The sequence below is a fragment of the Rousettus aegyptiacus genome, unplaced genomic scaffold (assembly GCF_014176215.1).
Source record: "Rousettus aegyptiacus isolate mRouAeg1 unplaced genomic scaffold, mRouAeg1.p scaffold_m13_p_13, whole genome shotgun sequence".
In the NCBI taxonomy this organism is placed as follows: domain Eukaryota; kingdom Metazoa; phylum Chordata; class Mammalia; order Chiroptera; family Pteropodidae; genus Rousettus; species Rousettus aegyptiacus.
Window position 1 is genome coordinate 32,651,066 of NW_023416288.1, and position 144,179 is coordinate 32,795,244.

Here is a 144,179-nt window from a genome sequence, read left to right on the forward strand (position 1 = left end):
GGAAATTAAACCACAAAGATTTTTTAAACGTTACATTTTTTTTGGATTTTACCAATGCCAGTATCTTTCAAACACCTTTCCAGAATGAGTTTAGGACCTCCGGTGAGTAGGTCAAATGTAACTTCCCATTGCTTCTAAGTGTTAGTTAGCAGCATCATTCATTTGAATAAACCATTATTTTTCATTTAATTTTCTCAGGTGCTTAATTTATCCACCCACTCACACTTTCTTTAATGTCTACTAATTTTTTTAGGCAGAGAAATAAACCATGGTTCTGAGGAGTCTTCAGGTGGGAGGGTGATAAAGTAGATACAATATCAGGGCTTGAGGAAAGGAACTATTTTGAATCATCGGTGTTTGGGCATTTACACATAACATTAGGTGATGCTCAATTTTGAGATAAATGTGTGTGTGGGTTTTTTGTGTTTTGTTTTTTGCTTGTTCATCTTAATCAGTTTGAAATGGAAGGAAAAAATCCCATTTACTCTTTCATCAAATCTGAACTGGGAGTTTCAGTCTGAAAGCTTTGAGTGACAGTTAAAGGGGGAGGGCACAGAAAGGGGACTTCAGCCAGGTAAGAAGGGCCACAGGAAGCTCTATGCCTTGTATATTTAAACTATCTCAAACCGGAATGTTGTCCAGGAGGGAGAATTTAGAGCAGGAAGGATTTGGAAAATTTGTTTTTAATAATGCTCCCCATGTCATGGGATTGTTAATGATAATAACAGTTATTGAGTATCTACTAAGGGTTATGTCCTACGCTGTACTCTTCACGTTCAGTATCTCATTTAATCTTCAAATTTTTGTGAGGTAATTTCTATTACCCCCATTTCATATCTGAGGGACTATGGTGCAGAGAAGCTGGAAACAGGCTCTGGTCACTGATCTCATCGTCTGCATAGTGGAGATTCTCACACAGAAGGGTCTGTCTCCAGAGTCTGCTTTTGATCACCGTGTGTTAGCAGCTATTCTCCTGATCTTGGCTTAAATAAATTCCCCTTTATTCCCCTGATCTTGTCCCTGGGAAAATGTGTCCCACATTTGATTTTGGAATAAAGGAAAGGTAGGGATCAACTGAATGCATATTCTCCAGGGTGAATAAAATCTTAGCCTACCCTCGAGGTCATTTTTTTGTATCCACCTTGGGATTCAGGGCACTATCAACTCACCTACAGCAGTTCGGTCATCATAAGATCTAGTACCAAGATTTTATTGCAAGACTTGAGTTAAAGACTTTCTGGGGCCAAATAATTTCTATCATTTTCCACTTTCTACAGGTTAGACAAAGTGGGATTCAAGACTACGTTCTTGGTCTATTATTTTGCTCCTTGTAATTGCTTTAGGTTTTACAAATGGATCATTTGATAATGTTTTAAAGAAGCCTGAGATTGTCATAAGAGTGACTTGATAATGTCTGATTTGAGATTGTTTCACATAGTGTCTCTTAGTTTTCTGAAATACTACTTGACAGAGCCTTAAAAACCTCCAGCCATTTCTTCAAAGCTTGCCAGCTGGGTTGAGAGCATATTAAATTACAGAAGGTCTGTTTCTACCTTTCTTCTTTGTCTGGATGACTTCTGCCCACTGCACATGGTTCAAGCACTGGTCATTAGACTGCAATGAACCTCTCCGTGGAGAAGCAAGGTAAAAAATGACATAGAAATTCTGTTTGTTTTTAGCATTATCCATTACTTGCCCATATGATAAATGGAATCATACAGTATATAATGTCTGGCTGCTTTCCCTCATCATAATGTTTTTGATTTTCATTTATGTTATTGCATGCCAATAGTTACTTTATTGCTGAGTGTTATTTCATTGTATGAATATAACACAGTTTGTATATGTATTTTTCTATTGATGAACATCTGGGCTGTTTCTAGTTATTGGCTATTAGGATAAAGCTGCTATGAACGTTCTCATAGAAGTTTTTTGTGTGTGTGAACATAAGTTTTCATTTCTTTTGAATAGATATGTAAGAGTGAAATTACTGGATTATATGGTGAGTATATTAAGAAACATGCTTATTTTTCCAAAGTAGTTCTACCATTTCCAATTCTCACTGGTAGTAGAGTTTTGATTAGATGTCTGCACATTCACTCATGCTTGGGATAGGTAAGAGGTACTAAAAAGGTCATAACACCTCACTCTTTTGAAATGATCACCCCATTGTGCCCATAGAATTTAGTTGTAGATTGTGAGCAAACCTGTAAATTCATGTGAGTGGGGGTCCTGAACTGCCCATGTGTACAAAGGAAAAAATAATGTAAAAAAAAAAAAAAAGTTCTATTAGCAGAGGATTGAAAAACATTGTCTTTAAGACAAAGAACAAAGGGATCAATAGAATGACCTTTGACCAGTCTCTCTGTCTTTTGGTGTTCCAAAACTTTGCCTCATTGCTAATTTTAAAGAAAGGAAAGCCAAGTCTAGAGGAGCGGGTCATTCTCTGGCAATATTCTAAACCAAGTTACTACCTATTTCTCTGGGAATAATTGTGCATTTTTTGCTTGTATTGTAGATTTACTACAAAACTCTCAGGTACTTGGTGAGAATGGGTTTTTAATTTCAATTCCATATTCCTGTCAGTTTGCACAGTTTTATTTATTCTTTTAATGTTGTAAATCACGTTGATTGATTTTTAAATATTAAACTAACCTTGCATTCAAGGTTGTAATATATTATTCTTGTTATATGTTATTGGATTCAATTTGCTACTATTTTGTTTTGGGAATTTTTTAATGAATAGATTTATGAGATTTATGAGAAAAATAATTGATAACTTTGCTTCTTTGTAAGTCCTTCTTGAATTTATTCTGGTGTCATAAAACCAATTGAGAAGTATTCTCTATCAGACCATGTGTGGGATTGCTGTTATTTCTTTGTTAATTCAGAAGAAGTTGACAGGGAAGTGATATGGCCTAGAGATTTCTTTTGGGGAAGGTCTTTAATTATGGGTTCATTTTCTTTAAGAGATGTAGGACTATTTAGATTTTATTTTTATTTTTGTGTTAGTTTTACTAAGTTAATTTTTCTTTAAATTTTTCTTGTTCATTCAAATTTCTAAGTTTATTGGCATACCGTTGTTGGTGGTTTCTTATTGTCTTTTTAATACCTACTGTATGATTTGTTATAATGTTGCGTTTCATTTTTATTCCTTTTTGTTTTGCTCTTTGATTATTTCTTAGATAAAAAGTAGCATTCTCCACACATTGTCTGTGACATGATTTATACATTTAATAATATATTCTGGAGATCACTTCATAGCAGTATAAGAGAACTTTCTCATTTTTTGACTGCTACATAGGACTTTACTGTATGGCATTATGCAACCAGTCCCCTATTAATGGACTTTTGGGCTGTTTCCACTCTTTTTGATGTAACAGTCAGTGCTGAAGGGAATAACTTTATACATATATGTTTTAAAATTTTTTTTTGCCGGTCATGATCTTCTATGTGGAATCTAACAAATAGACAAACAACCAACCAGAAAATAAACAAACAAAAAACAAAATCAAACCAAGCTCATAGATGATACAGAGAACAGACCGGTGGTTGCCAGAGGTCAGGGTTGGAGGGCAGGTGAAATACATGGAGAAAGCCAAAAGGTATAAACTTTCAGTTATAAAATAAGTCATAGGGATGGGGATGTAGTGCATAGCATGGTGAGTATAGTTAATAATACTGCATTGCATATTTGAAAGGTGCTAAGAATAAATCATAAAATTTCACATTACACACATAAAAAATTCTGAAACTAGGTATAACGATGGATGTTAACTAGACTTATTGTGGTGATCACTTCACACTATGTACAAATATCAAATTATGTTGTATACCTGAAATAATATATGTCAATTATACCTCAATAAAAAGTTAATGAAAAAATTTTTGCTAGGGTTACTTTTGGGGTAGATTCCTAGAAATAGGAATTCCTAAAATGGAGGAGGGTAGTAGCTATAGATGAAAAGAAATTTAAGAGCTATACCACCCAAATATAATCAATGATCCTTGATTGAATCCTGTTATGAAAAAGTAAACTGTAATTTTGAGGACATAGATAAATTTAAATATAAAGTGGGCGCGAGATGAAATTAAGGAGATATTTTTATATTTTTGAGGTATAAATAGCATTGCAGTTAGTAGGAGAATGTCCTTATTTCTTTTTTTTAGATACATAAAGTATTTTGGCATAAAATGTTATAATGTGTGACAATTTGAAACAGCTTAGCACAATAATAAAAAATAAAATGTAGATTGATAAATCAATAAAGCTAATATGACAAAATGTTAACAATAAATATTGAATCTAAGCAGTGGATTTACAGGTGTTCATTGTACCATATTTTTCTATATTTGTATATTTGACAATTTTATAATAAAAGTTTAAAAATTATATAAAAATTGTTTTATCCTTTTAGTGAATTATTTTTATCCTTATGTTGTGACTTTATCCATAATAAAGATTTTTTCTTAAAAGTATATTTTGTTCAATTCTAATGTAATTATCTCATACTGCTAATATAATATCTCAAAATACTAGTGTAATTTTTTAAAATTAATTTTGCTTGGGAGTCAGTCCAGAAGCTGCAGCTGCAGAGGAACTATACAAGGAGAGCTGCAAAGAAGCCATCTGTGCAGATGGCCTTGGGCCATGAACTATACTCACCCTTGGCAGGTTTGACTAGTCTCCAAAAATGCCCTAGGATCATCCTTCTCTGCTACAAGGAACTTCCATGCCTCTAACATTTGTATTCAGAAGACTGGTAATGCCAACATGTCCTCTATTCTTGAGGAGCATATTCTTGAAGCTACTACTTCTATTGACTTTGAAGAGTCTGGGTGTGTCTCAAGTATTGATGATGATGTTGCTTGAGTACATGGGCTGAGGATTGTTCAAACATAATAAATGGTAGAGTTTCTCAGTCTTATAGGGTATGACTCTGAACTTGGAACCTGACAATGTCGATCTGGTGTTTAGAAATGATTAATTAAGGAAGAAGATATTGTGAAGAGGGCAGGAGTCATTACAGATATTCTAGTTGCTGAGAAACTTTTGGGTCGTGTAGTGAGTGCCCTTGGTAGTGTCATTGATGGAAATGGTCCAGTTGGTTGCCAGACCCATAGGCAAGTTGGCCTGAAAATCCCTGGAATCATTCTTCCAATCTCTCTGGGTTTATTTCTGTTTTATGTCAGATCTGTTGCCCAAACCAAGGCCGTGAAGCAGGTCACAGTTACCATGAAGCTGGAATTGGCTCCTTATTCTGAGGTTGCCGCTTTTGCCCAGTTGGGTTCTGACCTTCATGCTGCCTGCCACTCAGCAACTCTTCAGTTGTGATATACATTTGAGTTGCTGAAGCAAGGACAGTATTATCCTAGAGCCATTGAAGAACAAGTGGCTCTTATCTATGCTGGTGTAAAGGGAGGCATCTTGATAAACTAGAGCTGTTTCTACTTTTTTTTTCTGGAGTTTCTAAAATCAAATCTTAAATGGCATGATATTTTATCCTAACTACTTCATTATGACTTAAAAATACAAAAAAATATTTTTTTTATATAACCGCAAAGCCATTTTTACATCTCACAGGATGAAATAATCATTTCTTAAGTTTTGATGGAAACTATTAAAATTTTCTCAATTGTCTTTAAAAGTATCTTTTTACATTTATTTTTTCAAATCAGAATCCAAACAAGGTCCACATCTTGACTTTTGTTCTTACAGCCTCTAGGATCTATTTTCATCTGGAGGAGTGTTCCATTTTCCCCTTCCTTACTCTATTTCTTGAAGAAACTGAATCAGTAGTCCTGAAGATTGTCTCAATTGCATCTTTACGATGTTTAATTTGCTTCTGCATTTCTGTATTTCCTGTAGTCTAGAAGTTAGATCTAAAGACTTAAATTCTATTTCAAATTTTTGACAAGAATACACTATAGGTGATGTTATAGACTTTTTATTATTTCATTATCTGAAGAGCCACATGGTATCAGATTGTCTTGCTTTTAGTAATGCTTAAATTGTTCAGGTAGTGACGGCTTGATTCCTTCATTGTAAAGTTTCAGGCTATTACCTGATTCATCTTGAAATAATTAGGGGTAGCAAGATGGTGGTTTTCTAATTCGATCATCTCTTCTACATTTATTAGCTAGAATTCTTCTATATAGAACTTTCCTACATCCATTAGGATTATTGGTTACCCTGAAATGCTGTTCATACCAGAAAGGCAGGAAAGATCTTCAATTATTTCCTTTTAATTATCCAATTTGAGAGTAATGGGTTGGTTACCTAGCAACCTCCATGATGTCCATAGACTGTCTCTCTTCTTTTTCTTCTTTTGAATATCACTAAAAACCCATGGCTTTACATATTGAATGTGTTTCTGTCAGTAGCAGTTGGTTGATATTCAAATTATCCTATTTGGGGAACAAAGGAGGAACTTTGGAGTTTTCTGTATTTTTTGATATGACAAAATTAGCTTTTGATAGCTTCCTTGTTTTCTGGCACAATAAGATGTTCCAAACTCAATGGGTACATATCCTGGAATTGGCTGTTTATTCAAAAAACCCTGAGTCCTCTTAGTGTAAAATGGTGTTTTAGACAACAATATGGGATTCTTGTTGCTCCTGGATTATCATCGCTTCTTAGTCTTTTCAGTGCACAGAGCTAGAAAATAACTTTTAAAAATTACAAGTTTATACTGATATTTACAATGACAATTTAAAATCGCATTATTTTTAATGGATGTTTCTTATGCTGAACATTTCATCCTTAACTGCTTTACCATAGTATCTTAGTCGTGTTATGTTAAAAAAAATATGTTAGTTTTAAAATAATACATTTGTTACTGCTAACAAAAAGACTACTACATGAAAGTAGATAATTTCAGATTTGTTTGCCTTTTTTTTTGTCCTGAGTATTTATCCCACTAAGAACTACATATTCAAAATATTTTGTTCTAAAGTCAATTGGAATAATTCTTTTCTTTGTGTGTTTTATTAACAAACCGATATATCATTGGGTTCATTTGTTTCAGTTCATTTTCAAATTTTCTGCATTGGTTTTAATTTTTTAAAATTTAGTTTTGTATTTTGCTTACTATTTCCTTTTTGAAATACTTCTCTTACTCATCTTCTAGAACATTACATTTTCTTGTATTCCATTCACTCATTCATTCATTCATTTTTCTGGCTCACTTTCCTGTCTCCTTTCCTGGTTCCTCTTCTTCTTTCTGCTGTAAACTTTGGGGTGTACCAGGACTTCTCCTCTATACAAATTCACTTCCAAGTGAATGCATTTTGTCCCATGATTTTAAATACCACCTATTTTATGATTACTCTCAAATTGATATGTCCTGCCTGGACTTCTTCCTTGAATTGTAGATCTAGATATCTAACTTTTAATTTGCTATCTGTAATTGAATGTCTAACAGGTGGTTTAAGCTTAATATCCAAAATGAACTCTTGATTTCCCCTATTTCAGTAAATTGCAATTCTGTCATGTTGCCCAGGCAAAATACCTTGAAGTCATCCCCAATTCTTCTCTCTCACATCCTATAACCAATATGTTAATATATACTGTCAGCTTCTACCTTTGAAATATATCAAAGATCCAATCAATCTTCCATTTCTCACCATTTCCACTGCTGTCAGCTCTAACTAAGGTGCCGTAAGATCAGCTGGATTACTGTAACCGCTACATAACAGGTCTTCCTGTTTCCATCCATGTCTCTCCTTTATGAATTACTCTCCACTTGGCAGTCAGAGTGAGCCGCTAAAAATCATTCCCTTGTTCAAAACTCTCCATTGTATCCCTTCAGAGTAATTCCGACTTAGGGAAAGTGGGTGGAGACATCGATGGAACGAGGCTGGACATATATTGCTAATTGTCAAAACCGGGTCCTTGCAACATTAAATTTATCATACTGTTCTCTTTATTTTTGTATATATTTGATAAATAAAACAAAAACCAAAATTTTTCACAGGCTTTACAATTGCCCATAGTTGCACCAATGTTAGCCACTAGCCACATGTGCCTACTGAGCACTTGAAATGTGCTAGTCTGAATTTAGATGTGCGGTGAGTATAAAATACACACTAGATTCTAAGACTTGGTAAGAAAGAAAAAAATGTAAAATACCTCATTAATATTTTGTTATATTGATCACATGTTGAAGTGATAATATTTTAGATATATTGGGTCAAAGAAAATATTATTAGAATTAATTTTACTTTTCTTTTTATTTTTTAAAAGATGGCTACTAGAAAATTTAAAACTACATATGTGGCTCATGTCATCTTTCCACTGGATCCCTTTTTTTTCCTCTCTCTTGCTCACATCATTCCAACCACAGTGATCTCTTTGCTTAGAACAAACAAAATACACTTCTTCCTCAGGACCTTTGCATTTGCTTATCTCTGCCTGGAGATCTCTTTCTCAGTGTCTGTCACTCTCTTATAGCCTTCAGGATCCTGCTCAAGTCACTTATGTTATCAGAGATACTTACCTGATCTGTATAATACCTCATCCCCTTCACTCTCTATTCCCTTTAATATGCTTTCTTTCTCTTTATAATACCTATCACTATTGACTTTATTTTTTTCATTTGTCTTCCTGAACTCTGAGCACCTAGCAATAATGTTTATATACCATAGGCATTTGGCAACAATTTGTCGAATAAACGTCTATAAATTGCACAAATAATTATGTCAAGTTCAGTATCAACTTCTGCAATACAGTTCAGGTTTCCTAAATATATAAAAATAAAAATCATTAAGTAAATAAACTTTAATTATAACTATACAAAATTCCCTGCATATGAAAGTAGATGTTTATAGAATGATGGCTGTTTTATTTCTTTCAGAAGAATTAAGGTAAAACAAATGACTTTATCCTAATCAATTTTGTGTAATTAGTAAGACAGAGAGTTTAGAGATACTTAAGAGGAATTCAAGAAAGTAAATAAAGTACAGACCAATAGTTACTTGACAAAAATGTTTTTTATCCAATAGATAATATCTTATTTCTCGAAAGAATTTTCCAGATTCTTTTATTAGTCTGGCATTTCTATTGTATTATGATAATCCAGTAAAGAAGGCCCTGTCAAGGAGCTTAGAATTTTCTTTTTGATACATTGACATTTTTGTTGTGCTAGAAATTATAACAAAACTTGACCTGTTTTTAAAATAACTTTTGAAGACAGTCCTTGTTCTTTATTTAAAGCTAAAACTATGAAGCAGGGGAAAAAACCAAAAAAGGAAAAATGAAAAAGGACTATTTTTAACTTTTGTCTTAATTTTAAAATGTAAGATGACTAAATGTACTAATGAAATAATTTAAATAATTTAAAAACAAGAGGATCAGATATTCTTTATTGGAACATATTTGCTTTTCTTTTTTAGTTTCAAACAGTCTTGGTTGCAACATCCCTTCAACCATAACTGGATAAATGATATGACACCAAATAAGGTAAATGGCAATTTGGACTGTGATATTTTAATAGACAAAACTGACAAATCAGAGGATTGCACTAATTAAAGACCTTTAATTAAGACTTTTAAAGTATATTGTTAGTAATTTTTTGGAAATATTGATTTTTTGGTTAAACAGGTACGTGTCTGTGGTCACTCATACATATAGTTGATCAAAAGAAAAAAAACACTTGAAGCCTGCTAAATTCTGGGGGAAACTATATTTGTCACTTGCTCCTAAAAATCTCAAGCCTGCCTAGAAAACTCATAATTCTTTAACCCTTATCATCCCCTGGATCCTGCATTTGTACCAACAGGGAGTGGATTGTGAAGGGTGTGCATTTCCCCTAGAAGGGTCATTTTCTCCAATGCTCACATTGGATGACTTAGGGATAAGAACATCTTCCAAAGAGGTGCACCAGGAGCTGGGAGGTGATGGACAATGGAAGTCCAGAGAAGAGTCAGGTGCTGCCCTGTCTGATTGGTTGTGCAAGGAACTTGCTCCACTGATGGAACTTGGTGTCATTACTATTCCGGCCCAGCAGGATTTGGTATGTGTTGTGGACTAGTTGTCTTCTGTGTATTTCCCATTCTCCCCTCAATTAGAGTTTTTACTGTAATTATTTCATTCTATCGTCATCACTGTAATATTGGATATTGGGGGAAGCAGGGGAGCAATCAAGTTCCTTTTAGTTATCAATTGCCAAACCATTAAGAGTGAATGACTGACTGAGAGGGGAGTAGAGAGTCTCTACTGGTTGGATGCAGTAGGTGACGGAGGTGTTAGGGCTGCCTTCCTTAGAGGTCTGATGAATATAGTCAATGTAAAATGCCTGTATGGGAAGAAGGGTGTGCATAGGTACTAAGAAAGTTAAGCGGTGAGTTATGGCAGACCCTATGAATTGACCTCTCACCTTGACCACCTCTATCGTAGAGCCTGGAAAACCCACGTACTGTAGTTGCTTTCTCCGTCTCCGTTATACAACTAGGGGTGGCCATGTGACATAGTTCTGGTGAATGACACATAAGTGAAAATCTTTTGGAAAGGGGTTTGCTTCTAGGAAAACTCTTTTTTACTGATAAAAGGAACAACTGATGTTGGTTAATCCCCTTCTTTCTTGATTTGGATATGATTTCCAAAGCTCTTGCAACCATGGGAAAAATGCATCGAACAAATGCCAACAACCACGTACCCCAACACTTCTTAAAAGTAACAAAAACTCCATGTTTAAGCCTCTGTTAGTTGGACTAGTCTATTATTTGCAGAAGAAAGCATTCCTGACTTACACATCACTGCAAAATGCTGATAATACCTATCTCATTTTATGAGGACTAAATATGTAAAATATCTAACACTTGCCTAGGCAATTTTCATATCTATTCTACTTTCTAGATCAATTTGGCTACCTTTCAGGGGGGAATTATAGTTCCATTATACTTTTTTAATTAAAACAGAAAAAAACAAATACAATATTTTAATTAGCAAAGGTGTTAGTTTTATACAAGGTTAAGATAACATTTCCTACTTCGTTCCATAGTCTTATTCGTCATGCCTAATATTTCTGTTGACTTCTTTGCTCAGAAGAGTTTACTGCTCTAGCATCTTCTTGTTAGAGTCTGCAATTCAGCTAAGTCTATTTTAATTATTTCCCTCTAGATTTATTAAATTGTATTTGCCTACATAGACAATCCCCCACCACTTTTCTATGAGCTCACTTTTCAGAGCCTGGGCCTTCTTATTTACCCTTGTTAGCTTCACTACTGCTTAAAAGCAGAGGTAGGTGATCATAAAGAGATAAAACTGGCAGCAGCAGCCTACACGGTGTGATTGGAGAGGGTGTTGAGCAGGTCTCCTTCCCTTAAAATAATTCCATTCCCAGATTACTTCTTTATCTGACGTTTGAAAGGTTTTTAACCTTAAAATCTCTCTGTAAAATGCAAATGTGTCTGGGTGGCTTCTAAGTTTATTGGCTGAGGCTGAGTTATGAGACAACACTTTTTTGAAGAGTACGGTTGATCCTTGAACAACACAGATTTGAAGTGCGTGGGTCCTCTTATACGTGGGGTTTCCTCCCCCAAAATAGTATAGTATTTTAAGTGTATTTTCTCTTATGATTTTCTTAATATTTTATTTACTCTATATTTATTATAAGAATACAATATATAATGCAGATAACATACAAAATGTGTTCATCAATGGTTTATGTTATTTATCTATAAGGCTTTCAGTTTACATAAGGCTATTAGTAGATAAGTTTTTAGGTAGTCAAAAGTTATATGTGATTTTCTGCGGGGGTAGGGTGGGGAGGGGGAAGGAGTGGAAGTGTGGGGGAGGGGTGGTCTGCACCCCTAACCGCTCCATTATTCAAGGGCCAACTGTAATTAAAAAGTAGTGAGCATGTCAAAGCGGGAATAAGACCTGTCCGAGCAGGAGGACGGATTTTAGAAGGCGAAAGAGGGCACTGAGAAGAAAGACGGGGGACCGAAACCATCTGTCTACATATTTTGCCTTTGGGACTTTCCTAAAATATTCAGGAGAGTACTTTTGAAATAAAGTATTGTAGTTCAACGGATTATTTTTCTTGTTTACTGATTCTCCTGCCCAGATAGTTTATAGAGGGCGCTCAAGATGATTTCTAGGAAGCCTTACAGTTTTATGACTCCCGAACAATGATGGATTTCAACTCCTTTTCTGAGTTGCTACACCAAACTATGGCCAAATTACTAATTGCTTGATAATTCAACTTGAAACAAGATTTTTCGTGGAGAATATTTCCAATGGCTTAAATAAAACTTAACTGAATTGTTTCTACTTGTTTCCCCTTAAACTCGCTATTCACTTCCTTTGAAGAACCTGCACCTTTAGCGACACCTGAATGGGACGCAGACACCCAGGACTATTAATTTGACCTCACAGTTTTTTAAACGGCAATTTTGAAAAAAAGTCTGGAGATTATGGGGAGGCGGGCCATATCCAGAATTTTCTTAAAAACCAGTGAAAAGCCCTGTACAAAGAAACAGCCTCGTTCTGTGCATCTGTTATCTGCACTCCTTAACAAGGAGATTTGCCAGGCCAAGGACAGAGGGAAGCAAGGCAGGAGGAGGGAAGTGCGGAGCTGGCACCCCGCGCGGGGCGGCGCTGTGCGTGCAGACTGCGGGTTCTCACGTCCGCGTGGGCGGCCAGGTGGAAGCGCGCGCGCCCGCGTCGTCAGCGCCGCCTTCGGGCCGGGCCAATCAGGAGGCGGGCGGGAGGGGGCGCGGCCGGCCGGGGCGGGGCCGCTCGTGACTCGCCCCGAGGTCCGTTCGCGCGCAGGGCGGGCTCGGAGTGCGCCGCGCCGCGCCTCTCGCCTCCCCGCCGGCCATGGAGCGGCTGACTTTGCCTCCCGGCGGCGCGGCGGCCGTGGACGAGTACCTGGAGTACCGCAGGTGAGGCGGCAGCTCCGCGGGGCGCGGGCGCCCCGGGCGGGCCCCGCCCCCCTCGCGGGAGCAGCGCTGGGACGCGGACGGGGCCGCGGCGCTCGCCCGCCGGCGCCCTGGAATCCGTTCCCGGGCTGTTGGGAGGGCATTACATTGATGTCAAGTTTCGTCTTTCTGTGATTAAACGTCGTAGTGACACACAGTTCTAGAATAAGTCTCTTCCAGGGCTATTTAAGAGGTCTCCCGCTCCCACCCCTTCCAAGAAGGATTATTAACTCTTAGATTTATGCAAAGGTCCAGTTTTTCCTAGATGGCCATTACACATTGAGTATTCGGGGCCTATAAAAGTTAGCAGAATTACGTTTTCATGTTAGTGAATTTTCCAAACGTGCTCCCAATCCCAAGGTGCTGGTTTTGGAAGAAAGACACCGATTAGTGTATTCTGGAGATAATTCCTTTCCCGAAACTGGAAACGCAGCCGCCCCTTCGGCTTGTGGGCGCCACTGCCCTGGACCCTGACAAAGGCTAGTTGCACCTGCAGCGGTGACATGTTCTTTAATTGTTCTCTCAGGGAAGGTTTTTGACAGTTGGGAAACTCGGTGAGTGGGAATTACTGGACAGGGACAGGCAGGACGACGCGGAGTTGGAGGGGAATGCGTGTGTCTAAATGGGAAGTGAGACAATCACAGCTCCGCCTGGGAAACCTGAGTGAGATGGGCTGCTCTCCCTAAAGGTGGTCGCCCAGATCACCCAGAGCAGAACCGGCTGCCTTAGCCTCCAAGTCTCCAGTGCTTCTCCCCAGGACCAGGTTGCTGGGCCCTGGTGTTGACTGATAACCTAGGTATTTAGATTATTTAGTTTAAGTGGACTGTGGGCCTCCCAGTTGTAGTTCTTTTGCCTGACCCAGAAAATGTTCGGGCCTGGTGGAAAACTGTTTTTTTGCAAACATAAAAAATCTGGAACAATACCCTTTAAAAGAGCCTTATTACTCAAAGTATAGCAATTATGGACCAGCATTGTGGGCATCACTTGGGAGCCGGTTAGAAATGCTCTCAGGCCTGTTTAAGATCTGAATCTGCATTTGAACTAGATCCCTTGAGGTTTGTGAAACTACAATAAAGTTCTAGCTGCATTGATTTATAACTTAAATACAAATGATCTTTAAAAAGACCTACATTGATCCTAAGGTCTTTCCACTACCTGTTGGTTCACTACTTGGTTGTTATAATAAAATGAAATGGTCTCAAAAGAAACGCCTCCCCCCCCTTTGCTATTGTCTGTCTAAATTAATTTAAATAAGGAAAAAGGTTGTCATGGTTTCATAGCTTCTGAATTGGTTCTATTTACCTCAGCTAAAGTCTTTAGAGTATTGAAAAAGGTATGGATTGCACAAAAATCAGGTAGCATTCTGCAAATAACATTTTTCGTGATTTTTAAATGGGGGTATTTTCAAGGAGAATTTTCTTCAATTTTGAATTCTTTTAATTGTACTTTCTTTTACTCCAGGGAAGCTAACTCCTAATTTCTTAAGAAATTAAGAAATAGCAGTGGTTTAATTTTTCCTATAAAATGTTAAGGTTTTCTGGAATTAAGCAATGATGCACTTCATTATCTAACAGCAGATGTGGGTTTGAGATTGTGCAGATCCAATGGTGTTTGTGGGTCCCATGTTAGTTCAAACTGGCCAGGGTTTGGGGTCAGGTATGTGCATTAGTCGTGTTGTCTTCTGCATTGTTTTTTGTATTATTTTTTTGGGGGGGGGCCGGTACTATTTTTGAAGGAGGAAAATGTTAGAGATTTTAGCAGTTTAGGCTCCAGCTTTTAATGAGAAGAATGAGCATGTTTGCTTCGAATCAAAGGAGAAATTGAGGTGAATATGTGGTCATTTTTCAGTGTTAAACCTTGATCAGTCAAGTCAGATGTTAGGAATTCTTTGACTTTTGTATTTATAATTCTCTTTTATATGAGAAGCAAAAGGTTATATTGTGCACTTTTGCTATTAACATGAACGTAAAGTAAAAAATCTGAAGCAGCTTTCCTTTGATTATATAAATATAGTTCAATTTTTAAATTGGAAAGTATAGTTTAGTGTTTGTAACCTGGAAAATAAAGCTCAAGGCTTAAGAGAAATATTTTTTGTGTGTGTTATTGTTGTAGAATTGTGGGTGAGGACGATGGAGGGAAACTTTTTACTCCTGAAGAATATGAAGAATACAAAAGAAAAGTTTTACCTGCACGCTTACAGAACCGATTATTTGTGAGCTGGCGATCGCCAATTGGAATGGATTGCAAACTCGTGGGTCCAGAGACACTGTGTTTTTGTACACACAGGTGAGATATTTTATTGCTAAGTTTTCTGGTAATCAGAAAATATAAAACGGTACCACAGAATATCTTCCTTCTATAAATAACATTACTTGTGATAATTCAAAAACAAAAGCATGCCTTTAGGTTATGCACTAGGAATTATCTAAAATTTTTTTTTTGCTGTAATTAAAAAATTTCTATTATATTCTGTTAGAACTCATACAGAGCCTATCACCTTCAGTATCTCTTTTGTTGCCATTGTTAAAAAAAGATATTGGTGGCCCTGTGGCTTTGCCAGGGACCTTTTGGTTAGCTGGAGATTGAGTCCACCACTGGACAAGATGGTAGAGGACAGGTTGTCAGACTGTGGAACTGTTTGAGTTGACCTACACTGAACAGGTTACCAGTCTACAAAAAGAAGCATTTCTCCTCAAATTTATTAATCACCCTTTATACTTTAAGAAACATATTGTCAAGATATGCCTAATAGACATTTATCAAAATAGTTTGTCTTAGTGGTAGAGTTGTAAATATTCCCCAACATTTTTATTTTTCCAAGATTTTCAAATATTTTTTAACAAAAAGTTATTTTTGACAAATCAGTAGCTAAATTCTATTTAAGAGAGATGCTTTCTATGTAATAAGTATTAAGCTCTAAAGAGTTTAATATCAGAAATCGAAATAAATGAAGTTACATCTCAGAGTACATATATACATTTCTATAATTGGATGTCTGCACATTCAGAATTAGTTCTAACCTGTGCTGATAATTTCTAATGTATTCTTATGACATGCTCTGTAAAAAACTGTAGTGTGTTTGTATTAAATTTGCACTAAGTGGATCATAACGATTTATTTTATTCTTGTTTTTGAAATAATGAATTGTCCTTAGAAAATACTTCATTTTGTTTGAAAAGATAAAGTATTCTTCAGGTGGTGAGAACTAACCGATTTTGGGAAAACTTTGGGTTTATGTTTCTAGTAATGAACCCTCAGATTTAACTTGTGTTTAATTAAAAACCCAAATGAACTTGGACTTTTCAATTAAAAAAAAAAAGAAACCTATTGCTTCAATACCTTTCTTTAAACAAACAAAAGTACTAAGCACACAGCCTTTCATTACAAGTCGCCAGTTTCCAAGCAAAGCACGTGAAGCAAAGGAAATACAGGAGGCTGATCCTTGCTGTGTTACCTGAGCTGAGGTTTGCATTGGGCTATTTGTCGTGTTCTACTTTAAATTTTACTGTCACGGGTCACAGCTGTAAAGCTCAAAAGGACAAAGATGCTTCACGGAAAAATCATGAGCCCATTATGTGTTTTTAGGTAAGAGTTTTACTGTCTGTTCCAAAGGAACCATGGAAAGAGCACCACCCTATTTTGATAGTTTCTGGGCCTCTTTCATGAGCGACTCTTTGTGTAGTTGCTATTTACAGACTTGTAGTTTGCAGGTTGTCAGGCAGTTGCTAGGATGAGTAATGTGGTATATAGGTTAACTTGGAACTTATTTAGCAATCCCAACTAAAAACATTGGAGGATTGGAGGATGAAGGTTATGTCGATATCTTTCAGAATTGAAGAGAAATTTGGTAAATTTGTGTTAGTTTTAGTATTTATTCTTGTACAAATTTAGTGCCTGTCTCTTACCTATATATAATTATAGTGTGGAATTAACCTTAGAAATTCTCTCAACTCAACTTCAATGGAAAAGTTCTTAGTACTGGTCACTCAGTGAGATCTCTGTCTACATAGTTTTTTCCTTATACGAGTGAAACACTGTTATTAAGGAAAATGAAGAATCTGTAGAAAATCTATAGAATGAAGACTCACCACTCAAAGCTAGCTGCTGTTAATATATTTTACTATATTCATGTAATCTTTTCTTTACATAGTTCATTTAGTTATGTGTGCATATCTATACATAGATCCAGGTTTTCATGACAGAATTACAGAAATGTATTTCCACATCGTTATGTACTAATCACAAACAAGAGTTTTAATATCTACTCGATATTCCAGGCAGTCCAGTGTTCAGTGCGTGTTCACTGTGTGTTCACTGTGTGTTCTCCAGAACCGTGAGGGCATCTCACGCGTGTCCAAAGTGGAACGGCAGGTTAGGGGAAGAGCAGACTCCATTTCTGGCTCTTCCCCTTGCTTTAACCAATTCTGCTTTTATCTATTTTATATGTTTCGGTTCTGTAAAAGATTTTGTTTGAAGAAATGGGTTTCACTGATAAAAAGTTTGAAAACTTGTTTAGTAATTTACTTATGCATTCCCTTGTTATTTGTAAGGTGTGTGTGTGTGTGTGTGTGTGTGTGTGTGTGTGTGTGTGTGTTGGCTATTGTAAGTACAGTTGCTAATGATATCTTTATGCACAAAGTTCTTAGGGTATATTTTCAAAAGTGAACTGTCTGGGTTAAAGGGTGAGTCTACTTAACTTCTTAAAACATTAAATGGGATTGGTTTTTTTTCTGACACTCTTGGCATAATTGTGAAATTTTGTATAGGAAAAAAAACTTTGGCTCTCTTTGCTAAGTGAGAAATGATATCTCATTGTTATTTTAACTTCTATTACCTAGATTAATATTGAGACTAGTTTAATATTTTATTGATGAAAAGGAAGAAAATGGCCTATTTTAAAAAGTAAATTATAGTAAAATACATGAATATATGTTTATTGAACTTATTTAAAGAGCAAACCTGTAAAAATAAATTTAAGTAATACACTTTGATAAAAAGGATATAAAGAACTTTTTCACACTCTTATGTTGTGTTTCCATTTTAAGGAATCTGTAGTGGTAAGTATTTTAAGGGAATTATATGATATTTCTTTGTATATTATTGTGAAAATTCTTCAATATGTAAATAACTAAAAATAAAAATCTAAAAGTGAAGATTTTCTCTGACCAAAGCAACATAGCTGACAGATATACTGCAGGTAGGGAAGTTTATTTTCACCTTACTAACAAGAACAACGAAACAGTCATTTTGCTTAACAGAACAGAAATGGCAATTTTTGGCAATACCTGCATTGTGTTTTTCTTTCTTTTCTTTTCTTTTCTTTTAGATATAAACAACATAAAACCGACTTTGAAACGCTTCCACAGCAGCGCCCCATTAGTCTGCCTTGCCGAGTGCCCGGGTGCCAGTGCAGGGCTTACCTTTATGTCCCTTTGAATGGAGCGCAGCCCATTCGCTGCAGGTGCAAGCACTTTGCTGATCAACACAGTGCTTCGCCTGGCTTTACGTGCAATGCCTGTGAGTTACATTATTATAAACACACCAACAGAATGTCTTTATTTCTTTAATGAATATTTAATATGTTTTGTGCCAGTTTTATTCAGTTATAGAGTCAATATGAAACTACTAAGAAAAATTTGATGGATAGCTACTCTACAATTCTATTTTCGCGGGAAAAACCCTGAGTTATTAGTTTGCTTTGCAATCATAAACCCTAATCTCATCAAATTCAAATAAATCAATTAATGATAATAGATGTTAAAGAATCACTAGATGTGATCGGCTTCAAATTTTTGAACAGAGGAGTTTTTATCAGCTCAGTTCTATTTATAGATTTATGAAAGGGATTTATAAGTCAATAAAAATTTTATAATTTGTAGATTATTATGTTATTGCCTAAAACATAGGCTGACGGGAAAAGCAACATGTAGTATGATAATTTTAGCACTTTAGATGCAATAGCACCTTTACCTCAATACCTATACCCAGTTGTAGCCTGCATATGCCCTTTTACTGGATCATCCTTTCAAAAACCCTTTGAAGTAGGAAGGATATTAGTCCAGTATTTTTCTTCAGAAGATAGTATTTCAGTTGTTTTTCTAGTACATTGAATTGAAATATTATGTTGAAATATAAAGTATTTTTTAATGACAGTTGCAGGAATAAATGTGTTTCATGGGCTAAATATGGAAGCAGTTGGGTAAAACTCATGAGCCTTGGTTTCCAGACACATTTGTCAGAAGTGTGAGTGCGTAAAGATTTTGTTAATGATGTATTCTGGCTTCCACTTTAGTATAGCTACACACACACACACACACACACACACACACACTATTTTATTAAGATACAATTTATATAGCATTCAACTTGCCCATTTCGGGGGTACAATTTAATTTTTTTAAATATATTCACAGGAATATCTTTCCAAAGAACCGGAAAATACACAAACACATGGAGGGTTGTGCAAACCATCACTATAATAAATTTTAGAACATTTTTGTCACCCCCAAAAGAAACTCCATATCCATTAGCAGTCATTCCTTATTCCCCCCAGCCCTAGGCAACCAATTATCTACTTTGTTTCTATCGATTTGCCTATTCTAGACATTTCATATAAATGGACTCATAGAATACGTGGTGTTTTGTGACTGGCTGCTTTCAATCAGCATAAGGTTTTTATGATTCATCCATGTTGTAGCATGTATCAGTAGTTACTTCTTTTTTATTGTTAAACAGTATTCCGTTGCAGCTTTTCTATGTCTATGGGTTGGCCTATCAGTATGGGGAATTGGTCCATAGGGAGGTTTCCACATTATCTCTTCACCTGGACCTGGTCACTGGGATATCCTACCACACCTGCATTTCACTCAGTATTTGAGGAGAGGGTCTGCATTTACTGGCTTCTCAGTGTTTAGCCCAATCTCTTTCAGTCCTAGTTGGTTTTTCCAATATATTTTTTTCTGCCACAACTGCCCTTACCACTCTTGTGCCTTTTAGAAGTGAGAGCAGTGGCTGGAAGGGAGTTCAGGGCTGGAGGTAAGAGTTACAGGGGCCAGAGGGTAGCATATGAGGAATCTAGAGTCAAGTGATTTTGGCCAAGCTGAGCATTTTTAGGGTAGACAGCTTAGTACCTATGTTTAAAAACATTTAACTCTCTTTACGTCTTGATTCAGGTTCCAAATGTTCCGGATTCCACAGCTGCTTCACTTGTACTTGTGGTCAGCCGGCATACGCCCATGACACAGTGGTGGAAACTAAGCAAGAAAGATTGGCTCAGGGAAAACCAGTAGGACGGGACGTGCCTTATGCAGCAATGGGAGGATTAACTGGCTTCAGCTCACTGGCGGAAGGCTACATGCGGCTAGATGACAGCGGAGTGGGTAAGTGGGGACACGGAAACGCGGGCTTGGCATGCTGCTCGTATGCGCGCTGGTGACAGTGAAGCCTTCCGTTCCTGTAGCACTTCGTATTCCTCATGTCTTTTTTTTTTTCCAGAAAAATTCTCTCAATTGATTTTTATCTTTTTGAAAAGGTTTTATTGCTACTCTGCAGTAGTCATTACAGAAAATTTAGAAAACATGAAAAAGATCACTCCTATCCCAGTACTTGTGCCCAAAACCCCGACCCCATTGTTTGTAATAGCTGAATGATATTTCTTTTATTTGATATATAGTTTACCTATTACCCTATTATATGCAATATTTGCTGTTTTGACCATTTCATTTTGGAGATGTGGCCTTCTGTTCATTTGTGAATACACATGTGCATGTAATCACACATGTAATCACATCTATAATCGTGCTTGCGTGTATGTCCGTATACGTGTATATATATATATATACATATATCTGCTTGTATACATAGAACTTTTAAGTAGTGTGGGGAAAATTTAATTGGATATATCTCAAACCATTGCAGAGAACTGGCGCCTTCTGAGTTAAGTGGGATTGGGAAGAAGAATATGGCTTCTATCTACTTTAAATGCTTTTGTGTATGTGTGTGGATTTTTTTGTTGCAACAGGCATGTATTTTAATTTTTTTATTATAAAAATTGTATGACTATAAAGGAATATTATCTTGTTCTAAAAGATTCAAACAATAGAAATGAAGGCCACCTTGGACATTTGCATTTACCCCAGATTCTTGCCCACAGGGTATTTGCTGTCATCAATTGATATGAATTTTTCTTTTTAACATTCATTTTTATAGTTTACTTTTTTTTAATTCAGAAAAAATTTTGAAGGCCTATTATGTCAGGACACACACGTCTACTTAATTCTTTTTAACTGATGCTTAGTATTCCACACAATAGATATATCAGTTTATCTAAACCATTTTATCGCACTTAGATTGCTTCCATTTTTTTTTGCCTCTTTACAAACAGTCCTTCCAGAAAAATCCTTGACCTTGCTTTCTTGTATACCATGTGAATTTGACTCTTAAGGTAGATAGAGAGAAGTACAGAGAAGTGTGCACATGTGAAACGTCAATCCATTCTGTCAAACTGTCCTCCAAACCTGCTTGTTTACAGTTCCTCTACTGATGTTTTAGCTTACCCATTTCCTCCCATTTATGCTAATCACAGATATTCTTAAGCTTAAGTTTTTGCTAGTCTGATGTGTGAAAATGTTATCATTGTTTCAGTTTGATTTTCCTGGTATAAGTGAGATGAGCATTTTCCCATATTTATTGGCCATTTTACTTTCTGTGAGTTGTCTGTTCATATACTTTGCTCATTCTTGTTTTTATCTTTTCGCATCGATTTTTAGAAAGTCTTCTTATAGATTCTGTATACTAATCCTTAGTTAGTTCTTTTGCAGATACTATCTTCCAATCTGGCATTTTCTTTTAGTCTTTTTTTTTTTTTTTTTGTAGTTTTTAAATTTTGGAGGCAGGCCTTCCCTGTTCCAATTTTGTAAATATGTTCTTCATTTTACTTTTTTTTGTCTTTATGTTTAGTTTTTAATGCATCTGGAATTTATTTTTTTGTGAAAGTGTGAGGTGTGTATGACTTCAGTTTTTGTTCAAATTGATAGCAAGTTATCTTTCCCAAATACTTTGAAACTTTATCACATTCTGTCATACCGTCTATTTTGTTCCATTGGCCTATTTTTCTATCCTGTGCCAACATTACATATTTTTAATTGTTATTCTTCATAGCGTGTTTTCATATTTGGTATGTGTTTTTTTTCCAAGATTGCCTTGATATATTTGTGCATTTTCTCTTCTAAGTAATTTTACAACTAGCTTGTTAAACTCCATAAATAAATCCTTTTTCAGTTTTCATGGATGCATGATTCTATTAGGCACATGCAACAGTTGCAGAAAACTCAATTACCAGTGGCCAAAAAAATGAATGATAATGATGTTGGTGATGATGATTTCAGCTTTGTACTGCCAGGAGTTGTTCCAACTTCTTTATATCTGTTACCTCATTTAATCCTCGCAACCACTCTTGAGTTGGATGCTGCTATTAATCCTGTTTCACAGATGAGGAACCTCTGCACGGAGAAGTGAAACATTTTGTTCTGTTATAGTAAGTAGTAGGGTTGCTTTGGTTCGACCCAGAAATTGTTCTCTGCTTATTAGTTTGTCTCATTGTTGTTATTTTCTGTGCAGCTGCCATATTGTTTTCATTACTACAGCTTTATAATAAATTAATATATATAACTTCATTGTATTACTTCAGAATTTTCCTGACCAATTCTTAGCTTTTAATTTTTTCAGAACTTTGGCGTCATTTTTTGAAACCCACTCTATTATTATAAAAGCATTGTAAAGTACAGATTAATATACGAAGAATTGGTATTTTAAAATGTTGAGTCTTCATTTGTCTTCTATCTAGCTAAGTGGAATTCTGAAGTTATCTTCATAAAAGTCCCACACAATTTTTCTTAATTTTACTTATGAGTTTATCTTTTTTAAATAGCTGGCATACCTGGGTTTTTTCTCTTCCTTTGTATTTTCTAGCTGATTATTGTTTATATATAAATAGCAAATGTTTTATGTTGCTTTTGTTACCAGTCATTATTACTTTACTTAAAGTTTTAAATCAATATTTAGTTAATTTTGCAAATAATGATATTTTTACCATTTCTTTACCAATATGTGACTTTTCTTACTCTTGACTAATCAAAATGGTTGGTACCTTTTCAGAACAATGCTGAATAATAGTGGTAGTAGCAGGCGTCTTTGCCTTTTTGTGACTTCTAGTATTTTGTCACTTAAGCATCTTTATAATGTAAAGAAAGACAATCTTCCCCTTCTGGCCCCTGTGGGAAGATGGGGTGAAGCATAGTAAGAGTGAGGAGAGGAAACAAGATATTTTGTCTAAATTTTAGATGTAAGGGAGCCTGGGGTAGAGAGATGTCTGCTCTGTTAGCCATGTGGAACCCTGGACAGAGAAGACCGCTTGCTGACATTTCCAGGAGCCCATAATTTCCAACTCATAATGAACTGTGAGGCAGTGGGCTTGCTGTGGCATCTGCCATAGCAAGGGGCAATGGAGGGAGACACCAGAGCAGAGCTAGGGGTGGTCCCCTCTGCTCTGGGAGGATTCATTGGAGGAAATGGCAGGCCTCGAGGGTACTTCTGTTGAGAGCAAGTGTGAAGCTACCAGGCCCTACCAAACTGAAAGACTATATTACAACTTAGGCCAGCCTTGAGCATTTGAGATGTGGAGTGCATGCAGCAACCAGAGGACAGCACTTGGACATGAGTGGACCCAAACCCCTGTCTCATAGTCCCACAAACCACAGGAGAGAGGAGCTGGGGAAGGGGAGGGGCAGGAATCTGAAGGACTGAGCATTGCCATACATTGTTTACTAACTTTTGAAACCGAATAGGACTAAAAGTTTATTTTCTTCTACCTGCGGGATGGAGGTAGGATGTTGGGGAGGTGGTGGTTTGTGAAGAAAATACAGCACTTTTAAATTTTCTCTGCTGCTTCCTTCCTTTTGGTCCAAAAGTCATTGTATTTAGCAGTTGGTCTTTGTAGTTTGTGGTTTAGGGTTGCAGATGTTCCTCATTTCAGTAAAGAAGTTTTTTTTATTTCTCATACTTTGTTTTCAGATGGTTTCCCAGTGAGGAATAGAGTAAAAATATACTTATTCTGTCCTCTTCAGCTAGAAGTTCTTTATCACAAATGTCTTGATTTTAATAGTGTTTTGTAACTGTGTTAAGGTTCTATACTTCTTTACTGATGTTAACATTTGTGCATAATATTTTTTTCTGTGAAAAAGGTTCCTGAGAAATACAAAAATACTTTTACCCATTTGCCTTTGTATGGTGGATAAAAACTAAATGAAACTTTTCTTTTTACAGAAAGGATTTTTCTAATGATTCTGCTGAGGCTCTAATTTATTTCACATTTGAAATAACTTTGTACCCTAAAGGATGGAGATTTAATTTTCATTCTTCATGTATTTTGTTATCAGGTGCACCTTCAGCTGAATTTTTAGACTCTCCAGTTACGGCCATGGACCACCCGTTTCTAAAAGCACTTCAAGCATCATCATCTCCAGAAACACTAACAGATGGTAATGAAATTAGATTGAGAAATATTTTGGATGTAGAAAATAAGAATATAGATTAATTTTCTAGACTTCTCTCTTTTTCTCCATTATTATCACAATTTGATTATCATTTTATTTTTGTATTGGCCAGGAACTGATAAAAAGCAAGAAACCTTATTTTTTTTTAATTGGGAAAAAATTGCTAAACCTGAGAAATATGAGGAAACTGGTAATACAGTAATTTGAAGTTTTAAAACCTTACTCTGGTACACATTATTGCTTTGATGTCTGAATAAGAGAGCCCTCTAGTGGACTAATTGCCTTGATCCTTCAAGGTCTCCTCACCAGGATGTAATCCGGTGATAATTATAGGTTAGCAAGGTTTTATCATTTACAAATTATATATTAAAAATGAATAGAATTCATTTTCTAAGCACTTGTGTTCTATTTCCTTTACTGAAAGCAAGGACAAAAACATTGAAGAAGGAATTTATATGATTTACTAGGTATTTAATATTTAAAAATATTTTAAAATGAGAATTTTCTTTGATTTATTTGTTTTCATACAACTTTTCATGCACCCTGACTTTCTCCACAGGAGATTTTAAGTCTGCTGCTTACAAAATAACCCACAATGTAGTAATGATAAAATAGAGATAGAAGATCAAAACCAAGAAAAAGGGCACAATTGTGTCAACTTTCAAGGTTGATGTAATTGCTGCATTAAGCTTCAGTTTTGACTGAATGTCGTGGTAGCCAAGGCACTAAGGAGATGTGAATATGTGTTATTATTAGAAAGGAGGAAACATGAGTTCCTCAGTGCTAATGGAAGTTACTTCAATGCTGGATTTTAAAGATGTCTGTATAGTGACCCTCAGTGATGCAGTGGCCTAAGGTCCTTAGAAACTTTGTTTTTTAAGCAAATGCAGTGTACGGTTGCTTATTTCTAATAGTCCCTTTGATAAAAGTGGTAATATACCATTTTACCAGATAAATGGTAACCTACCATTAAAGTGCAACTCAGTTAAGGTGATTCTACAAGAGGCTTAGCTCAGACAGTCCAGAGAAAGACCCAGAGTTTTTAGAAGAATGAATAGATAGCACATATTCGAATCAATTGTTCTCATTTTTCTCAACAAGGCTTTTGTTAGAGTGTGGTTATACTCTGTGATGATTATTTGGAGTTATGTGATTTTTGTGGTTCTGGTTGAGAGTGAATTCATGTGCTTTAAAATCTAGAACAGGTGTTCAGGTTGATACTCTATTTTGGATATGAAGGGACCCAACCAAGGCATTTACCTGAAACAAAGGTGAACTTTTCTATGAAACTCGGCTCTTGGTGTACCAACCAGAAAACCCCCCGATTTTCCTTTTGAAGCAATTTAAAATTTCTTTCAGCACAAAAACTAGTGCTTGATTATAGTTTTAAAAAGCGAATACCATGGAAAATGGTTAAAATTATTTTAGTTTTGAAAACTTCAAGCAGGTAGTCTAATCACTTACGGTTGCCTTCATAAACTGTCTTAGTCCATTTGGGTGTCTAGGACACAATACCATGGGCTGGTATTTTGGCTTATAGACAAGAGAAATTTATTCCGTACAGTGCTGGAGGAGGAGAAATCTGAGATCGAGGCGCCAGCGTGCTTGTGTTCTGGTGAAGGTCTTCTTCCTGATTCATAGCTGGCTCCTGCTTGTTGCGTCCTTACATGGTGGAAGCTCTGTGCACATCCAGGGACTCGGGAGCTCTGGGGGATCTCTTTTCTAAGAACACTAATGCCATTCATGAGGGCTCCACCCTTAGGACCTAAGCACCACCCAAAGGCTCCACCTCCTAACACCATCACATATGAATTTTTTGGGGGGGCGACGCAAACATTTAGACCATAGCGCCTCTATAATTATTTCTGTTCATTATCTGTTACAGTGTTATGTGAATTGCTAGTTTAGTTATAAAATGTAAAATGTAAGTTGAACTAAGCGTGTTCTTATATGAAATAGCTATATGTTATTTCATATGAACCAGTTGAATACTTGGAGGATGTCTGCTGATGAAAATTACTTTTGTCTTATGATGCTCTGTTTTCTAAAAAAGGATTAGGTAGTAGGATCAATTCTTCATTTAGACCATTTCTGGTTTGAAAAATAAAAATTATTGCCAGGTAGAAGGAAACTTATTATTTTTTTAATTTCAGAATTTATAATTAGAAATATATCTCTTAGAATTTTTCTTATTAGTAGGTACAAGTAGTCAAGTTTCTTCCTTCAAAAGACCTGACGAGGACGATATGGCTTTCTTTGAAAGACGATACCAGGAAAGGGTGAGTCTGTGGAGGAATCTGCTTACATTAAGCATTTACTTGTAACAAAGATGCTATAGAACGATTATACCACTGATTGTGGATTGTCATGAAAAATAATTCATTAAGTCTTTACTTATAGCAGGTTTTGGGCCCTGAGGCTTATTTAAAACAATTTGGCGATAAACAGGACTAAGGAATTATATGATATATAACACGCAGGTTAACTTACGGAAATCATTAAGGTTGACTAAATATACAAGTAAAATTGCCAATAATAACTATCAATCATCAGCAGATTTGTAAATTATATGAATCTTGAATTCATAATATGTAGTTTTTCTTAGTGACTTCTACGTTTAGCTAGACTCTTTAAAATTACCCTATTGTCTTTAAGAAACAGAACACTAAAAGAATGGTTTTTTTTTATAACAATTTCCAAGGCTTATCAGCTACAGTATTGATGATGTGTTTTCAGATATCTGTAATGATAATTTTCATCATTTCTCCACCACACTGTAAACTGCTTAGGGATAAGTGTAGTGTTTTACTCTTTGTATTTTTTGGGGGGGGAATTAAGTACAGTGCCTTCTTGTATGTAATACCTTTTCAGTAACTATTTATAGAAAATTAAAAAATAGATATAGTTGATATTCCTTTTCCTACATGCCATTGACTTACACATTTGATGTGTTTCGTGGCAGTGTTGGTATCTGAGAGCTTTGTTTTTGTTTGTCACCAGATGAAAGGATGTCGGCTTAATGAGGTCTGGGGGATGGTATCCAGCCATATGGCACATTCCCCAAAGTGCTTTCCTTAGGATTATTTTATAGTTGCTTTGTAGGCATTTCTTATCTCTCCAACTAAGTAATTAATGCCACAAAAGAAAAGACTCTTTTGTCACTTTTTGTTGTATCCTATATAACTCTTAAACAAGAACTTGTTCAGTAATTGAAGGTGTGGAAAAAGGAGGCCATTAAATAAATTCACTATCCAAGAGCAGAGGAAGTGAGTAGGGGGAGAGAGAGATTAGCTTGGTTTTCTTAACTAAGAATTTTGAAATAGAGGGAAGAGTCCTTATATGGTATGAGGTGAGCTAGAAAACAGAACTTACTGCAGTGATTAAAATGTTCTATATCTGTGCTATAGCCATTCATTGTATGTGGCTTTATAAGTATAAATAAATTAAAATTAAAATTTCATTTCCTTAGTCACATTTGAAGGGCTCGGTAGCCATATGTGGCTAGTGTTTACCTTATTCGACAATGCAGAAAGTTTTTTGGAAAGCTTTGGTCTAAGGGAAAGACGTGGTAGGATTTCAGGGAGGGAGATAAAATACTTCAAGTGAGAAAAGAGAAGAGAAGAAAAAAAAAGACTATTTTTGCAGCAGCATCAAGAGTAGACTTTTAATCATTACAATCTGTTCTTGAAACACAAACGGTCAGGGCTAAATTTTAGTTTTTCCTCACAGGCTTCTCAGGGACAGAGTTCTAGGGTGCCTTTCTTCCCCCCTTCAGAAGCCCGTGTGCTGGTGACTGCCTTGAAAACATTCCAGTGGTGTTTGCTTGTGGGAAGATAACGGGAGTTCTTATCTGTGGATGTTTTAGAGGATGTACCTGGCCCACACAGACTGCTTATTATAAATAGACCTAGAATTTATGGATTTATGAGATGTAGTTGATAACTCTCTGGTTTGTGTGATTTATGGATTTATGAGATACAGCTTATCAACTCTCCCTGTATGATGAATGCAGTACAAACACTAAGAAGCTCAAACCTATACAACTTCTGAGCTGACATGTACCATACACCATTGTTACTACTCTTCTTTTACTCCAAAAAAAATGAGACATATACCATTGAGGGAAAAGAGCTGATTAAGAAACTGAACCTGCTGGGTTCAGAGCCACTTTCCAAACCAATGTTATGTTCATACAGACATACCTGGGAGATGTTGTGGGCTAGATTCCAGACCACAGTAAAGTGAGTAATGCAATAAAGTGAGTAGTAATCTTTTTGCTGGTGGAGGGTCTTGCCTTCAATTTGTGAAAAATGCAGGATCTGTGAAGTGCAATAAAGAGATGTGCAATAAAATGAGGTATACCTGTATTTCAAGTGAGCAAACACTTTTCTGACTTTCGTTTATTTAGCATCTTTGTTTTTTTGGATGTTACTATAAATCTAACACTTGGCCCTCAATGGGAGGGGAAAGGGGGCTAGCATTTGTTGAGTGCTTATTAAATACCTTGATCTTTATATATATGGTCTTATTTATACCTTTGGAAGAACCCTGATAAGTACCTATTACTATGATCTTTTTTACAAATGAGAAAACTGTTGGTTAAAATAACTTGCTTCAAATAATTAATAAATGATAGAGATAGGATTCAAATACTCCAAAGCCTATAATATTTGCCTTAGATAAAGTGTTCCTTGGGGGTCCTTCAGGTGACCTGTTGATTGATACAGTATGCAAGAGTGATATGAATGGGAGAGCCAAAAAAAAGTGTACGATTTCTGAATAAGGTTCCCGACAGTCTCAAAGAGCAGAGAGAGGGAAAAAAGAGGGAAGAGACAGGTGAGATTCACCTGATTTTATGACCGGGATGTTATTTGCAATTTGGTGAGATCGGGGAGAGTGGTTTTACCAGGTCCCTTCTGGTTTCCTGATGTTATTCCTGTCACCTTAGAAGATAAGAGGCCCTGCCTCCCCCTGCCATGCCCCATGTATTCTCTGCCCTTCTCTTGCAAGGGTAAGTCAGTGGTGCTGTCTCTGGGAATTGGTATGTGTGTGCGTGGTAGTATGAGGCAGGTGGGTTTTATGTTCTCTGGGATCTTTTTTCCCATGGAAGGGGTTTATATGTTTCTAAAATATCAGATTGATGCCATTTAGGTTATCTTTGCTTCAGTTACAGTGGAGGAGGACAACCTTCAGGAAGGTAGACACCCATGGAAATGTAGAAACCAGAATTATCCTTTAAGCAGTCCATGGTCCAGGGATAATCCAGCCAGATTAGGTGTATTCTGTAACCCTATAGGGAATGTGCTTAGGCTGGATGTAAGGGTTAGGTATTTCAGCTTAAAAAAATTTTATTGGCAATTAAACTTAATTTATTCATTTTTTCCAAAGTAATATTCATTATTTTATTTTTATTAAAATGCTTATGTAAAGTTGAAATCAAACCACATTTAAAAAATGTAATTAGTCCCTTTAACTATCAGATTTTGGCTTTAGTATTTAGCAGCTTAATAACTGCTAAGTAATTGTGAAATGGCTGTGATAAATAAAACATGAATTCAAATGAAGTACGTGCTATGTTTTTTCCTTTAGGATGTTTTATGAATTATATCAATATTTTACATTTACAGATAAAAATAGAAAAGGCTGCTAAGCATAAAGGAAAAGCACCATTGCCATCAAGTTCAAAACCTTCATGAAGACTGTTTGGGAAATTAAAACCATCATCTACATATGTCTTTTTCGTGTTTATTTAAATATAATAATACAGTTTATTTTCTCACAAATTATTTACTTTTAGTGTGTAAAAATGTCTTTTTGGATGTTTCCTTAATTTACTTAAATAAGTGAAAATACCTTATATTTTGTCAAGATTCATGATCTACTACTTTGTACATACTTTTTTCGCTCCTAACAAATGAGGTTATTTTCATATTAGTCAAAACCTGAAAGAACAGTAAATTTCAGTCTATCATAATTTAATTTTTCAACTTTTAAAAAAATTAAAGATGTTGACGTTTTGAACAAATATTTAAGGGCCACTTGCTTCATTCAAAATGTTAAATACTTAATTTTTTATTTTTTAAACTTTGTAATATTGATTTTTGTTTTTAACCAAAACTATTTCAAAATTATCTAATCATTTTGTAGCAGTATTTACTGATTTTTAAGTTGTTTTGTTAACCGTGCACTCTATATAACTGTACTGACACCCATCATGTGCCACTTGAAATCTTTTTGAACCCACCTCTTACTCCTCTTACTGCTGTGAAACACCTCCAAGTAGGCTTCTGACAGCTTCCTGTGGAAGCCATTTGATGATACCTTGTCTTGGGACCATATCATGATTTTCTTCTTTAGGGACCCTCTGACACCATGTTTTTGGGTCCCCTTGGAACCCCACTCCTTTGCATCATATGTGTATAAAAGATATGGGGATGTTAATGACTTTGAGACCACCCTTGACTAATGGGAGGTGGAAGCCCATAGATAAATACTCCCTTTTCTGTCTGCTGGGAAGATAATTCTGAGATGCCTTTCATAAGCTTCCTCAGAAAATCTTGTGGAATTGAGCACTAGTCACCCATAATAGTGGTCAACTCTATAATACAGCCTTATTTTAGCTTCCTCTTTTTCCACTCCCTCATCCCTCTCTTTGGTCCTGTGGAGAGCCTGTTTCATAATGTGATTGCTCCTGGACCCACAGGCTGGGCCTCAGCCAAAACAGAGATCCCTTCTTATAAGCCCTCTCATAGACTGATCAAAATTGATACTTTCCTTCTGACATAAACCAGTACTTCTCCCAATATGTCTCGCATTATGCTGGTTCCTGGAACAGGCTTTTATCCTAACCCAAGCAAGCACTCAAGGCATTTTCTCACACCTGGGACTGATCACGTACCAGTGCCCCCATCCAACCTGCCCTGTTCTATATAAGTCTTTGGTGTCTGTCAAGCAGCACAGACAATATCCACTTTGTCTTGCAGCTGCCTGAGATGTGCCTCGTGTAAGTTTCCCTTAATAAACTTAACTGCCAGACTGCAGTGGCCTGTTTCTTTTCTTTAGTCTTTCCTAACCTACCATTTATGGAGGTGGATTTTCAGTCTTGGGGATTTTCCCTGGGTCTGTGTGAACAGTTTCCCTAGGATCACTTCCCAAATAAATTACCTGTATGTAAACATTTGTCTTTGGATTTGCTTTTAGGTGGGGGCTAAACCCAGGTTAAGATGGGCACCAGGAACATACTTAGAAAGCAAACCTTCAGGGTGGGATCTTGTGGCTGGATAATTCACTGGACAGATGACAATAAAGACCCCATAGCTGGTGTTAAGTGGGGGTAGTAATAATTCCTGGCATGTAGATGCATCAGTTACTGTAGTGGATTTGGGTTAAGTGCAGGTGGAAGGTGAAGTGTTAGGTTATATAGTAGCTGTTGCATTACAGTGGAATAGGACTAATAGAAATCATAAAGATGGAGGTTTTGGTTAGCTATTGTTAACTTTTTTAGAAGTCTTGAAAAAAAAAATGACATAGGTTCATGTTAGCTCCTTAAGTCAAGGCATGCTCTGAAAGCCAGAATGCCTCAACAGCACCCTTTTGAAAAAGCCTCATCTCCTATAGATGAAGGCAATCCACACTGACAGTCGGCCCTAATCTAATAGTAAAGTGGCAAGCCTGTAAAGGAAAGTGCACGGCCTGGATCACCTCCAACAATGTCAGCATGCCGACAGGGTGAGGTTGGAACTCTGATTTATGGGATGGGGACATTTGTGTTGGTGAGCCTGATCTTGAATCCTCAGGTGTTCTTGAACCCTTCAGCTGGCAGAAGCAGCTTTCTCCATTTTGTTAGAGGAGTGCAGCCTGCACCTGTGAGGCACTTGCGTTGTAAGATGGCACTTGTCCTCCTCAATACCTGCCCCTGTGAACTCTCATTGACTTCAAACTGATAACTTGGCTCAGGTCTCAGCATACCCTGTGGGAAATTCAGTCCTTCTTACAGGTAGATAGGTTACAATCTGAATGAATTGTAGGTTCTGGTTAAAATGCATTAGCAGAAAATATGTCTAGGGGTAGGTCTTGAGGGTGTTGGATCAGGGCATGGAATATAAGGCTTGATGAGAGAGAGCAACAGGAATAGCAAAAAACATTCATGCTTCCCATCTTCTACAAAAGTCAACTTTAAAAGAATTTTAAATCTAAATGTAAAGTCTAGACATGTAAAACTGGTAGAAGAAAATATGGAAGAAACCTTTTGTGGTCTGGGTTAGCCGGATACCTCTTAGCTACAACACAAAAGACCCATTAAAAAAAATGATAAATTGCACTTTATCAAAATCAAGAACTCTTTGAAATACCCTTTTTAGAGAATGAAAAAGACATGCCACAAACTGAGAAAATATTTGCAAATCTGGAGATGTACCCGCAATATATAAACTCAAACTCAGAAAAAAAAATTCCTTTGAAGATGTGAACAGAGTCTTCACCTAAAATAAATGTGAAAAGATGCTCCACATTTTGTCAATAGAGAAATGCAATGAGAATCACAAGAAGATACCACTATACATAAATGTCTAAAGTTAAAAACTGACCATCTAAAATGATAGGATATAGAGCAACTAGAACTCTTATTAAACACTCCCAGTGGGAATATAAGATAGTAAAACTACCTTGTAAAACAATCTAGCAGTTTCTTAAAAAGTTAAACAACTATATGATGTAATCATATTCCTAGGTATTAACGAGAAATGAAAACATATATCAGACTTACACCTGATTGTTCACAGCAGTTTTATTTGAAACAACCCTAAACTGGAAGTGATTCAAATGTCCACCAGAAAGCAGATAAATTGTTATACAATGAAGAGCAACAAATTATTGATACATAAGACAAAATAGATGAATCTCAAAAATATTTATGCTGAGTGAAAGAAACCAGGCAAAATGTACATACTGTATGATTTCATTAACACCAACTTCTAGAAAACGCCAAGCTAATGTATGGCGGCAGGAAGCAGAATCTGTCACTTGTGATAGGTTGGGGAGTCAAATATTATAAAGGCCTATAAGGAAACTGTTTGGAGGGAAGGGGAAAGGCAATGATTGTTATCTGGATGTGAGGATGATTTCAACAGTGTATACATGTTTGCTCTAATCAAACTGCATATTTAATACCTGCAGCTTATTAATTATACCTCAATCACGGTGTTCAATTAATGGAGATAATTTTAACCGTTGTGCAAGGTTTGCCACAAGTTGTATTAATCTGCACATAACTGGATAGCTAAGCTATATTTAACCCCAACCCATCTTAATGTGAAAAAAGGCGCCGCACAAGGGGGAGAGATCAATGCTAAGGCTGGGCTGAGAAGTGCTTGTAAAGCTACTAATCTGAAAATCACATTTGCATTTACCAAAGTCATTTTCCTCTTTCCATCTTGTGAAACGAATGTTGGGATTCTTCGGATTTGTCTTTTTTAAAACTTAAGTCAGCGTGAACAAATTCGGAAAGACCACGAAATCCACGCCCCTACACCCTGCCATTCTTCGAAGCCTCGCGAAAACAACCCGCCCTTCGGTGGCAGGTGCAGGGGTGGTGGGGAGGTGGGGAGGGGAGGTGGGGGGGAGGGGAGGTGCGAGGTGGGGGGAGGGGAGGTGCGGGGGTAGGGGTGGGCGGCCTAAATCCGGGTGCGCAGCCTCCCCCACGCGGCTCTCCGCGTGCGCGGCCCCGCCCGGCGCGCCCCGCTGCGGGCCGCAGGCCTCGAGCCCCGGCGGCCACGTGAACACACGGCTCCCGCCTCACCCGGATGATGGCGCCGAGCCGCGCGCGCAGGCGCCGTGTGGCGTCCCCGCGGCCGAGGCATGCGCGGTAAGTCCGCACGTGCGCCGCGGCTGGATGACGGTGAGCGGCGGGGGTGGGCGCAGGGCTGAGCGCCCAGCATGTGGGGCCCCGGGCACTTTTCTAGGGCTTCTGCGGTGGAAAGCGTGAGGTCAGTAGTAGTCCTTTTGGTGTGTTCGGTGGTGGCCGCTTCCGGGACTGTAGTTTTACCCCTGGTTGGCGTTTGCGTCTCTTAAGTGTGGGGCGAGGCCCATTTCCGGCCTGCCTTCGCATTTCCAGCGCCCGCCTGCCTCTGAGGGTTAGGGGCACCCCGGCTTTGCCAGCAGGTGAAACCGGCTTGGGACAATCAAGGCCTGAGGGTTTTCGAGGAAGACGGGGACACGCAGGCCTGTTGTGGGGTGGAATTTTCTCTTCCTGCAAATTCTTTGCCATTTAAGCTTCGAAAACTCCCAAAATAGTTGTCAAGGAGTGACCTGGACTCACTTATTCCAATTGCTGTGCATTGGAGATTTGGATGTACCATTTGGTAATCCGGGTTTGCAGGAAAGGGGTGCAGCGTTAGTTTTTTCGTAATCGTTTCAGGAAAATCTTTTTGAAGCCCTTTAAAATACAATTTAGAAATTATTCTGGAACTTGCTTCTTAGAGTGTGTAGTGGGATTTCCAAAGTAAACCTTTTCATTTTCACTAAATTTAATCGAATGTCTTCCAGAGAGAGTCTCCTTAAACAGATTCCAACTTGGTCTTACAACTTTTTGCCTAATTTAAAAGTTACTTTTTGACTAATATTGGAGGTAGACTACTTGTTTTGAAGATGTTTTGATGCTACTCAGTGTATGTGGGAAAAAAAATTAAGCCATAATAAAAACTGGAAGAATAAAGTTTGAAATTTTTAAAACCATTTATTTCCCTGTCCAGAATTAACTTTTTTCCTATTTCAAAAAGCATTTTAAACTTTGATATAGTGCTGTTTTTAGTTAACTTTTAAAGCGCTTTAAAAAATCAATATTTTCAGTTTCCTTCAAAGAAGTAACATTTATGCATGTGAAGTGCAATATTCTTGTGTATTAAGGGTAAAACGATTAACTAGAAGACATTTATTTTGGAATATACTATGTAATGAAAATTAGTTTTGAAGTAATGGGCGAGATTTGATTCATTTTGCGGTCTTTGATTGCAGGGTATCTTTAAAGGCAGGAACTACTGTGCCTTTTAAATAAAATTCATTACCAGTCTAAAGCATTTGTTCTAAATGTATTTTAATGTTTTTTTTTTTTTTGTTTGTTTGTTCGAACTGTGGAAGTTCTCTTGTTTTGGGAGGGCATCAATTATTTTAAAAGAATATGCACAGTACTCTGAAGTATCGATTTATGGAGCTGATCAGGATGTGCATGAGTTATCCATTTTAGTGTAAGTTTGTAAAATCGGCTAAAGAGAAAATATCAAAGACGTGATGAAATCACAAACTACAGTATTCTCAAATGGATTATTGAAGAAAATATTTTTGAGGTCATATTTAATAAGGATTTGAATTTTCATAACATTTAGAACAAAATATACTTGAACGTTATATGTTTTAGTCTTTACTCACTATTAATTGACAGATTATAAGACTCTAATTCAAGTTATTGAATTTAGTTTTTCAGGAATTGTCCAGATGGATGAAGATACACATTACAATAAAGGTACTGACACTAAAAATTATTTTTGGATATAAGAGCTAGATCTTGATTAATTTTTAATTTTCTTTGCATTGTGATTCGGTTTTAGTTGAAGACGTGGTTGGAAGTCATGTGGAAGATGCAGTAACATTTTGGGCCCAGGTAAATAGTAGCCTCGTTGATTTTCTCCCATCCCTTGGTCCACTAATGCAGGTCCTCCTCAACAAAACAAAAATTAAAAACACTAGGATATATATATTGCCGTCATTCTTAATTCCTGATTTTTATTGAATGTTGTTTAAGACACAGCATTATAGGAGACAAGTGGCTACAGCTGGAACGTAATAACTGAGTTATGAGTAATATTTGCATAACACTGGAGTTAAATAAAAAAAATAGCAAGAATGTAATTGTGGTTTCAGAATTGCACTTCATTTAACATGAACAATTTAGGCTACAATAAATTACTGAAGATTCTGAGAAACTTGCATTTGTGAAGTTACAGCTCCATCTAGGGGTCTTTTATAAGGTTTCTTGAAAGATATGCTTTCAAATCTGTTTTTCTAATGATTTAACTTTGAATTTGAGATACAATATCTCATAAAATTTGAAGCATTCATGGAACATTACTAAGTTTCTGTTGGCTAGCTTCAAGTCAGATAAGTTATTCAGTTTTAAATACAAAGCAAGGCACCAAAGTGATTATGTTCCAAAATTTAAGAAATTAAATTCCTCTAATAAACACAGGTACTCACTGATTTTTTAATTTTATGAACTACACATGATATAGGATGGAAGGGTATGACATTTTTCTATACTTCCTGTTGTATGAGGACTCCTGTTTGTGGTAGCGGAGTGAATTGGCAATGTGGGAAATAGAATTTATGAGAAGAAAAGTTGTAGAAGAATATTATTAACGCAGTGCTTAAATCTGTATTGAAAATATACTGTAGAAGGGTGATAGTCATAGAAAGCTTGTGGCAAATTTATGTCTGCTCGTGCATATATTTTCTGAAGGTGGCTCACCTGTTCTGGTTCTGTGCCCTTTGTCTCTATTAATAACACTGATGTCACTCTGAACAGTGTTCCAGGTTAGATGATAAATTACACGTTTAAGCTCATTATATAGGACAACATTCATTAGTTTAAATAAGATTTTCTAGACCAGCATTGTCTAGTAGAAATATATGAACCACAGACATAAGTAAAAAGAAACATGAAATTAATTTTAATATATTTTATTTAACGTAAAATACCTGAAATGTAGTAACAAGAAATTTTATTTTCCTTTTTTCATATTAAATTTTTGAAATCTAGTGTCAGCAAATGTTTTCTGTAAAAGATTAGATAGGAAATATTTTAAGGTTTGAGGGCTGTATAAACCTTAAAATATATAGAGTCTGTCACAACCGTTCAACTCTATCAACTCTGCCTTTGTAGTCCAAAGGCAGCCATAGACAATATGTAAACAGGTAGGGATAGCTGTGATCCATTAAAACTTTATTTACCAAAACAGGTGTGAGTGAGAGGCCAGTAATTTGCCAACCTCTGATTTCAGCCATGAAGTTAAGGTCCCTGTAGAAATTTAAAGACATTTAAAAAAATTAGGAAATGTGTCTTAAGTGGATGAAAAGATTGAGTTAAAAATACTAATGGCATCCATATGAACTGAATGCTTATTTCAAGAAGCAATTTGTAAAATTTGGGGTTGAGATGGGATGCAGATGAAGATTAGAGATTTAGAAGTTTTTGGAGGCAGGTCAAGATGGAGATCTGCTCATACACTGTTTTTCTGTCACTATGGATTTCCACCAGATAAGCTACTTATATAAAAACACTTCAGAAGTTTTGGTAGACGGGATTGGATGGGTGGCAGCTCAAAGAATCTTAAGTATTTGACTTCCATCTTCATTTGAAAGAGTTTTTATCTTTTTAATCTGTAGGTACAACATCTAATTATGTAGAATATTTTGGTGTATTCTGAACTTACAGATCTTTTCATGGGTCTCTTCACAAAGGCTGCTTCTAATGTGTCTTTGGGTCAGTTTAAATTCAGTTTTCCCTTTACTGTACCGTGATACTGATATCACAGTGTACTTGGAACGGCTTTTTCAGAACTTTTCAGTCATCAGAGATAATCATATTCTTTCTAGTTTTACTGAATATTTAGTTGATATATTTTAAAAGAACATTTATTTAACTGTTTATTTTGAAATAACTAGGCTTACAGGAAAGTTGTAAAATTAGTACAAAAGCTTTCTTTATGTTATCCAGCTTCTCAATGCTAATATTTTATGTAACCATAGTATAATCACGAAAGCCAAGAAATTAACATTGGTACAGTGCCATTAACTATTAACTACAGCACTTTTTCACATTTAACTTGTTTTTTTCATTGTCTTTTTTTCTGTTCCAAAAGCCAGTGCAGGATCCCACATTGTATTTAGTTGTCATGTACCCTTAGTCTCCTCTGACCTTTGATAGTTCCTTTATTTTCTTTTATCCTTGTCTTTCATGACTTTGACATTTTTGATGAGTAATGGTCAGTTCTTTTATAGCGCATCCTTCAGTTTGGATTTGTTCAGTGGTTTCTCATAAATCAATTAGCAGTAATAGAGAAGAGGTGTTGTGTCCTATTCAGTGCATCATATTGAGGAATCATGATGTTATATCTCATTATTGATGAAGTTAACCTTGATTCACTTGGTTAAAGTGGTAGCTGCTGGCTTTCTTCAATGGAAATTTACTGTTCTATTTTTGTATTTAATAAATGTTTTAGAGGGAGATACATTGAGACCGATCTTGTTTCTTTTCAACTTTTCACTCACAAATTTTATTAAAACAGTGCTTAATGATTATTTTCTATTCCCCTCATCCCTTCTACATTTATTAATTGGGATTCTTCTGTACGGAAGAGTTGTCTCTTTACCATTTGTTTATTCAATTATTTATATTAATGTGGATCTGGAGGTATATAGTCTATGTGATATAATTCACTACTATCATCATTTTATTTAAATTGTTGCAGCTTTGGCCATTAAGAGATTGTCTACTTTGTCCTTTAAACATGTCCCCATTTTTTTTTTTTTTTGAGCATTTCTTTCTGGCACCACCAGATGTTCCAGGATCATCTTTATTTTAACTTTTATTTTTTAAATTTAGTTTCAAGTATACAGTACATTGGTTAGACATCTATGTAGTTCATAAAACGATCCCCCCAACTGCACCCTCCCTCCCCTGATCCTCTACCTAGCCAGCGTGTTAATATTAACTGCATTCCCTATGCCACGCTCCCCATCCCCATGACCATCCAGAGCTGCTAATTTGTACTTCTTTAATCTTTTACCCCATTTTCCCAGTCCACCAAACCTCCCTCTCCTCTGTCCAACACCAAATTGTCCACTATATTCGTGAGTCTGTTTTTGATTAGTTTGTTCTTTTTATTACTTAGATTTTGCATATAAGTGAAATCATATAGTGTTTATCTTTCTCTGTCTGACTTAAATACCTTCTAGGTCCATCAGAGCAATATCTTTTTTCATCCCCTTCCTTTTCATATGTAGGAGTCTTGTTTTCTTCTCCTTTTAGCTGGTCTGTCTTTTGGTTGGAGTGCCATTTTTTTCCATTTGAGGTATTTATTGATAGGAATGTAGTTGTTACCATTTTTATTTCTGTTTTTGGTACATGGTTTTTCTTAAAGAAGTTCCTCCGACATTTCCTATAATACTGGCTTGGTGGTGATAAATTCCTTTAGCTTGTTTTTGTCTAGGAAGCTTTTTATCTGTCCTTCAACTCTAACTGATAGCTTTGCTGGATAAATTATTCTTGGTCGTAGATTTTGGGTCTTCATCCTGGCAAATATTTTTGTCAAGCCCTCCTGTTCTGCATAGTTTCTTTTGAGAAATCAGCTGCCAGTCTTACGAGTTCTCCCTTATATGTAATTATTTTGTTTTTCTCTTGCTGCTTTTAATATGCTTTCTTTGTATTTAAGTTTTGGCATTTTAATTCTGATGTGTCTTGGTGTGGTCCTCTTTGGATCTCTGACTTTTGGAATTCTCTGAGCTTCCTGGAGTTTTATGTCCATTTCCTTCACCAGGATTAGGGAAGTTTTTCATCATCATTTCTTTAAACAGCTGTTCAACATCTTGATTTTCTTCAGTTATGCTGATTAGACAAATATTTGGAGCCTTAAGAGTGTCTGATATGCTCCTTAAATTATTTTTATAGTCTTGGCATCTTTTTTCTTGCCATTCTGATTGAATGTCCTGATTGGCTTTTCCGTCCTCTAGATAGGGCGTTCGATCCTCTTCATTCACTTTGTTTATTCCTTTGTTTATTCCATTTAATATACTTCTCATCTCAGGTAATGTGTTCTTCATTTCAGACTGGTTCCTTTTTATAATTTCCATTTCCATTTCTATGTTTTTTTATCCCTTTGTTGACGTTCTCATTGAATTTATCTACATTTCCCAAAAGTGCATTGAGCATCTTTATAACCAGTGTTTTGAACTCTGCTTCTGTTAGGTTACTTGACTGCATTATATTTGGATCTCTGTTCTGTTCTCTCATATGGTTTCTGCTTCTTTGTCTTCTCATTTTGGCTGCCTTTCTGTGTCTGTTTCTATGTAGTAAGCAAAGCTCCTAAATGTTGGGGCGCGTTCAAATCTAAGACCCACGGAGCTAATTGAGATTATCTTGTTTTTGAGGGACTCAAATCTTATAGCAAATGGGACCTGGTAGACAGGTTTGTTATCTGCACCTGGCAGCAATGTTTTTCTCTTGGGAGCTGGCGCCTGAAGGTATCACTCCCTGTCTTGTCCTTGGGACTAGCTTACTGGACAGTTTTTCACTTTTACATTCCCTACTGGTTTTTTAAAGGGAGTTCAAATCATTGATTCCCCAACCTGGAGTGGTTGATAGTTTGTTCTGAGGATTATGAGTTTTACTGCCTGTATCCATTTTTTGACGTAGGCAGTTATTTAATTAATTATACGAGGCCCAGGAAGGCTAGAATAAGCGGGGGGGAAGGGGAGTCTGTACTGGATGTCAGGAGAGCTGTTAACCAAGGGGTGTTATTAAAAAGTCCTTTATACTATGATTTTCTATGTTTAAGCCTTTCTTCTCTGTCTTTAACCCTCTGTCTTGCTAGTGCTAGGCCGTCTCATATAATTTCAGAGTGGTTAGCATAAAAACAGCAAGTCTTATCTAAAGCTATACAATTAAAACAAGATCTATGCTTTATGAACACATTAGTCTTGTATGTATGACTTAATATACAAGATTCTTATTTCATTTTACAGATTCTGAAACTAAGCTGTTTAAAAGGTAAATTTTGAAACTACGGTTGATGCAGTAAATGAATATATCAAAACACAAAAAATTTATCTAAATATTTACATTTTTAAAAAAACATTTAAAACCGGGAAGGGTCCTTTTCTCTGAGGCTCAGGCGAGGCAGGTTGTGGCTGTGTGAGACTGAGTTGGGACTCTGGTTGCGGAGACTAATTGGTGAGTTTTTCGCCGCACTAAATGGAGAGCCAGTAAGGACTTAAGAAGGGAGAAGTTAAGGATTTCTGTGAGCTTTTTTTCTCTAGTTTGGGGAGAAGTGGAGGAGGTCTTCCAAACATGATTTCATAAGGTGTGATCTCTTTACAGTACGGGGTGCATCATGCCCTTAACAGAGGGGAGGGAAGGAGGCTTACCCAGTTTTCACCACTTTCTAATTTGAACTTGGTTAAAGTTTCTTTCAGGGTCCTATTTATCCTCTCTACCTGTCCTGAGCTCTGAGGCCTATAATGCAATGTAACTTCTAATTAATTTCTAGAACCCTGGCTAAAGATCGACTGGTCTGGGCGATGAACGCCAGGTTATTGTTGGACCCCAGTGTTATGGGCAGGCCAAATCGAGGCACTATTTCAGAGACTAATTTCTTTGTTACTACCTGAGCTGTCTCCTGCTTGGTGGGGAAGGCTTTAGTCCATCCTGAAGAGGTATCAATAAACACAAGCAGGTATTTGAATCCAAAAGTACCCAGGCTGACCTCAGTGAAATTTAACACTCAGTGTTCCCCTGGTGCCTGTCCACAAAGTCTTGTCCCTTGTTGTACTCTTTTTGAGGGCCCTGGATTCACTTGTGTGCAGATGTGGCTTTGGGCCGATACCTGTTTGGCCATTTGTTGCAGCCCCGGAATGTAATAGTCTCTTTTTAACAGTTAAATCAAATTGGTCCCTCCCAGGTGAGTGCTCTGGTGAACCTGGGTCATTTGGTCTTGGCTCAAGGCCTCAGGTACCACAATGTGGCCATCCGGGAGCCTAACCCACCTAGCAGATTTTTTTTTTCTTCTCAGCTTGTCGTGTAGTTTAACTTCCCCTGGAGTGTAGGTAGGGGTGTCCTCTAGGACCCTGGGCAGTAGGGCCGGCAGAATGTCAATTGGCAGCATCCTTTGCTGTCTGATCAGTGAAAGAGTTGTCCTGTGCTACCTCAGAGCCCGAGTTCTGGTGCCCTGGGCAATGAATGATTGGCACCTTCTTTGGCAGCCAGATAGCTTCAAGGAGGGTTAAAATTTCCGCCTGAAGTCAGGAGGCCTCATTCCTCATATATGGCCCCATGTATACGGACAGGGGCAAAGGCATATCTACCGTCCGTATAAATGTTCACAGTGTTTTCCTTTTCTGCTGCAAGGCCTGGGTCACTGTTATTAGTTCGGCCCGTTGTGCTGAGGTTCCATGGCTCAGAGCCTGTGCCCGAATCACAGTCTCATTAGTCACTACGTTGCCCCAGCATACCTGATTTCTTCTGTGGTGAAGCTGCTTCCATCTGTGAAAAGAGTAGCTTCTGGATTTGGCCAGGGGTCGTCTGTCAGGTCCGGTCGGGTGCAGGTGTCGTTTTCTAGGATCCTGAGATAGTCGTGTATGGGCTGCTTGGGGTCATCATCTGGTAGCAGGGTGGCCGGGTTGAGAGCAGCAGTTTTCAGGAACTGAGTGTGGGGATTATTGTTGAAAGTAGGACTTTAGTCATTTTCTTAGTCTGGATGATATTAACTTCATCTCAGTTGTTGAAGATGTGCAGGGCTACCTCAACTAGCTCAGTCAAATTATTGTTCTTAAACCTTTCTATCCTTTGTTACTTCTTTTTCTTAATATCTAGGGCCGACTGACTGACAAAAGCAAGGTTTTATTATTTGGGTCCTCTAGGTCAATAGGGGTGCATAACCGGTAAGACTCTAAGAGTCGTTCTAGAAACAATGCCGGCGATTCATCCTTGGTCTGCATAACTTCGCTTACCTTAGAAAGGTTAGTAGATTTTCTGGCGGCAGACCGGAGGCCCTGGAGCAGAAGCTGGTGATACCGATTGAGAGCCTCCTTACCTTGTTTGGTGTTGGGGTTCCAAGGCGAACAGGTGTACAAGAGGACATGGTGGGCGCGGGTGGGATTAGTGGTGGGCTGCCCACTTGGGTCATGCACGGTCTTGGCAGCCTCTCGGAGAATCCATCCTCGTTCCTCCGAGGCAAAAAGGACCTGGAGAAGCTGTTGACAGTCATCTCAGGTGGGCTGATGGGTAAAGAAGATAGCCTCTAAAGGAGAGAGATTAGTCCCTGTGGTTTCTCTGAGAAAGAAGGGTTTTTATGTTTCCAGTCATACAAATCTTTCCTGTTATCCGAAATTCTAATTTTAATACCAAGACCACATATTTTACTCATAGCTATCTAATTATTGTCATAGTTTTACTGTCATGGCCCAAATCAGAGCCATGCCCTTTGCTTCTCTATAAGCCTGTTGTTTCTGAATAGTCAGGCCCATTCTTGATATTCATGACATATAACAATTTATAACTGAAATTATGACTGATACCATTATACAAGGACATGTAAATAGCAAAGATATTGACAAATTTTTAGGAACTTTATACAATTTCTGAAACACTTGTATTAGTAACATTATTCATAAAAATGTAACTTAAAGAAGGTTAAGCATCATTTATTACTTAAGAATGCTTCCCATATAATTTAACATATTAAATAAACTGAATTAGCTTCACGTTTCAATATTACAAAGTGACAAAACCAAACCTTTGAGATTTTCCAGGTGTCCTCTGGGAAGTCTCAAAATTATTTTGAGATAAAACAAAAAATCACATTTAGGTTTTATGTTGGGAAGTTTGTCATAATGTCACAAGGTTTGATCACCTGATTAAATAGGATCACAGGTTATTATGAAACAATACTTAGTTATCTATTTAACCAAAGTAATAATAAAAGATTTCAAAGGTAAATATGACTATATTAAAAACCTTATTAGCACTCTTAATGTTAAGAATACTGTTTTTTTTCAATCAAAGACATAAGACTATAAAGCACAATAAATTATTTTGATAAGATACAGAATCTTTGTTTTTTAAGTGTATTGTTCACAGGTAAATAAAAATATTTTATAATCTCTTATTAGGAACAGACCAATAAGCCAACCTCTAGTTTTGTGTCAGTACACTGTTGATATTAAAGTTCATTTTAAAACCTTATGATAAATACATTTAACTTTAGCTAACTTGACTATATAAAACAAGATTTTCTTTTTCTCTTTTCCTTTACAACTTCATATATTCACCTATGTTTTTGTCTTTTATTTTTTCTTTTGTGCCTCAAACGACCTTTAAATAACCCAAAACTATTCTAGGATAAATTTACTCTCCTGCCACTATTTTTTTTTTTTTTAAAAAAACACATCCTTCATATCTTAAAACACATTTTATTTTCCTTGCATACTCTGCATACAGAATTTTTTCCTTCACTTGTATTATTCCTAGTAATTCATTTACATATACTAGAATTCATAACTCTTAATAGCCGTAATTTCTAGAGAAAACAATGAAGTAGGCAATTGTAAACTGTGTTTTATATATCAGCATTCACTTGATTAGCAAATTTATGAATATACCAATTTTATAGTTTTTATAATCTTAAACAACTAGTAGAAATAGCATAGCCTTATTTGACTAATAAACACAAGTAGAATAAAATTGTGTATCTGACATCTTGAAGACATACCTATTTTTACTTAACCTACAATATTAAACTATCTTTATTACCAAAGATTATCTCAGATCATGTAGACTTGGTGAAACAAAACAAAAAACATTTGGATTAGTTTCTATTTTTTTCTGATAATTTTAGGAAGGCTTAATTTATAAGTGCGTATTTCTTTTTAAACCAATTAAAGCAGAGCTCTTTTACAAATTTATTTTCCTATGTAAATAAATTCTAACTTAAACCGAAGAACTAGGTAGAAAGGAGACTTTATTATTTAGAATTCTGCCTTACAGGTTTTTTGTGAACCTTTAATCAAGTTTATGTTTAGTCACTCTTTAGACCCAAATCTCCAATACAAATCTACATTATCCCTTCCCTAGCTTTCAATGACATCTTTACTTTTAATCCCTATTTACATAACCATTTTCCTACTGCTCTTCCCCACTCTAATCTAAGAATGATTAGCCTAACAGGCCCCTATTAGCTTCTTCAACTCTTGTATTTTTAATATAAAAAACAAACTCACTTCTATCACTGGGTAAATTATTTAAACTTCTTGTACCTCAGTTTCTTCATCTGAAAGGCTGTTTGCAGGTCGAGTGACTCCTCTGATGGCCACCCTGTTCCAAATGTGGGCCAATCTAACTGGCAGAAACTCTGGCGATCGGAAGGGGTGACGCGGGACCCATAACCTTGGGCTCGCCACCTGAAGTCTTTGAAATTATTGAGGAGACACTGCAGAGGAGTGGGTCTGGACATGGTGGTTGGAACAGTGGTGAAAGAAAATATGATACCTGTAAAAGTTAAATTAGTGAGGGCAATAGGCGCCGGCGCAAACAGACCAGGACAGAAACCGGGTCAGGATCTGACGTCTCAGTCCTTGACCAGACTAGAGAAGCTGCGCTGCTTCCGGCCTTCCACTAGTTCCTGGGGCCCACCGACAGACAGGTCTAAGCCTAGACTTAGACGTACTCACCAGTGGGGCTGATTCAGGTGGTTCGTGACCAGTTCTGAGTAGAATTTATCCTCTGGCCTCCTGGGCCAAGATTGTCTGGCGTCCGGGGTTGAGGAACATCTTTCAGCAGCCCCTGAATGCGGCCATGTCTCGCCCAGACCGACCGGGGCCGCGGGTCTTGGAGATGCTCCCCTTTTCCTTCAGGGGAGAATCTCGCTGGGGCCTCCAAATGTGGGACGTTCAAATCTAAGACCCACGGAGCCAATTGAGATTAATTATGGGCCTTTATTAGCTGTCCAGCGACTGACTCTCTCCACCATACAGGGTCAGAGAATTAGCCCCGAGCTTCTAGAGGAGGCAGCTTATAAAGCCTGAAACTACATCCTGGTGGGCTTTGATCAGGCAAGCGCACAGACTACAAAAGTAAAAACTGTTAGCATCTAGCACAAAGATATCTTGTTTCTGGGGGACTCTTAAATCTTATAGCAAATGGGGCATGGTAGACAAGTTTGTTATCTGCACCTGGCGGCAATGTTGTTTTTCTCTTGGGAGCTGGCGCCTGAAGATATCACTCCTTGTCTTGTCCTTGGACTAGCTTAGTGGAGAATTTTTCACTTTTACACTAAGTCTCCCGGTCTTTTTAGCGTGGATTTGTGAAGCAGGTGTTCAGTGGCACAGTCCTGAGAGGGGTTCAGCTGCAGGCCAAACTTAGCCCAAGCCTCTACCCCTCTGGGGCCACCTGTTAAGATTCAGCAAGCAATCCACAGATGCTGTGCTCATAGTTGCTTCAAAAGGCCATACCAGACACCAAGGCCAGCTGACTACAGCACGAGTCTAGGTGCTGCTCAGCAAGGGGCACCTGACTTGCTGAGGATACACCTGGATGTGGCTTGGGTGGGGCTGCGAGTTGGGGGAGGCGGGGTTTCAGGGAATCCTCTGGGTGGAGTGACCTCAGTTATCCAGTCTGATGATGTCCCGGCTTTGGCGGTGCTGTGTCTGCCCACTGGGAGTGGGGAGCGCTCAATAGGGAACAATGGATACGGCCGGCTGTTCTGTACAGAGTGAGTCTCGGCTTGGCCCTCACTCAGACAATGTCTCCCTGTGAGTCCCTGGTGCCCCCTGCGCGCAGCCGCATCAGCACTGGTGTTCAGAGGTCCGTCACCATGAAAATCTGCTCATGGACGCGGCCCCTTTAAGAGGAGTCTGCTGTTCCTGCAGCTTCCGTCTTAGCCGCTGGGGGCTGGGCAGCCCCACATCCTCACCATCCTACCTTCTGCCGTTGGTTGCAGAAGGGCAATTTCTTGGCTTTCTCCGTAGTGTATGGCTTGTTCCTGTAGATCCCCGGTGATTTTTCCTTGCTGCCGCTCCTTGTTTCCATCACTACTTTGATTTGGTCGCCAGGGGGATGAACAGAGCCTCTGTCATCTATGTCATTTTTTCCCTCCCCTCCCCAGGATCATCTTTTGTTTCCCTTTCCTAGTGCTGGAATTAACCACTCTCCCATAAAACCTTGTTCCTTTAAGTGGATAATGGTGTTTAGAAATGAAGATCTGGGCTCTAGGTGTGCTTATTGCTACCGCGGCGTCATTGCTTCTGAGCCCTCTCAGCACACAGCTAGAACAGATGCATGTATAACAACCCACTCATGCATGCATCTGTATTTCTATCTCAGCCTCTCTTTCATGTATGCATGTATTCACACAAACATTATATGTACGCACACCCACATGAACACACATATATAAATATGAGTACATACCGATACCTTCTAATTCTAATCCAATGCATGAGTCTTCCCTATTTGTAGCTTATTTCTACCTGCTCTCATTATCTACAGTATATTTTTTATCCTAGTGTACACCTAAAGTAGTTTCAAATTATTAACCCATACCCCTATGAGAAATGAATTTACTAACTAGATTATTTGTGTACAGAGGAATATACACACCTTGAAATTGTTTTTACGTGTTTCCTTTTACACAACAACAGATATGTGAGAAGACCAATGTCATTTGACCAAAAGATGCTTTTCATGTTGAGCAATTAGAATTTGGTCTAAAGCAAAATCCAGAAACAGTTGTTTAAAATAACCTCTTCACGTGATGTAATAATGTTTGATATCTTGGTAAAACTTCCGAGTAATTTGAACTTATTGAGAAGAAAAAATTTTCTATAACCTTTTCTAAATAAAGAACTCATTTGAATTATGAAAACATACATAAGAATTTAATTTCTGTTCCCAAATCTTTTAAGTATTATGCTTAGTAGAAACTTTAATTGTGTAACACTATTATCGAATCTTATATTTGTTTTTCTTTCTAGAGTATCAGTAGAAATAAGGATATTATGAAGATTGGTTGCTCACTATCTGAAGTTTGTCCACATGCCAATTCCGTTTTTGGGAATCTTGATCCAAAGAAGGTGAGCTATGTCCTTGGATGAAATGATTGCATCTCTCCTGTTATCTTTCCTGTATCTTAAATTTTATAGTTTTTGAAATTTTTGATATATTTGAAAGGAAGAGGCAAAATTTTAGAATTTATAAACTACAGTCATTATAAATGTATTATTTCAAAAATACTTTTGGCCTATCTGCTATGTACCAGGCACTGTGTTAAGCACTGAGTGAGCAAAACAGAATCCTTGCCTCTGACACGGATTCACAAAAAAATCTGTAAGAGATATTTTATGGAGAAAAATTTGACGATTTTAACTAAGGTGTTACATACGGTTAAGTGTATATGCCTTGAGTATACAGTTCGATGAATTTTTACCTATGTATGCATCTGTATAATCACCCAGATCAAAGTATAGTTCCATCACCCCAGAAAATTCCCTCCGTCCTCTTCTTAGTCACTCCTTGGTCAGTAGTCCCCCTAAAGTTAATCACCATTCTGGCTTCTGTCACTATAGATTCATTATAGGATTCTTAAATCCTGTAATCTGTACCCTTTTGTATATATCTGGCTTCTTTTGTTCAGCATAATTTCTGAGATTCACCCAAATTATTAGATGTATTGGTAGTTAGTTCTTTTACAAACTATGCAGTTTTTCATTGTATATAAATAACACCACAATTTATCTGTTTTCTTTGGTGGGGATTTGGATCGTTTGTAGTTTTTGGCTACTGTGAATGAAACTGCTATGAAACTTTTTAAAAATTAAAAACTTTTTTCAGTTACCGTTGGCATACAATATAATATTATTTTCAGGTGTACAACATAATCCCCTTTATCCTTTTTGCCTCTTCCCCACTCCCACCCCCTACAACCATCAGTTTTTCTCTGTATCTATGGGTCTGTTTCTATTTTTTATTTTTTAAGATTTCACATATAAGTGAAATAATATGGTATTTGTCTTTATCTGACTTCATTTACCATAATATATTTTAGGTTCATCTGTGTTGTCGTAAATGGCAAGATCTTCTTTATCCATTCACGTATCGTTGGACATCTAGTTTGTTTCCATGTCTTGGGAATTGTAAATATTGCAGTGAACATGGGTGCATATATCGTCAAAGAATATTAAAACACTAATTTATGCCTTCTTTTTGAGTTTTCTGTTTTTTATGTCTTTCCTCCCCCTACTCCACTTCTTTTGGAGAGGCAGAATAGCATAATGGACTCTAAAGTCAGATTGCCTTAGTTTGAATCCTAGTTCTGCTGCTTAGTAGCTTATGACTTTGGGAATATAATGGTGAAAACAAAGTGGTGGTGGTGTGAGAATAAAATAAATAATGTATAAAGTGCTTTTTGACATATAGTAAGTGCTTAACAAATGCAAACCATTACTCTGATCTACTTAGTATGCTTTGAAGCATTAAAATGTCAAATAATTTTACTTTCTTTTTCTCTTTCTAGATTTATGGTGGATTATTTTCTGAAGATAAATGTTGGTACAGATGCAAAGTACTGAAAGTCATCAGTGATGAAAAGGCAGGAACAGTGCTCAGTTTTTTTTTGCCCTGAGGAATGTTTATTCTGTTTCTAAGACTTGATGCTTACCCTTCATTGCTAATTCACAGTTGTAATAGGACTTAGTTCAATGAACTTGTAAATTGATTAAAATATACATTTTTTTCTCCTAGTGAATGCAAAAGGAATGAATTGGTTAAAAAAATTCAGGTCAGATTCAGGAATATTCTTCTGAAATTAAGTTTTCATATATTCAGCCCACATTTTCAAGACTAGCTTACATAATTTGTGGGTTATTATTGGTGACCAGTTGGTTCCTTGTACCTTAGTTATTAATAATTATGTTGGATTCTTACTGAGTAATTTTAAAAGTTTGTTAAGTTTGAATAGGAAAAGAACATTATTTATTCAGAAGTTGTGTTTATCTTTTAGTTTGTGTGCATATTGTTAATAAAGAAGATTGGCTTGCAGCTTTCTCATGCCTTGGTTAAATGTGATGAATTCTTTGTGTTTAGCTATTTTATTTTTGAATTTGTGAGAGATTTTTAATGGGATTTGTGGAGATGAGATTTCGAATAGTTTGGTGGCAATTGCACATTACAGACTATGAAAGCATCTCTGTAGGCTTTCCTTTACTGTCTTTTTCTACGGTAGCTTTCCTGGATTTAAAATATTTTATAAATATTTTTCTTGGTGTAATAAGGAGGTAAGATGAAACAATTTGAATAATGCTCCAATAACTTTTTAAAAAATCTCATGATTTATTACTGTCATAAGTAACAGTTTATCTTTGAAATAGAACTTTCTAATGAACGTTTTCCCCACAATTCACAGTTTGACAATTGGAGATGATATTTTGCATTTGCTTTTGATTTGGCTTTATCTTTTTAACTTCAGGGGCAAGGTGGCTTTGACTTTATGATAAACTATTTTTCTTTTTCATTTTTTAAGTAGAGCTGGAGGTAAGGATGAGCTTGATTCATTTCCAAGGTCTAATAGCTGAAATATGTTTAATATCATCAAAAGAAGTTTGGTAACTGCCTTCCTTTGCAGACTTTGTTTCCAATTCGTATTTAAGAGTGTTGATTGATTTTAACATTTGTGATAGGAGAGGACTATGAGCTTCTTAGATTTATGTTTACTTAAATATCAATTGTTACAAAAAAAGCTGAAATGAGGAATGGCACTTTGGAAGTAATACTGTTTGATACTAGTTAAACTATCCTTATTTTGAGGCTTTTGTTGGAGCTCTTGTAAATTCGAGGTAAAATGCCATCTTGATTTATAGGTAATTAATAGAAGGCATCAAGTTGGTGGTTTCTTTGGAGATTTAATCTGAGTTCCATATTAGTATTTGTTTCATTCCCCCCCCCAGTGTCTGGTAAGATACGTTGACTACGGAAATACTGAAATCCTAAGTCGATCTGATATAGTTGAGATTCCTTCAGATCTTCAATTTTCTAGTGTTGCCAAAAAGTATAGACTTTGGGGACTACAGATTCCTTCTGGCCAAGAAGTTACGCAGTTTGATCAGGCAAGTCACAGATTTTAAATATTTTTTTGTTAATGGGAGTAAAACTATGTGCTTCAAACTATGTGCTTTTCTTTAACATAAATTCCTGTATAAATTAGTGAAAATATGAATTATAGAATAATTCAAAAGCAGTGATAATATATTTGTGCTTATCTTTTGTGAGGAAAACATCTTTACTGGATATACGTGAGAAATATATATATGTATAATAAATGTAAATGGGTTCTTTTGATGTGAAAGCGTAAAGAGTCATATGATGGAGAGAATGATGAGTATAATTATCCTATTTTCTTTTGAGAAAGTGTTAAGTAAAAGTGATCTTTAACCTAGCCCTGGCCATAAATATCACAAATTTGAAATTAGTGGAGTTGTAGATTAATCAGGTTTTATCATTTTGGTAGCGGCTCATACTGTTTGATGTAATTGGCAGTGATGTTCTGCTAATCTTGTTTCTAGTTGGTATTCATTTCCATTAAATTTTGGTTTAGTAACCTAATTCTGGAAGATATCTAATAATATCAAGGATAGTCTTACAGGAATCCTACCTTTATATCTACTGTGCAATAATGATGTTCTTTTGATGAGTGTTACTACTTTTGAGGGGATATTAAATTGCAAAGTAATGAGATTTGTATTGTTTTATTTAGCAGCTCAGGTGACTTATGCGAAAAATGATTTAATCAGTACTACAAGGAACAGAAATTTTGGAAATCTTCTATTCCCTCCCCTTTTTTTGAATCTTCTGTGTTGTTCCGTCTAATTTTGTCTGCACTATACTTATTTATAAGAAACATTTTTGTAATTAGAACTCAGACTTTTGTAACTGTAGAGGAAAGCATGTATATTGTTAAAATTACACTCTAAATTTAAAGATTATTAACTTCTTTCTTTCATATAAATGTTTTGACCAACGTAGAGACTTGTTTTGAATTTCTTGTATGCTTAGAACCCTAGAATCTTAAATTTAAGATTAGAATTCATCTGCTTAGAATTCATCAGCTTAGAATTCATCTGCTCTCATCTACTTGTTTTACAAATAAAGAAATTGGGGTCTAGAACAATGGATACTCAGAATCATGGTTACAAATTGCTGAAGATAAAATGAAGATTAAATTATGTCTTCAGTTCTTTTCTTAGTTTAAAAATTTTACATAGAATCAGGGAATGAGAGCTAGAGATTGGAATTTGGGTTTAAGAGTTCAAATGCCTTTTGCCTGTTTTTTTAAATACATTTAGACAAGATTAGATAGACTGAAGTAGAAAGCAAGTAATGCTTTCTTGTTTCTGAATAAAGCTTACTAATTTGGAAAACATCTTACAAAAGTGACATCTTTTTTTAATGATTGAAAACTTTTATGTTTTAAACCAATGGCCAGATTTATTTGAAAGGTAAATTTTATATCTTTTAAATAGCTAAATATGTTTAAAAAATACATATATATGTCTTAAGCCCACAAGATTTAATGGAAAATATAATACATTTCTCACTATAAAAATTAAATGTTTGATAATTTAAAAATAGGATATATATTTCTGATAAAGTATAATATTAAAATACCCATGTATCATATGCTGTCATTCTTTTTGTTAGTTAGAACTTAGGAAAACTCAGATTGTATTCCAAGTTCTTGGTTCTGTCTTTATGGTTAGAGTATATCAAAGTGATTTTAGGAATTTCAGTATTCTGGAGCTGTAAGCAAGTCCTTAAAATTCAATCTTAATATATCTTCTAATCCTAAATATCTTTTATGTTTATCTGTGCTTAGTGTACAGGATGGATAATCAATAAATAAGTTACCAAGTACCTAATTACTCTTACAGCTTCTCATAGTACAAGTGTTACTTACTCCCTTATACAAAATTCTGTTCAGGAGAGTTTTGAATTTAGGAATTTCTAATGTCTCATAATCTATAATTTCAATTTGTTGATTTTAAAAAAATTAATTGATATTTTGTGCTTTGAGTTTCTGTTTTTTGCTCCCACTCTTGACTATCTGTAAAACCAGAGTATCTGATTCTATTTAAAAAAAATTTTTTTTTTAATTTTAACATCTTTTCTAGATACTAGAATTCATTTTTATGTGTTTTAGCTCTTCAAGATACCATTATATTTATTTGGGGCCAAAATGGTCAACACAATCTGCTGGGTTAAAAAAAATTAGGGCATTTAATTGGTATAGATTTTAAAGATTATTATGGGTGCCTATACAGGTGTTAGCTCTACTTCTGGAAAGGAAGATTTCAGCGAGTGTGTGATTGAAGTATAGTCATACACATGCAGGTTTGTATTTGCATATAGCCAAAAACTAGGTAATACCATTTCTGTAGAGATTTGAGAACAAAGATATATGATTCTTGGAAAAACTGGGTGGAAATAAAATAAGTGAAGAAAATATGTTAGTATAGCTGGTTTATGTTCTTTTTTTTTTTTTTCTCAGGGTAGAACCTTTTTGGGGAGCTTGATTTTTGAAAAGGAAATAAAAATGAGAATTAAAGCAACTTATCAAGATGGAACAGTTATTGCTCAGGCTGAGTATGGCACTGTGGATATAGGGGAAGAGGTGGCTAAGAAAGGATTTGCAGAAAAATGCAAACTCACTTCCAGCACTAACATCTGTGAGGAAAAAAAATCGGATCCCGGTCCGCTTGTCCTCAGGAACCTCAAAGGCCCCATTCCCTTGTGGGGGCATAGATCAAACCAGTCAGCCTTCAGCAGGCCAAAGGGGCGCTTAAGTGGGAGGCCGACTCTGGACTTGAAGAATGAAAATGATGCTGGAAATCATGTGACATTTCCAAAGTAAGACTGTGGTGGGGTTTTTAGTTGTGCCTAATTTTAAATTCATGGTGGAAGCCCTTGTCATAGAAGTCAAGGCTTATGTTTTTGGAGTCCTGAGCTATGTCATTGACTTTGAGGAATAATACTGATTTTTTTCTATTTTTCTCAGACATGTATTATACTCTTCTTTAGCATGTTTTCATTAAAAGCCATTTTGAAAGAAAAATCATTCCTGAATTGTTTAAAGTTTGTATACCAACTCTTCATGACAACTCTTGAATACATTTATCAACAATAAAAATCTGCCCCTAAATCTGAAGAATTATTCAGATAGTGCTGAAATTTCAAATAAGCTTTGAAGTTTTTCCTTTGGCTTCAGAATATTTTGATGAGTATTGGAGAATACCCTTTCCTTTTAATAAAAGAGAAGCTCTTTGTTCTTCCTGTGAAAACTTATATTGGAATTGGATTATTACAGCAGGAGTTCACTTTTTAGATAATTTTGAATTATAAACTTGAAGCGGAAGGCCAGATTTGATATCCTTCCATTCATATACTTCCATATGATGATCCAAGCCATGATGCCATGTGTTAGGTGATGTAGCCGTTTCTTGGTATCTTATCAATGCTCTATGAACTAAACTGTGAAATGGAGTGGGGGTGATAGGGAGGAGGGATTGGAAGATACTGATGTAGAATGCTTTCTGCTGTATTTGCTGAAGTTGATATTGCTGTGAGGAAGTTGGAATATGTTTTCTTTGAGAGTTGGAGACATTGTTTCTGAAGGATGACTTCAGTTATAAAATCTAGTCTGCATTAACATGTTTTTTAATGTTCAACTAGGTAAAGATTTTAGATTAGTTTCCAGAATTAAAGATATATTGTGGTATAAAAAGCAAGCCTAAGATAATTTAGTTTAGATATCTTATCTCTGTCAGCCTTGCATAGTTTGGTTTTTAAAATGAGTGAATTTGTTTTTAATAGGGAAAGTTTGACTGTTGGTGACTTTAATTTACCATCTAATGTCAGCCTGGCAAAAATTAAGCAGGACCAGAAACTGATTGAAGAAAATGAAAAACTTAAAACAGAGAAGGAGATTCTTCTTGAGAGTTGTAAGGCATTGGAATCCAAAGTAGAACAGACAGCCCAGGAACTGCAGGTATAGTACGTTCAATGGCTTAAGGCAAAGAATGACCACCTGAGAAATTGTGTATTCATCTACTCTTACTTAATTTTCTGTCACTTTTCCTTTTCTTTCCTTCTACTCTCAGCTATCATTCTCTCCTTCTTTCTTTGTTTATAGATAAAATTTTTTCTTATACTCCAAACAAATCATCTTTGGATTTCATTGGATGTTTAAAAGATTAATAATTTATCATTTACATTTCCTCTTGTTTTAAAAGTTTTTACCTATGGAAAATTTCAAACATTCCAGAGGGAGAGAGAATTGAGTAATTAATCATTATATACCTATCACCCAGTTTTTACAAGTATTAAACACATGAACGATCTTTTTTTTTTTTTTTTTAAATCTCAATCTGCTAAGTTATTTTAAAAAATCCCATTCATAAGATTTTACGGGGATAATATTTTACTGAAGATCCTTTCATAAACTATATAAATGTCTAACCAATTTACTGTATATTTGACTAATAATGAAATAAAATAAAATGCTTTTTACAAAGTATTTTACTGCATATGTTATAGTATATATCTCATAGAAAAGAACTTCAAAAAAGATATAACTAATATTCATATTTAAAAAATAATAATTCCTTAATATCATTTAATATCTAGTCAGTGTTCAGATTTCTCAAATTGTTCCATGAATGTCCTTTAATGGTTGGTTTCTTCCAATCAGAATTTTATTTAAGCTCAAACATTGCATAATGGTTGATAAAAGTTGTTTAATTTGCATCCTTGTGTTGCTTAACATAATCCTTTATCTTCATGTGTACATTTCCTGTCATGGTGGGTAAGTTTCAAGGTTTGTTTAGATTCAGGGCAGTTTTCTTCATCTCCCACCCCAAGGATACCATTTGTGTTTTTCTGACACCAAATGCATTATTCCTACACTAATTCTCCAGTACCAACTAGATGTCATGCAATTAGTTTTTGACACTAAATACCAGAAGTTAACTCAGATGCCACGGGCTAAGGACTCAGTCCCACGAGACTTGCCCCCCTTCAGACACCAGCCACAGATCCGTCCGCAGGCTTCCCAAGCTTCTGCCTGGCGGACTGTAAATTTGACTGTTCCTAGGACATCCCCTCACCTACACCCCATTTCCCTAGTTCAGTAATTAGCTAAAACAACCCACAGAACTGAGGAAGGTGGTATACTTATAAGTACAGTTTTATTATAAAGATATAACTCAAGAACAGCCAAATAAAAGGAAGAGATGCACAAGGGAAGTTATGGTGGAGGCGGAGGTGGTCCCTTTCTTGCCACTCTCCCAGCACATGGATTTATTCACCAATCTGGAAGTTCCTCCAAACCTCATCATTCTGAGGTGGTTTTTTTTAAAATCAAGGTTTCATTACGTAGTCCCGATTGATTAAATAATCGACCAGTAGTAGTTGAACTCAGTGTCTAGCCCTTAAATTTATATGTGACATTCTCCAGGGAGGTCTGCCTCATAAATCAATAAATCTCATGTTCTAGCCACTATGACCAATTCTTTAGCCAGGGACATCACGCTAAGGGTATTTCAGAGATGTAGCCTCTTAGAACATAGTCTGTTTTCTGTAAAGGTATAATTGACAAGGAGATTAAACTTGTCGGCTGCCTCTGTTCTTTTCTCTGGGGTGTTCCCATGTCCCCTTCCTTGAAAAGAATAAATGGATTACAGGTCATCTGCTTTATCGACCGAAGATACAGAACGTTTTCTTCAAGCCCACAAAGGTCCTTGGTGCCTTTTGCCAGCCTTTCCTCTTTTCCTCCCACTCACTGTTCTGATTTATGTCATTATAGTTTAGTTTTCCTGGCTTTATACTTTATGTAAATGCAGTCCCCCGATACATATTCTGTTGTGTCTGGCTTCACTCACTTGACATGATGTCTGTGAGATTTATTTATGTTTGTTCGTTTTATTGCTGAGTAATATTCCATTGTGTCGGTAGACCGCAGTATGTTTGCCCCTTCTCCTGTTGATGGGCATTTAGGTTGTTTTTGGCCATTATGAATAAAGCCACTGTGGCTATTCTTGTACAAGTCTTTTAGTGGACAAATGATTCACGTATCCTGCATTATAGAGATTCCTTCCTCACCCATGTTCAGTCTGTTCATAAGCCCATCAAAAATATTGTTCATTTCTGCTATAGTGTTTTTGATCTCTAGGATTTCTTTTTGTTTCTGAGAATTTCCATCTCTTTGCTTACATTACATCTGTTTTTGCAGGCTGCGTACTTTATCCATTGGAACCCTTAGCTTATTAATCATACCATGTTTTAAATTCCTGATCCGATAATTCCAAGATCTCTGCCATATCTGAGTCTGATTCTGATGCTTCCTTTGTCTTTTAGCTGTGGTTTTTTTTTGTCTTTAATATGTCTTATAATTTTTTCTTGATAGTGGGGCACGATGTACTGGGTAAAAAGAACTGTAATAATTAGGCTTTCAGTAACGTGATGATGAGGTATGAAGGGAGGAGAAGCGTTTATACCCTGTGCCTCTGGTCTGTGAACTTCACACATGCTTCTCATTCCCCCTGAACCTCTGTAGGTAGGACAGGATGGCTAGAGTGGGCTGGAGTTAGGTATTTCCCTTTCTCTGGGTTGGTTAGGCTCTGATAAAACCCCAGCAGGTTAGGCTCTGTTTAAGTAGTTTTCCCTGAGGGCAAATCTTGTTAAGAACAGAATTCTTTGGCATATTTCAGAATAGTTCCTTTTCTTCTCCCCTTGCTGGAAGCTTGAGGGGATTTTTCTCTGATACTTACCTGAGAACCTGGTAGAGATCCAGGAGATAAAACTCACAGATATGTGGGGATATCCTGATGAGTGAGTTCCCTGGAGTTTTTAACTCTCAGAGTTGTTCACAATTTTAGTTGAGATTTCCCTGCTCCAGACTGGCACCCTTAGAGGTTGCTGCTATAGTAAATTGTGAGTTGCCTTTATTTGCCTCTGCGTCTCTTCAGCTTTGGAAGCAGTGGTTTGCCCTGTGACCTCATCTCCCTTATGGACATGGGAAGAGTTGATTTTTCAGTTTGTTTGGCTTTTTACTTGTTGTTAGGGTGGAGTGGCAACTTCCAGGTTTCTTACCTGGTGGCCTGGAAACCAGAAATCCTTAATGTTTCAAAGAGCTAATTTTTGGCTCTGTAGATTTTTTTTTTATTGTCCCTTCTACTTTATTAATTTCTTTTTGATATCCTTCTGTCTGCTTAATTTGTTCTTCTATCTGCTTTAGATGAAAATTCATATCATTGCTTTTAATTCTTTGTTCTTTTATAATATTTAAAGATATTTCCTACCACTTCTTTATTCATCCTTTGATGGGCAATCTTTATTTAACTGAAGGATTGGAGAGAATATGAGGACCGGAGAGCATCTTGTTTAAATATCAAATAAAAGTCCTATGTTTAACTGCAATATCTGGTTTGTAGTATGATTAGAATAAAATCAGGTCTTTAGCTATATTACTGCTCCGTACATTATTTTGCACAATCGTGGTAGACATATCTTTGACCTACCATTTAGAATCAGGGAGTTTAATCTAGCTTGAGTCAAGGAAATGTTATTTTTGTTTCTTTTGTAATGCAGAATGACATAAGATTGTATCAGAAAACAAATTGTCATTGATAATTATTGGGTTTCTGTGAGGATCTTTTATTTATCTTTTAAAAATCTAGATATTAAGATATAAGTATGGGAAATTTTGTTTATTTGGCTTCTTATTAGGATGAAATATAAGAGTCTGTAATCTGTATAAAGGCAGAAGAGTAGAATAGATTATCTTTTTCAGATTTTCACTAGTAGGGAAATCAGTGTTTGTTATCCTGTGGCCTAACATTTTTTTACCTTAAAAACTTTAATTATTCTTAAAAATCACTTAAATAACAGTATAAATTGTTTCCTATTTAGTCTCATTAGGATGTGCTTGTTCTTTGTTTCAGCAAGAGAAAGCAACTACCATGGATTTGACGAAACATTTAGAAAGCACTCTTAAGACTCGTGTAGGTACCAGAATGAAAAATTTGGCAGCTAAGGTAGAACTGTTGAAAGAAATTAGGTAGGTAAAAGCACATTTTTGAGAAGGATAATTCAAAACGATTGCTGATTAGTTGGTACTTTGTTTAAAATTGTATGCCCACTATTTTTGCTTTGAAACTTAATCTTTGTGTTTTTATGACTTTCGAGAAAGAAATTAAAAATAGTTACCACTGGGACAAATTTTGTAGTGTTTTTGTCAGTGTTCTGATGTTACCGTGAGTTGTTACATTGTCCTAAAGTCATGTATGAGGGTGAAATTAAAAAATCACAACTTCTAAGTGGCAATTTGATGGGAAAGTACTAAGTTTTGCCTGATTTTATGGGCTTAAACTAGTTTCAGTAATCTACATTACTTAGTAATATTCTTAAGAAAGAAAAGAGTGGTCTTCATAGAGTCAGAAGAAAAGTGGTCTTTGTGGAGTCAAAAAAAATTGGTTAGCAAATCTTGTGCAGAGTTTCAGCATTTCTCAGCTTCTGTATATGAATTTATTTAGATATTTTATTTTAATAAAGAATTTGCTTTATGGTTGGTTAGGGATGATTTATCACCCTTTGCTGGAAGGTGGAAAAAGTAGATCTCCAAACAAACTGGTTCCCTCTTCATGCTCCACGTAGAACTTAAACCAGTAATCTACTTGCTCATGTGCTTTGAAACACTAAGAAGCTGTTGTCCTGAATGAATACTGCATGGTGTTTTTTTGTCCAGTGGAAATGTGTATTCTGCAGTATAAATCCATCAGATGGCATTTGGTTTATAAGTGTCTAAATAGATTTTTTGATCCCTGTAGAGCCTTATCAACTTTGAATGCACTACTAACAATTAAGTGGCTACACTGGCAAAGCTGTGAGACAGGCTTTGGACCAAAACAGTCCAATATATTTTAATCCATAATTGAGGAAATACTGTGCTACTAGAATGGAAGCAGTCTAGTTGGAAGCTAGAAAAAAGAATACAGATGTGTCCTGTTGGTTGCACTAGTTGGCCTGCCTCTCTGATTGCATTTGTTTTAAGATTTATTTTTTAAACTCCACAAATGGTAGTCTGCTAATTAAGGTATAAGCATTATGTGCCTGTAGTTTTTGTAAGCAGTATTAGCTAAGTCTAAAAATTTTTTAAAAAAGCATTTACAAATGTAATTATAGACCAGAATTGGAGGTCCACTTGATATTATTTAAATTCTGCAGACTTTTGAAGTTGTCCTTTTATATAAAGGTTTAAAAAATATTTAATTTTTTTCTCATATATATATTTTTTAATTAAAAGTTTGTATTAACCTTTCTCATGGTTTTATATAAAGTTTTAGAAAATACCTCATCATAGCTAGTGTTGTTATTAGTAACTTTAGACCATTACTATTTTAGTGTAACTTTTTCTCATACCAAACTTACAAATTTCTTGATCTTTTCCTTTTTGCAATCTTTTTTTTAGACGTGTCAACATCAGCATTCGTTTTGGAAATGACCTTTCGGATGCTATACAAGTGTTGGATGAGGAGTGCTTTACTATCCCAGCTTCTTTGAATGAATTGGAGATAATTTGGACAGAATACAATATGGCTCAGGAGAAAATTAAAACTTGTCAGAATGTGGTGGGTCTAGAATTTTTCTCCATTATGGTTTTTATCTGTTGAATATAAAGAGATACTATTTTTCAAGAAAGCTGGAATGCAGATATTGTAATGATACTTTGCATGAAATCTAACTTTTATAGTATCTTCATATTCATAATTTGATTCCTTTTATTGCCTTGTAGAAAAGATAAGATTGATAGTGATTGTGGATAAAAGGTTAACAAAATCTTTTTCCCCGTTGCATAAGAATTTGACCTTTGGTAAATTCCTCTCTATTCTTGTGGCAATTTGGTAAAAATGATATTTCAGTTATGTTAGTAGGCAACATGGTTTAGGTAAATAAAACTGGATTGGTAAATTGTATTTGGACTGGGAAGAACCATAAACTATGAATACTTGGTGGAATTCTTGCAACTGGATGTATCCGTTGAGGGACCCTGGAAGCTATGCCTGTAATAGATTTTGGCTTTTGTGGGGCATGACACTTATAAGCCAGGGTGGCTTCCACACCTGTGAATGTGGAACTTATCTTCTGGTCTGAGCAATGTGTTTTACGCTGCCACATTGGATTGGATTCTGCCTTACTGTTAAATGCAATATAAGCCACCCATTGTAGAGAGAGAGTTATTTGTGAGTAGAAGAGTATGAAGAATGGAATATTTCACATGAATTCTTTATTAATGGCAGTCCAAGTTTATTTCCTCTTGCAGTTTTCTCTGTTATATTGAGCTGAGCAGAACTCCTTGTTTTTCATGCAAAGATATTTGGCACAGCAATCATAGCTTTCCATAGGACCTTTGAGCTCTGTACTTGTCTTTGGAGTTGTTCCATCTTAAGAATTGGTGGTTTCTGCCTTCGAGAATTGTACTCCGAAAGTCTTATTCCCTTTTCATACCTAGGTTGTCCAGTTGGCAATCTGACTGACTCTAAATGAGAAAAGTGAACAAGGGTAACTAGGTTTTTGGAAATGTCAGGAATGTTTAATTGGGAGAAAGATTACATTTGGGTTATTTTACATCTTAGACCCTAACTGGTCACTTCTGATTGTGGAAGGAAATAAAAGACAAAAGTAATAAATTTTGAATCTCTATGAAACACAGGCAGTGTTGTGGTGCTTTATAAACTTATACTAAATTTTAAAATGGGCATTTACCCTCTTATAAATAAGGAAACTGAGGTCCACAGGATTTAAGGAATTTTCTCAAGATTACATAGTTCTAAATGTTAATATGGAATCTGAACTCAGATATGGTTGACTACAAAGTGTATTCTCTTTCCATTTAAACAATACTGCCAACATTAAAATATAATGCATTTCATGTAATAAGATTCAAAATAACTGCTTTTTTCTTTTTGTTTTGTTTTTGTGGTTTGAGCATAGGAAGAGTGATTCAGGACAGAGAAGGAGAGGGCTTAATGTAGCTCTAGGAGTTGGTATCCTAGTAAACGAAAAACTGTTTTAAAGCAAGTATTTTTCTGCTACGGCTGATGTTTCAGGACTGCTTTTAGGCTTCATCGCTCTGACATTCACTTGAAAAAACCGAAGAGTAGATTATTGGATAAATACAAAACCATGATTGCCACTCGGAGTTGCCATTTTTTCCTTTATTGTAGTTAATTTAGGTCTTAGTATTGTTATTTTCGTTTTATGTAGTTTGCAGTTTCTTAACTTGATTGTTATGTATGTTTTTGGTGAAAGAGATTTTTCCTTTTGTCTTTACTGTTGTAAAATTGTCTGGTTGAGGTTTACCAAACAAAAATATTCTAAAATTCAAGCTTTTAACTATATGTGCCAGACAGTTGTAGGTAGTGGAGATAAACATTTTAAGACATGATTCTAGTTTTCTTGGGCATGGGATGGATTTATAAACAGTGTCAGTACAGTTTCATGGATTTATAAACAGTGTCAGTACAGTTTCATAAATCCTAAAAGGTAATGCATATGATTCTTGGATATCTCATATATCTATTTCCAAATGTAGCCTCTTGGACAATTTGGAGGTATTATCCTGTTAGAGATTAACTGAATCTTGAAGTTCAAGTCGATGAAGGAATTAAGGTTGGGATGGGAGTTGGAGGGAGGCAGTGTGTAGTTAATAATAGGAACATATATAATTTTAAGAAAAACACAAATTTCATTTTGCAGAAATAATGGGAAAAAATAAAGATTAGCAGAGCAGGATCGTTGAACTTAAACATCTTATTTCTGATTAAGGGAAAGAAAGCTCTTTGTCAGTTTGGTGATCTAAGGAGAGGGGTGTTTTAATTGCCACTATGTTTGGAGAATGTTAAATTTTTATGTTTTTAAGAGACAATTTTTATATAGGTCAGTGTGTAAAAAAACACCTGATGTATTAATGATGGTTATTCTTTTTTTTTTTTCCTTCAGAATGAAGGGAATATTTTAATTGCCAAAAGAAATGAAGTGCAACAGAAGCTGTACATGGCAGTAGAAGTTTTTATTCTGGAAGTAGATGAGTTACCTCTTAATAAACGCTTGAAAACATTGCAGGTTGGAATTTGAAGATAGTAAATATGCATCGTACATTAAATATACATGTTTATCATTTGAGAGATGAAGTTAGCGTTTACCTCGACACTTCAGATGGCTACAAAAGTTTTTCTTCTTTGGTGAAATCTTATTTCTTTTTAATGGAATTAAAATTTATATTAATATACTTAATATGTGTATATATGTATATATATTCTGCAGACAAGGTAAAATAAACACATCAGGCTTGCTAGAGCAGCATTCATTGGGAGGAGTACTCATGGAGATAGGAGCAGTAGTAGGTGTGTGAGTCCTTGTTTTCCATTACATTCTAGCAGAAAATCCAGTAAGCAACATGTCTGAGTTAGGGAGAGGGACCTTGATCCTTGAGTCATAGGACTTTTAAGATCCATGATCAGGGGCTAGAGTACTAAGCTATATGATGATGTGGAACCTCGTCTTCAGCCCTATCCTGCCATCTCAGCAGTGACTTTAATTTGGAGTGAGTGAGCATGACGATGTTATCATTTTACCTATTAATGCAATATTTCTCTATTCAGATCTTTTAAAAAATTTCCTTTAATTATTAAAATTTCTCTCTCAAAATCCTCATGCATCTTGATTTAACTCCAAGATATTTTTACTTGTGGTTGCTTTTGTCTTCCTCTTATTTTCTACTTTCTAGTTTGTTTTTGATGGCATGTAGGAATACTGTTGATTTTTAAATATTGATGTCTCTCTGGCAACTCTGCTGAACTCATTTAGTTCATGTTTGTCTATTGGTATTCTTTGAACTTTCTTTGTGGTCATATCATTTGAAAACAGTGCTTCTCTTGTACTTCTACCTTTTATATATCTGAATTTTTACTGCTTTGGTAAGTAACTTTAGTACCAAGTTGGGTAGTAACCGTGTTAACTGGTATCCTTGTTCTGGATTGCAGGCTATGAACTTGCTAGAGAGTTGGAGAAAAGGATATTCAGGGACATCTGGGCACTGTCTCTTTTTGTCCACCTGGATGAGATGTCATTGTGATGATACTATGTATGGTTCAGGAACCAGTGGAGACCTGGTGTGAAACTATTAATGCAATTTCTATTAATGCAATTTCTTAAATGAAATTGCATTAATAGTATAAATCTTCTAGAATGGTGAAATAAACTTTGCATATAAAAAGGGCAATGGTGTAATTAAAATTTACCTGTCTACAGTGTAACTTCTATTTTATCCTGTAAAGATTTACTTCTCCTTATTGTTAGTAAACATAGATTAATGGTCCGCAACAAGATCATTTTGAAAGCTCCTTTTAAAGTTTAACCTTAAAAGACTTTTTGTCATTACTGGTTGGTTTTCCTTTCTGCTGTTCCCCTTGATCACAAGAATATTCTTAAACTTTATTTTGCTGAGAAACAGTTTGATTTTATTTATATTCTTCAAGTAAGAAAGAAATATAACTTATACTTCAATAGTGAAGGTCAAAGAAATTAAATTTCATGATTCTGATTTCCTCAGCATTTATTGAAACTTTTGTGGCCTTGAGTACATGGTTGATTTTTTTTATGATTGTTTCTTATAAATGCAAAAAGAAAATATATTCTAGGTTTTCTTGGTGTGCAGTTCCTGATATATAGCTCTTATTTTAAGCTTTAATCTCCCGTATCTTTGCTTAGTTTTTGGTCTGATCAGTTTATCAGTTTTGAGGTATATATTCTAGTTAATATATTTTGTTACGTATTTTAGTTTTTTAAATTGTTCAGAATATTTCTGTGCTGTATTGTGGGATGTTAATGAATTTGTGATTGTTACATATATTAACAGGTATTTTCTTTTAACTACTACTGTCTGATCTTATTTTTCTTTAAGGTGTTTTGGGATAAAATTTTACTTTGTTTATTTTAAAAATTCCTATTCCATTTTTCTTTTTGGTTAATATTTGCTTTGCATATTTCCCTCCACCTCTTTATTTTAAATGTCTCTCTTAGACAACACAATAATAGGACATTTAAAAAAGAATCCAACCTATAAATCTGTCTTTTGATGGTTAACTTAATTGATTTATATATTTATAATTACTGTTTTATTAGAACTTATTTTCTATGATTATATTGTTTCTGTTTATCATGACGTCTTTTATTCTCTTTTTTCTGCCATTCAGCTCTCTATTTCTTAGAACATTTTTACTTATCTTTTGTGTGTCTTCCTTCTGTATCTCCCTCCCACAAACTAACCAAACAAGCACAATCGTTGTCTAGGATCTTAGTCATAGATTGTTATGGCTATTGTATGCAGTAACTCAGATAACAAAGTTTAGAGTTTTCTCATTTTATTTCGTAAGTTGTTGGATGTCTTGTGGTTTTCTCTGCGTTTTGGAGTATTTTGTTTGAGTGTTTTCAAAGAGCTTTTCATGTGGTTTACTTCGTGAGATATTAAAAGTCTCAGGATATCTTAGTTAAACAATTTAAACAGCTGTGTACATTTAAGCACTTCAAGCAGTCGTTTAGTTGGCTATAAAATATTAGGTCCAAGGGCCATTTTTCCTCTAGACCTTTGACAATAATCCATTGTCTTCTTGGTTCCATACTGTTGATATCAGTCTCATTTTTGTTCTTCCGTAATCTTCCTTTCCACCCTGGAATTTTAACATTTTCTCTTGACTTTGTTTCTTAATTGCACTAAAACATGTTTAAGTTTATTTTTAATCTGAGTCAATTCAGTCTGAGGTTTTATATCTTTAACTCTAGTCAAAATTTGATAATTATTTTTTAAGATACTGTTCTTCTTTACCCCCACCCACCCCATTTATTTTTTCTCTTATTCTATGACTTCTTTAGATGGATATTTAAACTCTCTTCTACATATTTTAATTGTCCATCCATTTTTCTATTTTTGTTTCCTTTTTTTTTGTCTTTTTCGGGGGATCCTTAACTTAACCATTTAGCTTGCTAATTTCTTATGTAGCTGATCTCTTCTGCCATTTAGGCCAATCCACTGTGTTCTTTATTTTTAAAGAATATTTCTTTCATACCGTCTCATTTCAGTTGTTTATTATTTATAACTATTTGGTTTTTCTTTGTTTCCAATATTCTCTCATTTTGTTGATAATATTTATTATACTGATTTTGAGTTATTACTATTATCTGGGTCACTGATTTTGCTTCCGTTTTATATGGTGCCTTATTTTGTTATATTTTTTTTCAGAATATTTAGACTAGTTACAGCTTTCATCCTTCCCTGTACCTCCCCTCAAGATTTCATATTCCCCTGGGGGGCTATAAGCTCTCTTAGTTCTGTACTATCGTGTAGGTGTGGGGTAGTGTGGTAGAGGGGCCAAGGGAAGGGTGAAAGCTTGGATAATAACTCAGGGACTTCAGGTAGATTTAGGGAATAGGATGGGATTATTTCTCAGAACTTCTAGGGTTGCAGTCTGGTTTTACTTCCTGTTGGCCTCTCTTCTAGATGATCTTACTTCTAAGTGGCCCTTTCAGTTACTCTGCCTCATCTACTGCTCTTTTCCACGGGCTACCACCCTTGGGTGTAAATGCTACCACGTGTTCAGGGAAAAAGAAAAAAAAAGGGAATGCTCAGGGGTACTTGTTACCAATTGTTGCCTCATTAGGTTCCTATACTGTGCTTGTGTAAATTCATTGCATGTTGCTTGTGCTTTACTGTCCAATGTGAAGGGGAGAGAAGGGCATATGAAGAAAGTTCTCTTTCCCCACAAGTGGTCCAGGCCGCCTCCCACTTGTAGTGACTGTTCATTTAGTGCTAAGCACCAGCTGTCCCTTGTCTTCACAAGGATTTCTCAGAGTTTTGTGATAAAAATTACTGGAGTCTCTTAAGATTTCTTCTTGTCTCTGTGACCTTTCTAGAGTTTGATTCCTGGAGTGAGCCAGTAGGCTGTCTTGTCTCTTCCAGTCTTTTAAAAAGTACTTTTAAGTACATATATGTGTTTAATGTCTTTACTTAATTGGAATTATTTGTATATTTTGGTATGTAGTTAATTTTATTTAGCATTAGGTCTTAGAAATTTCCATGTCATGATAAAACAGTGATTCTAATTTAAAGTCAGAGAAAAGAGGGTAATTTCTACTTAACTAAAAACCTAAGACATAAAGCTTTCTTTTTGTAACCTAATTCACATAATAAACTTTTACTGTTTGAGTCCAAATAAATCAGCCTCTAGGTGGTTTTATGCTTTTCATGTCTGTCTAATTATTCTAAGTTTTATTTATAAAATTCTCAAAGATAGGGATTCAGCATGCTACTTTTCTGTCTCGTTCTAAAATAATGCTTGAATCCTAATGTGAAATTAATGAACTTCAATAAACAAATATATCTTTGCAGGATTTGTCAGCCTCTTTAGAAGCAGTATATGGACAGGCCAATGAAGGGACAAACTCTGAAGAAATACTTAAGAAATTTTATGACTGGAAGTGTGATAAAAGAGAGGAGTTCACCAGCGTTAGAAGTGAAACCGAGGTTTCCCTACAGCGTCTCATGGCGTGGTTCCAGAGCACCTTAAAGGTAAGGGAATAAGAGCTCTTGGCTGGTGGTGTCCTAGCATAAGCCAGGGAATTAATTTTTTTTTTTTCTAAATATAATTTCCCTTTTTTTGAGGGGGCTATGGGGGAAGGGAGAAAAGGGTGGGGGGAGAGAGAGAATGAGAATGAATATGAATGAGAATGTGTGTGCGGGGATGGAAAATGAGGAATTTAGATATTTATAGTCTCTGTTTAGGATGTGAAAACAACTTCAATCTGTAGATGTAAGATAATATTACTGGAGTTTGTTACAAGTAGTGTGTATTTTACAGCTATAGTATAGGGAATAAGGGCATGTGTATACTCATGTGCTTCAGAGGATAGAGAGCATTCCTCTTTTTTGGTTTCTTTTTAAGCAAAATGTGTTTTAACAGGACTTGGCTAACTAGTATGCTTAAAATGATATGTTAATTGGTAGTATTTAACAAATCTTTTAAAGTTGTACATAAATATCTTAAAAATACCTAAAATAGATGGAGAATATTAGTCTGTTGATATTAGGTATTAGAAAAGATGCTTTGCATATAATTCTTTTTAGTTCATTTTCATTATTATAAAAAAAGGATGTAATTTTCCAAAAGGCTTGGGGGCATGACATTTGTATGAAGTACTTGGAACTCTAATTACATTTTAGCCTAATTCCGTTATGTCTGCTTTAATAACTTCCTTAGCAAGGGCAAAGACACCCATGGTGTCCTTTATCTTATCTGTGTGATAGATTTCCAAATATGCATTTCTAGTTTAGTTTTGGGAAAAAACTTTAATCTCTAGCTACTGCTAGGACTCTTCATTTTTGTTGCTTTCTTATAGGTACATTAACAGAACTTATCGTTTTATCTTCTTTTGCTATTGATCATAGTCGTCTGTTTAGGTTAACCTTTTCTTTCATTTCCACAGCTGTTTCCCAAATCCAGTTTTCCATAATCACAAATCCGAATGCCTGAAATCAAAGAGACTGCTTGTGACCTTTAGATTCTATATTATAATTTGGGCCCTGTTTTATTCTGTTTAACCCCTTGTTATAAAGTATATGTCCAGATAGAAAATACTTTTGCTTCCCTAATGAAATGAATCCTTCTGAGTTTAGTCTTTGATCCAAAGTACTCTTTAAAAAGTACTCTGTAACTTTTAATCTCTATTCCTAAATACTAGGTCATTAGTAAATACCAGGTATAATCATATTTCTTTCTTGTTTGAGAGCTTACATTGCCTGCCCACAACCTTTTAGATTTAAACATGCCACCTGAGCATTCAAAGTTTTTTACTAATTTTCAGTCAGACTGCCTCTTTCACTATTCCCCAAGAATGTCTTAGTCTTGTTTCTTTTTTTTTTTTTTTTGTACTTCTGTATTGTCCTCTCACCTCTGTTAACTGCTAACTACATTTAAAAAAAAAATGTGTTTTTTTTAGGAGTGTGATGTGTGTGTACCTCTCCCCCCCCCGCCCCAGTACATAGTTTATGAGGGTAGTACTTCATCTTTCTTGTGTATTCTTATTTCCCTACATTGTCCAATACTTGGGCTAATGCTCTGCTCCAGGTATAAGGACACAATACTAATTGAACTAATTAAATGAGATACTTCATGCTTTTATTTTTACAAATGAGGCTTTTGACTTATCTGTGGAAGAATCACTGACTTTTGAAGATACAATTGGTAATATTGATGAAATCCTAGAGAAGACTGAATCAAGTATCTGCAAAGAGCTGGAGATATCTCTGGTTGTGAGTATTGATATACTTTATTGTTGCTTCCTTTGAAGCAGAGTGGCTTCTGTTGCGAGTTAGAAAGTATCAAAGACTTGTCTTAGCTTTTGTCTCATAGGCCTATTTGAAATAATAACACTGTCAAGTTCTAATCCAACACTTACCAAATCTCAGACTTCCACAGGTTGGTATTTTCATTTTATTGGCATATTTTACATTGAAAATAATGTTTAATTTTAGGAAAACTCTTAATCTGAGTATTTCAACTTTCTCTGTCATTTGATTCTTGAGTCCATCGTACCCAGTGACTGTAAGAAAAGACTCTCTAGAGTTTGAAAACTTTGCATAAAATATGGGAGAGCTTTCAAAGTAGATATACAAGGTTGATAAGTAGCTCCCTTTCTCTATTGAGTATATTCTCTGTTGCTATGTCAAGTTAAAAAATTAGTGTGGCTCCTCAGAGGAGTATTGCATAATGTTAATATTGCTCACTGGGGCGCTCCTCGTTTTTCAGGCTGCTTACCAAAGTCTCAGTGGTAATGTTCTTCATTTTACTTGTTTCTTTTGCCTTTTGTGTTTTTATTCAGATTAGCATTAAAAATATATATGCATTATTGTATTTCCCTATTGTCACATGGTGGTGTGGCGCAATCACATCTAAGATGCACGGAGCCAGTTGAGATGAATTGTGAGCCTTTATTAGCTGGCTGGCGACTGACTCTCTACCACACAGGGTTAGAGGAGATCAGTCCCCAGCTTCCAAAAGGAGGCAGCTTATAAAGCCTAAAACCACATCAAACAAGCAAGCAGGTTTACAGAAGCAGAAGTTGGCCATTAGCATATTTTTGCACAGGACATCTCCTAGAACCACACCCTGGTTAAACAAACAGATTACAGAAGCAGAAGTTGGCCATTTGAAAACTTTCCACCCTTAACAATAGTTCTTATTTAGATGATTTTGTCAGACTTTATTTTAAAAGTGGCGATTAATAGATGATTTCCAAAAGTAATTTAAGTGTTGAAGTTCTAAATATTGTTTAGTTCTTACATTTAGTATACAGTGTCCATGATTTCCTTTGATGTTCCTCTACTCCAGACAGCTCTAGGAGTAATAATATAATGGGAGTAAAATTTCCCATATGAACATCTTTGACATCCATCTTCCTTCTGTCTAGGCAAATACTCGTGTTTAAGAAATATTTTGAAATGGACATAGAAATTTGTTAAAGGCATTATTTTGAAGTTTATCCATTGTTATTGAAGGTTTTAACTATTTTGAATACTCCTTTGTGTATAATTCTATGTGTTTGGTTTCATTTAGGAGCAAGGTGATGCAGACAAGGAGATCATTTTAAATACATATAGTCAAGTACTACAAAAGATCCATTCAGAGGAAAGGCTTATTGCCACAGTACAATCTAAGTACAAGCACAGTATTGAGGTTGGATTATGCTTTATTTTATTTGTCTTATATATTGATGTTTTGTATTTTTTAATACTTAAAATTTTCTCAAGTAGTTTAATACCCATTGTGTAGCTAAATTATTCATTATTGTCAGCAAAGCACTGTGGCCATTTTTAGTTGGTATATAATTAAATTTACTCTGCTGCTTCCTCACTTCTCTCAGCTTCCATAGAATTGAAGAGAGTTAAGGCCTTGCTTTGGATTAGATTTTTGCTTAAGGGCATGTCATGGCTGGTTTGATCTTCTATCTAGACCACTTAAACTTTCTCCATATTAGCAATAAGGCTGTTTTGATTTCTCATCATTCCCGTATTCATTGGAATAGCACTTTTAATTTCCTTCATTCTATTGCATTCACAACTCTTGGCTAACTGGTGCAAGAGGCCTAGATTCTAGCCTATCTTGACATTTGTCGTGCCTTCTTCAGTAAGCTTAATCATTTCTAGCTTTTAAGTAACAGATGTGTGACTTCTTTTCACTTGAACACTTATAGGCTATTGTAGGGTTATTAATTGGTCTAATTTCAATATTTTTGTGTCTCAGGAATAGGGAGGCCTAAGGAGAAGGAGAGGGATGGGGGAATGATTCATGGGTGGAGTAGTCAGAATGCACATTTATTAGTTAAGTTTACTGTCTTATATGCTTGTGGTTTGTGGCTTGCCCAAAACAATTACAATGATAATATCAAAGATGAGTCATCACAGATTACTATCACAGATATAATAATGATAAAAACGTTTGAAATATTGTGAGAATTACCAAAATGTGACAAAGACATGGAGTGAGGAAATACTGTGGAAAAATGACGCCTATAGACTTGCTCGACCCCAGTGGTTGCCACAAACCAATTAAAAAATAATGTGCAATATTTGTGAAGAGCAATAAAGTGAAACACAATAAAACGTATGCCCGTGTTTCTTTTTTTGGATGGTGACTTGCATATATGTATGTATGTATGTATGTTATGTGCATAACATTGTTTTGTAAGCTATTTTGAAAATATTTTCTTTATGGCCATGCCACCCTGAACAAGCCCAATGCCGTCTGATTTTGGAAGCTAAGCAGGGTCGGGCCTGGTTAGTACTTGGTTGGGAGACCACCTAGGAAGACCAGGTGCTATAGGTGTAAAAAATGAAATAAAAAATAAGGGATTTAAGCTGACAAGGTCTTTGCAATCCATGAGGTCAACCAAGGGTTGCCTTGCCTAAAAAAAAAAAAAAAAAGAAAAAAAAGAAAATATTTTCTGCATTTAATGGTATGCTACATTTTCCCATATGATTAATCATTTTGAGCTGACTAAAAAATCATCCATTGTATAGATGTACATTATTTAACCTTTCCTTTGCTAGACATTAAGGTTGCTTCCACTTTTTTTTTATCATCAGTAACATTGTAAATAATTTTTGTACATAATTTTGTGTGTTTCCTCAGCTAGATTCCTTAAAATTATTTATTACTAAGTCAAAAGGAATGAACATTCTTAAAACTTGATACATATTATTAAACTACTTTTGGGAAAGGTAATGTCAATGTGCATCCTCACTAGAAATTCTAATTTGCATCCTCTCTAGCAAAGTATGTTTTACTGTATCAGCCTGAAGTAGTTCTTTTTTTTTTACCTTTGCCACTTTGATTGCTGGAACTGATATTCTTCTAAACAGAAATACTAATACTTAAAAATCAGTTGGTAGAACTCTCTTGTTGAAAACTGTAGACTTTCTTATTTCAATCCAAACTCAGTAAATACTAGGCGAATCTTAATAGAGATATAATAAATGCTCAGTAAGTGATTACGTTGTCTGTTTTGAAAATATCTCTTTCTTTTAGTTTAAGAAGCAGATTATTGAATGTTTAAATAACAGCCCCAATCTGGATCACTTGCTCTCCATTAAAAAGACACTGAAAAGCTTAAAAGCTCGACTGAGATGGAAATTGGTTGAAAAGAATAATTTGGAAGAAGTAAGAAAAGAATTGGTTCTTACTGAACTCTGTGTACCTTCTTTTACTTGTGCTCTGCTTTGTAAAAGTAATGCTAATAAATATACTTTATAAAAGTAATGCTGATTGATATACTCTTTAAAATAGACCCATTATTCACATTTTATTTTATATATTTTATTTTTTCCTCTGTGAATAAAATTCTTACATTAATAATGTAAACATTTTCCTGTGTCTAAGTTTTTCCCTCCCTCCCTCCCTCCCTCCCTCCCTCCCTCCCTCCCTTCCTTCCTTACTTATTCCTTCCTTCTTCCTTCCTTCCTTCCTTCCTTCCTTCCTTCCTTCCTTCCTTCCTTCCTTCCTTCCTTCCTTCCTTCCTTCCTTCCTTCGTCTCTCTCTCCCTCCTTGCCTCCCTCCCTCCTTCTCTCTCTCTCTTCTTTTTTATGATGACATTGGTTAGCAGAATTCAGTAAGTTTCAGCTGTACACTTTAACAATAAGGCATATATATGTTTACACTGTGTGTTCATCTCCCATAGTTAGATTTCTTTCTGTTACCACATATTTGACCCCCTTTACCCCGTCTACCTCCCCCATCCCTTCTACCTCTAAATGTTCTTTAAAAACAGTTTGCATTGCTGCCTAGGTTTTTAGTAACAAATATTTTCAATGATTTAAAAAACTTTTTTTTACTGTTACAATGTCTGTTATAATACAAGTCTACTACATGCAGGATGATGGGGTGCTTTCCTAAGTGTAGAATATTGTCCTAAAGTATTTTTAAGATGATGACGTCCTGTTTACACTCTTTTTAATGCTGGACATACTGTTTCTTGTAAATGTTTAAGTTGCTTTCATGTGATAATAGAACTAGAAAAATTAGGACATTCTAACCTCCTTCCTTAAGTTAAACTTCATGAAACTTTGGTACTTCTTTGTATTCCCTTGAGAATTTGATTTTTTTTTTTTTTTTGATAAAAAGGGATTTATCTCTTAAGCTAATTTGAGTTAGCTCAGTTTCTCTTTAGAGCACTTAATTGGACATGGAGTGGAACTAATAAAATGGTTTAAGATTTTTCCAGTTTTATTGTATTCTGGGATGTGGGGAATGGTATATTTTTTAACTCAATTTTTTAACTTTTGGAGAAATATATTTAACTTTGAAAACATGTACCTTTTAAGATGGCTTATTATCATTGAAATTTTATGGAGTCTTTGTGAAGCTCACACTGTCTTTCCTCTAGTAGACATGCCACACATTTACTCATTTTTTAAAACACCAAATCTCACTTTGAAAACTATTCCAGGGAATTTAGTTGTATTGTGATTCCTATTCTTGACCTTTACTGTGTGAGCTGCAGACCAGTACTACTTTGTGGCCTGTTAGGAACTGGGCTGCACGGCAGGAGGTGAGTGGTGGGACAGTGAGTGAGTGAAGCTCATCTGTATGTGCGGCCGCTCCCCAGCGCTGGCATCACTGCCTCGGCTCCACCTCAGATCATCACGCATCAGGTTCTCATAGGAACTATGATCTCTGGTACCAAAAATTTTGGGGATTGCTGTGCTAGATGACTTAAAGATTTCAGTCTACTTTAGCAAGCCTATAAGGTCTTTTTTTTTCTTTCTGATTAAAGTCTGATGATGACCATGATGGATCTGAAATTGAGAAAATAAAACAAGAAATAACTCAATTGCGCAAGAGTGTCTTTCAGGAAATTTATCGTGAGCAGGAGGAATATGTAAGTATTTGATTCTTTGGAGTTTGGAATTATTTTTTACTAGGAATTAATATTATTTTATGAGGTGGCTCTAATCACAAGGATAGTGATTATATTGGCATAATTATGTTGGTAGAGTAATATGTGAATTTAGAAATTAATTTCTGATGACAAAATAATTCAAAACCATTGTATCCAATGTGGAAATTACCAAAAATTATGAAGAAAAAACATCACCTATAACTTTTTTACTCAGTGGTAACAGTAGTAATCACTGTTAATTTTTTTCTTCTTTTAAAATTTATTTTTTATTAAAGTATAATTGACAATATTATAGTAGTGTCAGGTGTACAATACAGAATCCCTGTTAATTTTTGACTTTTTTTTAGTCTTTTCTGCTTTTTTAAAAACAAGAATTGAGATTATAGCATTAAACAGTTTGCATATTGCTTATATCCTGTTAAAGTTTAAAAATTTTTTTCCTTTGTTAAAATCTACATGAACTTTATTTTAGCATAATGCTACAATAACAGCTTTAAAGGGGCAGTATAATTTAGTTGAAGAGTATAACAAAATAAAACTACCTGGTTTTGGCGGGAAGTTACGTCTTTAAGTCTCCAATCTACCACAAATTTTTGTGACCCTGGGAGAGTCAGTCAGTGTGTTTTCTCTTTAAAATGGAAAGAATATTGTATTTTATGTTTCAGGGGTATTGAGAGAAGTAGTAAGTTGAACAGTGCTTTGATAAATAAAAATGCTATGAAAATAATAGACATTTTAAGTGTTATGCTTCATTTAGCAAACTCATAAGACTGTGTGTACTTTATTTTCTACCTGGATAAATAGCTGTCTCCCAGTGACATGACAAGTGTCTAGAAATTTTACTTGTCATAGATGACTTTTCTAAAGATCTTCAGTTTTCATGTTTGCTTCATAGTGGCTTTTGTAAAGCTTATCAAGACTTTTATGATTTTTTTCCCTCCTCAATGAAATAGCCATTATTTTTCAAATGTCACTGTGCTCTTAATTTTTTAAGAAATAATGACAATTTTATGATTCACTCTGGTGAGTCACACTTTTTCTTTTAGGCAAGGCAACCCTTCGTTGACTTCATGGATTGTAAGGATGTTGTCAGCTTTATTCTTTTATTATTTATTGTATTTTTAATGCCTATAGCACCTTCCTAGGTGGTCTCCCATCCAAGCACTAATCAGGCCAGACCCTGCTTAGCTTCCAAAATCAGATGGGATTGGGCTTGTTCAGAGTGGAAAGGCTGTAAACACACGTTTTCATTTTAGTTTGGAAGTGAGTGCAGACTTTGACCTTAAGCAAGATTTTGTGCCTGTATATGTATACCAAGCTTAAAATTGGAAATCAAGTTTTCATTCTATTAGTAAGATGGAAATTTAGATCAAAGGTAACTCTTGGTTTTCATTTGATATTTCCTGTAATAGAAGGCAAAATTAGTGATTATGTATCTTATTAGGTTAAATTTTACTAAATTATACATCTTGCTAGATATGTAATAAGGGGCATACTGGTATATTATTTTTTCCTGAAGACCAACATGTCACAATTGAATATATGTTGACTTATATTTTTTAAATTTAGGAGAAGCTGAATAGCTTGGTACAGAAATGGTTCCCTGAGCTGCCTCTGCTTCATCCCGAAATAGGATTACTTAAGTACATGGTAAGCTTTGTTTCTCCTGAGAATTACTACCAGTTAGAGAAAACTGAAGATGTTAAAATTGTGTCAGCATTAAATTTGTAATATCCTTACTATAAAAATATTTCTGATGAATAGGTTCTAGGTACTATTAGAACTTTTTCCTCAAGACAGTCTTTAATACTGGCATAGTATATAAATTTTTATGTTAGTTTGCATGTTTTTCTCTTCTTTTTTCCTCACACTCATTCAATGCATTGTGTGTTACTTACTTGAATTACAGGTGTTTGTTTTTTGAAATGATAAGCAGTTTTAGTTGCTGTTACAAGAGTTAGAATTAAAGTGGGACCCTGCTAGTCATGAGGAATTTAAGCAGAATGTATGTTAAGTTAAAGCAGGCTGGAGAAAATCCTAGAGACATTAGTTAAGGTAGAGATGTTGACATGTGTATAGGTTTCTAGGCAAGCAGGATTCAAAGCCTTGGAGATACTTGTATTAGAGAGCAGTAAGGAGCAGGACTGGTAAACTGACTCTCAAGGCAGATTCTGGGAGTTCTGTGTTTTTATTTCCATGCTAGGGATGAGGGACTAAATATGATATTTATTCAGATTGTTATTATGTTCATAATAGCTTAAAAATGGTACAGAAAGGGGTATTTACATAGACTTGTGAACTCATAAATATGTAAGATTAAAGTCCCTGAAGTTATTAAAGCAATTATTATAAAATCTTTCCAGACTAGACTTTAATGTGGAATTTTCCTTGCAGTTATTTAACTCTAGCTCAGAGAGTGTCTCATGTAGGATGAATGAGTGAATATGTGGTGCTGTGTGGGACTTGAAAATTAGTTTAAAAACACGCAATTGTATTTTATTTTGGAAGATTATAAAAGGTGTGAAGCATGGTTTATGAATGTCTTTAAAGATTTTAAGATGTTTAACTGTGATATATACGTAGGAAACCCCTGCGGGTTGACTATATATTGTGGATTACTTAAATATACCGACAACACTTAAAAAAAAAAGAACCAAAGAACAATTTTATAACTCCTCTTACTAAAACTACCCCACAGAAAAACTTAGCTTGGTCTAAAATGTTGATAGGTTTTAGTGCAAAAAATTAATCTTTTTTAAAAATAGCAGAAATTGGTAGAATTAAAATATTTGAAAGCAGTTTTCACTTTTGAGGATTCCACTTCAAAGAGAGGCAGAGGTGTTAGAATTACTTCATAGTAGTCATAATTTTTAGTCTTCTTGTTCCTATTCTACAACTTACTTTTTTTTTTCATTTTAATATTTTTAGGAAACACATGAAGTTTTCCAAGTAAACGTCAGGGATCGTTGGAAGCATATCTAGTTAATCCCAGTCTGCTTCAAAATTTGTTCTAGAACTGTAGCAACGATTAAATGTATAGTGATAACACTTCGGGTGGGAGGAGTTCAAGAGCCAGGAGCTAGAAAACATATGAAACATTAAATATTTTTATTTTACTGGTTTCTCCAGTAGGATTGATGGTGTCCAACCCATCTAATAGCATGTAACTAATAAAGTTTATGATTTAAAAGTACTAAGATTGTTTGGGCTCTTCAGTTGTTAACAAAAACTTGTGCCTAGAACTCTGGTGGTCTTCTTACAATGAGTTTGGAACGGGATCTTCTTGATGCCGAACCCATGAAGGAACTTAGCAGCAAGCGTCCTTTGGTATGTTCTGAGATTAATGGGCAGATAATTCTTTTAAAGGTAAGTTTAAGTTCTCTGATTTGTGCGAGATTCAGAAATTTAAAAGGAAATGGTGGTGTTAGATTTTAGGAAAGTAAAAACCCACTGTTTTCTAAATTATATGAGGTGGCTGGCATAATGATTATGCTGACAGTTTGATTATCAGAATTTTGAATATAAAGCTTCCTTCATTTCTCTAAATAATATATGTCTTTAATAAGATATACTCGTTTTCCATTTTCAGGTGAACTGTCTTATATTTATCCAATAGCCTTTTAAAATTCTTGTTTTTCTTAAATTTCTCTTTGAAATCTTAACTGTCTTGCCAACACAGTCTTCTGTTTGATTTCTTCTCTTCATTGCTCTGGGAAACTATTAATGATGGTAATAGGTTAATTAATTTGGCCTTAGTGGCTACAAATTGCAGAATGTATGTTAAGCTTCAGGTAATTTCTAAATTATGCCATTCAAAGCAGATAGAAAAGGTACTTACAACAATTTAAAAATAAAATTAGATGTAATTTAACTTATGTAAAAATTATGTTTAAGTTGAAATTATGTATTAGAGTGGGATTTTTAATCGTAGACTTATGAGTGCCTCTTTTTTTGGTACAAGGGCTATTCTGTGGATGTTGACACAGAGGCCAGGGTGATTCAGAGAGCAGCCACCTATCACAGAGCTTGGAGAGAAGCTAAAGAAGAGTCTGGGTTGCTACCATTGATATTCTTATTTTTGTGTAAGGTAAAATTCTTATAATAATCTTTTGTAGAAAACGTTTAACATAAGTCTCAGCTCCAAGTTTTAAAGAGGGAATTCATTCCTTTTAACATAAAAAGTTATCTCTTACAATCAGTGTACACTAAGAATATATCGAGGAATTTTTTACTTCCAGTCTCATTCTCTGTTTTGCTTCTTAGTCTGATCCTATGGCTTATCTGATGGTCCCATACTATCCTAGGGCAAACCTGAGTGCTGTTCAAGCCAGTATGCCTCTGACTTCAGAAGTAAGTAAAACACGTTTATTGAGGGCATACTACATGCCTTATACTACATAAAATTTTGACTAGCATTCGATTTGCTAGTCACATCAACCTGGAGATATAAGTTATCCTGTTATATAGAGATGAGAAAAATTCAGTTTACAGAATAAATGACTTGCACAGGATCCCTCAGGTAGAGGCAGAGCTGGAATTTGAAATTAGATCTTTTTGGTACCAAAGCTCATGCTTAAAACTAATCTGTGTTGTATGTATGTTGCAAAGCATAGCACTTAGCGTTATAAATACTTAAGTGATAGCTTTAATTTCTTATCATAAATTTGAATTAGTAATAACAGTAAAGGATGCCCTGGTTCTTTCTACTCTGTAACATGATTTTAGTCTCTTATTCCTAGATGCTTTATGTAGTCATTGTTTGTAATCTGAGATGTCTTAGACACTACAGTCTCTTAAGTCATATGTATGTGATATCACCCGTTACATAATCAGGACTTCTGGCCTTTAATTCTTTCTCTGTGCTGTATTCTTATTAAAGGTACATTTGGAGGAAACTTTACTCACTTCTGGAAAAGTCTATTAATTAAAAAGGTCATGTATTAAAATGATTTGCCTGCTTTCTGACTTCTTCTGTGTGTATATGTCTGTAGGAAGCCTTAAAGGTCATGAAAGGTGTTGCCCAGGGCCTGCATACGTTGCACAAGGCTGACATAATTCATGGATCACTTCATCAGAACAATGTATTTGCTTTAAACCGTGAAAGAGGAATTATTGGAGATTTTGACTTCACCAAATCTGTGGTAAAATATCGTGATTTTACAAATGGGTTCTAGACTTCATTTAATATTATTAGGCAGTAGTTCAGCACGTTTACATGGTCTGCTAGTTTATAAGATCTTTGCCTTCAGTTAAGGTGTGTCATTGTAGCATAAGCAATTCGTTACCAGCTAGGTGCTGGAACACTAATTCCTCAATCTGTGCATTATAATTTTTAACCATAAGTCTTAGGGGCAGACTGACATTATAGTCAATGGTATTGACAACATTAATCATTAATTATTTTATTGTAATCCAGAAACATTAAATTGCTAGGAAATACACAGGGAAAACTAGGTGGCCATCTCTTACCTCCTCTTCTGCTGGTGCCCTTCCCTCGATAGATTAAATTTAAGTATACATGCTTTGCTATTTTTCCATTGATGAGCATTTTTAGAAACTTGGTAACCTTGGACTTTGCAATTTAGCTTAATTGCTGGCTCAATTACATTGGCTGTAAATTTGGTGACATTTTATCTCAGAACAGGCAGTTAATAGAGACAACAAACATCAAAGAGCATATTTTGACCTTTTTATTTATCTTCGATAGAATGGGCAGTCTCAAAATATACACAATCATGAGGGAGCAGTTTTCTTTTTTAAGATGACAGCTTTATTGAGTTATAATTCACGTATCGTAATGTGTGCAATTTAGTGGTAGTTTCTAATATATCATAAAGTCGTGCATTGATAATCACTATCTAATTCCAGAACATTTTTATCACCCCTAAAAGAAACCCCATATTGATTTCCAGTCACTCCTTATTTCCCCTCTCCTCAGTCCCTTGGAAACCACTTTCTCTATGAATTTTCCCACTCTGGACATTTTCTGTAAGTGGAATGATGCAATATGTGGCCTTTTGTGATTGATTTATTTCACTTGGCATAATGTTTTCAAAGTTCATCTATGTTGTAGCGTTCATCTGAGCATCATTTCTTTTTTAAAAGGCCCAAATAATATTTCATTGTAAGGATAAACCATATTTTGTTTTTACATTCATCAGCTGACGAACATTTGGGTGGCTTCCACTTTTTGATTATGAATAATGCCGCCGTGAACATTAGTATACAAGTATTTTTGTGTGGACATATGTTTTCATTTCTCTTGGGAGTGGTTAACACAGAGTTACCATGTAATACAACAATTTGGCTACACTCTTTAACATTCTCATTGGCAACATGTGAGGATTTCAGTTTCTATACATTCCTGCCAACATTTTATTGTCTGAGCTGTTCCCTTTTGATGGTATAAGTCAATGCATCTCCAAGTCACAGGGTAATGCTACCTGTGTATATGTAGTCTGAATGATTTTCATACGGTAGCTCAAAAAAATTATAAAATGAAAACGTAAAACTATAATAAAATGCTGGATTATGAAGGATTTAGATAAAGCAGATTTTATTTATTTATTTATTATATCGATTTATCTGAAAATTAAGATAACATCCTAAGAAAAATAATTTAAAATGATGTTTTAAAAGTTCTAGACTCTTAGGGATCCAGGTTAGTTTACCTTTTGAGCATACTATTTGCACAACTGTAGACATCATGACTACTCTAAGAATTATTTTTACTCTTTTATACTGATTTGTCAGCTATATTATTTCCCCAAATATTGCTTTTAATCTTCATTTAAAATTATTTACTCTGAAATATTGATTAAACTCACCTTTTGCTTCATTTTTTACACCACTTTTAGTTTGAAGTATTAAACGGGAAGAGAAATTTGAAAAGTAGTCTGTGGTCAAGATAATTGCTTTTCAGATTTTATTCAGTGCATAGAATCACCTGGGGTTCTTGTTAAAATGCAAATTTATATTCAGCGTTTCTGACAAGCCCCCTGGTGATGCTGGCTACTGGTCTTCGGATCACCCTCTGAGAAGCAGGTAACAAGATGGGAAGAGAAGAGATAATTAACAGTGATATATGTGAGGTAATTATTGTGCTAATTACCTTACAATAATAACTCTGCAAAGTAGATATTATTTCCATTTTACAAATTAATTAATTTAGGTTCAAAGAAGTTAATTTAGGCTCACAGCAAATAGGTGGGAGAGGGGAAATTGCAGCTAAGGTCTGTCTGAATCCAGGCTTCATGTTCATGTAACTGATCATCCTTCCACATGTTGGAAATGGTATACTTAGGAACTGGTCAGTGAGGAAAGAATGTACTGTGTAGACTTCCAGTTTTTAACAAGGTACTTAGAGTTTTCAGAATTAGAAAATAGCACTATCTCTTACCCTTATGAAATTTATTTTGAAAGAAGTACCAAATGTTAAAGAATTAATAATTCTTATAGTTTTGAATCTGCTTGAGTCTACAATGTGAAGTATAACCAAAGTCTCACTGTTAAATTTATGAGACTTATTTCAGGAGCAGTTTATAATAGTTTATAATACTTGGCAAAAGAGAATGAAATATTTCAAATGAATTTGTTTTTTTGTTGTTGTTTATTAAATGCAGAGTCTTTAACAGAAAGCCATGTCAACTGTGTGGTTGCTTCTAAGATTCATAATCTGTCGTTTTCATAGAGTCAGCGAACTTCAGTGAACATGATGGTTGGTGACTTGAATTTGATATCACCTGAACTGAAAATGGGAAAACCTGCTTCTCCAAGTTCTGACTTATATGCTTATGGCTGCCTTTTATTGTGGGTATGTTATTTTTTTAAATTGAACGAGCTCAGTCATTTGTATGTATTTATATTTATATTTCAGTATATAAAGTGATGATTTTATAGAAGTTTTCCTCAATAAAAAGTGGTGCCAAATTTTTAGTGGAGCAGAGTTTTTTTCTCTTAAAAAGTTTTATGATAAACTGTTGATATACTTCCTATCACCTATTGCATACTTTCTCCAGATTGACTTGATATTTACATAACATGTTATTGTGTTAGTTTTATTAAAAAGTTAAGATTCACAGTAAAGATGATTTTGCCCTATATTAATCTGGAAGCAGTTCATACATATGTGGAAAATAAATGTTAAGCCTTGAGTTAATGTTCCTAATTTCAGCGTGAACCAAATAGCTATTTCTTATCAATAGTTTACATGCATTTTTCCTGTGAATTGTGAGGGATTAAGTATTAATGAGGGAAGGATGTCTGTTCTCATTTCTTCTGTTTGCCATTGTACTGTGATTCTAGCCCATGGGTCAGCAAAACTTTCTGTAGAGGATCAGATGGTAAATATTTTAGGTTCTTTAGGCCATATGGTCTCTCTAGCATGAACGTAACCATAGATAGTATATAAATGGATAAATGGCTCTTTTTCCAGTATAACTTTAGTTATGAACATTGAAATTGGAATATCACGTAAGTTTCATATATCGAGAAGTAGTATTTGGTTTTCTTTTAAACATTTAAAAATGCAAAAACCATTCTCTGCTTTCAGGCTGTACAAAAATAAGCAGTAGATATATTTGGCGCACAGGCCATAGTTTACAGATCCCGATTTTCGCCAGTGTAATATGACAACAAAAAGAAATAAAAAACAGAGTTTGAAAATGAAGTAAAGCTGTCTTTTATTATGTAGAAAATCTTTAGGAATGTATATAAGAACTATAGAACTAACAACTAAGTTTAGCAAGGTTGCAGTACACAAAGTCAGCATAGTAATTGTGTTTCATAAATTAGCAAATAACAATAGGACCAACTTGTTTCACATCTGCTCTCCCCCGCCCCAGTCGTTATAGGACTTCATCTAGACTTAAGGAGATTCTTATTGATGGTCGTTCTGTAGTATAGTTGTATTTTTGATCTGTTCATGAGAGAAGGCAAGCACAGTGTTTACCTACTCCACCATCTTGACCAGAAGTGTTATTCTTTTCTTCTTGGATCCAAATGCAGAAAGCTTAGAGGAGTTCACTTGTCAAAGTACATTATTTTTGATGGTCTGTATTACATTTACCTATATTTTTACTCTTTTCGTTTTTTTTTTTTCCTGATGTTTTAGTCACTTCCCTTTAGTTTTAAGAACTTTCCTTAGCTATTCTTTTAAAGTAAGTCTGCTGGTGACAGATTCTTAGTTTTTCTTTATTTGCAAGCAGCATTCATGGTGGCCAGGACATGGAAGCAGCCAAAGTGTCCTACAATAGATGATTGGATAAAGAAGATATGATGGTACATATAAATGATGCAGTGCTATCCAGCCGTAAAGAAAAGTAAAATATTGCCATTTGCAACAACATGGATAGATCTTGAGATAATAATGCTAAGCTTAAGTCAAAGTTGAAAACTATATAGTTTCACTCATTGCGAGATATAAAACTGAAAGCAACAAACAACATGACAAAGAGACTCATGGACACGGACAGTGGATTAGTGGTTATCAGAGGAGAGGGGGAGAAGGGAGACGTAGATAGGGATAACAGGTGTTACATATTTGGTGGTGAAAGGAAATCTAACTTTGGGTGATGAGCACACAATGCAGTGTATATATGACATATTGTTGAACTACCTACTTGAAACATTTGATTTTATTAATGTCACCCCAATAATTTTAATTAAACATGAATGCTTTTCAAGCAAAAAATTTTCGTTTGAAGTACTTTCTTGCCGTTCTTTAAGAACATGTTTTCTAGTGTCAAATTCTTTTAGATTTCTTTCATCTAAGAACATCTTGATTTCACTTTTATTCCTGATTGATATTTTTCTGGATGTTGAATTTATAGTTGAAAGTTCTTTTCTTTCACCAGTTGAAAATGTTTTACTTTGTCTGTTCTCCATAGTTTCACATGAGAAGTCCTCTGTTACTCAAATTGGTATTCTTCTGTAGGTAATATTTTGTTTATCTTTTGTTGCTTTCATGGTTTTTTTTTTCCTTTGTTTTTAGTTTTCAGAAGTTTAATTTCATTGAGTTTATCTTATTGGTGTCACTTTATTTTTTTTGAACTTGTAGGAGTCATAAGGTCTCTAACTAGTTTGCCTTTCTCTTTTGACCTTTGAGAGGTTTTTGTCTTTTATCTTGTTTTCAAACTTTATAGTTGTATTTACTGGTGAGGAGCAGGATGAGACTAGAGGTCCTTCTGCTCATTTTTAAATTTCATTGTGGAGAACTTATTTGGATCTGGATTTAAATAAACTATATAAAAGTAAAATAATTTATGATATTTGTGAGATTAAAAATTTGGCTGGATATTTCAAAGAATTTTTAGGTGACATTGTGATTATGTAAAAATAGACCATCTTTTAGAAATCTGTACTAAAATATTTACCAATAAAATTATGAGACATATAAGATTTGCCTCAAAAATAACACTTATAGGTTTGTGCATAGGGCAAAAGTGATCATTGGTTGATGGTTGTTGGGGCTGGGTGAGGAATACATAAGATTTGAAATATCTTTATGTATGTAATAAATTATCCATATTTAATAGTTTAAAAAAGTTTAACATGTATTTCTTGACCACAAGTTAGATAGTTGGAAGGAAATTTGCCTGATTTATTTCTTTGTACTTAATGTATGAGTAGTGGTGAAACCAACATAATGTAAGCTACTGCATTTTAATATATTTGCTTGTAAGGTAAGGAAATATTAAAAGTGCTTGTGCTATGTTTATCAACTCTCATTGATACTTTAGGAACCCCAGGATCTGTGGTTGCTTGTGAATGGTAGCTGTTACATTGAAAGTGTTTTTATCCTGCAAGGGATAATATGCTTTCTTTAGGTTAGCTCTTCTCTTCTCACCAAAATCTGAAGATTTGCAGACTTGACACTGCTGTAGGGTCACAGTTTTGGTATATTTGAAATTCATTCCTTCTCATTTCCTTTTAACAGCTTTCTGTTCAAAATCAGGAATTTGAGACAAATGAAGATGGAATACCAAAAGTGGATCAGTTTCATTTGGTATGTGACCTTTTTGTCATTTACTAGTTGGAAATGTGATATAGATACGTAGCAGTAATGTAATCTTAAAAATTAGACTGAAAATGCCCTCTAAATTTTATAAAAATGCAAAATACCATTCACAATAGAGAACTATTGAAAAAATTTAAGTGCCCTACTTACACGACTGTCAGAGAATTACTGCTAGAGAATACTGCTGGAATGTATGTTTGTCACACATATTATATAAATAATCTAAGTAATAAGTAGGGAAAAAATAGTCTTTGCTATATCTTTCAAGATCATATTATATCAAACTTAATGTTTTACTTTTTATAAGTACCTAGTTGTATCTTTCCTTAGTCATACATCTGTGTATTCAGTCAACATATTTTGAGTACCTGTTCTATTTAAGGAATTGAAACTAGGGACTGGGTTACTAGGATTGTAGTATTGAAGAAAATAATTTAGAAAAGTGAATGAGTCAACAACAGCTATAATTAGAGTATTAAGAAAAAGTACTTTGGAGGAAGCTAATTCTTAATTTTGCAGAGAAAAGGGAACAAGTAGGTCACAAATGCTACCAAGTGGTTGTTTGAGGTGAATCTTCAAGATTGAATTAGGACTTTACATGAGGTAGAGTAGGTGATGGGCATATCTGGTAAAGACAGTAGCCTGCACTAGGAATGAAAATATTAAATTCTTTTGAATGGAATAGCCCACTATGACTAGAGGTTAAGTATGACAGTAAATGAGTTTGTAAAAGTATAATGATCAAGCTCTAAAAGTTCTCATGCCATTTAAAACGATATATTTTATAATATTTTAGTTTATTTTAGTGACTATTTTTTAAGAGCAGTTTTTGAGTTCACAGCAAAATGGAGAGGAAGATACAGAGATTTCCCATATAACTCCTTCCCCTAAATATGCCTAATCTATCTATTATCAAAATCCCCTACCAGAGTGGTGCATTTGTTACAATCGATGAACCTGCATCGACACGTCATTATCACCTAAAGTCCACAGTTTGCATTAGGATTCACTCCTAGTGTTGTCCTTTCTTAGGGATTTGGACAAATGTATCCACCATTATAGTATTATACAGAGTATGTTCACTGTGCTAAAAATCTGCGCGCTGCCTGTTCATCGCTACCTTCTTCAGACCCCTGTTAACCAGTGATGTTTTCACTGTCTCCATGGTTTTGCCTTTTTCACAATGTCATACAGTTGGAATCATACAGTAGTATGTAGCCTTTTCAGATGGGCTTTTTTCCTTTTCTTCCCCTTCGGTAATGCCCATTCTTATGTTTCCTCTCCTGATGGTGTTAGCTAGTTCTTGTATTTCTCTTTCATTATTTTTCATTCTTCAGTTTCTCTCTTCTTCCTTATGATTTATTTCTAGATTTCTGTCCTTGATATCACTGATCCTTTCCTTCATTTGGTCGACTCTATTTCCCAAACTTGCTATTTCATTCTTCATCTTTTTTAGTGTGTTCTTCATCTCCAGAAGTTCTGTTGGTTCTTTTTAAAGGTTTCAATCTTCTTGCTAAAGAATCTTATTGCGCTGATCTAGTTGTTTTTTCAGTTCCTAGAATTGTTGATATGAATTATTTTGGATCTCATTGAGCTTTCTCAGAAGAACTGTCCTGAATTTTCTGTCATTTAAGTGATATATTTCGATGTCTTTAAGCTTATTTTCTGGAGATTTTTCTCTGTCATTCTGAGCTGCCTTGTCACCTTGGTTGTTCATGGCGTTTAATGCACGATTTCTCCACCTGGGCATTAATGGAGGGAGGTGTATTCTGCTTTTTTTTTTTCCAAAAAGAAGATTTATTATATAAAGATCTCTCTTTACTCTGTTGCTAAGAAGGTGTTTTTCTTTTGTTTCCAGTAGGTGACATCTAAGCCTCTTGGATCCCTGCTTTATAGAAAGTCTTAATAATGCTTTTTATTTTTTTTTATGGCAACATTGGTAAACAAAATTCCAGTGTTTCAGCTGTACACTTTAACAGTAAGGTGCATGTGTGTGTGTGTGTGTGTGTGTGTGTGTGTACATATATATTTACACTATGTGTTCACTTACCATAGTTAGATTTCTTTCTGTCACTATGTATAATGCCTTTTTTTCCCCTAATAAATATTCAGTCACTCTCACTACCCTCAGTCTTGGTTCCTGTCAGTGCTAGTGACAGTTTCAGTAGTCTTTGCTCAGATTCCCCTGGGGTTCCTAGGTGTTCGGTCTTGGGATGTGCTGTCTGGTTTGGGGGATGTGGGATGAGGTTCCGCCTCGCTTTTTGCAACCATGGCTGCTAATAATCAACTGTTGTTTCTCTGCCATCCCCAGTTCTCTGCTTTCTGCCCTGATCCCTGAGCATTGCCGCTGCATAGAGCTCACAGCTTCTCAGGCAGGGCTGTTCAGGGAACTTGCAATACCTTTACCTTTCCCTTTCCTCCTGCACGGAGCTCTGGCTGCAAGAGGCAGCTTCTTTGTTTCTCCCAGTCTGCCGCCCGGGGTTCTGACCTGTGGTATGTCTTATGTGCAGATCTCAGGCTTAGACATGCTAGTATGCAGGTTGGTTGTTTTTTGTTGAGTTTTAGGTGTTCAGCTTGTTTCAAGGGGAGAGGTCTGGGGACATCTCTTACTCCGCCATGTTTCTGGTGTCACTCACTCTCCATTTTCTTTGTTACTGATTTCTAGTTTCTTTCATTCTGGTCAGAAAAGATACTTGAATGATATTAGTCTTCTTAAATTTGTTAAGACTTGCTTTTTGACCTAGCATGTGATCTGTCTTAGAGAATGTTCTAAGTCTGTTAGATTATTTTGGTATAATGTTATCTAAGTCTGATCTTTCCTTGTTGATTTTCTGGATGGATGTTCTGTCATGTCACGTCAGGAAATGAAGTCTCTTGTATTGCTATATCTCCCTTCAGATCTGTCAGTATTTGCTTTGTATACTTAGGCAATCTGATTGTGCATGTATGTACTTATTATTATATCTTATGTTTAATTTACCCTTTCATTATTGTGTGATGACTTTCTCTGTTGCTGGTGTTTTTGATTAAAGTCTATTTTGTCTGATATAAGTATGTTTTCCCCTACTCTCTTTTGGTCACTATTTGCATGGATTATTTTTTTCTGTCCCTTTACTTTTTAGCCTGTGGTGTGTTCTTAAATGTAAAGTGAGTCTCTTGTAGGTAGCATGCATTTTTTGTTTTAAATCCTGTTAGACATTTTCTTTTTATGGGGGGGTGGTTGTCTAATCTATTTACACTTAAAGGGTATTTCCAAATCAAATTCAAGATTATAGGGGTTTCACTTAATTTTAAATTCAAATTTCTTTTTACACTAATAATCTTAATTCTTATGATAGCAACAATTACATAATTGCTTTATCTACAATAAATATAATAGTTTGAAAATAACAATGATACTGAAGCAGTAAGGTTATTGAATACTGTTTAACATTTCTTTGACGGTCTTTCTGACTAGAATATATCTCAGTAGATCTTTATCAAACTAAGATTGTATAGTCAAAATACTTGTTTTAAAGTCACTTAAAAGAATTATTTTATGTGTGATTATGTCACCTGATATATGTAGTTAACTTGTTTCCTTTGGTTTTTACTTTTAGAGATTTCTATTCTATAATGGTGTTTTATGATTTTGTAAAATTTTATAATCTATGAGACTGAGAAGCTTGAGGAAGAATTTTTTGTCTTTAGTTGCTTTTGAGAATTGAGAAATTAAACTTTTTTTTTTTTCAAATACTTATTTAATTTTATTTTTCACAGTTAAGAGTTTTGATATATTTGGAATTATCCTGGTTTTGGTATAAGGAATACAGGTGACTTTATCTTTTTCTGTTGGCTATCTATTTGCTCTAATACCTTTTATTAAAAAGTTATTTCCTCCCTCCATTGGAAATGCTATCATTTCAAATACTGAAACTTTATTTGTGTAGGAGTATAATTCTAGTTTTTCTGTTTTTTCCCATTGATTTATTCATATTATGGTGCAATATTCTTTCAATTAACAGACTTTATAATATATTTTACTATGTGGAAGGGCTAGTTCCTTTCTCATTGCTATTTTTATCAGAGCTTTCATGTCTCTCCTTGCTTAATTATTCTTCTAAAAGATCTTTATAGTTAACTTATCTAGTTTTAAAAGTGGGGGAAATTATTGTATTTTATTGTAATCATGTAAAGTTTATAATTTAGGGAAAATTGTCACATTTGTGATGAGAGTCCTTTTGTCCAGAAACATGATTTTCTACTTGTTCTTAATCTGTTTGTGGTTTTCAAGAGTGTGTGCTATTTTTTATTATTTAGATTTTGTAGTTTTTAGTTAAGTTTATACCTACTAAAGGTATTATCTTTAAATAAATATGTTTAAAAACATCCTGTAGAGTGCAGTGTGGGCATTGGCATTCATTCATTTAGCAAATGCATACCTGCTCTATTCCTGCCACTGTATTAGTTGTCGGGGTTGAACTGATAAGCTAAAATTTCTGATATTAAAGATCTTAGAGTTTAATGAGGCCACCAGCAATAAACAGGCGATTTTCATTCAGTGTGAAACATGCTGTGATTGGAGTCATCATAGAGGCAAAAAAGGCATACTCAGGTGCTTTGGGAGGTAGAAATAATGGAGGAGCAATAGCATAGTGTTGTTTACATGTGATAACACAAACAATGGTCTTGGAAATAGTGGCACATAATAAATTATAACTACCAAAATGATGATGATAATGTTAGTGGTGGTAGAAGAGTTCTAAGAGATTCCTTCCAAACTGAATCCAGAAGCAATTGACTAGGGAAAAGATCATACCCTTCCAGAATAGCTTTAGTGTAAAATTTTTATTGTGTCAAACTTGACCAGTGCCCTAAAAAAGAGTGAAGAGGGAAAGTCATACAATGTCATATTTTTGGGGGGGAATTTCACTTGTTTTTGAGATATTTCAGAATTGGTTTTTTTTTCCCTCTTCTGTTTTTCCTTTGTAATTCAATTCCATTGTTTTATTACTGGAGTAATTCCTTTCCAAAAAACAAAACAAAACAAAACAAAAAACAAAACAAAAAACTGTTGAAATTTGTAGAAATCTTAAATAATCTAAATAGGGAAAATTTATTTTAGCTCTGTATCAAAAAGTGTGTGTTTTTTTTCTTTTTAGGCAAGGCAACCTTTGACCTCACAGACTGCAAGGACCTTATCAGCTTACAGTCCCTTATTTTAAATATTTTTTACGCCTACAGCACTTGGTCTTAGAAAGTGTTTTTGAATAGGATTCTCCTTATTACAAGTTTTTCCTTTTGCTCATTTGTTTTGATTTTATTTTTGTTTTGTAACATCTCCTTTTTCTTGCAGGATGATAATGTCAAATCCCTCCTCTGTAGCTTGATCTGTTGTAGAAGTTCAATGACTGCTGAGCAAGTTCTGAATGCTGAATGTTTCTTGCTTCCAAAGGGGAAATCACCTCCAAACCCAGAAAAAGACACTGAGTATACCCAATGTAAAGAGGAAGAAGAATTAAAGATGGAGAACTTGGATAAATATAAGGGAAACACAAGAAGTGGTGAAGCCAACTTCGATTGATGGATTAGGATTCTTTTATTGTTGCACATGTTCCTTTTAAAAACTTTGTTTAGTTTGGCTAAATAAAAATATAGTAGTGTTCTGGAGCTAGTTAGATTGTGTCTTTGGTATTCCAGTTTTGAAAAATAAAAGATGTTTGGCTATGCAAAAAAATCGTATACTTGAAATTTCATTTAACTGGAGGCGTTATGAAGGATTTTCTGTAGTTACTTTTAGAAATTTCATAATTAGACTATTATACTTGTAATAGAAAAGGTTACTAGATTGTTGGACAGATCCTATACAGATTTTCAGTATGTTGGCCAGCTGATGATGAAGGGTGATACTTTTTTTCAATAAATGATTGCCTCTACTTGCCTATACCTAGTTCAGAGGATATAAAGATAAATGAAATATGGCCCTTATACTTAAAAAGCCCACAACCCATTGGGAAAGTCATAGATATAAACAGATCTTCATAATATAAAATGGAACATCGGTAATAGCTCTAGACAGAGCTTTATGAGATTAAAAAGGAGAGGTACTTATCCTGTAGAGGAGGGGTATCAGGAAGAGCTTTCAGGAGGAGGGTAGGACCTTAGTTAAATCTTAAAGGATAAGTAAGTAGTAGAGGTCAAGGAGGGAGGCACAAGATTGTATTATCAGAGAGAGCATGAGCATGTTGAAAGCACTGAAGGGAGAAACAGCTTGTTGTGTTTAATAGTGTAAAATCTGAGGGAGGGAAAAGTCATATAGGTAGATGAGGGCTTTGTGTAGAATAATAAAAGGCTTATGCCTAATCGTTTTATAGGAAGTGTAGAGTCATTGAATTTTAAACAGCTTTCTCAAAATCCATCTTTTTCCTACCCCCATGTTTGGAAGTAGGGAAACTGGTTAGAAGGCAATTATAATAAAGTAGGTGAGAAATGATGAAGGCGAAGAACTAGGGAAGTAGAAATAGTGATGAAACATGGGATAGTATTATGAAATTGGAGACAAATCAGTTGGGCTTGGGATTGAAGTGTATGTAAACTAAAGTATGGTAGAGTTTCCAGTTCTCTATTCAAAATATAATCTTCCTTTATTCTTAGTAATAGATTCCAGTTTTGTTTGGGTTGGCAGTATACTTGGCTGAAATACTGCATTTACCATTTCCTGTTAGCTGAAATCTCTATTTTATTTTTTAATTACAGCTAACATTCACTGTTTTATATTAGTTTTAGATGTACAGCATAATTATTATGCTGTACAAAGTGATCTCACTGATTAGTACCTACCTGGAACTATAAATTAGTTGAAGCCTTTTGGCTAGGTTCTTGCAAATAAGGCTTCTTAAAAAGAGGTAACTTAGCTGGGAGACATGCCCTTTTGCCTTTATCCCTCTCTGATTGCCTAGGAACTAACATAATGGTTAGAATTTGAGTGGCCTTGTTGCATAATGAGGTGACCCTGAGGATGAAACCCATAAACTAGGATGATGGAACAGCAAGTTAGAAGAAGGAGCTGATGTTGCTAATCATTCTGGAGCCTCTGTACTGGCCTTGAGATTTCATATTTCAGAGAATAAACCCTAACATCAAAGTGTGGTCCCTGTACCAGGTGCCTCAGCATCACCTGGAAACTTAACAGAAGTGCAAATTCTTGGCTCCACCCCACACTTGATAAATGAGAATCTCTGGGGGTGGAGCCTGGCAATCTGTGTTTTAACAATTTCTTTGAGTCATTCTAATGCATACTAAAGAGAACCATTGCCACACATTCATGCCATTGCTACTTTTTGGATTTCCTGTTTTATAGTAAGACTTAATTTTAGTTGATTCAGTAATAAAGAAACAGCAATTAGGTTCAAAGCAAACTTGGACAATTAAAGGGAACAAGGAGTATATTATTTGTACTCACTATTTTAAATAAAGAATTAGGCTAGTATTTTTCAAATGTGTTCTGAACACTAGTCTCGGGATGTTCAGCACAAAAAAGATTCTGTGATTAGTTGTTTGGAAAGTAATGAATGTTAAATTGGGAGACTGATCATGCATATTAGACAGTAAATGTTATAAAAGTATTCTCTAGAAGAGAAACTAGTTTTTGTCTCAGCATTTGCCAAAACTGACAATGAGACCCCCTTTTTTTCACATAATACCTAGCAACTTCTGTTTTGTGAGATTAGGGAGAGAATCAGATACTAAGTACTTTATTTTTTGTTTTAAAATGTTTTAAATGGCAAATATTAATATGTCATATAAAGAGACAAATTTCTAAGTATCTCTTTAGTGCCACAAATATTTCTTCGTGTGTGTGTGTTTGTGTGCGTGCGCCTAAGGGAACTGCAAAGGCAAACATGTTTACTGCTCTGTGGGTTGTCTGGGAATGATGCAATGTGTAATAAACTATAAAAGGAGTTACAATGTGTGTCACTACAAAGAAGAGGAAGCAAATAGGTTGAGAAATAGACATTTGACTCATTTTAGAGGAGCAGTAGGATTTGTTTGGAACTGGAAGAGAGTATTCCAAGCCAAGGAAATTAAGAGAGCTCGAAGGGTAGATTTGGGAAAGCACAAGAATTTGGCTGGAGTATAGATCAGATCATTCATGGGGGAACTGAGAAACTTGGAGAAGTATTTTGGGGACATGTCATAGTGGGTTGTGATTTGCCGTAAAAGAGATTGGACTCTATGAAAAACTTATGAGCAATGGAATCTCATAGTCCTGTACAAGCTAACTAGAGGATGATTTGGTCAGGAAAATAATGGAAATAGGGAAACAGTCAAGGATAGTACATTTCACTAAAGTAATTGACACAAAGAAAATAATCCTGTTTTAGATAAAGGTATTGAAAAGGAGAGAATTAAGACTGTAAACTTTCTCAAAAATTTATGGGAAGCTTTTGGTCCATTTCATAGTACTAGTGCTAAGTGATTTCAGTGTGCATTTAATTGTTAACATTTGTAAAATTTCTTCTTAGGATCTTTTAACATCTCTTTTAACTAATCAAATAACATGCTGTATTATATCTTAACATACTTTATTATTTTTAGTTGTTGGTATAACTGTATCTTCTGCCATTAAAACTACATGCACAGGTGGTTATGGAAAGGTGGAGTGATGACCTCTGAAAACCTACTTCAAAAGGCAACAATAACACTGGCAGAAATTGTCAAGTTTCTTCAACTTCTTCAGAACTCTGGGAATTAACCAAGGACTTGCAGCAATTTGAAGATCATTTATTCAAGAAGAGCAGCTAAACCTGGGTAAGAATTGCAAGCTTGGTAGTGTTTAACTTGCCCTATTCCCATTCCCTGCCTTCAGCTATGCTGTAGCCTTGTAAATCAGCAGATTACAATGATGTTACCTGTGAAGACCAATGGCTTAACAGTTAGTGGAAGTGGCAGAATGTTGAGGACTCCTCAAAAAGCCCCATTGCAAGAGAATTGTCACTATTTGACTTGTCTGGCAGCTCCCTGGATAAGCCCCATTCACAAGGCTTGTCTCTATTTGACCTGACTCAGAGCTTGTTCAGTGGCAAAACTACCTTTCCAGGGTACTTGTTGAAAAACCATGGCAGTTGTTTAACGTCACAACTTCCTAAGGTGGTGATATCCGATGGGGTAACTATTTAATGGGAAAATCGGAATTGATATTCATGGTGTGCATTGAAAAGCTCCAACAAATTCCTGGGATTCTAAAAGGCTGTGCACATGTTCAGGGTTGTGTGCATGCCCAGAAAAGATCTGCAAAGAACTCTATTCTTTCATCTCTGGCTAACCTTGAGGTTCTGGAAGACAGGATGTGAAGGCTAAGGCAGAGCTGTACACTGCAGAGTGTTGAAGGCATGCCCCAAAATATACATGGCCTCTCAGCAAAGGTTGGGAGATTTACTGGTTCCAGGAATTTAAGGAAATATCTGTTCAGTTACTTGCTGACCACTAAGATAAGCTGCACATTGAAAGAACACAGACTTCACAGTATTAGTCAAGAAAAGTTACTAAGCAAACATGTCATTATCAACAGCTAGCAGTGACAACAAACTCTGGGTTGAGGGGGTAAATATGATTTTGAATTGGAAATTATATTTAAAATGTCCAGTTTTGAGCAAAAAAAAAAAAAGATGCAAAGAAACAAAAAAGTATGTTCTTTATGCAAGAAAAAATAAGCATAAAAACTGTCCCAGAGGACTTGCTGGACTTAGTACACAAAGCCTTGATATCAACTGTTATAAATATATTCAAAGAACTAGAGAAAACCATATTTAAAGAAAGTATGAGAAAAGTTTCTTTGCATCTTTTTGTGTGTGGGCTGAATATACTGCCTAGTGTGCTGCCACATAGAGACTATCAATAAAGAGATAGAAATTATGAGAAAGAACCAAATATAAAATAGGGAGCTGAAAAGTACAATAATGTAATGAATTAGAGGAGCCCACCCACAGATTTGGATTGACAAAAGATTGGCGAATTTAAAGATATATTAATTGAGATTATCTTTAGACCGAGGACCAGAAAGAAAGAAGAATTAAGAAAAAATGAAGAGACTTAAGAGTCCAGTGGGACACCATCAAGGCATATTAATAGCATAATAGAAATCCCAGGAGAGGCAAGAAAGGGGAAAAAATCATGGCTGAAAAAATTTCACATTTGATGACAAATTTGTTGAATCTGCATATTCAAGAAGCTCAGCGAACTCCAAGTAGGATAAACTTGAAGAGATTCACTAGACATCATAAACTCTGGAACACTAATGTCAAGTAGGGAATTTTGAAAGTAGCAAGAGAGAAAAGACTCAAGTACAAACCATGCTCAATAAGATTAACAACTGAAAATCAGAAATAATGGTGGCAAGAATTCAGCTGAATGACATTTTCAAAGTGCTGAGAAGAAAACCTGTCAACCAAGAATTTTATACCTAGCAAAAATAGAGATATTAAAGACATGACATTAAGCTGTTCCTAGGTAAACAAAAACATAAACTTTGTTATAAGAATACCTTCCCTAACCACACACACACACACACACACACACACACACACACACACACACACACTAAAGGGCATCTTTCAGGCTGAAAAGAAAGCACACTCAGCAGTATATTCAGCCCACACACAAAAGAGCCTGGTAAAGGTAACTACATGAGTAAACATGAAAGACAATATAAATATATTTTTGTTTGTGTCTCAGATTTGATTTTTAAACTGCATAAAGAATTATAAAACTATTAATGCACGTATGTAAGGATTTAATGTGTATGAAAATCACAGCAAAGGAAAAAGCAAATGGAACTATATTGGGGCAAAGTTTTTGTTTGCTATAGAAATTAATTTGGTATTAATCCAAACTAGATTGTTTTAAGTTAATAATTATAATTATCAGGGAAACTATTAAGGAAAAAACATGGTAAAGGAAAGGTAGGAATGGTATAGTATAAATATCTGACACTAAAGAAGACAGTAATGGACGATGATGCCTGGAAGTGTCCTGGACAAACTCCAGTGTGCTCTCTGCATGCTGAGCAACACTGTGGCAGTTGAAGAGGACTGATCCCCTCGAGACCACAAGTGTGATCTCCTATTTGCCAAGAGGATATTTCTACATTTGTATGTCAAAGACGGCATGGTAGTTCTTAGAGGCTAGGGGAGATTTGGCAGCCCTAGAGAAGGATTATAAGGATGCAGGGCAAAGTTTCTAATGCAAATATAACTGATAAAAATGAATAAATCAAAATGTCATACTTTCTTTTTAAGATGTTATATATTTAATGGGTAGAGTTCCCTTGATAAGAAGAAAAAAGATACTAAATCACACAAGACCCTAATTCCACACTAAATTAAATTTGTCAGTATTAATAACGAGGATGTATTTCTTTGTCTATTAGTATAATTTAACACTACTACCTGTGAACCTGAGGTTTGGAGTCCTTTGTACTACTGGATCATTTTTGTGTATTTGATCCTCCCCCCACTTTTTTGGTTGGAATGGAAACCTGACTTTGTTTGCTTTTTTAATCAAAAGGTGCAGGAAAAACATTTGATAAAATCTAACACCCTTTTGTGATAAAAAAAAATTCAACAAACTAAGAATAGCAAGGACCATCCTCAATCTGATAAATAGTATCTGAATAACCCACAGGTAGTATCATACTTGGTAGTGAAAGACTGGATGCTTTCCCCTAAGATAAGCAACAAGAAAGGTTATCCACTCTTTCCACTTCAACATTATACAGGGCAATTAGACAAGAAGAAGATATAAAAAGCTTCCATATCGGGAAGGAAGATATAGAACTCTCTATTTGCAGATGACATGATCTTGTACATAGAAAGTTTTGAGAAATTCGTTAAGAAAATTTTACAACTAATAAGTGCAGTGTGGTTACAGATACAAGATTGTTAATAAAAACGTTTCATTTCTATTCCCTAGAATTTTCTATAATTGAAAATGAAATTAAAATTTCATTTATAATAGCATCAACAAGAATAAAATAATTAGGAATAAATTTAATACTTGCATACTAAAATTATAAAACATTGTTGAATGAAAGTAAAAAAGACCTAAATAAATTCAAAGATATGTTAATGGATCAGAAAATTTAATATTGTTAAGATGGTAATACTCCCCAATCATCTCGAGAGTCAACAAAATATCAAAATCTATGCTTCTGTTTTTGTAGAAATTGATAAGCTGATCCTAAAATTCATGGAATTCCGAGTGTGGAAATGGAATGGATGCAGAATAGCCAAAACAACATTGAAGAAAGGGAACAAAGTAAGAGGACTCACACTCCTAATTTCAAAATTTACCATAAAGCAACGATAAGACAGTGTGAGTGCTGGCATAAGTGTATAGACATAGATCCATGAAATAGGATTGAGAGTTTCTATTTTATTTTTATTTTCATGTATGTAAATAAACCCTTTCATATATGATCACTTGATTTTTAACAAGGATACCAAGACAATTCAATAAGGGAAGTAGTCTTTTCAATAAATGATGCTGAGACATCTCTATTTTCACATATAAAGAATGAAGTCAGACCCCTTTCTCATACTATATGGAAAAATTAACTCAAAATGGTTCATAGACGTAAAGGTAAAGCTGATGTAGAAAACTCTTAGAAGAAAACAGGGATAAATGTTAAGGCATAAATGACCTTGAGTTAGGCAAAGTTTTTAAAGATGTGATGCCAAAAACAGAAGCAAGGGAAGAAAAATTAGATATATAGGAATTCATTAAATTACAAATTTTTGTACTTCAAAGGATAATATCAAGAAAGTGAAAACCCACAGAATGGGAGAAATATTTTCAAATCATCTATCTGTTAAGGGACTTGTATTTGGTGTAAAGAAATTTTGCGACTCAATAATGAAAAAGTAAACCAATTCGAAAATGGGCAGGGGATATGAATAGACTTTTTTCCAAAGATATACAAATGGCCAATAAAGATATGAAAAAATTCTCAACATCATTAGTCATTATGGAAATGTACATCAAACTACAATGAGATACCACATTCGCACTTACTAGGATAGCTAGAATAAAAAAATCAGATAAGGACAAATGTTGGGGGGGATGTGGAGAAACTGGAACTGCTGATGGACACGTATAAGGAAGCAGCTGCTTCGAAAAAGTTTGGCAATTCCTCAAAATGTTAAATATGGAGTTACCATATATAACCTGGCAGTTTAACTCCTAGCTAATTATCCAAGTCATTGAAATTTATGTTCACACAAAAACCCTGTACATGAACATTCATACCAGCTTATTCATAATAGCCAAAAAGTGGAAACAATCCAGATATCCATCTACTGATGAATGGATAAACATAATGTGGTTTATCTGTGCAATGGAATATTATTTGTCAATAAAAAAGAATGAAGTACTAATCCATGCCACAGTATAAATGAATCTCGAAAGCATTATGCTAAGTGAAAGAAAATCACAAAAGACTGCATACTGTATGGTTTTATTTATCTCTATGTTTCATATCTTAGTATTATGAAATGTCTAGAATAGGTAAATCTATAGAGACAGAAAGCAGATTAGTGATTGCATGGGGATGGGGGGGGTGTGAGATTTCTTTTATGGTACGTGAATTATATGTCAAAAAGATATATAAGAAAAAAATACATGTATGTGTTTATTCAGCAAATATTTGAGTGACTCCTAATTGTCAGGCATCTTATATTTGTTTATTTTTTTAATTCGATGTATTTTAAAAAAAATTTTTATTATTAGTTTTAAGTATCTTTAACTGGATAATTATATAGTTTATAAAATGATCCCCCTAATTGCTTTTTCTCTCCTCTGGCTCTCCACTTAGCCATTACATTAATGCTAACTGCATTCCTTATGCCATGCTCCCCAGCCCCGTGACCAACTATCAACTACTAATTTGTACTTCTTTAACCCTTCACCCTAATCTCCCAGACTCCCAAGCCTCCTCTCCTCTGGCCATCACCAGATTGTCCACTATATTTGCGAGTCTATTTTTGATTAGTTTGTTCTTTTTACTCCTTAGATTCTGAATATAAGTGAAATCATATGGTATTTATCTTTCTCTGTTTGACTTATTTCACACAGCATAATAACCTCTATGTCTATCCATGTCATTGCAAATAGTAGGATTTCATTTTTCTAATGGCTCAGTAATATTCCATTGTATATATGAATCATAACTTCTTTAATCGTCTGTCAATGGGCATTTAGGTTGCTTCCATATCTTCGCTTTTGTAAATTGTGCTGTCATGAACATAGGGGTGCATAGATCTTTACGAATTTTTATTTTGGCTTTCTTTGTTTAAATATCAAAAAGTGCAATTGCTGGGTCAAAAGGTATATCTGTTTTTGATTTTTTTTGAGAAACCTCCAGACCGTTTTCCATAGTGTTGTACCAATTTGCAATCCCACTGACAGTATTATGTAGTTTTCTTCTATTATTCCTACTGTATGTGATTCACCTAGAACCTTTCTCCTGTGAAAATCCCCCTGTGACTTTCAAGACTAAAGCTGCATAAGAGTCACCTGTTTTTTTTTTTTTTTTTTTAATGCACGTTTCCCAGTGTTCATACCTAGAGGTTTTGCCTAGGTACGTAAGAGATGGGACTTGGGTATCTGTATTTAATAACTAGTACCCTTAAGTATTTTTGATGCAGCTACTCTGGGAGGACCATATTTAGAAACAGTGGTTTGAGAGAATGAATTCTCAATTTTACCAACCACATCTTTTTTTTTGGTTCATTTTCCTCTTACCTTCTTAAAGGGAACTTTACTTTCTGAATTTAATGTGTATAGATTAAAACAAAAAACAAAATTAGAATATTTGTCAAACGTGTGGAGAAATAGAATATTTCTTAGTTCTGAATGGGTTGAAGAAATCACAAAAAGTAAGACTGACGGATTGGAATATGCAAAATTCAACACAGTGAAAATAACAAAAGGATGACAGCCGACCAGAATTTGCCTGAGTTTAGGAGACAATGGGTTAATAATTATAACACATAAGTGAGTTTTTAAATTTATAGGAAGATTATTGACTTCAGTAGATAAATACAAAAATGAATATGTAAAATTTTGTTCAAAAACCAAGTAAAAATTAGTCTCTGAATAATATTTTTATGCTTAATAAAGCAGCAAAATATTAAAATGGCTAGGTCCTATGATATTGGTTAAATTGGTGCAGGTGTTAATTTACAAAAGCAGTATGAATTTGAAAGTTAATTTGTCTTAGGAACATGACTTAACAGAAAAAAAATACACATATGAAAATGTTCAACTGGAAACTGAATAAATTCAGAACGAATGAATTGTTTCGTAATTCATGATGCATCAATATAATAGACTGTTACATAGCACGAATTATGAAGATACACATTATACTTATACATGAGGGAAAGAAATACCTAAAAAGGTGTTTGTGGTAAAAAATATGGGTGATGAAACATTTTTTCTAAATTCTTAATTTTTCAACATTTTATTAAGCATATTTCCCAACATACAGCAAAGTTAAAAGAAGTTTATAGTGAATATCTATATATTGTCACTTAAGCTCTACCATTAACATGTTATACTTTAATCATATAATTACATACCTTAATCTTTTATATTAGTTTTTAATTAAAGGTTTAAAATTTTCCCCTGCTATCAAGTAACAGTGTGCTATTTCTCGAGAGATGCTTCTTTTTCATGAACAGAGGCATAACTTTTAAATTTCCTTTAAAAGGTTTAGAATAGTTTCTTGTAAGTTTTTCTACGGCCACCAGGTGTAGCTCTGGACCCACAGCATCCTGGGATAAACATCTGCAAGGACTGTTTTAGAAAAGGTAAGTTTTAAATGCAGTCAAACATTTTTGTTTATTTGGATGAGGATGCAGTAAATCTTTCTTTCATCAAGATCTAAAGTAATTTAGGTTATATATTTAGTTTATTTTTCAAAAAGTCTTTGCCACAGTTTCTCTTTCCTGGGACTTGATTTTCTTACTCTATAGCCCCCCTGTCAAAAGTTTTGAGTTATAGAGCAAACATTTTTATGTTACCAGCTGTTTGAAATGAATTTTAAGAAGTTTCAAATTAGTCATGGACAGAGAAATGTTCTACTTTTTTTGTATAATGAAGGCTCATCACAACTATAATTTTTCTTTAGTGTGATTATTTAATTAATATTTATTTCTCTTTAAACTTAAACCCCATAAAGTTTGGGACTATACTTAGCACGATGACAGACATTCAATAAAAATTTGCTGAATAAAAAAAGGTAAAGAATGATTTGAAGCTTTTACTGTAGGCTATTTTGTAGGAGTTGGTAAATCTAATCCATAAGAAGTGTGCTTATCCATTTCAATTTTCTTTTTATGATAAAGGATCAACTTTAAATATCCTTCATAGTAATAAATTAGCTCATAGATGGATTTTTTTTTCCTGTTTTTAGTTGTAAAAAGAATTGTTTTTTTTAAAGGAGAGTCTACCTATGTTGAAATCCATTTTCTCCCAAAATACTTTCTCTTCTTCTTCCCCTTAAAGGAATCCTCATTTCTATGTTAGATTTCATCAACCCTCAATTCGTTTCTACATTCCAGAGAATAAAATCATGGAGACAAAAATCTAATAGTGTGGTCGAATAAATTAAACTATCTACTAGAATAACTGGAGGGAAGGATTTTCCAATTCAAACTCTTTTTGTTTTAGAGGAGAAAATATTTGATAAGCTGTTTATGAAGCTGTTTTTATTTTGTTGTTGTTGTTGTTTGTAAAATGAAGGTAGTGGGAGTAAAAGGTCTTAGGAGAATTTTAATGTAAGTAGAGATATTTTTTTCAAAGAATTTAGTGTCGTGCATTTGAATTTCTGATAGTGTGGATTCATCAAGAGAGACTATAAGAACAAACATTAGAGTTGTTTTTAGGATACTTATGTTACAGAAAGAGGGGAAATTACAGCCACACAAAATTGCTTAGCTTGAGAATTAAATTACTGATAAACAGTTTGCTTTATCACTGTATTCTGCTTTTAATGTATTCTTTCTATTGTACTTAACAAGGAGGAGCCATTATATATATTACCTGAAGGGCTGGGACTTTGAAGGTCTTACCCATCCTTAATTTCCTTGAAAGGTAATAATGTCTATATTGTATACCTGTCCTGTATACCTTCTCCTTTCTCTTTTTTCTCTCCTCTCTTCTTTCCTTATTTTTTTCTCCCTGCACCACTCCATCAATTAATCAATCAATCAACTGATCAATTATTTTTTTACAAGTTCATTTAGAGAAGGATTAGTTACTGCTGAAAGTATTAAACTGATGTTTACATTAGATATTCTGGAAACATAAAATATTTCTTGAACAACTTTATACAAAGGTATAGACTTAGGTTATTTAACATTATATTTTTATAACTGCTCAAACACTATGCAAATTAATATTTTAACAGTTATTTGCTTTTCCTTGAACATCGTGATTCATTTTTATCTGATATCAGCTCCATTTATGACCATCAATAGGTAACTGCAAATTTTGATGATGATTATTGTACTTGCCTGAGTCATGGCTTTCATCATCTCCTTCAGTCTGATTTATGATTCACAAAATTTTATTTCCACTGTATACTTTTCAATCTCACATATTCATCAACCATAGCAGCTGACAATTTGCTTTAGTAGGAAACATAGATAATTTCTTTTTGGCTGTTATAAGAATTTTTAGCTTTTTCTTTAATGTAAATAATAAACTTTATGCCCCACTAAATGATTTTTATTATCTGTTTCATAGTGTTTAAAGTCATCCTAGAGGTTACTTTCAATTTGATTATTTACTAATTAATGAGATTGACAAAATTATTTTATTGTTGTTTAGCAAGTTGGGAAGAGAGTGGTTTGTTCTAACATGATAGTAGCACATTCAGAGTAAAAATCTGAGCCAAGGTAGCCATAGATGACTTTAATATAATTAAGTAAATCCTTAGACTCTGATATAAGAGTTGATTTAAAAATGTACTTTGGTGATTATTTTAATCTACTGCTTTCAAATCTCACCTCATTTTTTGTTAAAAATTTCTGATTTCTGGAAATGTTATTTGTTTTATAATTAAAGGCTATGGTAGATTCAGTTATTACAGTGCATGGGGTAGGGTGGGTACTAGGCATTTTGTCTATGTTGTCTCATTTAATCTTCACAACAACCCTATAAAACAAGTATTATTTCTCTGTTGTAGAGGAGGAGGAAAGAAAAAGAAAAGTGAGGCATGAAAAATGAGGTTCTTGGCAAGGATCACATTTATCATCATTGAAATTATGTGTGGGACATCAGGATAGATACTGAAGACACTAAGAGGTATGAGTCTTTGTTCTAGAAAGTCTTCAGTATGGCTGCTGAGACAAGGCATATCTGTGGAAAAAATGAGACAAGGATTAATGGCTTACTCAATGCCATTAATCCTAAAGTATGTCTCCCAGAAGTGAAATGATCTTGGGATGGGCAAACTTACCTAAGACTCTATCCTAGTAGAGTCCAAAATAGAGTGCATCTCCACCACTTTTGCAAAAGTTTGTTTTGTTTACTGCCTTTACATTCTCAATAGAATTAAAATTTATTTTCTTTAATTATTTTCTTGCAATGACATGGAAGGATAGCTTCTGTACAAAAAATAAAATGTTCTTATCTGGATATCAAGCCATACATTATTTGACTACTTTGGTAAAAGAGAAGCTTTGTTATTTTCAGGTGTGAAGATAATTATTTGTTTGTTTTTCTACCACAGTTGACATTTAATATTATTTTAGATTAATTTCAGGTGTATAGCTTCAAAGTTAGGCAGTCATGTAATTTACTAAATGATCCCCCTGGTTAGTCTAGTACAAATCTGGCACTATACAGTTATTACAATATTATTGACTATATTCTCTGGGCTGTACTGTACATACCTGTGACTATTTCGTAACTACCAATCTGGATTTCTTTTTCTTTTTCTTTTTTTTTAAATTTTGTTTTTTAGATTCCACATATAACTGGGATCATATGGTATTTTTCTCTGACTTATTTCACTTAGCATAATACTTTCTGGGTCCATCCATGTTGTCACAAATGGTAAGATTTCATTTTTTTTTTTATGGCTGAGTAATATTCCATCGTATACATGTACCACATCTTCTTCATCCAACCAATCTGGACTTCTTAATCCTTTCACTGAAGATCATTTTCTTGAATGGCCGGTAGAAAGATTCATTAGTGCATATAAAGACTGAATGTTGTTTGTTTAACTTAGTTCGCTCTGGAAGGTAGGAGGGATAACAGGATTAAGTGAGGTAAGTACATTGGATTAAGAAAGTGAAACAGGAGTCTGGATTCTGAACTGTTAAATTAATGATTGAAGTTACCCAAATTAGAAGCAACTTAAAGATCAAGGTCCAGGACAAGATTAACAAAAACGATAATGCCACTCTCCCATTCCATTGCAGATGTTTTCCCATGATCCAGGATGCTTTTACCATGATAGGCTAGGTATTTAAGATATTCAGTTTCTAGGTGAAAACCCAAGGATTTGAAATTAGAGATTGCAGCAACCAGATCTAATTTGTCCAAGAGAAGATGTAAATATCTGGCACTCAGGAACAGAGAGAGCCAGGTAGCATTAGTGATAAGAACATAGGCGTTCGAACTGGAGTATAAAGATGATTTTCCTAATAACTCTTGTACTTATTTGCTGAACATATTTTCTCCAAGTATATTCAAGAAGTCTCTGCGTTGTAATACAGTGTTAAAGGGAAAATGATAAGATAATGATTTCAATAGTATTTTTTTACTGTTATAGTTCAAATATTTAAAAAATATTCAAGTAATTTAAAGAATATCAACTATAATGAATTATAAACCAAAAATTTCATGGTAGATAATAAATGTTTCAAATACATGTATCTTAGGGTCACAGGAGGTGAGTTTTAGGTGAAACTACTGTATTACCATGTAGGATTGTGGTTCTAATTCCTGTGTGTGCTTTTTCCTATACCACTAAGTAATTCACTGACAGTAGCTAGATAATCTGCAATTCAGCTAAATTCTGACACTACCCACTTGAGATAGCATCATATTCCATGGGTTAATGGTTCAGTCGCATACGTCATTCAGGATGGCTCTACAGAGTAGGCTGTATTTTAGCTGGGCCTCAAAGGATAGGAATGAGGTAGATAGATAGAAGTGATAAGTGTTCATGACGATGGAATGACAGGAACAATATTGCAGTATGGAGGGGTGTAGAGCACCAGATGTGTTTGGGGATAGGTTAAAACCAATTTGATTAAAGTAGAAGATTTGTGAAAGAAGACTATGAGTCGGAATCAGATTATACATAACTTTGAATACCGGGCTAGGGCGTCTGTTCTTTATCCTGAAGTCTTTGAGGTCTCATTTTAAATGAGGAGCAACATGGTCAGAAAAAGTATTTTCTGATCCTTCGTCTGGCTTTAGGTAGACTAGAGTGGAGGTATTCTTGTCAGGGAAAAGACTGAAGAAACAACAGTTCAGGCTTGAGGTGATTAGGATGTAAACTATGACGATGTCATGGAAATGAAAGGGAAGGGACACATTCCAAAAGACAGAATGAGAGATCACGGTGCCTGGTTGATTGGGAAGTTGAGGTAGGGAGAAGAATCAATGAATTTCACTTTAAAGAGCAGTGATACCAAAGCCAGGAAGTGATTTCGATGGGGACATAGTATCACCTTTAGGCAGGTTAAATGGTTGTAATTGCATAATATCTGAATGGAAATGATTGGCAGGCAGGCAGAGAGAAAGGCTGAACTTCAGTGTGGATAGGAAAATGAGAGCTGAAGGGCCGGTTCTGGGAGTCATCAGCTTAGAGGAAGTGGAAAGAAAACCATTATTTGTTACATGCCTACCATGTTCTAGACTCACTTAAATCTTTTGACTTACTAACAGTAGATTTTATTGGCCCATTTTATAGATAAGGAAACTAGGGCTCAGAGCAGTTAAGTAAATTTGCCTAGAATGGTTACAAAAAAAATACCAGACAATAACAGGTGTTGACAGAGATATGGAGAAATTGAAACACTTGTACATTATTGATAAGAATGTAAAATGGTACCTTGGAAAACCGTCTGGCAGTTCTCACAAAGGTTCAACATAGAGCTATCATGCGAACCAATCAAGGTGTATACCCAAGAGAAATAAAAATGTACATCTACATAAAAACTTGTGCAGAAAGTTTATGTCGGCATTATTAAGAATAGCTAAAATTTGAACACGAATGTTCTTCAACTGATGAATGATAAGTAAAATGTGGTATATCTCTATAATGGAATATAATGCAGTAATTTATTGAAAAATGAAGTACTGATACATGCTACAATATAGACTAATCTTGAAAATTCATGCTAAGTGAAAGAAGCCAGTAACAGAAGGCCACATGTTGTATGACTCCATTTATGTGAAATATCTGGAATAGACCAATCCATAAAGACAGAAAATAGAGTAGAGGTTGCCAGGGGCTTGAGGAGTTGTGGGTAAATGGGGAGCGACTGGTAATCCATGTGGAGTTTCTTTTTGGAGTGGTGAGAATATTCTAAAATTGACTGTGGCGATGAGTGCACAACTTTATGAATATACTGAAAACTATCGAATTATATACTTTAAAATGGGTGAACTTTATGGTATTTAAATGACATAGCAATAAACTGTTGAAAGTCACTCATGGTTCCACATCAAATATTTGCAAACATTTCCATTATGATAAAAAGTAAAGACAAAGAAAACACCATGAACATTAGGAATCATCGGTCAAAGGTCATCAGTGAACCGAGGTACTTTGGCTTATTATGGCTACGCAGGACCATAGACAGCAGCACACAGGTTATACCTTCTATTCCCACTTCAGTTATGATACTCTTAATACTGTGCAAATACAAATAAGCTTGAGGAAAAAGAATCTGTTAAAAGATAATTTTCAAAAAAAAGGTTAAGTCATGGTTCTCATACAGATTTAAAAATGAACATGTTAACAATTTCATTTAATTTGTTCAATAAAGGAACTAAGCAGATGTAACTGGTTCAAAAGAATATTTAAGGAAGAGATGTATTTATACAGAGCTGTAAAATAAAGACAATGATCAGGGCTAGAATCAGATAAACTGGCAGAGAGTGCTGTATATAGATAGTGCTCCACAGTGAAAGGCTAGAATCATATGACCTGGAGTAGTATCCTCTAGGCAATGCATAGTGTTCTACTGATACACACATTTTTTTTTTCCTCACCAAATGTTTGCCTCAAAGAGACTACAACGTGGCTGGAGAGTAAGGGTGGAATTACGGCAAGAATGAGTGAGGGTAAAAAGGACAAAAACATTCAACAGTTTGTGCCCAGAGCTGTAAACCAGACAGAAATGATGGAGACATATACTAGGGGGAAGAGAAAGGAAAAATTTATTGTGACGGGAGGCAATAGCTAGAGGAGCTGAAGGACACAAAAAAGGGAAGGGAAGAGTCACCTAGGGGAGAGAGAGAACTTAAATAGATGAACTGTGGCCTATACTTGATCAGATGGACATTGCCACAGAGATAGTCTGAGCTAGATCTCTGCTTTTGAAATCCAAGGCTCAGTTATTGCTTAAGAAGTGGTTTAGAAATGACTGATTTTTCAAGTGACCAAATTACTATTAACTAGTTTGCCAGCATCAGTTTACCCAATGGTTGCTTCGTCCGTTAATCATTTTATTAATTTGTTTTGTCATAACATTGGAAAATTGCTCATTTAATGAATTGATTTCCAGGGAATCAGTGTACTTCCTCCAGTCAGACCAGTTTGCCAAAGTTGAGTTGCATTTCCTAAGCTACATTCTGCATTCATTAACTTATATGTTCATTTACTGGCAGTTTTTTTAAGCATCTACTGTGTGTTGGGCACTATTCTAGAAGAGAACTTAGTAATGCTTTCATCCACTGTATAGAACACATAATTGACAAAGATATCTTATTTCTATAAAAAAGAAAATTATAAGCATTAACGTAAAATGTAAGCTACATATGAATAGAGATTTATCTTGTTCACTCTTAAAATCCTAATGCTTTAAAAAGTGCTCAAAACATGGTAGGTGCTTAATAAATATTCTTTGAATGAATTAATGAGTAAAAGAATAAGCATGTAAGTGAATGTACTTCTATTTATTACTGATATGTGCTTTATCAAAAATTTGAAAATTTGCTAAGACTAATTTCTTCTCCTTCTTTAATGATCTCTGCAAGTGTGGTGCGTGATGCTTTAGCACCTACAGAATCTAAATTTTTTGTTTCACTACTCACATTGATAAAGAGTATATCCAAACAAGCTACAACTCTATGGAATTATCTATCCATGGTTTGTGGAAAAGATGTCTCAAAAAAGATTTACATGTTTCGCCTTTAAATTCCTCAAAAAAAAATCTCAGCCTTCTTTTGGTTTAATAAGCTAATATGCATCCAATATGAATATTGGCCTCTGGCCACAACTCAAATTCTTCCATTTTTCTAGCAGTTAATGATTAATTAACTAACTAGTTAATTAATTAATTATTGGAACAGTCACATGGGAAATTGGCTAAAAACCCAACAAATATTTATAGAGCTTTTTCTGCTACCTGCATTTGTGCTAGGTAGGACTTGAAGGGGTAACGAATATACCATAGGAAGAACCCAAGGTACGAATAGGTTGCTTGACGCAGGTCACCTGTTCTTTCAACAAAGATGATTTATGAACAGGGATTAGGTCCTGAACTGACTCATAGCACTTTAATTCTTAGTGTATGTAACAGTGAGCATGGCAAGAGAGGGTGTATGATATAGTATAAAAAGAACTTTGGAATCAGACCCAAATTTGAGTAGTTGCATAGCCCTGGGTATTGTTTAAGTTCTCTGAATCTCTTCAGTAACATAATAATGATAATGTTTACTCCAGAGCGACTGGTGATTAAATGAGATAATGTAATATGAAAATCCTTTTCAAGTTGTTGCCTTTTTATATACTGACAAAACTTCCGTCCGTCTTGAGGGAGGTACGAGGGAGGGGGGAGGGGGGAGGAGGAGGAGGGAGGGAGGAGGGAGGGAGGGCGGGAGGGAGGGCGGGAGGAGGGAGGGAGGAGAGAGGAGAGCGAGAAGAGAGAGAGAGAGGGCGGGAGGGGGAGGGAGGGAGGGGGCGGAGGGGGAGGAGAGGAGGGCGAGGAGGAGAGGAGAGGAGAGAGATAGGACTACGGATTGGACGAGCCGAAGTAAGGCGGACGAAGTCCTGAATGACTTAGGCTTCTGGCCTATCGCTTCTCTCTCGCTTCTCGACCTTCTCTCACTCTCTCACTCTCTTTCTTCCCTCCCTCCCTTCCTCTCTCCCTCCTCTTTCCTTCCTTCCTTCCTTCCTTCCTTCCTTCCTTCCTTCCTTCCTTCCTTCCTTCTTTCCTTCCTTCCTTCCATCCATCAAAGTAACCATGGTGTGGTTATTCAGTGACTCCAGTTCATAAACTACTTGTGTTGTAATATGGTAAGTGGTGCCCTCAGGAGCAGTTTACTTATATAGGCTTATTTCTTATAAATTAAATAGTCTAGCAGTCTATGATCAAGGTTCCAGCTAATGGGATTTCTGGTTAGGGTATACTTCCTGGCTTGCAGATAGCTGCCTTTTTGCTGTGTGCTCACATGATCTCATTTTGTGTGTGTGTGTTCTTGGAGAGGGATGGGACAGGGAGGCAGTCCTCCATTGTCTCTTCTTATAACGACACTACACCTATTAGATCAAGACCTCATCTTTATGAAACCTCATTTATCCTTAATTGCCTCCATAAAGGCCCTATCTGCAAATATACTTACATTTGGATTAGGACTTCAAAATACGAATTGAGGGCATACACAGTTCAGTTCATAGCATAGGGTGTCTTTTTTATTCCTAAGTGCCTATGATGGCACCTGTGTTCTTTGTTCACTGTACAGAGGAACAAACATGAGTTTAGGAGTCCGCCAGAACTGGGTGTATTATCACTTACCAACTAGGTGACCTTGGGGAAGTTGCTTAAATTCTCTTAGTTCTCTTACCCGTAACATGGAAATAATACTGCTTTTTCAGAGTGTCCTGAGAGTTGCATGAATCAGCGTATGAGGAGGCTTCTGGCCCTGGGTCTGCCCGGCGATGGGTGTTTGGGAATGGGTAGTTTTGCATATTGGTATGCAGTTTGCTGATTTATAATGTTCTGTCATTGATTTCATGATTTTCACTTATGACAGCAGAGTCACCATCTACCAGCAAAATGGGAGTTACTATAGGATTCCCTGCAAAAAAAGAATAATTTTTTTCTTTCCCATGTGATTTCATGGAATGAACTGCTTTGAAACGGGGGCTGGGCTGCCCCTATATGCATATAAATATGGCTTATGTGAACTTTTTCTGTTCAAGTGTCTCATCTTCAGCTGTTCATTATTTTGTGGTCACCATTTTTGGTAGCCTGTTTCTCTAATATTTATGAAACGTCTTAAGTAAACATTGGAAAATAACAAAATGCAATACATCGCTAATAGAAAACAGCAGGGGGAAAAAGAGAAGTCGTTTTAATTTTTATTACTAATCTTTCTCTATTAAAATTCCTAATTGAGATTACGGTTATCTGCGAGAAACACAGAGAAGAAACCTGAACTAGCAACATGAACATTCTGTACAGTAGGTCTTCAACCGGGGCTTTCTGTCCTTTGAGGATTCTGTGGGTACATCTTATTTTTTCTTTTTTACTGCAATCATACATTTGTAGAATTCAAAGTAGAAGATACAGTGCATATCAATAGCAGCACTACATCAGCCTTAGTCATTTTTAAAAATTGAGAAGTTATATGGTTTCGGTATTGCTATTTTTCAAAAATATATTAGGCTTGAATATAAGCATCTCTTATGTAAGTGGAATTAAATATTTTTTTCAAGTTCAAAGTACCTGCTGAAAGAGATTCAATTTGGTTTCTGTTTTCTGTCTTTTTACTCAGTAAGGTGAGTGCAGACTGCCTCCGCTGGGTCTCTGGGTTCTTTATCTGGAGTTCTGGCAACACATGTAGGGACGGGGAATGGACGGCAATTGCTTCCCTCATGGATGGTGCAGTCCTGAATGAAAACAGCTCCTTTTCATTTGTGGAATTCTGTGCAGTCTGTATCAGAGATTGATGAGGATAGGTGGCAGTCGGGACTCTCAAATATAACATAAAGTTTAAGGTGTCTCTTACCACAAGAATCCCAGCATGGCGGAACTGGAGAGAGAGCTAAGGATCACTCAGTCCGGCTCCTTCCCTTTTAGGATCAGGAAGACGAGGGGACTTGATCCAAGTCCAGCATAGTTTGTTTCAAAGCTGGTGTTAGACTCCACCACTCCTGACCAATCATTCCATGAAATACAATTTTTTCCCCCTGAGACACTTTCTTCCTTTTATTAAAAAAAAAAATTAAGCTGTTATGGATTGAATTTTTGTGCCCAACCCTTCAAATTAATATGTTGAAGGCCTAACTCCCACCGTGGTGGTGTTTGAATGTGAGGCCTCTGGGGGGTAATTAGGTTTAGACGAGGCCATGAGGCTGGACCCCTCCATGATGGGATTAATGTTCTCACGAGAAGAGGAAGAGAGATCCAAGCTCTTTTTTTCTTTCTTTCCTGCCGTGGGAGGACACAGCTAAAAGAGGCCCTCTGCAAACCAGGAAGTCATCCTTCACCTGGGAACTGAATTGGCTGGCACCTGGATCTTGGACTAATCATCCTCCAGAACTCTGTGGTATTTTGTTATGGCATTCTGAGTAGACTAAGACTGTGGCCAATTAGATGCGTATTAGGAATAAACATAATAATTTTTAAAAGTAAAAAAAAAAAAAGTTAAACTATACCCGACTTATTTTTTTTAAAAAATAAAATGTTGAACTCAACCAATCATTCGTTCATCCAATATATTTTTTTAAAACACTATATGACAACCTTGGAATGAAGAATATTTGGCTCTAACTTTGGAGTGTAATGGAAGAGGCATATCTGTAGATACATAGTTACTCTTGACGGGTAGGCCTCATATCTGCTTTAGTCACCATTTTATCCACATTGTCTAGGGAGGGCAGAGGGCATTCAATTAGTATTTTTGAATGGTTTCAGAGAGGAGGTGATTTTTAGCTGGTTTTAATTACTCAAGTAGACTTTTCTGGAAATAAAAATGGGGAGAGGTGTGATACAGAGTCTGAGAAGACATTTTAATCTGATTCCGTGTTTTTTATTTGCCGCCGATATCTGATTAAAGCATGTGATACCCAGTGCCCATGTAGTAAGACTTTATTTTCAACTGAAGTCCCAGGATGCTAGTAACGGAACTGGAAACTGAGCTTTCTGTTCTCAAAAATCTAAAGAAACCACTGATACTTCAATCAGGAAGAAGAGAAGAGAGCGAAAAAGAAAACTGCTTCCATTTACATTTAATACCTTTTTTTTTTTTTTACATTTATTGCCTCATATAATACAACTCCGAAAAAGAGATATTGTTATTCCCATTTTACAGATGAGAAAAGCGAGACTCAGAAAGACGGACGTTTGTCCGGTGTCGCATCGGCGTTAAGTGGTGGAGCCGGAATTGGCATCCAGTTGCTTCTGACTCCCACGTGCAGCCGCCGCCCCGGGGCAGGCTCTTCCCGCGATGTCTCCTCGCCATCAGGGGTCGATGCAGTCATTGTGTGGGCAGTAAATTCCTACACACACTCCACCTGCCGTGTGTCCAGACTCTCAAATCTGGGCTCGCGTCAACTCAATGAAAACATAAATGAGAACTCCGAGTTTCTCCTACTCACCGGAAATCCATTTGGGATGAAGCTTCACGTAGTATGTTTGACAACGTAACTTACTCCTATTCTGTCGAAGAAAGGAGAGGAATTTCGGAGATGGGTAGTGGAAAGAAGCAGCAGCACAGGGTGGGAAGAAGAGGGGAAGAGAGAAACAGAAAAAAATATTTGTCAGAGAGTGGCCGGCCAGAAGGAGAATAATGTTTTCCAGGCAGGACGCCACTGGTTTTAGATGGGAAATGGCTGGGAGCTCAAGGCCAATAATGAACAGCGAAGGGCATGGAAAGCTAAAGAGGGTTTGGTATTGTATTTAAAGAGAAAATTTTTAAAAAGTTGGTGTTGTGTATGAAAATACTTTCGGCTTTATCTCCTGGGCCTCTGAGCTCCAGGATAGACCAGCTGGGCGGGGCCGGGCTGAGCAGGGATTCACTGGCCTGCAGTAGAAGTTCTGCTTCCTTGTTCTTCCCTCTGCCAGATTCTCTTCCGGCATAACCGAGAAAACTGTTCACTCTAACAATGCTTTCAGCGTTCTCTATTTGTGGAAATTTATAAGGGTACATTTGACTATATTGTATTCTAGAAATTAATTATTTAGGGTATAATTTCAGGCTCCATGATAGACCAGTTTGGGTTAACACAGCTATAGCCTTACAATCATTCAACATCAGCAACTCCTACTGTATTGTGGGCAGAGACGGCCCTAGCTGTGTTCCACGGTAACAGCTGTTTTCGGGAAATGCCAGCTGAGCTGCAGTGAGGTTTTTTTGTACCATCACTTTCCTGTAGCGCATCCTCTGTGAGAGATGGGCAAGTGAGCTAGATAGAAGCATACAGGAAAAGAGAAGATAGTGCAACCGACCATTCCCTGAGAAGCGGTCATCAGCACAGGGAGAATCCCGTAGACTGTAAGGAGAGGGATGCAGACCATCTGCGGGACCCTGGGGCAGAATGACAGCACACAGACTATCCCCGTGAGCTCCAGTTCACAGGTGGATCTGACTGCACAGGCTCATTTCTTAGGGCCATGACTATCGAGAAGGATGTATTTCACCTTCTGGAGAAGAAGCGTTCCTAGAAATAGGAGCACGTTCCTCTGTAACTGCCACCAGAGGGGAGATCACAGGCTGCAACCTGCAGACGACTTCCTTTCGGTACCAAGGGAACCAACCCAGCACCTGGCCTGTCTCTCTTCTCTGTCTACATCTTAACATCTGGCCAGAAGACCTGGAGTTTTTTTTCCTTCCCTAAGTCATTTTGACAGGCTCCTCGGGGTTTTTGGGTGGGCAACAGTCTTTGTTTTGCTGCGGTTACAGGAGCAGGCATTAGTTATACCTCAGCGCTCTGCTCGTTTTTACCAGCAGGACTACCCTCCTCATGCCACATGTATGTATGCTGTGTGTGTGTGGTGTAACTTTTTCTTTCAACTTGCTTCCTGAAATATTGCTGATACCTCTCATCTGAGTTTTTCAGTCTGACGACAGACTCTCCCTTTTGATAGACACAAGGTTGAGGATTTTTTAAATTGACAATTTATAAATAAATAGACTATAGGAAACGGGCTTGGAAATAGGCTATACCTGCTGCATGTTTAGTTCAGATAACCTTATCTACCTCTGGCCCCTGGTGCTCACTGCTTCCAACAAACATGTGTTGGTCTACTGGCTGGTTTTTTTTTTTTTTTTTTCCCACCTTAAGTAAAATACTTTTTCTCTGTGATAACCAGTTCCTGGAAATGGCAACTATGACTGAATCCACTATCCCTTTGATGTGGCAGCTATAGAAAAAAAGGAATGATTAGGCCTGTTTTGGTTTCTGATTTTTTTCCTCTTCAACTTTTAGTATAAGGTCTAAGCAAGCATTTAATAGAACCCACATGGATTTTGAAAAGGACCTCACAGGAATGGAGATGAAAGAGAAGTTGAAAATGTCAAATTTAGCTTCCTTGTTGCCTAGCCTTTAGCGTGAGATGCCTTCTTGCAACCACCTGCATCAAGAGGAGAACTCTGACAGAAAGCTCTGCCTCAGTATCTTGATAAACTCGCCCTGGGAAAAGTTCCTGACAAAGTGGCAGTGGAAGTCCTGCCCCTTATCATCCTCAGGGCCTATGACAGAGGCAGGGATTTGATAAGGGGAGGGTGTTTATCCCCGCCTCCTCCACAGCTTGTTGACTTCTGGGACCCCACTTCAGATCCGGGCGTAGATCTTAGCTCTGCGGGCAGGACTGACCTTACCCTGGGGCCGGCAGGGGTTGGGGGCATCGGTGCTGCCAGCTTTAGCTTTACAGTCAAGCTCAGAGTGGCCAACAGTGCCGAGGCAAGTGGCAGCTGTCTCCACATCTGGTCCTGGAGCAGCTTTGTGTCCCCCTTGAGTGTGACTGCATTGTGAGCACGGGAGCTGTGTTCTCCAGGGGTTGCTCGTTTGGGCCGTTTGCACGTCAGGCTCGATAGCCTTGCTTCTCTGACATTTCCCAGGTTCACATTGCAGTCTGGTGCCTGCAGGTTTTAGATCAGTAATTTCTGGATCCTGTTTCTGAGTCTTTAAAATTTCAAAGGCCTTCGAGCTTGGGCTGTACGACCTTTTCCTCTGAGCCGCCTCACCTTGTGTGTCTGGCTGCCCGTCTCTCTCTCTCCTTCTCTGTCTCCCCCTCCCCGCCCATCTCCTGAGTTGGTTTCTGTTATCTTCTTGAGCATGGCGTTGCTTCTTTCAGCAGAGATAAATAAATAATACATAATTTCCATTTTATGAATAATACATGCTCAGAGTAAGACCAAAGTTTTTTTGAGATGTGAAAGTAGAAAGAAGATTTAAAAAAATCCAAAATTCCATTATGAAAAAAAATGACTTTCTCCTTCCTGAATCTTTTTACTAGCCAGACTAAATATTGGTATTTCATTCATAAATATAGGCATGTCAGATCCCCTCACGCAAGGGCAGCTTCATAACTAAGGGAGACAGGGGTGCAGTGGAGAGTGTAGACGGATCTGGGTTTGCAACTTAACCTCTTTGAGCCTCGATTTCCTCATGAGTAAAGTAAGAATAAAGTATGATTGTTGGGAGTATGAAATATTAGAGTAAAAGCTATGCAAGGAGAGCCTTTCATAGGAAAGGTATTCAACACATGGTGCAAGGATTACAAAGCAGAAAAGCATCTTTGGGCTGTTGCGTGAAGGGCAGGCAATGGAGGTGCTTCGGGCTGAGGCGAGGGAGACGTGCGAGGAAGAAGCCAGCTGGGCAGAGGGGTCAGGGCACATCTGGTTCCACTCCGAAGGAGGCTCACGTAGCTGCTGCACAGACTGAGTGCGGAGCCCCAAATGCTGTTTCGTTTGAGAAATCTTCCCCAACAATCCTTCCCGTGAGGAGCGGGGAATCCCTTCTCCCTCTCTGTTCCTGCAGCATTTTGTGGCTTTATTCATGGGTTTCTCACTTTATAAAATTTAAAAATTGATGTCTAGATCCCTCACATGCCTGTGAATTTCTCCAGGATAGGGATAACGTTGCACTCTCTTTGTATCTTCAAAGGTTCCCAGTCCAGTGATCGTTGGATATGGGGATAGACGGATATGTCCATGTGTAATGCACATTACCATCAGTGCAAGTAAAGCTTTGCTGTCTGAGGATGCTTGGGGGCAGCGGGAATATGTGCCTGGGTTTCTTTTTTCTTTCTTTCTTCTTTTTTTTTTTTTTGCAGGGGTTGGGGGGTGGGGTACACGGTACAGCAGAAGAAAAGGAGGACAGACTCTAGAATGGAGAGAGACTACGTTCTGATTATGGATGACTGTTCTATGTATTTGAAGTACATATAAACGTCCCTTTCGGTTTCAACCCTCATTCAGGATTTCTGAAAAATCCATAAGGATTCAGCGCTCTTAAACTTTTCCACTGAAAAATATTCCAAGGCAAAGTAGAGCGACCACTAGCCTGGTTAGGGTTGGGGAAAGTGGGGGCCGGAGTCAGAACCTGAGACTTCCTGCAGCAAGCTCACACGTTTTTTTTTTTTTTTTCGTTTAATCTTTAAAATTCATAGATACTTTTCATTAGGCATCATAATACGTCCAACTTGGTTTTATGCCAAATTATGTTTTAAGCTACTTTTTTTTTTCTTTCACATCTTTTCCCTCTTCAAGTCTCTCAGTAAAATTAATTGAACTTTAGGAAGACGCGCCGTATTCGTGCCTGGCTTGGCGCTCCTCCTGGCTCCCCACGTCCCACCAGCAGGTAAGAGGGGCGCCCCGGGCCTGGTGCACTTTCCTGCCGTGGTAAATGTGGGGATTCGATTATTTGAGGAGTGAGGTTCCTAAGCCTCTAGGTGATGAGTTCTCCCTCCTGGAAACGTTTGACACGTGAGGTGCAACTCCGGAAACAAAACCTAACGCACCTGCGTGAGTGCGGGAGCGTCGGCCTCCTCGCTTTATGTTACGTAGCTGTGTGTTGCATCAGAACTGATCCCGTCTTCTCTGGAAGACATTGTTTGTTATGGGACCATCACCATATTGACCCACAATTCTTCATAATTTCCCTTTTCTCTTAGGACAGAAAGAAGAAAAATTGGGCTAGCTGTAAGTTTCATGGGGGTCAAGTGCCGAGAACTTGTGTCATAGGGGAAGAGCTTGACATGGGGAGAGTCTTTCTTTCCATCCCAGCTTATACCCTTGGTACCACCAGGAAATAGAAGAGAATTGAAAGAAAACAGCTTTGGTTAGAGCATATGTAAAGTATCATAGACCTGAGAAGGAGCCTCGAGAGTCCTTTTTGCTCCCTTTATAAATTTGATGAGCAGAATCTAATAGATCATATGTGTACTTCCTCTTTAAGAGAAGAAAATTAAACAATGCAGGTTATAGTTTCCAATGTATGGTGTGTGTGTGTGTGTGTGTGTGTTACAAATCTAAGCCCCAGCTCTGATCTCAGTACCTTACCTGTAAGAGCTGCCTATGCCCAGTGGAAAAAAAACTTCACATCCAATTGGGAGAACAAGTAAGGGTCGCCTAATTTACCTCTTAGGAAGTGACATTCAGGGCTAGACATGATGTTTAAAGTGAATGACAAGAAAGAGACAGCCACGCAGAGACTGGGGCCAGAGCATTCTGCGCAGAGGGAGCAGCACGTGAAAGGTCTAAGACGGGATGCAGTACGGCCTGGTGGTTGAACAGAGATGGGAGAGGGGAGGGAGGAATGCCATGATGCCAGGAAGGCAGAGACTGTGCTGAGCATAATTCCAAGCACACAATGCATCATCATCATCATCATCATCATTATTATTTGCTCTGGGTTTTTCTACGTGAACAAGCAGAGGATGTAAATGGCCAGAAGAGGGGAGGCTTGCCTTTATTGTAGGGCACGAGCCAGAACTGAGAATTGCAGGCAAACGAAAGCACTGCCTGGACCAGGTTGAAGCTTCCTCTCACCCACCCTGCGGGCTTTACCCAGGGGTTTGCTGCTCTGGATGAGTTGTGAATCCAGCGAAGTTATCTTTAAAAGAATCATTATGTGTCTGTCTGGCTATTTCCTTATTGTATTCCAGTTGATCTCGTGGATGTTAACAAAAAAGGTTTCATAACCGACGGCCCAATTTAGGAAATAAGCGAGAAGTGGATGGGCAGGGAGAGAGGTGGTGGGAACCTGGAGAGGCTGTGGGTGCCCGTCTGTGGGGTCCCTGCCACCTCAGGCCCCCGTTATGTTCTCTCTTAGATCCTGGGGAGAAACATGTAACCACTAACACGCTTGCCTTACGTGTGTTTCTTTCAAACTCAGGAGAGAATGGACTTGGCTCTTCCGATGAAGGGTGGACTAGGAACAGGCAAATCCAACTGAAGCACGAGCCCTTTTTTCTTACCCTACTCTCCCTTGGCTTGGACTTCTGGGAAGTAGCTGTCTAAATCCAAAATGGCAGCCCTCCCAGCTTCCCAGAGAGGAGGGGTGGGAAATCGAGGGGAGCAGACTGTGGCTTGTGCTCCTAACTGTGAGGAGAGGGTTCCAGGGAGGAGCTGGAGCACTGCCTGCCTCACACCACCGCCGCCCTGTGTACTGATGGAGGTAGGAAGGCTTCGTCGGGGAGCCTGCAGCCCTGCCCGGTTAACAGCCGTCGCTCCTCTTCTCCCTGTCTGCTTGCGAGAAGTTTCTGCTGTCTGATATTTGCCCTTCTGAAAACACGGCATTTTCTGTGGAATAGTGGGCGCTGCATGCCATCGGTTTTCCCTGAGAGGCTGAGTTATATTCTTGTCCTCCCTGGGAGCTAATAGCTCCTCTGGCTTCCAAGATCTTAAAGTTGTCAGTAATCACAGTGAGGACGGAGTGGGAGGAGAATGTAATATGGTCCCACGTGTTCTGTAGGTTCACGTATATGCATACAGGATGCCCAGGAAAAGGTCTGGAAGGTTACACGCCAAGTGATAACCTCTGGAGAGGCAGCAGAAGAACCAGAATTGGGGTTATCAAAGGGGATGTTGCCTTAGTATTTAAGTTTTTATAAGGAGAATGGAGGAGAAGGATGAGGCTGCTGTGCTGGTATCTGAGCCGTGGACCAGGGATGGGAATGGGTAATGAGTCCAGGGTGCAGACGGGGTTGGGAGTTGTGGGAAATGGATAACTAGGGTTGTGTTGATGGCTTTGAAAGTCAGGCAGAAGTGAGGCTTGCTGTGGTTGGCATTTAAATTTCTTGGGCAGAAGAATCATGCCATATAAAATGTTTGTGGATGAAATAAATATAGAATTTGATTAATGCATATTGACTTGATTTGGAAAGGGAAATAAATTATTAGGTGACTGTGTCCAAACTGCCAATACAGAGTGTGCATCTCAAGCAGAGAATCTTTAGTTTACGGGTTTATGCTCTGTGTTCTTTACTTCCAGTTCTTTGGCGTCTGAGGATTGCTTACTTCTCAGGAGAAATGTTTGGCCCCAGGGAACCCTAAGATGACCAGAGTGCATGTTTCCCAAGCTGTGTTTCAAGGAACACAGTCTTTAAGAGAGATAAGGCTATTTGTCCAAATATATTTGGAAGAGAGAGTATACCACACATTGCTCTTGAAAGATCACCGTGTATTTTGGAATATTAAAGGCTCCGAGAAGTCTTTCAAGAAAGAAGTTCAGAAGTTAGACAGTCTTCAGAGGAGGTATGATTAGCAGCTCACTAATGACAGCAAGAATCCATTCCAGATATTTCGCACAAATTTCATACTAAAGATGGTTTTCCTTATGGTTACCAGATGCCTATCCCTGACAGTTGGGACCTCATGCTTCCTTATTCGTGTCTGGCAGAGGGAAGGAGAATGAAAGAACTTTTCTTTCAATTATGAGATACAAGTCTGTCCCTTCAGTCTGATTGGATTAACTCAAGTCACAAAGGTCACCAGAAGAACACCACGTACTGATTTCCTCAGACTAACCAGACGCACCCCCAGAAGCAGGGGATGGCGTTCGCTTCCTTGAAGCACATAATTGTGTGGAGGCATGGATGCTTGGAAAAGAAGCCAGGGTTCTGTAGGGATGGAGGGCAGGGCGAGGATGACAGAAGCATGAGAGACCTAAGCGATGCAACTGGGAGGCCCTCAGTGTGCGAGAGGCAGCGGGTGGCGGGGGCACTGGCCAAGGGTGCCACACGGGGCCAGAGGAGAAAAGGATGCTTGACAGAGCCACAGGCTGCTGTGTGCAGTTGTGGCTCAGGACTTTCTATTTTGAAGATTTATTCAAAATTCTGTCACGTATGGAGTGATTTGGAATTTTGGAGAATTTGAGGAAGATTAAAATGCTGCTGAACTTTAAAGAGAACTAAATAAAGAACAAAGCAGCAGGAAGCGCCGTGTGCGGAATACGGATGGGCTTCTTTTTTCCTCAAGGGTGCCGGGCACGAAAAGTTTCAAATGGCAATTTATTTCCTTTACAGACAGTTTCCCCCTAAAATATTCGTCTATCAAGGCTCTCAGAAATGACTACCAGAAGTTGCAAAATGAGTGACTAACTTAATTCGACGACCTAAAGTGTTTTCCTTATCTTTCTGCCTGTGACTCAGGAGTGAGTAAATGTTAGGGTAGAGCCTTCTGGCACCGGAATACCTAACTCCTACCTCATCTAATTAGACACTTACCAGTGTTTATTCTGAAGACTGGTATTTCAGCTTAGTCTTTTCTGATGTAATGTGAAAAACTGAGGTTTTCCTGTGGTAAATGCCTGAATAACAGCTAACAATGATGTTTGTGCAGTCATTTCATATTCTGCATCTATTGGGATATACATGACTATAACAAATGTATAATGAATATATAGACTGTATAGAGGAGTGCTGATGAATTTGTGAGGAAGACTCTTTATGAGTGTCATATACTTTACATTGTAAGGTTGTCTACCCCCATGTGTGTATAAATCAAAATTTCAAATAAACTGAATCATTTTCAAAAGTACCAGGGACACTCGCTAGTAAAGGAGCTCAATGGGTAAATGATTTTACAAAGTGAATCTGCATTGATTTTCCTTTTATGTAATATAATTTCCACGTAGGTCTTGCTTAGAGGAGTACTCTTGATACAACTGTGTCATTCGGAAACTCAAAGGTGAAAAATCACAGGAAGGCTCTAAGTTCATGGTAAATTTGATAGGGCAGCAAGCACTCTGCTGAGCTCTTAAGAAACACACACCAGTTTTTAGGACACCTGTAAGGCGAAGAGAATAAAGAAAGAATCAGATGATTATGTTTTGAGGCAGTGTTTCCACTTTTTACAAGTGTAAAATTTGGTTCTTATGAGGTGAGCTTTAGGTTTCCCTATAGGCTTCCTCCTGAACCTTAAATATTAACAACTTCTTGGGGAGAGAACAAGGAAACGCGAAAGCAGACATTAAATGTGACCCAAGGACTCAGACTTTTGAAGGGATGGTGAGGTTTGTAATAAACACCTTCAAACACAGTCAAATTATACAATGGTTGAGGGAGGAAAAATAGGAAAGTTAGAGTCTCCAAAGAATTTATTCTTATTGCGGGTGGAGGAGATGGGAGCTGAGATGGAGAGGTATTACAATTACTTTTCCAAGCACAAATTTGTTTTCCTCAAAGATTCTGTGATGTCTCTGTAAGGCCTGCATACTCCACCTTCAAAATAAGAATCCGTGCTGGGGCCTGCAGGGTGCTCTTACTAACAGGGTTTATTATCTTCCTTGGGTATGTAGGGACAGAAAAAAAATGTTGACAGACAGAGCTCTAGAAGTGTGAAGATTCTGTCAAGGTCAGAAGGAAACAAGAAAACATCTATTTCTATGACTCTGCTTTGAGGCAGCACTGGAACTTTTGCGATGGGACTATGTGAAACTCCCAATATTTTTTGAAGCCCCGAGAGACGGAAGCAGTGGTTGGGATGGAGGCGGGCAATAGCTATTTAAAAATTGTTGGCATTTTTTTCTATTTTCATAGAGATGAAAATCTGACTTGATTTGAAGGCAGATTTCTCCTTTAACAACAAAAGCAATATTTCAAAAGAATTCTGGTTGTGTAAAGATAAAGGCAGGAACCTCTTCTAGAGCGTAAAGATTGAATGCAATCAGAAGCTAAACCTGCTTCTGTTTAAAGTAAATGCGTAAAGTAAACCGTGGAAATGAATTTCATCTTCAGTTGGGTGGAATAGCAGGATATTTTGATTGGGAAAGGTGCATAAAAGCTTTTCTTCCTTTGAAAGGACCCAGGAGAAGAGATTTGGCCCACGAGGTCTTGGTAGGGGACTTGGCAGCAGGCTGCAGGTCAAGGACTAAGGAGGGAGGGTAAAGCCCAGAGCTGGCGAGGCGTGGCCTGTGGACCTGGGGCATCCAAATGTGATATTCGGGCTGATGGCTTGTGCTTGGAGCAGTGACAGACTTGTGTGCTGCCCAGCCCCCAGTGAGATTCTTGTTTGCTGGTCTTGCCTGGGTGCCAGGGCTGGACCTGCACCTATGGGGAGCCAGGCAGCACTGACAGTGGTGTGGAAAAACAAGTCCAAGGAGTGGGCTGAGGTGGCAACTGGAACACTTTCTTTTGCGTCAACTCTGGAGACAGGACTGTTTGCTCAGATACCACCTCCAGTCCTAGAAAAACAGGTTTTTGTCCTCACCTCAGTCAATGGTTGTCTTCCTGAGTCCTCATTTCTTGCCTGGGCCAACCTCTTCCCAGGATGACTGGCAATGGTAGCATCTGCCACCTTCAGGGAAAGCCCCTCTCTCACTTACGGCAATAGAGTTGGACCCGAATACCCTGATGAGAAAAATCACAGAAGAGAGTGACACCCCGAAATAGACCGACTCCCTGTGTGGGTGAAGTGAGTTATCCGGTTGGCCGGCAATGGCCTTTGGTCCAGTTTTTCAGCTGGGGAGCTAATCTATCCAGCCCAGGTCTTGGGGGCAGGAGTCTTCTTCCTCCTCTGTCCAAGACAGTGGCAGAGCGGGGACCCAGCCTGCTTTATCATCCCTTCAGGTTGGCTGTCCTTGAGTTGATTATGAGTTAGGTAGCCGGGGCCTTGTCTTCCAACCTCGCTTTACTTATAATAAAGGTGGTATTTTGTGCTCCGTCTCTACTTCTGTTATTTTATTTCTTAATTGGTTTAAGACTCAGGCAGGAAAGGAACTCTATTAGACTCTCTCAAAACCCTGCAAGTCCTGCCAATGACTGACTTTGTAAATTGGGGCAAACTACTTTGTTTCTCTCTTTCTCCATCTGAAAAGGAGCTGTAACAATGGCCACTGGATAAGGGTAAAAAAAAAGTGGTAGAAATTATTGGCCAGGAGATATAATGGTTGGCTCCACCCCCTGCTAATATTATAATCATTGTTTGACAACATTTTCTAAATCTTTTCCCAGAACCTTGCTGCCGTGACGCACTGATTCGTTTTGGCTGGCACCATATGCTCCCATCTGCTGGGAGTGGTGTAATTGCTCTCAGTCATCCACATCGAGCACCCACAGCTAATTCGCAGGGAAAGGCTCCAGCATTGTGGACCCAAATATAACTTGTTCGTCGATTTGCCCCTGTGAAAGGGGGTCCAGGCACTGAGCATGCCTCTCCCTCTTGTCGTGGGGATTGGTCGCAGTTCAGCAGGCATTCAGCTCTAGCTTTTCATGGCTACGAGCAAGGATAGACCTTCTTCCTCTGCAAAAAGAACTTTGCTCTGAGTCTTAGAATGAGATCACTTATTGGATCTTTGTTGCCTATACACTTGGTTTATTGTTTTCACTGCTGATTGTTATGGGTTCAAATTCTAGCTCAAAGCCCTCGGTAGCATGTGACTGTGCTACTTAACCTCTCTGAGATGGCATTTTTTTTTCATTTGTAATATGGGGCAGGTACCTACTTTGCAGGGTATTGTGAAGATTTCGATTAGGGCAGGTAAGTGAAGCACTTAGCACAGTACATGGTTAATAGTAAATGTTTAATCAACAGTAACAAGAATGCCTTTTTTTTTTTTTTTTTTAACTAGAATGCCTATTCTTTGTATGTAGAGCAATTACGAAGACTAATGATTTTTTCTAACTTTCTCCACATGCGTTTGTAGTCTGGAAGCTTACTCCTCAAATTATGGTCCTTGGCACAGCAGGTGTTTATAATCTGCAGAGAAAACATGTGTTCTGATAAAGTATCCTACATGCTGAAGTATTCAGTCGTATGAGATTTAGGTTCTTTCTTGCCAGGGTCAGTTTGGCTATTGATGCAGCCGATACGTGCAATATCCTTGTTGCAGGAATTTCAGGGACGCCCGGCTTAGTGGAGATTGCCACATTAAAAGTGAATTCCCCAAGTGAACAGTTCTTAATGCAAATAAGTTTAAAATAAGATAGTCATATTGTAGAGATGAGAAAACTTGGGCGAAGGGATTAATATTTCAGTGAGTAGCATTAGTTGGCAGTTTGCACACATGCACATGCGTGTATGTGTGTGGTCAGGTTCCAGATGGCAGTTGCTCTTCCACGTTTGAAGCATTTGGTCGGGACAGGAATGGCAGGGTGAAAGTATTCTGGGCTCTGCTCTCAGTGAGTTAATTAGCAGATAAATAATTAGAACACACTTGTGGAGTTAAAACAATGTACAGCTGAGAAGTAGTAGTTTAGGATGCAGGCCAAATGGGCCATCCCAACCATGAGCATTATTGAAATTCTGAGGAGGGGCTGTCACGTCTCAGTGGGTCACCCCTGGTCACTCTGGCCTCCTTGCTCAGCCTGGCCCGCACCTCACATCAGGCAAGCTTCCGCCCCAGGGCTTCTCGCACTTTCTTTTTTCATTGCCCAGAACACTCTTCCCAGGTGTCTGCCTGACCTTCCCTCAGCTCCTCAGGTCTGCTCACACGTCTCCTTCTCAATTGGGCCTTTTTCTGACTATTCTATTTAAGACAACAACATCGCCCACTCCCCACTCCTTATCCTTTCCTGAATTTTTTTCTGTAGCACCGTCAACTGCATGGTATGTGTTTTCTTCTTCTTCTTCTTATTTTTTTTTGCTTATATTCTGTCTTCCCCATTGGAATATAAAGTCATGAAGCATGGATTTTTGATTGCTCTGTGCTATGCTCTATCTCCAGACCCTAGAAGAGTTCCTGTCACACATTAGAGACTCAGTACATATTTGTTGAATGAATGGTAACTTCACATGCTCCCTCATTTTTCTGAAACCCTGCAAATCAGTTATTTTGTATTTTAGAGATGAAGAAGCTAAGACTGGGAGAGGCTAAGTACCTGTCCACAGTCACATAAGCTATTAAGTGGCAGACACAAGTCAATTGAACCTCTACTGGGTAGGACAGAATTTGCTTGTCTATAGACAAAGATTATTTTGCATTGCTATCAGTTACCTATACTTTATGGACTTGAGAAATAGTTGCTCGCATAAACTCAGAACCTGATAACACAGAAGAGTGAGTTATAGATAACGCATAGTTTTCCATTGAACACAAATTGTTTTCTATAGCAATAAGAGCTACTCTCTCCTTCTGGTTTCCTGTTCTGCTAATTTCTCATAGATCTATTAGCTTGAATTGTTGCTTTTTCACCTCTGTGCTCCTTAGCTGGATTTTTTTTTTTGTGGGAAAGACCAAAAATGTAAACTTTTCAGATATTTAAGGCCATGGGAGCAGGGAACATTTTGATTAGTAAATATACAGTAACTTTTTTTCTTTATCTGTATTATTTTGGTATTACGGGGCCAAAAGAAAGTGTGCCTGTCAAAAATACAGATTCCCAGATTGTCCTTTCCTTCATGACCTGGATCCCGCAGGCCTGGGGTAGAGCATAGACATCTGAATGTTTGACAGGAGCCCCATGTGGGTAAGGTCTATGAGTCCCTAACTGGAAGAAACTTCAGAGTCCTTGGGTTTGGCTCACAGAGCAGTCTGAAATTTCAATGTTCCTTTGCTGAAAATAGATGTTGAAGGATGGCCCTTTATTAAATTTACTGATTTGTATTTGGAGATGGTATTTGTACAGATTCCTTATATAGTTTGGTTAGTATGTGGGAGTAAAATTTTCTAGATGTAGAGTTATAATAGGGGGGAAAATGGCTCCCTAAAAGATATCCACATCCTAACCTCTGGAACCTGTAGATGTTACTTTATTGGGAAATACAGTCTATGCAGATTTGATTTAAATTAAGGATCTTGTGGTGAGATTATTTTGTATTACGCCATCGTGAGTGTCCTCATAAGAGATGGAGCAGAGAGATTTGACACACACATAGGGGTGAAGGCGATGCACAGATGGAGGAAGAGACTGGCCACGGCCAAGGCGAGCCAGCAGCCACCAGACTCTGGAAGACACGAGGAACGTATTCTGCCCTCCAGCATCTGGAGGGAGTGTGGTTCTGCCAACACCTCGATTTCAGTCCAGTGAACCAGATTCTGGACATTTGGCTTCCAGAACTGTGAGAGATTAAATTTCTGTTGTTCTAAATTTGTGGCGATCTGTAACAACAGCCACAGGAAACTACTAACACAGGGCTCCTTCAACTTCGTAGCGCATATCGAAGACCTAGGAAATGAGATGCAACTGGGAACCGTATTCAGTGGGTCTGGTGTGGTTCCCTAGATGTGGCTGTATTTCTAAGAAGGCTCCTTGATGATGCTGATGTTGCAGGTCTGCAGGCCACACTCTGAGGAGCAGGTTTGCTGCGAGGATAAATATAGAGGAAAGATGGACATTAAGATGCTTACTAAAGAGAGAAATTAGGCAGTTTTATCAAAGTTTTCTAAGCCCATTCATGTCATATCTAATTCCTTCAATCATGTCATATTTCCACTGACAAAGGGAAGACCAGAATTCAGGCAACTGCCCAGATAATTGAGATAAAAAATAATTAGACGATGGCCTCATTTCCGCTCTGCCAATAGAGACCTGGCTAAAAATGGTATGTGACCATTTTAAAGTAACAGAGTGATAATTGCTTCAGCAGTCACATCTGTGATGTGTCATCATTTTCTGAGTGCCAGTAGACATTTCTGAACCTATTGAGAATGAGCGTGGGTGCAGAGGGTTCATTTAATTTTCAAAGCCATAATAGCTGAAATTAAAAAGAACCCCGACTTGTGGGTAATTCTAATGCTCAGTGTTGAGGAGTTTTAACTCTGTCATCTAAAACTGATTTAGCACAACGTTGTTTGGTTAGCACTGGTCTTGGTGTGGTTTTTAATTTGGTTTTTATCTTCCACTTAAAGTGTTATGGTATTGAACAGCCAAGGAGGAAGAACTGATTTATTAAATAATAAGGGACAAAGTACAAATGAAAAGGCCAGAGGACAATGGTGATACTCGGGTGATGTTGAAATATAGGACTTCCCTTAGAGAACTGCCTCTAGTCTTTTTGGAGGTGGGACATTTTGGAAATTTGATTTTGGGTTCTCGCTTCCTTCTTCATCATTCCCCTCTAGAAAGCCTTGAGGGTGTTCAGTAGCATTCTTTTTTTTTTTTTTTGTGGCAATATACATAATATTTACCCTCTGAACCATTTTAAAATGTACAGTTTAATAACATTAAGTACATTTACACTTTCATGCATTCATCACTATCCATTTTAAAAACTTTTTCACTGTCCCAAGCAGAAACTCTGTACCCATTAAACAGTGACTCTTCATTCCTCCTCCTCCAGCCCCTGGTAAGCACTATTTTACTTTCTCTCTGAATTTGCTTATTCTAGGTACCTCATATGGGTGGAAACAGAGTATTTGTCTTTTTGTGTCTGGCTTTTTTTCACTTAGCACAATGTCCTCAAGATTCATTCATGTCGTAGCGTATATTAAAATTTCATCCCTTTTTATGCCTAAATGACATCCCATTATTTGTATGTACCACATTTTGTTTATCTATTCATCTTTTGGTAGACATTTGGGTTGTTTCCACCTTTTAGCTATTGTGAAAAAGCATTTTATCTTTTAAGATTAATTTTACTATAGTAAACTGATTTTTGAGATGCCCATGCCTTTTTTCTTTCAAGACTGAAACAATTCCAATGAAAACAAGATTGGAAAATATTACAGTAGGACAAAATGCCCTCTTTGTCTTTATCAGCATTGCAGGTGAAGAAGTCTTAATGGATGGGCTTTGCCAGCTGCAAGAACTGGGAACAGATACTCAGGAGTGGAGAAGGACATAATCATGGGCAAAAGTACCCTTAGACCTGAGCCACTGGGCCATTGCCCTGGGCCTGTGCTTTAGAAGCCCCACTCCGGCCCTCTTGCAACATTTCTCCCTCTAGGCCTAAATAGATGTGCTCCCCTAGAGCATGCCTCTTTTCTAGATCTTGTTGTGGTATAACAGACTCCATATTTTCTGTCCCTAGAGGTTCTGAGCCACTTCTAGGCTCTCCTCTATGTTTGACCCATACTGCTGGTAGCTGCATGCCCGGTGCTAGGACTGAGAGCAGCTAAGGGCACTTGTTTGCTCTTTAGGGGTAGAGATCAGCGGCAGATGCAAGACGGAGCTCTGAATGGGAAGGTGAGGAGAATGGGCCTCACCGTGGGTTTCTAGCAATGCTGCCCATGTTTAAGGCTATTTTAGATTTTACAGAATCCTAGAACGTTTGATAGGATATTGAATGTGGTCACTGAAAGCGATTGCGCAAAGGCTCAATTGTGAAGTAGATGAAAGTATTTATTTTACGTATACTTTAGAGTCAGAAGATTCTCCACACCTGGCTCATTCGGAAGATGAGAAATCCAGGACCACGAAGGTGAAGGTCTTAAAAGTCTAATGAATAGTCATTGGCAGAGGCAGGGTTTGAAACTTGAAGCTCTTCCCTTCCTTCTCACAGCCTCGTACAGTGGAAACTTCTTGCTCCAGTTCCTGTGACAGTGATTTAAAGGTCTACTATAAAGTTTGAGTCCTGACCCACTATCCTGGAGTGTAGAGTCAAGAGACTTGGGTCACAGAGTGGCTATTTCCTAACTAGCAGCTGGAATTTAGGAAATGGTCAACATTTTTGGACCACAGTCTCCTCATTATTTTAAGTGGGGCCAGCCCTACCTGTTCTGCTCACAGTCTGTTCACACATATGTTAGAAAATCAAATAGTTTGAAAGCACACGAAATGCCATATACATGGGAGCTGCTAAGGAGAATGTGAGCAATGGTAGGGGACAGATTCTTGATACCCTTTGGTTTGGAAGTATCGTACTGCTTATGCAGGCGGGGTGGGAAGAGGAAGTGGGGTTCTCACTGCTTCTGTGTGTGCTCATCTGTCTCCATCCTTTCCCTCATTTCTCTTTCCATCCTTTCTTTGTCGTCTCAGTAGGGGAGAGGGAAGGGTTTTGTGTGGGAGGTACCTGGGCTGGATGGGAGCAGAAAGAGCCTGTACAAAAAAGTCTGGCCGAACTGGGGCAAGCTGACAAGTCAGCCTGACAAATACAGCTTGATGTCTCAATCCACTGTGAGTCTGCCAAAGGCAGCAGGCCGGGTGATTGTCGGTGACATTCCAGCTGCCACCAGAGCCGGAGGCACAATGGCCTTCTGATTCCCTTTCAGGGTCCTTGCCCTTCCTCTACCCTCTTCTGTTCTTCTGTTTTCCTTTTCCCCAACCCAACCCTGACCTTCGGCCACCCACTTGCTGCATTCCGAATGTCCAAAGTTCTTTCTTACTATCTGCTTCCTTCCTTCATCGAAAGTTTTTCTAAATGACCTTGCTCTTCTGCATTGTAATCACAACGCTGAAATCTCAAACTCTGGAAGGTACAGATCCGATTTAAATAATTTATACAAAGATGGGAATTGATAAGCTTAACACTCACAGATGTGATTTGCATTTATACTAAGAGATTATTGTTGACACAAGCGAATCTCTTATTGGTATATTAATATGGGAGAAAAAGGTATTTTTTAAAAGGTATTTTTTTAAGTTATTTTTTAATAGAGAGCTCTCTTGTTCCTACCCACATCCAACCTAGTGGATAGGGATGGGCGTCTAGTGGGAATTATCTGTCATTCACATATCAGGCACTTGCCATGTGTCATCTTGTTTAATCCTCATGTGATCCTATGAAAAAGGTTTTATCCACATTATGCCAATAAGAAAACTGAGGCTTAAATCATACAGCTTGTGAATGAATGATAGTGCTGGATTCGAATTCATCTTTGTCCTAGATTTTCAGATGTAGCACAGCTCCATGTAAAGCACCAGGGCCTTGAGTTCGTTTTGGGTTCCAGTCTGCATGGTGGTGGCGGAAGGGGTGAAAGACGGGGTTGGAAGTGAGAGTTAGGGATGAATTATGGGGGCCTTGTGTTCTGAGTTAAGCAAGGACAATTGACTTTGTTGTGTCGAATAAGCAGACTGCAAGTATTTAGTGGGCTGCCAAGATCTTTCCTCTCAGGTCCTTTTTCCATGGCCGGAGCCGATGTCACATCTCTATCTTCATCCTTCGGTTACTGTGGGTCTCTTTTACACAATCCTGACAGGCAAAATACCTGTCTTGGGAATAGGGAGAATAGGGGGGATGACTACGGGAAAGGGGGAAGATGCAGGAAATAGGCAAAAAGGTAAGAAAGAATAAATATTATTCATTGAGAGCAGAGCTTCCCAGGACACTGGATGAAGTGTGACAGAAAATCAAGCCTTGTCTTGACTCATTTGGCACCGATACCTTCCTATTTATATCTCCAAAGGAAAAGAGAACTTGGAAATGGAGTTAAGTAATGAACAATTAATGAATTTCATGTATGCTTAGGGCTTTGGACTGTCACTAGTTACAAGGATCCTGAAAGTCAGGGAAGGAAAATTGAAAAGTTAAAAATAACCTGGTCACCAAAGAAATAGTGACACATTTTTTTTTTTTTTTGTTGACATTTTAATTGTCGTCATCACTTGGTGAAACAGAGAGACTTTTTCTCCCCAGTCTCTTGGTGAACAGGGATGCGCGTCGGGAAGGCTGGGACTGGCCTGTTGTGAGACGTGCCATGTGACAAGAACCCAGTTCAGTCAGGCCTGGGAGTAACTGTAACCGACCTGTACATGTCAGTTCTCATCTCTTGCTCTGCGCCGCATTAATGAATAAGTCATTTTTGTGTTACACAAAGTTACCGTCTAATCATTCCTCCATTATCATTTATTTCACAGCGGCATTGAACAAGCCGAAATTCCTCCAGCAACCAGGTCTCTCGTTTTGATTTTTTTACTTTCCTTTCCTGTACCTTGATTTTTCTCACCTTCTCCATTTTCAGACACTGTAATCCTCTTTTCAGCTCTTGTGGTTCATACTGCATAATAATATTTTCTGTTTACCGAATATCTACTGTGTGCCTGGTGCTTTATCTATGGAATCTCTAGTCTCATAGTAACTCCATAACAACACGATTTCCTCTATTTGCAGATGAGAGAATTGAAGCTTGGAGGAAAGTTGACTTCTTGAAGTCCATCCAGGTGGTAAGTGCCTGAGCCAGGACATAAACCCAGTCTGTCTGACTCCAAGCCCACACTTATCCCAAGGAGGCATTGTTTCTCCCAAGACTTTGTGGGTGGGGGAGGTGGCAGGGGGAGGTGATGGTTATAGCTGAGGAATGCTCACAGGACTGAGACTGGCCCCTGAGAACCAGCATCATTAGCAAAATCCCTGGGTTATAGGACAGCTCAGGATGGGTCACATTGCTCATGAGGTTGTTTCTGGTCTCACTTGAGAGCAATCTGAGTTCTCTCTTTCTCCCCAAAAGCAAGGCCACTATTTCACTTTCCAGCAGCACGTTACCTTCCAGCCAATGGAGGGGCCTGGCCTGAGTGCAGAGCAAAGATGGCCAGTGATGCCAATTAGACAGTTTCATGAAACTTAATGAGGAGGACCTGCTGGACACTGGAGTTGTTGTTAGAGGACGCGGGTGAGGCAGGGATGGGCCAGTAGAAACAGCAGCGATGCTAACAGCTACTGAGTGCACAGTGTGGCGTCTAGCTTTTGTTAAGTTAGTTCATTATTATCATTTCATCCTGCTGCCCATCCTGTGAGTAGAAAGTTTCACGTCATCTTACAGTCAGCCTTCAGGGAGGCTGATGTTTGTTCTGGGCCACAGAGTTAGGCAGTGACAAAGTGAGGCCAGTGTGAGTCTAAAGTTTCTGCTCCTGACTAGGGTGTATGCCTGGACAGAGGTCTTTGCTTGTATTTTATTTTTTTCTTCTTTTATTTTTATTGTTTTAGAATAGGAAAAGAATGTCTTTATCTTAAAAACTTTTAATACATCAGCCGACCCCACTATTAGAAAATCCAGGATCGACCATTGCCTGGTTGTTGTTAGGCACATAGGAGGGCCTCTTAAGCACCTTCAGACTCTTTGCTTTTAGGAAAGCTTATGCTGTTTTCCACCATGAGCTAAAGGTCAGGTTGCTGATTGTTAGATCAATACTGGCTCTTCGAATCTTCCAGAATCTATTAATCTCAATCTTGTCAACGAGGAGACAACAGATCTCAGACTTTTATCTGAGCTCCAGTCCTGTTTATTCAACTATCTATTTGGCTTCTCTACTTGGATGCCTTACAGAGTTGGCCCAAATTGAGTTTACCATATGCTCCTTCAAATCTGATTCTCCTCCCAGTGCCCTGATCTCAGTAAATAACAACACCTACCATGTTGCACAAGGGAGAAGTATTGAGGTGTTTTCGTTTTGTTTTGCTTCTGCCGGTTTGTTCTCTTTACCTTCTCTTACCTGTCATTCACCAAGCTCTGGCCATTCTTTTTTCTGAAGTATCTCTTGGCTCTCCTTGTTCCTCTCCATCCCTCAGCTGCAATTCTTGTCCAGGGTTGTCCTGCCCCTAGATCATTGCCTCAGCCCCCTAAATGGTCTGCTGACCTCAGTGTCACCCTCTTTCCATCCCTTCTCAATCTCTGCTGCAGGTATGTGGTCTTCTAATGACACCCCCCTATTTAAATTCCTCCAGAGGCTTCCCATTGCACATAGGATACCGATTCAAATTCTTGCCATAACCAACAAGGCCTTGCATGTTCTGGCCCTGCCTGTCTCTCCTGCTGCACCTGCTGGCCCCTCTGAATGTAACATGGAGGGCTGTCCCCCACCCCAGGGCTTTATGTGCTACTCCTCTCTGCTGGTGATGGTCTCTTCCCAACCCTCTTCTATGATCTCAACCTTTAGCGGCTCTCAGCAAAAATATTTAAAATACTGTTTCTTTCAAAGGGAAGTCTTATACAACCACACCTCTCTTCCAACCCAATTGAGCCCTATATTATATACTTATAAGCCCATACGAATATTCACCACACGTGATTATTTGCTTACTGTCTATGTTATTTGCCAGAATATAAGATCCATGAGAGTTTTAAGTTTTGTGTAAACCAGAAGGGTGTGTCATGCAATATCTAGTCCAATCACTGCAGTTTACTTATTAGGGGACCGGAGCCCATGAAATTTGAGTAAAGACCTGACTGAAGTACATGGCAGCCTTCAACTTCCTACTTTGTAACTTTGCCATGAACATAACTGAAATAGTTCCCCTAAAAATTCATTGGTTTATATCCAACAACTTCACTCAGAAGGTCAATTTGTTCAATTACTCAGGTCTTTTTCCTTTGGTCATTCATTCATTCATTCATCATGTGTTTATCAAGCATTCCATATTCCCAGAATTATTCTGGGTGCCAAAGATATAGCTATAAACAGGATAAAGCTCCTGTCCTCAGGAAGCTCTCATTTTATAGTGGGGAAACAGACTATAATCTGTAAGCAAACAAATAAGATACTCCAAACACTGATAAGCGAATATAGTGTATGGTTGGGAAGACCTTTTAGAAGAGGTGACATTTGAGTTGAGACCTGAATTGTGAGGAAGCAGTCACGTAAAGTCATTCATTCATTCGATAAATATTTATTAAGCACCTACTATATGCTAGGTACTATGGTAGGTAGTGAGCATACAATCGTGAACAAAATAGACAACAAAAGAGATTAGTAAGTATAATACATAGTATGCTAGCCAGTGGTAAGTACCTTGTGGAAAAATAGAGTGGAAGGGGGCTAGGAAGCACATGCAGCGTGCGTGTGTATGTCGGTTGATATTTTAGAAAGGGTGGTGAGAGAACTCCTTATTGAGAAGGTGGAATTTGAGTAAAGACCTAACTGAAGTAAAATAGAAACCATGTAGGTATCTGGGGGAAGAACGTTCTGGCAGAGGCACCAGCAAGTCAAAGACCCTGCGGCAGCAGATGGTTGGGTGTCGTAGGAAGCCCAAGGAGGCCGGCATATCTGGAACAAAGCGAATGGGGTTGCGGGAAGAGAACGATAGTATAATTGAAATCATGGGAAGGATTCGAATTATACTGTAACTGCATGGGAGGCCGTTTGTGGATCTGAGGTCGGAGAGCACCATGCAGTCTGATTTGCAGCTGCTCGGGGAACATGGCTGATGGGAAGGCAAGTCAGGGAAACAGACAAGCAGTACCTGACTTAAATCTCCATCTTCGAGCAAGTTAATTATACTCTTGAATCTGGAGAAACGTTATGAAGTTTCCTGTCAGGAACTGGCCCTTAGAGGGTTTTTGTTTGCCCAACCCCCGAGATAGGCATAATCTCCTGTTACATGAATCGATAGAGAAAATGTTAGTCTCAGTAAAATGGCAGATCCCGATCATCTTATGGGATACACACCACGTCCTCTTTCAGATGCCTGCTGTCTGCACCCCTTCCAAGTAACCCTGTTGTAGGCTGCTGAGGTATGATCAGAAGGCACCTCCTCCCACCCCTGAGTATCACGTGACCTTCCCCTTGCCTGAATGGCCCAGCGTCTCTTCTGCTGACCACAGGCAATTCTTCAGCAGATATTAGGTTGGTACCAGAACGCAAGAAAAAGTGTCCAAGTTTTTCTTTTAAGGAGCCGAGTGTGGTGATTGCCCAGCCTCTGGCTATGAGAGCTCCCGATCTTGCCTTGCCTTCCCGCACAGCCATTTTCAGAAAAAGACAGTTTGTTTAAATGCTAAGTCTGTAGTCTCATGTTTCACAACACCCAGGCCCGATTCTCCCTGAGTTCACGCGGGACAGAATCCAGCTCAAAGTTCAAGATCTAGGGCTTGAGTGCAGCTTCGGGGAGCAGATGCTTCCTTGGACTTAGGCCCATAACCTTGGCATGGGGTGCTCTGTTAGCCGGGGAGTCTCGTAAGATCCCAGATAGGGAGCAGGGCGACACTATGGTAACTGAGATTGAGTTCCTGCCAGCGCCTGGTGGGCGAGTGTTCAGAGCAGTTTATATTTGATTTAGAGAGCTGTAGAAACGTGACAGTTAAAAAATCCAAGTGTTGCGGAGTTATATTCATGCCTACTATGACAGCATATCTTGTCTGGGCAGAACTGTGTGTGTTTCTATTTAAAATCCACAAAGTTCAGCAGTCACCTCAGGGGTGTGAGTGGATGGCTGTGTCTTGCTAGGTCCATGGGGCTCAGCACACATCATGGGGTCGAAATGCCAAAGTCACTCTTCTGTTTTGACAGTGATGAGGGGAGTTGAAGGTTCTGGGCCTCTTAGCTTTCCTAAAAATGCAAGCAGCATAGCCCTGTTCTTGGCTTCCATACAGTTACAGGGGGGTGAATGGATCAGATGTGACAGAATGAAATAAAAATTTTTATAAAAATAATAACTGACATTTGCACAGCTCTTTAGAGTTTTCATACACCATCTCAGTTGGTGCTCAAACTAAGGTGAGACTGGAGGTTTATTATTATCATCCCACTTTTATTGATGGGGAGTCTGAACCTCAGAGTGGCTGAGGAGTATCCCAGGTCACACATCTCTCAAGGGACAGAACGAGGGCTGAACCTCACTAAGCTCGATGCAAATCATCTCTGTCCCTTTGGGTAGCTTTTCTTCTTAACTGCACTTTACATTTTAGGACACATGAAGCACAGAGATAGTCATTTGTCCAAGTTCACGTAACTTGGATTCCAGAAAGACTTCTGACTCCGGAGCCCATGCTCTTAGTGAATGCTTGGGCTTTGGCATGAAACAATCCTGTCGCACAAGGCATTCTGAAATGTGCTTACATTCTTTTTCTTTTTCTTTTTTTTGCATGTGTATCTGTAGGCAGGAAATGGAGAATGCTGTGACCCCAAATCTATTTGTTTGAGAGAATTCTGCTGTATTTGAGAAACACAGTCCAGGATTCTATGCTCAGTTCTACTGGGATCGATGTACAGTTATATCTGGGGGTACATGACTTATGAGCCCAAACAAGCAAAGTTGGAATGATGGGGAAGAAATGGTGAGCAACACATGAGTATAAAAGGCATGTCAATGGTGCAAAACTTTTAATCAAATGTTATTTTTACATTTTGTTTTTTCCCTAAAAGTAATACACGTTCATTGTGTAAAAGACAGTAAACATAGTGGTATATGAAAACAGAAGGAAATAAAATTCCCTTGAAATCCCACAGCTCAGAGGAATATGCACCGAGTTGGTGCATACTCTTCCACACTTCTCTCTTGTGCATATGTCAAGACTATAGGCATTGTTAAGGCTCTTGATACGTATTGATGAGTCTCCTTTTCTACAGGCTGCAGAGCTTGACTTCAATCTGAAGTAAATGAGAGAGTCCTCGCCACTGTTTCCTCACCACTGCCAATGTGAAGTATCATACAACACCGTCAGTTTGGTAGGCAAATAATATCTTGGCATAATCAGTGTTTCCTGCCACACTCGTTAAGATTTTTGGAAGGAAGGAAATGAGAAATCTAGGCAATAACCCTTTTATTTTTGATAAGTTTAGCTCCCTGCCCCAACCCATCCTCTCCCCTTCCAGATGCTGGAGCCCTCGACTAAGGACATTTTCTCTCAATTCCTAGAGGCCAGGCTTGTCCTTCACTAAGGAATCTGAAAGGTTCCTTGTGTTTCTCACCCACAGCTGTCCATGACAACCACTGGGAAGCTTTAAGAAGTCCCTGTGCTTTGGCCATACCATGGACCATTAAATTAGAATCTCTGAGAGGTGGGGCAGACCTCAGTATTTTTAAAACCTCCCAAGTCATCCAGAGAAAGCTCTAGAACAGCACAAGGGCAATTCATGTCAGGGTGGCCTTTCTGTTAAATCTCCTGTTTGTGGAACGTGATCTTCTCTGGCTTCTTCTGGAGATGATCAGGTCTCACATTGATCCCCGTATAGCTGAGCTCAGAGTCCTGGGCTGTATTTTTTGAATATTGCAAGATTCTCTCAAACAACAAACTTGGGTACACAGAATTTTCCATTTCTCTGCTGACAGACAGACAGACAGACAGACAGAGACACACAACCCCAAAAAGACTGAGTATGTTTCTCTCAAGTACAGAGTTGCTGCTATTTCTTATCTGTGTGAACTTAGCTAAGTACACCTCAACTTGGGGATAATACTCAGTAGTGTTATTGAAATGATTAGATAAAATAATATATATTCCAAATGCTTTCACAGCACTTGGGATTCTCATCCAACCACTCCTGGCCTCGGTTTCATGAGGAGGATTTCACTCCTCCGGCATCAGCCCCGCCTGTCTCTGGGGTGGTGCTCGGGTGGTCGGGTCTGGCGTGAAGTGTTCTGAGGCTGATCTGGAGACATCTACCTGCACCCATGTCTGCCTGCTCTACTGGTGTTTGTAAACCCTCGTGGACCTGGGCCTGGGCAGTCTCTCCCCTGGATAGTGTTGGCTACACACCGATGTTTTTCTTTTTATAGATAACAAGCAGATGTAACAATCCTCTTTTAGTCAGCATATTCTTTCTTCAGAGAGCACAACACAATTACTGAATTTCAGCTTCTTTATTCACTTAATTACCATCCAGTCATGTCTCCCTTGGGTTTCCTTGAGTGGATATTGAGTTGGGTGTTTGGACATCCCTAAGCTTATATGAGTAGTTGGTTGATCTGATCACTTATACATCCTGTCTTCCCCAATCATGGGATTCAAGCCAGAAGTGAAAAAAATGAAGACTTCGATACCACTACCTATTTGAATTCTGATTTCAGTACCCTTGGAAAGTGAATTTCCTTTTTTTTTTGAACCTTCAGTTACTTAATATAGAAGGATTGCAATAGAACTTCTCCCACTGGCTTTTTTGGTAATGCTTAAGTGAGATAAATCTCAACCTTTTACCTGAATAATCACAACTGGGAAGTGTGTATGGAAAGCAGAATGAAGATTTTGCATATTTCAGATAAACAGGATAGCTGTTTCAACTAACATGATAAAGTCCAAAAAATAAAAAAAAAATACGTGCTTATTCATACGTCTAGTTACACCGACAAGGTATGTATTGGATGATGCAGATTTGGGAAGGAAAGTGGTTTGTCGGGGAGAGCGAGTGACAGAGATGGGTAGCAACTGAAGGCATATGTGCTAAGCAAAGTCATCCATCTTTAAGGAGAATTCGTCAGGATGCTTTGGAAGTGAGATAAGAGGACATCCAATCAAGTGGGCAATGAGCTAGGTTAGCATGACTGTTTGCAGAGACATTTCTCGCTGCCGCTGCTCTGGTCTCTACCAGTAATGATGAAACCATAAAGTAGTGGAGAGTCAACAAGCAAGGATAACATGAATCGAAAAGAAATTATAAACCCGTAAAAAAGTGTTTTAAAGAATTTAGGTGCCCCCCGAAATTAAGTGTTCTCAGAAAAACTGATTTTTAAGGAGGCTAAAAAAGAAAGCACTTTTTCTTCATGGAATAAAATAAGGTGGTCCTGCTTTAAGGAAGCGTTGGTTGCAGAGAAGCCAACTTTCACAGTTGGCCAATGGGTCATGGATATGTGTGTGTGTGTGTGTACATGTGCACACACGTGTGCACGTGCACAGTACAAATGACTTTTTAAGGTATCTTCAAGGTCCTTCAAATAGAACCTCTTTGATGCATTCAGAGTTTCGTTTTCCTCTTGCCTAAGGGGGTAACCAGTAGTGTGGAGTCTAGAAACTGAAAACTAAACAAGTGATGACAAATAGAAGAGTGATCAAAACTAAGAATAATGATATTTAAAGCAATAAGAAATCCAAGGAAAAATGAGGAGAGAAATAATAGAACAAAATGAGGCCAGGTTATATTTTAATATAATTTCGTAATGAAAACTCTAAACAGTAGAAGTTGTTTGAATTGGAAAGAAATCATTTGATAGGTGGACTAGGAAGTTCATACAAGAGACCCCTTCCACCCCACACCAGGACTGTTAATGGCAGGAAGCTGGCCCAGATATGAACACAGAGAATTTTTTGTCTTGAACTTAGAGCACCGAAGAAATTCATTCTGGGAATTCAGGGAGCTTTTGTGCAAATCTTAAGAAGCAATACTCTGGGAGAATACATATGGTAATGACTCTGGTGAGCTAGGTGTGCCTCATTCAGGCTGATATAGGATCCCCTCAAACACATACACACTGCTTGCTACTCCCTCCTCAACCCCACTCCAGCATTGGAATAGAGTTCACTAGAACTGGCAGATATTTTCTGGGTGCTATATATAGATACGTTTGAGTCAGATGGTGCGTCTTGTCACTTGTGGCTTTGCCCTATAAGAAAATTATGTAAAAAACTTTAATGTTGCAGAAGTAACTTTAGGGTCCAAGGCAAAGAACCATTTTTGGAGGCAGGGTCTGGAGGACTTGTGTGCGACATATCTCTGAGAGATCCGTTCCGCAGGCTTCCGGTCATGTGTGTGCTGGGGGCCAGTCTTCCTCAGCACTGGGCTGCAGAGCCGCCCACTCCCCCAGCTGTTCTTGAGTTCCGGGTTGGACAACAGACTCTTTGGAGGGCACTTCACCTTTTAAGTTCTCAGAAACAATTCGCTATATCTCACTTTTAACCCCTGAGGAGATGAGGATTATGGGACACCTCCCTGGCCCCGCACCAGCCTGAATGGAACATTGCTGTGGTCTGTAAAACAGCTGTCACTTTCCTGACTGAGTTCAGGTCCTTCAAAGTCCAGCAGCCCCCTAAGATCACTTTCCAAGGCTTGCTGGGATTTCTTACTATATTTATGAGCAGGTGTGGCTCCGGAGGAATACCAGCCATGATAAAACACCAAAACGTGGAAGGCTTACACAACAGCAATGTATTTTTTTTTTTATAGTTTTGGATGCCGGAAGACCTAGATCAGGGTGTCCATAGGTTTGGCTTCTCCTGACACCTTTCTTCTTGGCTCACAGACGGTCCCCTCTTGACGTATCCTCACGTGGACTTCGCCCTGTATGTATGTATCCCTGGTGTCTCTTTTGTGTGTCCAATTCTCTTCTTATGAAGACACCAGTCAGAATGGATTAGGGCTCACTCAAGTGATCTTATTTTAATGTAATCACTTCTTTAAAGGCTCTATCTCTAAATACTCACATTCCGAGGTACTGGGGTTTAGGGCTTCAACATATGAATTTTGGGGAGAATTAATGTAGCCCATTATAGCCACCCTGTCTTCTTTTATTCACAGTATGAGGAGTCAAGCTCATGCTTTGGAGCAGAAACAACCAGGCCCATTCTAAGTCAGTCCGAGGAGGAAAGAGTTCCCAGAGGACATTTGGGCTTTGACTTTTAGGGCTTGGTAGGACAAGTGGCAAGGGCCAGATGAAGCCGCTCAGTTTGGGGAATATCCTTTCATCCCCGTCTTTTAAAGGAAAGACAGCAATCTAAATCAAACACCAGTTTTTATGTGTCTTGAAACTGTTTCATTTAACACTCCGCTTTGCAGTCTGCCTGTGTCCCAGGTGTAGCTGCACAGCCTGGCGTTGCCTGGGGCACCGTCTAACATTGAGCATCCGCCTTTGGCAATTTACACTTTGTTGGCCGCTGAGCTGTCTGTCAGCAACTCTCAAAGCCCAGAAAAGGACATGCATCTTAATTACAGTGGAGAGTGCATGGAGGGGCGCATCGGCTGGAGCAGTGGATCCAGAAAGACACATCTTTTGGGAAAATATCTGTGTAATCTGTTTTGCTGACCTTGAATACTTCCTCTTTGAAAACAAAACAAAACAAAACAAAACACCCAGAATAATGGTACAGATTTCTTTTTAAATGTACTGTCCGGCCCTCAACACCCCCTGCCTCTCATAGTATTTTGTTTGACAACTAAAAGCTAGGGGGTTGCATTAAAATTCTTGCACTTTCCACTTAATTGCTGGCTGGGGCGTGATTTCAGTGAAAGGGGCATAGTGATTGTCCTGGGTGTTCATGCCTTGTTGTTAAAATGACTTCCAAGGTCTAAGTCATTTTAGCAGCAGGGGAAAGTGATACTTAATTGGATTTCTGGAATCTTAGAGGCGACAATTGCTCTTTTCTTTAGAAGTAGAATATTGAGTTCAGAGTTGAACCAGCTCAACTCCAGCATTGCATCTACATATTAACTTCACAGGCAGTTAAATAGAAGAATATAAAACCGCATGACTAACTGCTCATAGCAGCTGAAAACCAGATAAGACAATCTCAAAATTCTTTATTGCAGCACTTTGTGGGTGCTAAATAAATTTTCAGTAATAAATAATGCAAAATTCCTTTCATTCACGATCCTTTCACTGCTCTTCAGTACCTGTGAAAAAGCTCATGTTTATTAACTGGAAAGACTCTTGTGAAGGCTGTTTCAGAAGGCCTTCGCAGAAGAAGTTGGCACAGGGAACTTGAGAGGCTAGGTCCCGGGAGAGGCAGAGACGAGCAAAGGAGTAGTACCACCAACGGCAGCCGCAGGCCACGGCAGCCTGGAGGCCGGTGCTCCTCCGCCCTGGCGGACTGTGAGGGTCACCGGCGCTGACGCCAGACTAACACGTCAGAATCTCTCAGGAACTGGTGTGTGTGTGTTCAAAGCTTCCCACGTTATTCTCATGTGCAGCCTGAGTTTGTGAGCTTTTGCTGTAGAGGGCTAGCAATGGCTGGGTCGAGGGTTTGGGTCATCTGTTAGGAGTTCACATCTTTGAAAACTGCGAGTGTTGGGGGATCTTGCTAAGGTGAGCACCCGAGAACACCAGGAACCCGACTGTACGGGCTCCCACAGCATAGTCATCAGTTTGCAGCTCCAGGCCCTGAGGTGCCGCTCATGCCTTGCCCCCTTGCCTTCTGGATTCCTCAAGCTGCACATTTCCTTTTCTTTTTTTGGATAAAAATCAGTACCGACAAAAAAATAAGTATAAATTTGGTGGTCAGTGAGTATCTGTGCCCTTGTTAGGTTGCATGAAAGTGGATACCCCGACCCTCAATTTTCTCAGCTATAAAATGTGAATAATAAGACATCTAAGTAAACTCCCTGAAGCCAGCTGTGAATGACCTCCCTTTCCTCACTGGTTGCTGTAGGTATCAATTGAGACATGAACTATTATTATTCACTTGGAAGTTGTCATTATTTTAGGAGGTCCTGAAAGGCTCTAGCTATAATCTTTATAGCAAAGATCCATCTGCTGCTTCTGGAGATCCTGAGATAACGCTGGGATTGCCCGGTCTATCTAAGGAAATCCAAACAATATAAAAGTCCAACCCAGTCATCATAGACCTGAGAAAGAGTTCGGAGGGGGACAGAATGTTGACTTTGGAAATAGAATAGTAGGGTAATAATAGAGGATTTGTCAGGGCACCCTGTTAAAAACACCAATATACGCCTCTCTTAGAATAATATAACATGCAGCTGGTGAATATAATTCATTCATGGGAATTGTGGGCAACACAGTTTTCTAAATATGGATTCAATAGTTTAGCAAGCCTTGAGAGAAGGGGGCACACAGGACAATTTTAAAATGGTAGAGAAACAGGGAAAAGGGGGATGCGAGGAGGTGCCTAGTATCTGACCTTGCTTAAAACTGGTGTCGGATGGATGAAAACCTATGTTTGTGTTCCCAAATTATTGAGTTATCTTTTCTATGAATTTGAGCTCAGACAAGGTCAATTAAAAGGACACAATAGGTTATCCACAAATAACCAGAAAAAAATGTTTGCAGCTCGGGTTACATCATAATCTTTGCTCATTAAAACAAATCGATTGGGTGTGATATAAGATTAACTTAACCCTCTCCCATTTGCTGTGCAAACACCCATGGCGCTTGTGACTGCAGTGTTTACCCCAAGATAACTAGTGGATTACAGCCCTAACCTTACCCCCAAAGTTCGCCG

General features: G+C 37.1%; 2 protein-coding genes, 1 long non-coding RNA gene and 1 pseudogene across 10 annotated transcripts; all 4 read left to right on the forward strand.

The window, feature by feature from the left end:
• Nucleotides 1–12,786: 12,786 nt before the first annotated feature.
• Nucleotides 12,787–30,513, forward strand: FAM221A (family with sequence similarity 221 member A). 4 transcript variants are annotated; one of them, XM_016159609.2, is made up of 7 exons: nt 12,787–12,888; nt 15,037–15,210; nt 18,251–18,441; nt 20,097–20,303; nt 24,360–24,461; nt 26,658–26,755; nt 30,104–30,513. In XM_016159609.2, the coding sequence occupies exons 1-7, from the start codon at nt 12,824–12,826 to the stop codon at nt 30,170–30,172; spliced, it is 906 nt and encodes a 301-aa protein (XP_016015095.2). In that variant the 5' UTR covers nt 12,787–12,823; the 3' UTR covers nt 30,173–30,513. The 4 variants fall into 4 exon arrangements, with proteins under 4 accessions (XP_016015095.2, XP_016015096.2, XP_016015097.2 ...); XM_016159610.2 differs by having other exon boundaries at nt 26,673–26,755; XM_016159611.2 differs by having other exon boundaries at nt 26,676–26,755.
• Nucleotides 30,514–34,261: 3,748 nt separating this feature from the next.
• On the forward strand, nt 34,262–91,902 carry STK31 (serine/threonine kinase 31). Of its 5 annotated transcripts, none has more exons than XM_016159602.2 (24): nt 34,262–34,338; nt 35,945–35,991; nt 36,077–36,129; nt 48,270–48,368; nt 49,808–49,882; nt 51,237–51,395; nt 53,834–54,192; nt 55,156–55,330; nt 59,283–59,398; nt 60,809–60,968; nt 63,340–63,462; nt 67,784–67,963; nt 69,587–69,703; nt 71,007–71,126; nt 72,978–73,109; nt 74,722–74,826; nt 76,417–76,497; nt 78,088–78,213; nt 78,809–78,934; nt 79,111–79,197; nt 79,839–79,988; nt 82,538–82,660; nt 85,784–85,852; nt 91,200–91,580. In XM_016159602.2, the coding sequence occupies exons 1-24, from the start codon at nt 34,277–34,279 to the stop codon at nt 91,425–91,427; spliced, it is 3,072 nt and encodes a 1,023-aa protein (XP_016015088.2). In that variant the 5' UTR covers nt 34,262–34,276; the 3' UTR covers nt 91,428–91,580. The 5 variants fall into 5 exon arrangements, with proteins under 5 accessions (XP_016015088.2, XP_016015093.2, XP_016015090.2 ...); XM_016159604.2 differs by lacking the exon at nt 34,262–34,338 and adding an exon at nt 34,354–34,371; XM_016159603.2 differs by lacking the exon at nt 34,262–34,338 and adding an exon at nt 34,360–34,459.
• Nucleotides 72,157–72,275, forward strand: LOC118610993 (annotated as a pseudogene).
• A 9,649-nt stretch (nt 91,903–101,551) lies between the features above and the next one.
• On the forward strand, nt 101,552–104,352 carry LOC107518109. Its single transcript, XR_001598740.2, has 3 exons — nt 101,552–101,712; nt 102,925–102,997; nt 104,094–104,352. It is a non-coding gene; the product is annotated as an uncharacterized LOC107518109 (long non-coding RNA).
• Nucleotides 104,353–144,179: the final 39,827 nt, after the last annotated feature.

What these genes read in the sequence shown, in the direction of transcription:
- STK31 (XM_016159602.2), top strand. Translation starts at nt 34,277, where the DNA reads ATGATGGCGCCGAGCCGCGCGCGCAGGCGCCGTGTGGCGTCCCCGCGG. An exon ending in AATCATGTGACATTTCCAAA is followed by an intron (nt 54,193 to 55,155) that starts GTAAGACTGTGG and finishes TGTTTTTAATAG; the next exon opens with GGAAAGTTTGACTGTTGGTG. An exon ending in AAGTGGATCAGTTTCATTTG is followed by an intron (nt 85,853 to 91,199) that starts GTATGTGACCTT and finishes TTTTTCTTGCAG; the next exon opens with GATGATAATGTCAAATCCCT.
- FAM221A (XM_016159609.2), top strand. Translation starts at nt 12,824, where the DNA reads ATGGAGCGGCTGACTTTGCCTCCCGGCGGCGCGGCGGCCGTGGACGAG. An exon ending in TGGCTTTACGTGCAATGCCT is followed by an intron (nt 18,442 to 20,096) that starts GTGAGTTACATT and finishes GTCTTGATTCAG; the next exon opens with GTTCCAAATGTTCCGGATTC. An exon ending in AAAGACGATACCAGGAAAGG is followed by an intron (nt 26,756 to 30,103) that starts GTGAGTCTGTGG and finishes TTACATTTACAG; the next exon opens with ATAAAAATAGAAAAGGCTGC.